Source organism: Quercus robur, chromosome 7 (genome assembly GCF_932294415.1).
Source record: "Quercus robur chromosome 7, dhQueRobu3.1, whole genome shotgun sequence".
NCBI classification, from domain to species: Eukaryota; Viridiplantae; Streptophyta; class Magnoliopsida; order Fagales; family Fagaceae; genus Quercus; species Quercus robur.
Window position 1 is genome coordinate 39,079,391 of NC_065540.1, and position 144,179 is coordinate 39,223,569.

At 36.8% G+C, this 144,179-nt stretch overlaps 12 protein-coding genes, 3 long non-coding RNA genes and 1 pseudogene across 15 annotated transcripts; 10 read left to right on the forward strand and 6 right to left on the reverse strand.

Annotated features, from left to right (window-relative positions):
* Positions 1–2,659: 2,659 nt before the first annotated feature.
* On the reverse strand, positions 2,660–3,082 carry LOC126691369 (uncharacterized). The gene has a single exon (XM_050386418.1). It carries the CDS (start codon positions 3,080–3,082, stop codon positions 2,660–2,662), a length of 423 nt encoding a protein of 140 aa, XP_050242375.1.
* A 12,737-nt stretch (positions 3,083–15,819) lies between these two features.
* Positions 15,820–28,180, forward strand: LOC126693373 (uncharacterized). The gene is made up of 2 exons (XR_007645319.1): positions 15,820–15,951; positions 27,462–28,180. It is a non-coding gene; the product is annotated as an uncharacterized LOC126693373 (long non-coding RNA).
* LOC126693366 (uncharacterized) lies at positions 15,949–59,234 on the forward strand. Its single transcript, XM_050389321.1, has 2 exons — positions 15,949–17,889; positions 58,673–59,234. The coding sequence occupies exon 1, from the start codon at positions 16,679–16,681 to the stop codon at positions 17,771–17,773; it is 1,095 nt and encodes a 364-aa protein (XP_050245278.1). The 5' UTR covers positions 15,949–16,678; the 3' UTR covers positions 17,774–17,889; positions 58,673–59,234.
* Positions 19,379–21,045, reverse strand: LOC126693370 (uncharacterized). The gene is made up of 2 exons (XR_007645316.1): positions 20,194–21,045; positions 19,379–20,107 (listed from the first exon to the last, which is right to left on the reverse strand). It is a non-coding gene; the product is annotated as an uncharacterized LOC126693370 (long non-coding RNA).
* LOC126691371 (uncharacterized) lies at positions 50,296–52,312 on the forward strand. The gene is made up of 2 exons (XM_050386419.1): positions 50,296–50,854; positions 51,888–52,312. Exons 1-2 carry the CDS (start codon positions 50,296–50,298, stop codon positions 52,088–52,090), a joined length of 762 nt encoding a protein of 253 aa, XP_050242376.1. The 3' UTR covers positions 52,091–52,312.
* LOC126693371 (uncharacterized) lies at positions 53,105–54,978 on the reverse strand. The gene is made up of 3 exons (XR_007645317.1): positions 54,619–54,978; positions 53,516–53,593; positions 53,105–53,416 (listed from the first exon to the last, which is right to left on the reverse strand). It is a non-coding gene; the product is annotated as an uncharacterized LOC126693371 (long non-coding RNA).
* Positions 58,010–58,945, forward strand: LOC126691372 (F-box protein SKIP23-like). The gene has a single exon (XM_050386420.1). The coding sequence runs from the start codon at positions 58,010–58,012 to the stop codon at positions 58,943–58,945; it is 936 nt and encodes a 311-aa protein (XP_050242377.1).
* Positions 59,235–62,426: 3,192 nt separating the features above from the next.
* On the forward strand, positions 62,427–66,019 carry LOC126693375 (F-box protein At1g69090-like). Its single transcript, XM_050389325.1, has 2 exons — positions 62,427–64,259; positions 64,831–66,019. Exons 1-2 carry the CDS (start codon positions 62,801–62,803, stop codon positions 64,869–64,871), a joined length of 1,500 nt encoding a protein of 499 aa, XP_050245282.1. The 5' UTR covers positions 62,427–62,800; the 3' UTR covers positions 64,872–66,019.
* A 3,209-nt stretch (positions 66,020–69,228) lies between these two features.
* On the reverse strand, positions 69,229–69,879 carry LOC126691373 (uncharacterized). Its single transcript, XM_050386421.1, has one exon. It carries the CDS (start codon positions 69,877–69,879, stop codon positions 69,229–69,231), a length of 651 nt encoding a protein of 216 aa, XP_050242378.1.
* A 111-nt stretch (positions 69,880–69,990) lies between these two features.
* On the reverse strand, positions 69,991–72,265 carry LOC126693374 (probable pectinesterase/pectinesterase inhibitor 51). Its single transcript, XM_050389324.1, has 2 exons — positions 71,120–72,265; positions 69,991–71,021 (listed from the first exon to the last, which is right to left on the reverse strand). Exons 1-2 carry the CDS (start codon positions 72,081–72,083, stop codon positions 70,336–70,338), a joined length of 1,650 nt encoding a protein of 549 aa, XP_050245281.1. The 5' UTR covers positions 72,084–72,265; the 3' UTR covers positions 69,991–70,335.
* A 6,579-nt stretch (positions 72,266–78,844) lies between these two features.
* Positions 78,845–80,556, reverse strand: LOC126691374 (uncharacterized). The gene is made up of 4 exons (XM_050386422.1): positions 80,497–80,556; positions 79,865–80,097; positions 79,494–79,769; positions 78,845–79,352 (listed from the first exon to the last, which is right to left on the reverse strand). The coding sequence occupies exons 1-4, from the start codon at positions 80,554–80,556 to the stop codon at positions 78,845–78,847; spliced, it is 1,077 nt and encodes a 358-aa protein (XP_050242379.1).
* An 11,090-nt stretch (positions 80,557–91,646) lies between these two features.
* On the forward strand, positions 91,647–95,399 carry LOC126693376 (uncharacterized). The gene is made up of 2 exons (XM_050389326.1): positions 91,647–93,313; positions 94,463–95,399. The coding sequence occupies exons 1-2, from the start codon at positions 91,843–91,845 to the stop codon at positions 94,480–94,482; spliced, it is 1,491 nt and encodes a 496-aa protein (XP_050245283.1). The 5' UTR covers positions 91,647–91,842; the 3' UTR covers positions 94,483–95,399.
* Positions 95,400–100,521: 5,122 nt separating this feature from the next.
* Positions 100,522–101,025, forward strand: LOC126691376 (probable dolichyl-diphosphooligosaccharide--protein glycosyltransferase subunit 3B; annotated as a pseudogene).
* Positions 101,026–104,384: 3,359 nt separating this feature from the next.
* On the forward strand, positions 104,385–105,614 carry LOC126691377 (uncharacterized). The gene has a single exon (XM_050386423.1). The coding sequence runs from the start codon at positions 104,385–104,387 to the stop codon at positions 105,612–105,614; it is 1,230 nt and encodes a 409-aa protein (XP_050242380.1).
* Positions 105,615–107,944: 2,330 nt separating this feature from the next.
* Positions 107,945–109,180, forward strand: LOC126691378 (uncharacterized). Its single transcript, XM_050386424.1, has one exon. It carries the CDS (start codon positions 107,945–107,947, stop codon positions 109,178–109,180), a length of 1,236 nt encoding a protein of 411 aa, XP_050242381.1.
* An 18,451-nt stretch (positions 109,181–127,631) lies between these two features.
* LOC126691379 (uncharacterized) lies at positions 127,632–128,910 on the forward strand. Its single transcript, XM_050386426.1, has 2 exons — positions 127,632–127,703; positions 127,870–128,910. Exons 1-2 carry the CDS (start codon positions 127,632–127,634, stop codon positions 128,908–128,910), a joined length of 1,113 nt encoding a protein of 370 aa, XP_050242383.1.
* Positions 128,911–144,179: the final 15,269 nt, after the last annotated feature.

The following is a 144,179-nucleotide window of genomic DNA, read 5'->3' on the forward strand; positions in this document are numbered from 1 at the left end:
CTGTCCCTGGTACTGAGGTGATGAGGATAGCTTCTCCGGCCACTTCTGTTGAAGAGATCCCTACTCCTACTTCTAAGAGGCCACGTTTGAAAGGTAAAGGGAAGAAGAAGGTTGACCCCTGAGCATCTAGTATCTGGGACGATGCTGAACTTGTGATGGAAAAGGCGCACGGGGTCGTCACTGCTGAGGACTTGAAGGTTTTCTCGGGTGTACCTCCCAACGAGGTGGTGGCTCGTCACGTCCATAAACATGTTCAGGTAAAGTACTTGTGCAATCTCAGTTCCTCTCCTTTTTTCTTTTCTTTTTTTTTTTTTTTGTTTGAAGGCTCTAATTTTCTTTTCAGGTGCTGGGGGAGAGTCTTCACATTATCTCACTCAGGAAGCCAAGGTCGTGTTTGTGAAGTTTAGGAAAGAAGCTCTAGAGGCGGAGAACTCCAAGCTAAAGAAAGACTTGATTGTTGCCATGGACGATGCCAATACTCTGAAGGAAAAAGTCAAGACCTTGAGCAACGACCTCAAAGTCGAGAAGCAGCTAACTCTGGAAAAGGATGAACAACTTTTAGCTGTTAAGGAGAAACTCAAGACCATTGCTGCCAAGGCCGTTGAGGCCTTCCAGCAGACTGACGAGTACAACACAGTACTATTTAGTTGGTATTTTAAAGCCTTTAAGCTCCTGAGGAGGTACTTCGCCAAGCATCCCACTAGAGTAGATCTATAGAACTTGGACTTGGAAGAGGTGGACAAGAAGATGGCCGCTGACAAAGCCTCCCAGTCCTTGGCTCCTGAGGAAGACGCTCCTGAGAGTGTTCCTGCTGGTGACGATGCCAACAATGCCTGAACCTGTCTTTTTTTTCTTTGTGAAATCTTTATCTCCTTTTTTTTTTTTTTAAGTGCCCTGTGTGTTTTTGGGCCTTTTAAGTCTATTTTGAGAACAAGATCTTCATTTTAATTTGAGGACAATCGTACCTTGTTTTGATTGCAACAATGACATTGTACTGGTTGCCCGTTGATTTTGGGCTTTTTCTTGCGTTTGTAATTCTATACTTATTTTCTTGTTTGTGTCCTTGTCTTTGTATGATCCTTGCTTGCTTCGTTTATTTAGTTGTTTCATTTGCATTGGTACATTATACTTAGTTAAATTTTATGTTGTTATCTGTCCTTTTGAAGGAGGACTGACTCGTTCGTAACTTGTACTTGTCTAGCGGGGAATTGACCTGTACATCGTCAGTAACTTATTTCCATCTAGGTGGAACCTTGTTTACTTAGCCATTTTTATGACTTACACCCATTTAAGGGACCTTGTCATCTTTAACCTTGTCAATAACTTACATCCGTCTAGGCGGAATCTTGTTACTTAGCCATTTTTATGACTTACACTCATTTAAGGGATCTTGTCATCTTTGGATTCGTCAGTAACTTACATCCGTCAAGGCGGAATCTTGTTACTTAGCCGTTTTTTATGACTTACACCCATTTAAGGGATCTTGTCATCTTTGGCTTCGTTAGTAACTTACATCCGTCAGGGCTGAATCTTGTTACTTAGTCATTTTTTATGACTTACACTCATTTAAGGGATCTTGTCATCTTTGGCTTCGTCAGTAACTTACATTCGTCAAGGCGGAATCTTATTACTTAGCCATTTTTTGTGATTTTCACATTACTAGATCTGCTTGCATTAAAATATTGGTTGAATTGTCCTTTTTATTGCTTTCAAGAATGAATACAATTGTCTATTACATCTATTGGCAGTACTTCTTCAAGTGCTCAATGTTCCATGGTCGTGGAAGCCTTTGCCCGTCTATGGTTTCTAGGAGATAGCTATCTTACCTGGAGTAATTGATGACCTAGTAGGGTCCTTCCCAGGCGGGGCCGAGTTTCCCTTGGGCTGAGTCTCTGGTTGCTGGGGTGACCTTGCGCAGGACAAGGTCTCCTATGTCGAGTCGTCTGAGCTTCACCCTCTTGTTGTAATACTCGGCCATTTTTTACTGGTACTTTGTCATCCTATTGGAAGCTTTCTCACTAACTTTGTCTAGACGGTCCAGGTTGACTCGTAACTGATTGTCATTACTCTTCTCGTGGAACATCTCTCGCCTGACGCTGGTTACTTCTACCTCAACCGGGATTACTGCTTCGGTGCCATAAGTGAGTCTGAAGGGGGTTTCTCCAGTTAGGGTTCTTACTATAATCTTGTGGGCCTACAAGACATTGGGTAATTCTTTTGGTCGGACCCTTTTTGCGTCATCCAACTTGGCTTTGATAATCTTGAGTAGCGTCCGATTGGTTACCTCCGTCTGCCCGTTTACCTGTGGATGTCCTGTGGACGAGAACTGGTTATTGATCCCTAGACTTGAACAAAAATCCTTGGAGCTTTGGCTGTCGAACTGCCACCCATTATCTGATATGATCGTTCGTGGAATCCCAAACTTGCAAATTATGTTCTTCCATCCGAAACTCTAGATCCTTGCTTCAGTGATGGTTGCTAGTGCCTCTGCTTCGATCCATTTTGTGAAGTAATCAATATAGACTAGTCAGAACTTTACTTGTCCTTTACCTTGGGGTAACGAGCCGACAATGTCGATTCCCCATTGTGCGAATGGCCACAGGGAGGCTATCGTTGTCAGTCTCTCAGCTGGAAGGCACTGGACATTCCCGAACTTTTGTCATTTGTCACACTTCTTGACGAGCTCCATTGTGTCCACCTGTATGGTAGGCCAGAAGTAACCTGATCTGATGACCTTACTTACTAAGGATCTGAGGCCTGCATGGTCCTTACAAACCCCTTCATGGATTTCTTCTAGGATATACTTAGCTTCCTCTTCATCGACACACTTCAAGTAGGGCATGAAGAAGTCTCTATTGTACAGGATGTCATTTAGGATCGTGAATCTAGCTGCTCTCTTCCTGACTTTCCTGGCTTCCTCGACGTTTTGTGGGAGGTGTCCGTCTTGGAGGAAGGATACGATCGGTGTCATCCAACTGTTTGTGGTCTGAATTGCAAATGTAGAAACCTCTTCGATGCTGAGGCGTCTTTGGATTTCTATGTCTAAGCCCATGCTTGTTGCTCTTTCTTCTAACGAGGCCATTTTTGCGATCTCGTCTGCTATCATGTTTTGGCTTCTTGGGATCTGCACGAACTCTACCCTATCAAAATCTTGGGTCAGATGCCCAGTCAATCTGAGGTATTTTTGCATTCTTTCTTCCTTTGCTTCATATTCCTCCTTTATCTGCCCTATTACTAGCTTGGAGTCACTCTAAAGGAGCAGGTTCTTAATCCCTAGTGCTTTCCGGACTCTTAGTCCCGACAGTATGCCTTCGTACTCGGTTTCATTATTGGTGGCCGGGAATTTTAGTTGAACTCCGTATTTAAGCACTTCTCCATCTAGTGCGGTGATAATAACCCTTACTCCCCCATCTTCTGGGCTGACGAACCATCAGTCTGTATCATCCATCGTTCTTTCTTGTTGGTGAGGCTGTTATTGTTTGGGATTGTGAACTCGGCAATGAAGTTTGCTAAAGCTTGTGCCTTGATTGCGGTCTTAGGGTGGTATTCGATGTTGAACTGGCTAAGTTCGATTGCCCACTAGACCATTCTCCCTACTGCTTCAGGTTTGTTCATGGACTTTTGATGGGTTGATCTGTCATTACCAGGATGGGGTTCGCCTGAAAGTATGGACGCAGCTTGCGCGAGGCTACTATTAACGCAAATGCAATCTTCTCGATTCTTGGGTACTTGGCTTCTACTCCTTGAAAAGCTTGGCTGACGTAGTAAACTGGGAGTTGTTTCTTGCCTTTTTCCCAAATTATGGCTGCACTCATAGCCGTGGCTGACACTACCAGATACAAAAATAAGTTTTCCCCTTCCTTGGACGGGCTTAAGAGGGGTGGATTGATCAGGTAACGCTTGAGTTCTTGAAACGTTGCCTCGCATTCGTTAGTCCAGGAGAAGGCTTGCTTCAATGTCTTGAAGAAGGGCAAGCATATGTTCATCGCTTTAAAGACGAACCTGTTGAGTGCCGCAATCCTTCCTATGAGTTTATGGACTTCCTTGATAGTCTTTGGTGAGGCCATATCAGGTATGGCTTGCACCTTTTCCGAGTTCGCTTCTATTCCCCTTTGGGACACCATGAATCCCAAAAACTTCCCCGAGGTTACGCCAAAGGCACACTTGCTGGGGTTCAGCTTTATCTGGTACTGTCTGTGTATGGCAAACGTCTCCTTTAGATCGTCCAGATGGGCTAGTTCTTGTTTACTCTTGACAAGCATGTCATCCAAATATACTTCCATGTTTCTTCCGATCTGCTTGCCGAACATCTTATTCACTAACCTCTAGTAGGTTGTCCCTGAATTTTTCAATCTGAAGGGCATTACCTTATAACAATAGAGTCCTTGGCTTGTGATGAAAGCTGTTTTCTCATGGTCTTCTACAACCATTTTTATCTGGTTATATCCTGAGAAGGCGTTCATGAACGTTTGTAACTTATGCCCTGCTGTGGAGTCCACCAGCTGGTCTATCCTTGGCAGAGGGAAACTATCTTTTGGGCAGGCTTTGTTTAGGTCCGTGAAGTCCATTTACATTCTCCATTTCCCATTAGCTTTCTTCACTAGGACGACATTCGCAAGCCATTCTGGATAGTACACTTCACGGATGAAGCCTGCTAATAGCAACTTGTTAACCTCGTCCATAATAGCTTGATTCTGTTCTGGAGCAAAGACCCGTCGTTTCTATTGGATGGGCTTCTTCTCGGGGTTCACGTTTAGCTTGTGTTCGATGACTCTCAGGGATATGCTTGGTATATCCTTGTGGCTCCAAGCAAAAACGTCTAGGTTCTCTTTAAGGAACTGGACAAGTCTCACCCTCATCTCGGGACTCAACGTCGTCCCTATCCTGGTCATCTTTGTTGCTTCTCCTTAGACCAGCTCTATTGTCTATAAGGCTTCAACTTTATCCTCTTCCTTCTCCTCGATCATCCATGTATAGTTTTCCTTGGTAGCTAGCACGGCCTGGTAGCATTCTCTGGCCAGTACCTGGTCTCCGTTTACCTCGCTAACACCATTCTCCGTTGGGAATTTTACCTTCAAGCAATAGGTGGACATGGCTGCTTTCCAATGGTTGAGCATTGGTATCCCGATTATTACATCGTAAGACGAGGGGCAATCTGCTACCAAGAAGTCCAATTGACGAGTCAGCTGCCTTCGGTGAGTTTCCACTGTAACCGTCAGTGTCACTATGCCTTTGGGATATACCTTGTCTCTGTTGAAATTGACGAGGGGAGAGTCAAATGGGCGCAGCCTTCCTGGATCTAGCTTTAACTACTGGAAAGTAGACAAGTAGATGATGTCTGCAGAGCTGCCATTATCCACGAGGATTCTCCTAGTATTGAATCCTTCTATTGTAAGAATTATGACCAAGGGATCGTCATGAGGTTGCTTGACCCCCCTAGCATTTTCTTCTGAGAAGCACATGTCTTGGTTTGTTTATCTTTGTTTAAATGAAGGCATACTATGGACGCTGTTCACCTACCTCAAATACGCTTTCTTAAGGGATCTGAACGACCCACCCGTGGATGGGCCACCTGTGATAGTCTTGATCTCCTCGGTCATATTTGGTGGGTGCTGAGACGTGTGATCCTCGTCATTGGGTGAAAATTCGCGCTGGTTCTTGTTATCACACCTGAATCTACTGGATTCCCCCTTTTTCACATACTTCTGCAGCTTCCCTTTCCATGTAAGCTCCTCTATCTGTTCCTTTAGGTCCTTATAGTCTTCAGTGTAGTGGTCGTGGTCCTTGTGGAATCGGCAGTACTTCTTCTTGTCACAGATGTTGGGGGACGAATGTAATGGCCTTGGCCATTTGAGGTAATGCTCATTCTTAATCTGTGCCAAAATTTTGTCAACAGGTTTAACTAAAGGAGTGAATTTTACCATTCGAGGAGTTTTTCGTCTTTCCTTTTACCCCCATCATTGGTTCGACGATCGGGACGCTCCCTTTTTTGTCCTCTACGATCGTCCTCCTTCCTTCCCTTGTCTCCTGGCTTTTCTACGTCCTTTATGGCGGCTAATGCATCTTCAACGTTCATGTACTTCTGTGCCTTCAGGAGCATCTCTGCCATCGTCTTAGGAGGATTCTTCGCTAGTGAAACCATGAACTCTCTGGACTTTAGCCCCGCCTTAAAGGTCGTCAACTGCACCTTGTCGTTAACTTTGTCTACCTCCAAGGTCTCCCGAGTAAAGCGTTTCACGTACGACCTCAGGGTTTCTTTCTCCCCTTGTCTAATGGTGAATAAGTGGTCCGCTAGCCTTTTAAGGCGTTGTCCCCCGGCGAAGTGGCACAAAAAGGCGTTGCTCAACTGCTCGAAGCTGTCGATGGACGATGTTGGTAACTTTGTGAATCACTCCCTTGCAGCTCCTTTGAGAGTGGTAGGGAAGGAATGACACAGTATTTCGTCAGGAGGCTGTTGAAGGCCTAGTGTCGTTTTGAAGGTGTTGAGATGGTCCTGGGGGTCTTTAAGCCCATCAAACGACTTAAGTTGAGGTAACCAAAATTTCGATGGTATTGGGCATTCTAAGACTACCGTAGTGAAGGGTGAGTCTGTTGCCTAGACCATTCTATCCAGGCTTCAATTTGTTTTCCCCTTAATGGCATTCCTCAACTCATCCATCTCCTTTCTCATCTCCCAAAGAAGATTGGAGTTTTGCTCATCTAGGGTATAGCTAGTCCTCGGCGGTCGCTCCTTCTATGGCTATCTCCCTCGTCCTCCTGGTTGGCTCTAAACCGATTCTCCTCCTGTTGAAGTCGTTGCCTCATTTCTTGATTCTGTTTGGTGAGCTCTTCAACGGTGGCCACTAGAGCCAAGACTGGCAGAGCTAAGGTGGCAGAATCCTAGTTGGACTCCATCTGAATATAGAAGTTGATAGAAACTACGTTTTCGAATTTGAGTACGAAAATGGCTCCCCACAGACGGCGCCAAATTGATGAAGTGCAAGTTTGTTAGTAATTGCAAACACGTCCAGATGGAGCCTAATCCTCGTTTACGTCGCAGTAAAAGTAGCAATCCCTTAAGATAGTCACCGGTGTGGTACCTGCCATAACGCCTCCGATGCCAAAGTCAGTATAAGAAGCTTTTAGGGAAATAACAAAATGTCAAAATAACTAGGAGTGCTTTTAGGTGAGTCTCTGTACCTTATGTTGGTGCTGGGAGGGTTATATATATACATTCTCGTAGCCCCTAGCCGTTATGGCTGTTATGGTGGCTTTAATGCCTCTTTTGGTAACGCCTCATGGTTAATAATGTGAGCTTTGATGCGCTTCCAATGATTTGTACAGCTGTCCCTGTAACCGTCCGAGGCATTTATTTGACTGCATTGAATCGCTTCTTTACCTTTGTCAGTAATGTGGCTTATATCGTCGAAGGCACTTGGTTAATTCGTCTGCCAATACTGCCTCGTTGGTTTGGATAAGGTCGTCTAGGGAAGTTGAGTTCGTCAATCCCATTAGTAATGTTTGGTAGGTGTTTGGTCCATCTAGGTATGGGTGGTGGGTTTTTATTCGGGTTTTGGTTTAGGTTTGATTCTCGCCGTGGCTGTGGCTGTAGTGTTTGGCCATAGGTGTGGTTTTGGTGACGGGTTTTTGGCCGTGGATGGTGATGGGCTATGGGTTTTGTGGGAGGACTTTCGTCTCAGCCCCCAATCAGGTATTGTTCGCTTTGGGATGGGTAAGGATTGACCTACGTCCCACCCGCACGAATTTGCTTTATCCTACATCGGGGAGAGACGCCTCCCACCCTTGCCTTATAAGCTTTGAGCCTAAGGAAGGGTGTACCCATCAGGTGATCACCTCACATGAGCAAGTCTAAAAAACTGCATGCTGCTGGTGCGCACTTAATGGTACTCGGGTGGCATCAGCCTCAAAGGTCTAGTCCCGGGGAAGGTGGTGGTATCCCCTTAAACCCCAAAAGGCGCCTTTTTGTGGGAGGACTTTCGTCTCGACCCCCAATCAGGTATTGTTCGCTTTGGGATGGGTAAGAATTGACTTACGTCCCACCCGCACGAATTTTCTTTATCCCACATCGGGGAGAGACGCTTCGCATAAAAAGGCGCCTTTTGGGGTTTAAGGGGAAACCCCCACCTTTCCCAGGACTGGACCTTTGAGGCCGATGCCACCCAAGTACCATCAAGTGCGCACCAGTAACACGCAGTTTTTTAGACTTGCTCATGTGAGGTGATCACCTGATGGGTACACCCTTCCTTAGGCTCAAAGCTTATAAGGCAAGGGTGGAAGGCGTCTCTCCCCGATGTGGGATAGAGCAAATTCGTGCGGGTAGGACGTTGAGATCAAGGTGGTGGGTTTTGTGGTGGCTATTATGGCTGTTGGTATTGGGGTGAGGCTGGGCTGAGGTGGTGGCTGGCAGTGGCTAGCCATGGGTGTGGTTGTGGTTGTGACTGGGGTTGCTTGGACTGAGAAGAAAGTGGTGAGTTTCATCAGAGAAAGAAAGGGACACCATGGTAAAATAAAAATAATATTATTTAGATTAAGTTGTAAAATAAATAGAATGTTTGATGTTGGGTGTATTGTAAAGTGGTATGTTAAAATTGATAAAGTATGATTTTGAGATGGTAAATGCTAAAATATTAGCATTCTTTGATGAGAATGATCTTATCACACATTCTCCTCTGTTTTGTCTTAAACTTCCTCCCTCTGCAACATCACTGCTGCCAAATCAAAGATCTACTCGAAACCCAAACATTAATAAAATTCTAACAAACCTATGAAAGTGAAGCTTATAAAACAAAATTGGGATCAAAGATCTCTAGGTCAAGTTCCATCTATTAGCTTCTGAGTTTTTTAAAAAGAGGTAAATGGTAATGGAATGATCTCTACTAGATCACGTCTCCTTATGCTCTTTGTCGCTGAAGGGTCCCCTTTCTAGTGATGGTGTCGCAGTAGTGATGTTGCAGAGGGAGAAAGTTTGAGACAAAAAAAGAGTAGATGCGTGATAAATAAAGTGGGGTTGATGTGGTTTTGTTTTTGACCACTAGATTTATTATTTGACAGGTGTCTCAAATCTATTTTAAAATAAGAGGTAATGGGAGGGTTCTTAGAGCATTCCCATCAAGGATTTTAAAAATTTTAGCATTTACTATCTCAAAAACCAAATTTATAGTATTTGACACATCACTTTACAATTCACCCTACATCAAAACTTCTATTTTTTTACCACTTTATTTAAATATTCTTTATTTATTATTTTTTACTCATTTTTTATTCGGTCTCTCTCTCAGTCTCTCTCTCTCCCTTTGTCAAAACCCAATATTTGTAGAAGACTAGAACCTTCTCCCTCTCTCTGATCTGCTCTCAAACCTGTGCTCCATGTCTCTGATCTGCTCTCAAACCCGTGCTCCATGGCTGACCACCAAAGCTTCGTCAGTCTAAAACACATCTCACTCTCTCCATCAGCCTAAAACACTTCTCACCTTGTTAAGCTCTCTCTCTAAAACTGAGCTCTCCTTTTAAACCTCCATGGCCGGAGTTTTTCAAGCTCATCACCTTCAACCATAACACTCAACAACATCATTCTCTGCTCTATCTCTGAATTCAAACCCGATCCGAGCCTATCTAGACTTCGATCCCTTTGATCCAAATAAGGCAAAGCCTCCCTATTCCACCACTGAACCCATCTAACACCAACGCCAACTACCACACATGATCTCAACAATGGATTTGCAATGAGATTTTGAGGGTTTTTCAATGGTTTTTTGCTGGGTTTTGCGGTTATTTTTGGTGGTGTGTACAAAGGGAGATTTAGGATTGATTTTCTGTGTTTTTTGTGGTATTTTTTGGGTATTTTTAGTGAGGTTTTGGGGTTTTTTTGTGCTTATTTTCTTGTTTTTTGGTTGGGTTCGTGTGATTGCAGTGAGGTTCTTTCTAGGTTTTTTGGTTGGGTTTCTGTGTTATTGCAATAGGGTTCTTTCTGGTATTTTCTGGGTATTTTCTAGATTGCAGTGGTGAAAGAGTTGGCTGAGATGGTGAGAGGGAGAGGAAGAAGCTTGGGTGAGATGGTGTGACAGAGGAGAAATGAGAGAGGAGAGAGGAGAGACTTGGGAAGGAGACAAACACAGAAGAGAGAGAGAGAGAGAGAGAGAGAGAGAGAAATAAAAAATGATAGCATGTTGCTACAGTGCGGTCTAAAAAATGAGAGCGCACTATAGCAAGATGACAAATATTTTAGCATATGGCATCTTTGATGGAGTAGGTTTTAGGGTTATAAATGCTAGAAATAGCATTAGCATTTATAACACTCTTGATGAGAATGCTCTTAGAGTATCCTCATCAGGTATGTCAAATGCTATATTTTTAGCATTTGACACATCAAACACCAAAATACTTGATTCATGAGATGTGTCAAATGCTAAAAGAAACGACATTGTGCTACAATGCAATTCTAAACTTGGCACTGTACGGACAAAAATGGTAAAATATTTATTATTATTTTATCAAGATTTTCTCTCTCCTCACCCATTTATCTCTTCCCATTTGACTCTTTCTCACCCTCACTCTCTCTCTCACTCTCTTCCTCAGCCCATCATCTTCTTTCCTCAGCCCATCGCTGCTATCACCACTCCTAGCTGCTGCCTTTGCCGCATCGTTCTCCACGCCAATTTGTCGACCTTGACATGTCTTCCTCCAGCCACACTAACAACCTTCCCACATCATTGGACCTCCCACCATCGTATCTCTGTTAATCAGCCTACAGTGGTGGGTTTTGCTTTTGGGTTTGTTTGATTTGTGATGGATTTTGAGGTTTGTGAATGTGGTGGGTTGTGGGTTAGTTGTGACAATGTTACTGTGGCTGTGGCGACAATTTGGTGGTTATGGTGGTGATTTTTTGGGTTGTTGTGGGTTTTTTTTTTTTTTTTTCAAGGTGGCAGTGGTGTTTCTGATCTAGTGTTTTTTATATTTCCGATCTGGTGATTATCTGGTGTTTCCGATCTGGTATTTTTTTAAGGTTGGGGTTTCTGATCTAATGTTGGTAGGCTATGGTTTTTTTTTTTTTAAATTGTATCTTTGGGTTGTGGAGGATGTGGTGGTTGTGTGGTGGTGGCTATTGGTTGGTGGCAATTGTGTGGTGGTTGTAGCAGTGGTTTTCCTTGATTATTTTGGATGAGTTTTAGTTAAATATTATTTTAATGTGTTGTATATATTATTTTAATGTGTTATATATACTCCATCTGTCCTAGTTTATTTGTCTTCTATTCTATTTTGGGATGTCCCAAAATATTATCTTATTTCTAAAAATAAAAGTCATTAATTTACTAATGTTTCTATTATACCCCTCTTTTTTTTAAAAACTATTTGAAAAGAAAACTAACAAATATTTTAAAAATCAATCTATTTGGGACACCTTTTTAGTTGCCTCATTAAGAATAACTCTTTTTAAAAAAAGTTGATAAATTTATTTAAGAGTAATTTTGTAAATTTATACATTTTTATAAGGTAGACAAGACAATAAATGATGTTTCCTTAAAAAGTTTGATTTTTTAAACAGGACAAATAAATTGGGACAAAGAGAGTATTATTTTAATATATGAAATAGAAGAATAAAATATGTGATGAAAGCTGTATTGTAAAATGATGTGCTAAAATAATAAAGTAGGTTTTTTGGTGTATCAAAATGACATATTTACAGAACAACTGATTGTAATGCTCTTAATGGGAGGTGAGCTGGCCCTTTTTGAGTCTTTTTGTTCTCATTCGCTTGTTGAAAAACAGATGCATTGCACCACCCAATTCCAAATTTACTTTTATGTATTTTAAACTAGCATTTTAACGATTTAAGGTCTGTTTGGGATCTATTTATTTTATTGAAATTAACAATTTTTTACTAAAAGTATTGTAGATAAAGGTAAAAGTTAGTTGAAATAGCACAGCGGGAATGTGGGATCCATGAACAGTACCAAAAAGTGCAATGGGGTCATAAATAGTAGCAAAAATAAGTTGAATAATAAAATAAATTGACAAAAATAAATTTTTTTTTTTTTTGGTTAAAGACAAATTTTTTTTTTGCAAACTACACCTACTCTACATTTCGTTTTATTATTTTTTCAATTCATCATATTTCATATTAAAATAATATAAATAACTATTTTTTTTAGGCTAGCCTGTCGAGTCAAATTTCTAGATTTGTGCCAACAGATTTGGATCCGGTGCGTAGGGTATTGCACCAAGTGTGAAAAGGTTTTCAGACCCGGACCGTTCATTGAACCGTAAAAGAGAGAGGTTCAAGGTTTTTGAGGTCGAACCGGGATCGAACTGTGATGACGTCATAATTAATTTAATAATTATTTTAATATAAATAAATATATTAAATTAGTATAAATAGAAAATTTAAAAATAATCCAATTAAATATAAATATCTATATTTCAAATATAGATTTTCATATCATAACTTTTACAAGACAAATAAGAAATATCAAATCCTAAGCAAATTTAAATATAATATCTATTTATTTATTTATTTATATATTGATTAGTTAAACTTGTAATAATAATAATAATAATTATTATATAAGAATTAGAAAGACACTCAAATAAAATAAAATAAATTATTTAAATTATTTAATAATTATTATATACTTAATTGTAAATATCAATTAAAATTAGAGCAATAATAGTACTATAGCATTTTATACAAATTTTGTCACAATTTGCCACGTGACAAGACGTGAGTGGTAGAAATATAAACTCATAATTTTTTTTTCATTATTCACACTTTGCCACGTGTCAAATTATAGTAAAAAATTGTGTAAAATATTGTGATACTACATTACTCTTCAAAGAATAATGTTAGAGATATAAATTATTTTATTAAAAATTTTACAAACTATCGATGTGTTGAGTAATTATTGAAAAATAAAAATATGATATTAATGATGGGTCTAGATGAAACCCAATAATAATTTGTGTAAGAGCAATACTCCTCTTAAAAATACTTAAAATATTTAATACACCAAACAATACATGTCACATCATGCTGGGATGCTGAAAAAAAATCTGAATTTAAGGGCTGAAATTTTTTTGTTTTTATTAAAAAATTAAAACCATTCATCATCCCAATGTTAGCCACGTGAGAGAGCTTGTCACACTCACATCATGCTGGCAGCTGAAAAAAATCTCAATCTAATGGTTGAAATTTTTTTGCTTTTATTAAAAATTTAAAACCTTTCATCATTCCAATGCATGTCACGTGAGAGACCTAGGAATTCAAAACACATAAAGGAGTAACAAAGTAACACAACAAAGAAAGAGAACACATTACAGAGTGATCTCCATCAACGAAACAAAAAAAAAAAGAGAAGAAGAAAGAAGAAGAAGCAGCAACAACAGACGACGAAGGTGTGATCGGCAACTGTGTTAGCAATCTACTAGTTGCTGCTTCAACTGGGTGCAGACCCTATTTCGTTGTGTTCTTCTTCTTCCTTTTTTTTTTTTTTTTTTTCGAGGAACTTGTCTTCTTCTTCTCTGGTTCTTTTTTTTTTTTTTTTTTTTTTTTCCTTATAAATCTCTTTGTTCAAGATCTGAAATTATCAGATCTCCTTCCGATTTTTGTTCTTCTTCGTGCTTTTTCATTTCTTCTAGATCTGATCCTAACTTCATACCGGTGTATTGGCCAAAATTCATCGGAAAAGCTGAAACAAGAAGAAACCGTTCGAACCTCAAAAACCGATCACGGTTCACAAAACCGGACGATCAAACTGCGGTCCATGCGGGTCCCTACTTTTTTGGCATGGAACGGTTCTTCACCATAAACAGACCGTAAAGCTCAACGGTTCGAGATTTTTCCGATCGGACTGTACGGTCCGATCCGGATTTCAAAACCTTAATTATACACAGCCACTCTCACATTAATTTTTATCATTCTATTTTTTAACTTTTAACTTTTTTACACTTTTTAATTTTTCTTTTAATTTAATAATTAAGATTGAATTTTTTTTTTTTAATTTTTAACCTCAGTCGTTAAATGCTATTGCACCAGCTGTAATGCTTTAGGTATTATACCTGATTTCACTCCTGTGCCAACCTCTTGTCTGACAAAGAATCTGCCCCTCCTTGGCGCATCTAGTCTGTCATTGCTAATGCTTGGGCTTTTTTGGCTGTTTCCCCAAGCATCTCAGTTTTCTGGGTGAATAGACAATGTAATTATGCTTCTCACTCTCTAGCTAGATGGTCTTTTTCTTTTTTTCTTTTTTTCTTTTTTTTTTGAGAAACAAGCTAGATGGTCTTTAGATTGTAATTTTTGTGATTCCTTTGATGTAGGCAACAACCTCCCTTATTTTATTTCCGTTGTGAGGGGTGAGGCTGGCCTGTCTCTGTAGCTTGTGTTTTTGTTAACAACATTTTTTGGCCATTTAAATTTTTTTTTTTTTTTTTTAATACTGTAAAAAAAATAAACCTCCCTTAGCCCCTTCTTAACCTCCACTTCACCACCTCTACCAATCAAGTTCAACCCTCGCACCAAAGTTATTACCAGCAGTTATTGGTTGGCAAAAATGTAAATTCAATGATTAATTTAACTTAAAACAAATAACAACTTATTACCTTTAATAAAAACAGACTATACCCAAAGAATAAGAAGATTAGCAAACTACATAGAGCTTTTTCAGTTAAAAAAAAAGGAAAAAGAGAAGACGTAGACAAGTTCTGTCCTCCTTTGTCCTCTCACTTTTTCTAAACGAAACAAAAAGAAATTTTCACCACTCTATTTTTTCATTCCAACTAAACATACTCAAAGAAAAAACTAAAATTTTTATATTCCTAACTAAATAAAGCCCACTGATTTACATTTTTTTTATGACTATATATTATATATAAATAAAGATTAAGATGTTTTTATACTCAGTAGATTCAAATTACTTGAATTCATTTTTTCTAAAAAGAAAAAAATTACCCACATTCATTAATTTTTATCTAACTTATTTTCTAACATAAGAATTCAAGGTTGAAAATTTTCTACCTCAACTATTAAACTATAAAAAGAAAATATTTTATTTTATAAAATTTAATTCCAATTATCCTTAAATTATGAGGTTTAAAGTGAAATTTTTCTCCAAAAAAAAATTGAAAGATTAAAAATATATTTCGATTCAAAAGATCTCAACCGTTGATTTAAGTATACGGTGACAAAGATGTGGGCCCTTTACCTCTGAATATGATGGCAGATGCCCGCACCTTGAAATCGTCGTTTTCTGTCTTTAAAATGTGAAAGCAACGTTTTTTTTTTTAATTTTTCTTGTGAACCGTGAAAACGACGTTTATTGGAACAATTTTAATTTTTTTATTCAATGGTTGAGATTTATTTTCAATTATCAATCTCCACCATCTATCGAAATCTTGTACCTCTGTGGAAAACTTTCTGATACTTTCTACCAAGTGGGCAATAAAACTCCCTTCTTCCCACCTAGCCAGAAAACCTTTCTTATACCTTCTTCCAATCTTATACCTCCCTTAAATTCCTCAAATCTTATAAGCTCTTGATTTGCTTCTTTATTACTCGCTTCATCACTTCTCTAGAGGACCCGGAAAGGAAAACATAAATCCAGAAAAGAAATTTCAGAGAAAGGAAAATCCAATCAAACCTGTAGTAGTGAAAGGGATCTAAGATCTATCAAAAAAAAAAAGAAAGGGATCTAAGAAGATCAACAACAACTATTGTGTCCAATCTCAGATCAGATCACGGCGAAGGGTAGTCTAAAACTTCTTTCTCCCTCTTTATTATCATTTATCGTTTTATTTTTTAAAAATGATTTTTATTTTGATTGTGCGAGCGTTTGGCAACACCAAAAATCAAAGGCAAGCAATCACAACTGACGTCCGACAGATAATCAGACATAAAGAAACCAGCAGTGGAAGCCTTGACAAAGCAGAAAAGTATGGAGAGGAAGGTTCAACAGAATAATAGTAAGTCATTCATGGGCTCATATATTGATGTTGAAAAAAACACACACACTCACACACACACACATAACCCATCAGATCCATGATCTCAACAATCTCCAACTCATGGATCTTCCATTTACACCACCTATATGCCCAAAACCTTCCCTTACCAACGATCTAGGCACCAAGAGAGGAGCTATGATAGAATTCCGTAGAGAGACAATCAACCGCTTTGGCTATGGCGGCTGTGTGGAGAGAGAGAGAGAGGGGGGGTCTACTTTAGATGCCGATGTACCAATTTGAGAGAGAGAGATGGCATCCCCACCGAACGGCAGCGTTGGCCGGTGAGAGGTGGATATGGAGAGGGTGTCCTAGTGTTGCCTTTCAGATCTGTGTGGGTCGGGTCGGTCGCTGAAATGGTGCCCCAACCCGGTTGGATGTGGAACAGGGTTGGGGCCGGGTAAGCCCCAACCCGGTCTATCATATGTTTGTAATCAAAGCCCAAGTCGATCAGTCCATAAATCACACAAACAGACCCAACAGGCCCACAGCCTTGGAAAACAAACAACTTGGTCCAAACTAAAGGCTTAAAAAATTAAAAACCAAATTAAAAAAAAAAACGACCCGCAAGCACGTGCCTTCTTCTTTGTCTGGCCTTGTCTGGCTTCAGTTGTCTGTATCGATCCGTTTTTCCTTCTTCCTCGTCTGGCCTTGCCTCGCTTCATACACAGCTCACCTAGCGAGCATCATGAGGTCAGTAAGTGATTTACCTGACGACTTTTTAAAATTCGCTGTCCATTTCCAAGTTGCATTTTTTGTCACTTTCATCCGAGCCCGTCGTTTCTTGATTTCCTCTTCAAGCTTTCGAGTAGCTTTTTTTGTAAATTTATTTGTCCTTTCAACTCTATCCCCTGTTCAAGCTGAAAAAGAAGTGTCCTTGTTTGATTTTACATGTTTTTTCGTTTCAATTTTGTTTTTTATCGTAGCTGATCGATTTATTAGTTTTATTATTCAACCTCCAAGAGATAGAATTTTTCTAGATGATCGATCTCCTCTGGTTACCTCGCACAGTTTGTTTCAATCCAATCAACACCATCCTCCAAACTGGTCCAATCTTCCCGCTGATATGATCAGCGAAATCGTAGATCGATTACCTAATTTCAAAGATATTAGCGCAATTTCATCTGTTTGCAACCCTTGGCGTGATGCTTGTTTGGAAATGAAAACTAAAAGACCTACGTGGCCATGGCTGATGTTTTCCGACACAATAGATATCGGCCCACGGCGCTTTTTAAATATGTGTGACGGAAGACATTATCAGTTAGAATTACCTTCAATTCGCGAAAGACGCTGTTGGGGGTCTCCACATGGTTGTGTTGTAGCCGTGAGTTCTGATTATGAAATCCGCATTGAACACCTGATTAAAAGAGTAGGGATTGCTCTTCCACCGCTAAACACAATTCGAAGATTGGCTCCTAGAGAAGAGTGGTTCCGCCTTGTACACAATTTCAATCTTTTCAAGGACCCTTCCCATAAGTTCTCATTTCTTGTTTCTGCTATTTTTGGCCCAATGAATCAATTGGCTTTTGCCAGAGTGGCTTCCAGTAGAGGTGGAGAAGGAGAGGCTTTGAGTAGAAGAGGACATGGTGAGTGGGCTATTGTCAACAATCCAAACAATTTCAAATTCAAGGATGTTGTACATTTTAAAGATCAAATTTTTGGACTTTGTGATAACGGCATGCTGGTGCACTTTGTTCTTGATGCTCCTGGGTCAGCTGAAGTGCAAGTTATTGCTTCCAAACCACATGATGTTAAAAAACCCCAAAAATTATATTTGATTTGAGTCATCGGAAAATCTTTTTGTGGTTTTTCGATACACATCGTTTTCCTTTGAAGATGAGGCACAAGACTGTATGTTTTTTGGTCTACAAGTTCAAAATCAATGAGAGGGCTTGGGAGGTAGTAAGCGACTTGGAAGATCATATTATCTTTGTTGGTGATGGCAATTCCTGGTGCATTCCTACAAGGAATAGCAATTTCAGAAGTAACAAGATCTACTTCAACGATGACAAGATCTACTTCAAAAAAGATACAGTCTCGTGCCTCCTCTTTGAAGGATAATAATAACTGTAATGAAAAACCCCAAAAAGATTTCCCAATAACTCCACCAAATATAGTTTCTGGGGTTCCCATACATCTTCTGGATGAGGAGAAACAATTTGTACCTCAGCTGACCAAGGAGCATCTAGTTCAACGCACACCAGCATGCCATTGTCACAAAGTCCATATATTTGATCATTAAAACATGCAACATCCTTGAATTTGAAATTATCTGGATTGGCAACAAGAACCCACTCATCTTGTCCTCTTCTATTCAAAGCTGCTCCTTCGCCCACTCTCACAAAAGCAAAGCTATTCACAGGGCCGAAAATTGCTATGACAAGGAAAATGACTCATGGGAAGGTTGCTTAAAAAGAATGAATTTGTGAATAAGGTAAAACCACTCTTCTGTAGCAGCCAGTGTTCGAATTGTGTTTAGTGATGGAAGAGTGATCTGTTTTCCTTTTTCAAGGTGCTCAAGGTGAGTTTTAGAATTAGGATTCAGGGTCACAACCCAACCATGTGGGGATCCCCAACAATGTTTTCCTCCAAATGTAGATATTTCTAATTGATAGCGTTTGCTATCGCAGAGATTAAAGAAACTTCGCAAATTGGTGTTTAATGTCTCGGAAAGCATAAGCAATGGGAATGGACGCCTTGTAGTTTCTAGCTTGACAGAATTCCATTGTTTGCAAACTGCTAGCAACGATTTAATATCCATAAAATTAGGTAGTAGATTTGCAATTTCACAGATCATATTTGCAGGGAGTTCATTCCAACTAGAAGCTGGAGATTGATTGGATTCTAGAATATCATTTGAAACGACAGGAGAATATCGATAAACTAGAAATATTAGTTCCATAAGAGGATGAATAATATATATGAGTGCTCTATCAGTTAGGATGAGAATTATAATTGACGGTAAATTGCTAACAAAAGATGAAGCGCTATTTAAAGCTGTTAAAAAGAAGAACTCAAACAACACGTCCTTTTCCACATGGATTGGAGACAGATTTGTGATGATGACCAACGTCACAAACAGAGTTAATCGACTACATGGAGAAGTAATCACATTACGGCGAATGAGAGTAATAAAGAAAGCAACTTGTAAATAAACACAGACTATGAAGACGTCAAGTAAAGGCAAATCACTGACCGATTTCATCATGGAGCTAACAGACAGCATAAGTCTGAAAGTGATTCAGACACAAGATGATCCGACGAGTTCGACCAAAAATAGGAAAGAAAAAATGGCTGCTAGGGATTTCGGGTAGAAAAAAATACTTCATAATAAATTTAGTAAAGTAATTTGCTTTTCATTTTTTATTTAGTTTATTTTCTCAGTGAATTAAAATATGAACTGAAAGATTTTCACCAGACACCAAGTAAAAGGAGAATGTTTATAGATGTAAAATTAGATTACATGGTGAAATCTTGCATGGGCTGAAGTTTGAGGAAGGAAAGCTGTTAACGGTTTTGTGCCGCTTTTATTAAAAAAAAAAAGCTTGGTAGATTCTTGCGTTTATTGGGTTTTAATTTTGATTTGAGTGGCCTGAATTTGAAGGCTTTGGACCAAGTTTTTTTTCTTTTCAAGGCTGGGCTTGTTGGCTGTGCGTAACATGAAGCTATAAAGAAATGATAAACATTGTTGAGACTTACCCGGCCCAACTCTGGCCCTATAGAACCGGGTAGGGCAGCGAACAGACTGTATCGGTTTAACCCGACCCGCACAGTTTTGACCGCTCTCATCTGAGATCTCTCCGGCATCGATCACCACCATCTCCGGCGGTGTGATTCTTTGTGTACGGAGATCTCACTTCTCACCCATCTAAGTGCCTAGATCGGTGATATGTGACGGTTTTGGGTATAGAGGTGGTGTGTCAACGGCCGATCTGGGAAGTGAAGGTTTTGAAGCTCGTAGATCTGGGGGGTTTCCAGATTCCTGTTGCTATTGTCCTATAGTATTTGCCTCCACTGGCTTCTGTCTTGACTTTCTGCTTTCTCTACTGCTGGTTCCTTTGCTCTCTCTGACTATCATCGATCGTGATGGCTTGCCGTGCTGTTGATTGCTCTGGTACTTAGGGCACATAAAAAAACCGATATGAGTAGTACATATGAACCAAGAGGATGAAAATAAAGACAGAAGAAAATTTTTTAGATTACCTTTTGCTGTCATATTTTCTCATCTCATCTCTTCTGATTGTTTTTCTTTGTTTGGCCTGGGCGGGAGGAAGGAAAAGAAATTAGATGGCGGAGATCTCCACGTTCAATTTTTCTTCTTTTTTTTTTAGAACGACGTTCAACTCTGTCTGTCAAGTGTAAATTGGGTACGGTCATGAAGTAAAAGTCATGTTTTTCGCCACCTAACAAACCAATAAATAAATGCCACGTTATCATCTTACTAAAAAAAACAATACAACTCACTACACACAATGACAACTAAATTATAACCTCCTCTTTGCTGGAATTTAACTTCCACATTCAGCAACCCACCACAGATGCCGCCACAAACGATGCTACCATCACCATTGCCCGATTTACTCTCTCAGGCACAATAACATCAAAAACAACGTATTTGATGCACGATCTGAACTGATGTCCTATAAAAAAAATTAAAAAAACAAAAATCTGGACGTTGATCTAGGCAAACAGGTTTGGGGAGCAAAAATTGGTTGACAACAACCCCCTTAAGTTTTTCTCTCTCTAGCTGAGAGCGTTTTCCCTTTGGGTAACCGCCGGTTTTCTTCCTCTGACTTTATTTCGCCGGTTGTTTGTTTTAAACCAGGATAGTATCTTTACTTCTAGCTTTCTCAGTTGTCTGTGGTAGTAGGTGTAAACGTCTTATCACTTTACTTTCCTTTTATTGCACTGCCACTGCACTCATCATCATTCCACCCAAAGCCCTTTGTTCTTGCATGTGTGTTTCGTGTCCCCTATCTTGTTCTGTGTCAACTTCTTGTTCTCTATCTTTTTTTGAACCACTCACACACTTTTTTCTCTATTTTTTTTTCTTGTTCTCTGAGTGCGTTTGGGTAGCGCGTTTTGCGCTTCCCAAACGCACGTCTGCGTTTAAGATTTTTTTTTTTTTTTTTTTTTTTTGCGAATGAACAGTAAAATACTGTTCATGTACTGTGCGGGAGACAACTTTTACTGTTTGTACACTGTTTGAGCACTGTTCATGGGACCCATAATCACTTTATTCAAAAAAAATATTAAAAATGGATCCCACGGTACTATTTACACATTTAAAAATTATTTTGCTACAGTGTTTTTCAGTTTTCAGTTTCAGTTTTCAGTTTTCAGCTGCATCCAAACGGACCCTCTATCTGTTTGTTCTCTAATTTCAAATTCACATTTTTACCATTTAAACAACATTACACACATTTTTATTCACATATATTTCAAAAAATTACAAAAATTCTATCGTAAACTACTCTATCAAATACCCCCTATTCTTCCTTTCTAATCTTAGTTGTCTCAGTTTGTTTTTGATGATGCCGTAAAATCACCAGTGAGTTACACGATTCACACTCGCTTAAACTAACAACCTGCAAGAAGAAAGAAGTGATCTCGCAGAGGGCATTGGTGTGGTGTCGGCCAAATACCCTCCGAAGGTCAAGTTAGAATTATTCTCAACTCTAGAGTGCTAAAGAGGGTAAATTATGCGTACCTTGATTTGTGAGGGTATTGTGACTTTTATAGTAGTAGAAGGTTGACCTCTCATCCTTGACTTAGAAGTCTTTTCCTTATAGGACTCTACTTGAGCAATCCCAAACGTGATGGGCAAACATTTCCTTGTAGAGTGGGTTTTTCATTAAGCGTGTATCTTCTAGAATTATCCTTGCACTAGTATTCTGATTTCCTTTAGGATTCTCTCGGATTTCAAACGTGTGCCACAAGTATTTTAAGTCATGCCAAGCCCTGGGCTCTCCTTTATTACCGACCCATGGGCTCGGATCCGTCAGGCCCAATGTAGCGAAGGTTCGTCATGTTATTTTTTACCCCTTCAGTTGCCCCCTTCACCCTATGGTCCGTCATGATTTAGGCGGTCGGACCAGTAGGGTGACGGTTAAATTTTAATTGGGGTTGACGGTCCAAGATTATTTATGTTGACGGTCCAAGATTGTTTATGTTGACGGTTGAAGACTCTTGAAGTTAACAGTTGAGGTTTCTTGAAGTTGACGGTTCTTCAAGGGGACATGAACTGCGAACATATGTTGACAGGTTGTCAAGCATTTATGAGGCATGCCACGTGTCACTTTTTGATTGGATTTTGTACCGGATTGAAGCATCGCTTCGTCTTCCGTGCATCTCTCATATATATAACACACCTCTCCCCCTTTATTTCTACAATTTTCAGCGAAAACATATTGTCAGAGCGCCGTCGTCAACCTTGTCAGAGCGCCGTTGAACATCTGTACCCGTCAACTATACAACCGTCAACTTTCCGTTACTTAGAGCGGTGAGTATTTATTATTATTATTATTTTTTCAAGTCTTGCATTTTGTACTTACATTTTGCTAGACCTACACACCCGTCAGTCACTATTAGATCTGTCAGTCTTAGGTTTTGTCGTCAATTGTAGGTAATGTCTAGTGCGTCAAGTAATCAGTCGGTAGTTCATGACGGGGCGGAATACGAGGAAGTATACCCGTCTGGTCATAAAGACCCAAAGAGTCCTGGCGAAGAGAGGAGTCCGTCCGCCTCTTCCTCGTCCTCAACAAATGAGGATATGGAGATGGTTGAAGTAGAAGAAACGTCTGATGACGGCGAGGATCAACCATTGGGACCCGTCATCGGTGCTGATGGACTTAGGGAGTTCATCATGCTACCAGAGTGGACGGTGCATAAATTCACTTCCGTCATTAAGTAGAAACACTTCAGCACATTTAGGGCTAACTTCCAAATTCCGGACTACATTTCAATCCGTCTACCCTATGTATCGGAGAAATGTTATTACGACGGGGTAGAAGGTGTCGGAGTGTACTAGCAGATGCTGAAGGCAGGACTTTGGTTTCCGCTAACTACCCTACATAGAGAACTTTTAAAATATCTGGGTCTGTCCGTCAACCAGATATTTGGAATTTTTAAATTTAATTAACTTAAATGTATGATAATATATTTGGAATTTTTAAAATGTTCTATGCACACCTTGAGACTGTATGACATTTTTATTTTTAAGTTAATTTAAAATCATCAATTTTTATTCATTGCATCTTAGCTTTCATTTCATTTCATTTCATTTCCAACTATTAAATGGTGGGTTTATTGGAAAAAAAAAATGTTAAGTAAATATCATTGTAGAAGTTTTTTTCTTTTTTGACGTTTTAATAATATTAATATATACCAGTTGATAATTCTAAGGTTGCATATAAGATTATTATTTTTTCCTTAATAACTACATTAAGATAATAAAATACATTCAAATTACTATTTAGTATTTTTTTTTTAAATTAAGATTTTATTTTTTAAGTGGGGAGGGGGTGGGGTGCCCCATTGTCCAGTCGTCCCTGCTGGCTCGGCTTTGCTCTTTTTGGTAGCACTGAGGTCAATGGTTGGGGATCAATTTTGGATGACATGGCAGCAATCATCAGCCACAACACTTAAAAAATGGAGGTGGTTATTCTTTTGATCTTCTTTGTTTTAAAGCTTTTCCTGACTCTTTTTTTTTAACCCAAGAAAGCTTTTGGAGATTAGATATAGATATATTGTTTTTTTTTAAGGGACTATAAATTTGGTCTAGCAAACCATTTTATTTTTTTGGAATCAATCATTTGGGCCAACTCTTAATTTTTAGGTAAATTTTTTTTTTGTCAAATAAGAGATTTGTGTTTCAAACCCCATCTATATAAAAAGCGAATTGGTGTCTTAATTTGATGTAGGTTAAAATTTGATGATATATAATCCAAAAAAAAAAAACACTTAATTCTTTGGGAGCTAGGCATAATTTGACCGATAACAGATATAAAAGAACAGTTATAACTATAGACCTTTCCAAAAGAGGTTGGATAATAAACATAAGTGATGGTACACTTCTCATAAAACTAATCACTATCAACGATATCATTGTGGAATAATTAATGCAAGAACAAGTTTTTGCCGCACGAACAATGAAGTGCATTACACAGAGGAACGAACTTGCCAAAAACGTACTTAAACTTGAGAAAATGATAAGAAGGTCAAGTAAAGCACCAACTGGCCTCATTAATGGAATTGAAAATTCACACTAATCTGCATGGAGCCAGGTCTGCTGTGCGTGAATGAAAGCTAGAGCATTAGCATTGAAAAATGCTATGCTATACTATTATACCATCCCAAAAAGCCACTTTATTACTTATACCATCCCATTTTACAATATCTCCCACATCCTAAAACTCTATTCTTATTAAAATATTATTCTTTAATCTTTTTTTATTATTTCTTTTTAACCAATTTTTTTTTTCAGTTCTACTTTCCTAGGCTTTCCAACTGTTTCTTTTTTTTTTTCCTCAGCCTCCCTCAACCTCTAGCACCAGCTCCTCTCACAGAACCACACAGACCCATCAACAGAGCCACACACAGCCACACACAAACCATCAAACCAGAGCCAACAATGGCCACCACACCCACCATCGATCAGAAACCACACCGCCGATTTGAAACCTAGCCCATTTGAAACTCACCGGAGCAAACCCATTCAAAAAATATCATCAACCCACCACCGATCAACCCACAACCCAACCACTACCCAAACACGACCCAAACCCCGGACCCAACCACCACCCACAACCCCTTTAAGCACCGGTCATAGCCAGAAAAAAAAAAAAAAAAAAAGAGAACCAACACAGTGACCCACACACAGCCACACACAAACCATCAAACCAAAGCCAACAGCGGCCACCACACCGCCGATTTGAAACCCACCGGAGCAAACCCATTCAAAAAATATCATCACCGGAGCTACCAATGATCCACCCACCGATCAACAAATCTACCGTTTCAAACCGATCCACCCACCGATCAACCCAACCGATCCACCCACCAAACCCAGCTCGCCGATCGACGATGAGAGATGAACAAACCCACCGGTGATCATTGGTAGCTCCGCCGATTTGAAACCCACCGGAGCAAACCCATTCAAAAAATATCATCACCGGAGCTACCAATGATCCACCCACTGATCAACAAATCTACTGTTTCAAACCGATCCACCCACCGATCAACCCAACCGATCCACCCACCAAACCCAGCTCGACGATCAACAACACCCACCACACCCACGCTGTCACCCACGAGCCAAACACCGGACCCACAACCCAACCACGACCCAAACACCGGACCCACAACCCAAACACCGGACCCAACAGAGAAGGAAGAGAGAGCAGAGGTTGCATTTGGGTCGGGTCCATAGAGAGGAAAGAGCAGAGATGGAGAAAAGAGAAGAGAAGGAAGAGAGAGAAAAGAATTGTGGGCTGTGAGGAAAAAAACGGACTGAATAAAATATATATATTTTTTTTAACATTGTGCTACAGTACAATTCTAAGTTTAGAATTGTACTGTAGCACTATTGCAAAAATTTTTACAATATTGTGGTTTAGCATTGTTTGATGCAAGTGGTTTTGTCCTCTAAAATGTAAAAAATGCCTTAAATATGCCTTTAGCATTTTTCAATGCTAGTGCTTTTAGGGGAGGAAGAAATTTGCCAAAAATAGGCACTTGATCAATTATGTGGTCACCATTCATCAACAGCTTTTTTATTTGGGTTCTTATGATTTCCCGTCTAATACGACTCAGAATTTTTTTTTTTTAATCATTCAATAAAATTATAAAAACGGAAAGGTTCAGTTGAGCTGATCATACTCAAATTGGCATTAAAAGAAAATGCAGGTTAATTATACAACATTTCCAATTAAACCCGATTTTAACAGTAACGAGAGCCTTTTTCTTTTGGCTAATTTTATCACCGTCAAATTCGCTTAAAATGGGTATTTATATATGCTCAGGAGAATTGTATTCTCGGGATCCAGGATGATTTAACTGAGGTCATGGCTTCGTTGTCTAGAATAATGGAGTAGATGATACTTTCTTTCTCGTCTAGACCAACACTATTGAAATTGGTGGTTGAGGCAAAGGCAAATTGCAAAAGAAGAGAAACTTCAAAGCATTCATTCAAGGGGAGGGATATTCAAAGTTTTGCATTGATGCAATCAATGCTATTATGGATACTGTATCGTGAGAAATAGCAGTCCTAGTGGCGGATTCAAAGGAGTTAGCAAGGCCTTTTGGAAGTTGTAATTTGACTAATATCTCAGTCTTCATAAATGGGCTGTAAGTTACATATCTTTTGTGTTTTCCTTGGCTTGTCTTCCTCCTGTTATTTCTGCTTTGCGAAAAGATTTATGTTCTTCTTTTGATTCACCTAAATAATATTCTGGTTTATTTCTTTACATACATCCAAAAACAAAAGAAAAACAAGCAATCAGTTAATTTACTCAGTTTTTGGGCACAACCTTGTCACTAATTTCAACTAAACTTAGTTTAGTATTTTCTAAATGTGCATTTGGCTCTAAATTTAGAGCCAGCTTATTTTATATTCAACTTATTTTCTCTACTATTCAGAGACCCCATTGCACTTTTTGATACTATTCATAGGTCTCATTATATTATTTCATTATTTCAGCTAACTTTTACTTTTACCTACGGTACTTTCAACAAAAAGTTTTCAGTTTCAGCAAAATAAACAAATCTCAAATAGACCTTAATTTAAATCTAGAACACAAGATAAATAGATTCACAGTAACAGTAACAACAAAAATTCACAACATCAAGTGACCTGGGGAGGAAGGTTTTATATATGAATTGAATTCCTTCTAAGGCAGGCCAGTAAACTTCATAGTTCAACTTGGAATGAGATTTACACAAGAAAAACATAGGATGAAAGATGCAGATGGTAAGGTTTCCTGATGATATTCCTGGCATTCATACATCAGTATGTAGACTCTCCACTCTATATAGAGTTGCTAACTAGGGATAAAAGGAAGACTTCTTATGTATTTTCTGTGGAAGCAAAATTAGAGTAGAAATCATCTGTTTATGGCAACAAGTTTCAAATGAAGCTTGTAAGATTGGTTGTGCTGCTACAATCTACCATTTATGGCTGCAAACAAAAGGATTCATAGTGGCAATAACAATGTATAAGGCATTTTCGAACCGTTAGAGATGATGTTAGGAGGAGGGTTGGTTTTTGTTAAAAAGAAGAAATTGCATCTGCTTTTAGTTCCCGAGTCACTTTTTTTTTTTTTTTTTGGGGGGGGGTTGGGGGGGGGGGGGGGGGTGTGTGAGGGTAACCAGTACAAAAGTTGTTGGCAATCAGCATGCTAGACTAATTGACTCATTTTTAGGGCTCTGTTTAAACAATCTACTTACAAATATAATCTAAATTGAATTTTCAGATTTTGTTATTTGAAAGCCAGAACACAAGACAAATAGATTCACAGCAACACAACCATATATATACAAGATGCTAGCTCAAGAATGTGTCCAGCTTACAAACCAGAATACCAACTACAAGTTCAACTTCGATGCATCATCTTGGGAGGAAGTGACAGACTTGGAAGATCATGCTGTTTTTGTTGGTGATGGCAACTCCTGGTGCTGTCCTGCAATCACCATCCCTAGTAGAAGTAATAGCATCTACTTCACAGACGACAATTGGGATTGGCAAACGTACCCTGGAGATGCATATGGAGGATGTGATGTGGGAGTGTTTGACATGGCAACTAGAGTTATTCAACCCCTTCCATTCGGTGAGGACAACCCTTCTTCCTATTCTCGACCAATTTGGGTAACACCTACTTTGCAATATTAGCTTATTTTCCATTTTATTTGCTGGGTTAGGCTTAGGTCTAGTGTCTAGGCACCGGACCGTTAAGATGATAACATGTGTCCACTTTTGGACACATGTTACCATCTGACCGGGTCCAGTGTACTGTTCCTAAACCAAGTCTTTATTAGCTTATCTGTTTATGTACTTTGATTTCTCTAATGTTGTTTGGCTTAATTGAAGAGGTTTTGACTTCTTTGGTGACCAAATACAATTTGGCATTTTGGTTGTAAGCAGGACAAAATATTAAACTAATTTCCAGAATATGTAAGGTTCTGTTGCTATCAACTTAAGTTTCTGTGAATCTATTTATCTTATGTTCTGGATTTGAATTACAACATCTGAAAATGCAGTTTAAATGATGTTGGTAAGTAAATTGTTCAGAGAGAGCTGTAAAGCTGCATAAATTAGTATAGCATGCTAATTGCCAATAATCTGTTGAATTGATTTGCTGACTCTCCTCAAAATGCAAGTCTGAACGAAAGCAGATGCAATTTTGTCTTCTTTAATAAAAAAAAGCCAACCCTCCTCCTAACATCATCTTAAATGGCTTGAAAAATGCCTTCTATCTTGACATTGCGATTTTGATTCATAGTCTTTCTTTGCAACCATATATGGTAGATTGTAGCAGCCGAAGCAGTCTTACATAGATTCATTTGAAACCTTTTTCCCTTAATCCCCTAGTGAAAGAATCCAATTTCAAAACTTGTTGCCATAATGTCCTAGTGAAAACTCTCAAAAACCGATGGTTTCTACCCAATTTGGCTTCTGCAGAAAACACACTAATCTCTCGTTTACCCCTAGTTAGCAAACTCTGTATAGTGTGGATAGTCTATCATTAACAGGCAACTTACTACTGAATGAATACCAGAAACCATTTTGCACCATTCATCCTAGGGTTTTCTGGTACAAATCTCATTCCAAGTTGAACTACTAGTGTACAGACCTGTCTTTACATTTACCAACCCCACAGTGTTCCCTCACCATTCCCTAGGCTCTCTCTATTTGTAAGACTCATTTTGTATTAACTTTTTCTTACTGTGCCCTCTTTCTAACAAATTAATTTTTTTTCCCGGTTTTAGGGGGAAAAAAAAATAGTGCAACTAAATCAAATGAGGCTTATTAGGCTCAAAATCTTGGAAAAATACTGGATTTAACTTTTGGGTTTTGTTCTCCGTGCCTTAATTTTCTCAGTAACCAAATGGGTGTTAAGTAATATCTGATTTTGGAGTTTATGGGTTATCTCTTATCTGTTCTGTTATTAGATTTTTTGCGTTGGGTGATTTTTCTTCTGATAAATGTTTAAAGAGCCCGTATATTAGAACTGGGATGTAACAATCTCTGGAAATTTTGAATTGGGATTTGAAGTAAATAAACTTCTGTCTCTTTGCGTTGGGTGATTTTGCAAACTAATGGTACTCTTAACTCCATTAGTTCATCCCTTATAAGGTAGAAAGAGGAATGAGATCTTTCTAATGTGGGACAAGCAAAAATTGCCTAGGAGTACATGAGTTTCCTTGAAGCAAAAAATGCACCTACAAGTGTTTTTAAAATCTCTTTGAATTTTAAAAATTACAATTTGACATGTAAATCTATTTTTTACTAGCTGATGCCCTGTTAGTTTATAAATATCTTCTAGTAAAATTTGTAGTAATTTTAGTTTGTAACCTAGGTATTTGTAGTATCCTTAACATTATTCATCTAATATATGTATTTATATTATGTCAGCATAGGGAATCCTTTTTCAATTTGTTTTTGGACAAACTGGTTTGACCAACTTGATCATTGTGACAATTTAAGTTGGAAAATGCTGAAACAACTTCATAATGCTTGTAAATTGATGAGATAATGAATATGATCGATAACACTTCAATATTAGTATTTTTTTAAAGGTAATTTTGACCTATGACTCTACTCCTAATAATTATTCTTTATTATCAAATTAAGACACCAATTGGTTTTTAGGGTGGGCAAGGATTGAATCTCAAATCTCTTATTTGACGATAAGAAACTTTACCAATTGAGTTAACTGAAACCTACTAATATTAGTTAATAAATGTGTTGATTACATTTTTATGATTGATAACATACAAGTTTGTAAGGTTATTTTTTGTTTTTTTTTAAACCTTAATTTTTGTAATAAAGAAGAACAAATATGCCACTTACTTATCAGACTCTTAAGATCAATTTATAATGTTTATATAAGAGAAATAATATGTTTATAACATTTTTACAACAAATCCTAAGTAGTTGGTTGTTACTGGTTGTTATTGTTAGGACAAAAAAGTAATCTTAGTATTTGTTTCAAATTTGAACCAATAACAACTAATCATCTGTGATTTGGTGTAAAAATATTATAGACGTAACATCTCTCTTTATATAATGATAGTATCCCAATTCAAGCCATGCATTGAGGAGGAAATGAAGTGGCTCACAAGTTGGGCCATGGCCGCTTAAGTCTATAGCTTTGGATAATCTATGTCCTAAAAAGGTGCATGTGTGATGTGGCAATTTAGAAAAAAGAAAAAGATTTTAATTATTATTTTGGTTCCTACTTCCTAAAGTTTGCCTTATATGTCCAAATGGTTTAATAGTTCAAATGTATTAGTTTAATTAGTTTCTAATCTTTTATAACTATTTTGACACAATAAGGTTATAGACTAAACTAATACATTTGAAATATTAAAGTTCACTTTGATACATATGACAAACTTTAGGAACTAAAATGATGATTTGAATATATATATATATATATATATATATATAATTGTTCCGTAAAGTACCCTTCAATTTGTTCAATATATTTAAAAATGTTGCACAAAAAAAAAAAAGATATTTAAAAATGAATAATAAAAAAATCCCCATATTGTGGGGTTATGATATACTATATTTTCTATTATAATCTTTGTGCCTCTACCTAAAATAATAACATTAATGAGAGATGTTACATTCACAATATTTTCATAATATTTTCACAACAAATCAGAAGTGGTCAATTCTTATTGGTTCAAATTTAAACCTACTATTGAAATTACTTTTTTTTTCCTAACAATAACAACCAATAATAACCTGAGACTTAAGATTTGTTGCGAAAATATTATGAATATTGCATTTCTCTATTAGTAATTAATGGGAGAAAATCTTAAAAAAAAAAAAAATATCTATGCTAGTGAATTTTTTTATTTTGATTCCCCTGAAACCTTAGGAATGAAGAAAAAATCTAGAGCATGATTCTTCTGAATTGTGAATGGTTGGATGACGTATATAGAACAGACATTGGCTGGATGATGTATACCAGTTTTTATTTTACAATATAAAAAACTACTTTATCTATTTTATCACTCATTTTACAACTCATTCAACGTCTCAGTTTCTATTTTTACATACAACTTATTAAAATAATATAAACTACAATATTAAATAATATAAACAATTCAAAGCAGAGAGAGAAGATGAGATATTTTTAAATAAAACAATATGTTTTTTTTTACATCCTAAGCTACAGTAAAATAAAAAATACATACCCACCCTGGATGTGTATGTTTTTTTCGCTTATTGGTTGCTAAAATAGTAACAGTGGAGTTTTTACACCCCAATACTAGTGCTCTAATATAACCATCTTTTTAACGTATTTAGTAAAGTATTCATGTTTCAAAATATGAATTTGCTAGTATAGCGGTTGATGTGGCTTTTTTGAGTAAAAAAGGCCATGTGGAACTCGATATTAGTAAGGTTATGTTCTATACAATTTTTTTAAAGTGAATCTTGATATTGTTATTATCGAGTTCTTTGCAAAACTTTTTTTAAAAAAGAACTCGATATTAAACTAAAACGCTAGACACTTTAGAATCTAATCTCTCTCTCTCTCTCCCTCTTAAATGAGAAGAATAATTTTCATTTTACCATAAAAATAATAAAACTTCAAATACAGGTCATGGGACACTTGATAGAGAACCACTTGCTCATTAATTTAACTACAAGTATGCAATTGTTAGGGTTTTAGACCTTAATTGACACAAAATTAATCAACTTTTAACCATTTTACATTGAAATAAACGGAGTGCATATCATCTATTAATTACTTGGCAATCAAATTTAACCTCTCCCCCATTTTATTTTTTAGGGTAAAATATTATTTTGGTTTTTAGATTTTACTAAAAGTTTGTTCTTTGTCCCTAAATTTCAAAAATATATTTTTTCATCTTTAAATTTTATAAAAAGTTTTTTCAATAATTTAAAGACAAAAATAGAGATGAAAAAAGAACTTTTTTTAATAGTTTAGGGATAAAAAAATTTCTTTATAATTTAAGGACATAAATAAAACAATTTGCAATAATTTAAAAATTAAAAAAAAAACTTTTACAAATTTAGGAACAAAAAAAAAAATTCCTAAAATTTAATGATGAAAAATAAATATCTGGTAAAATTTAAGAACCAAAATAATATTTTATTTTATTTATAATCTACAACATATGAGAAATGGGATGGGCTAAAAATAACCGCTAGATATTATCAAATCGGATTTGCTCTTTTTAATACAGGTCTAGGTCTAGATTCAAGAAGAAACAAAAATAAAGCAGACTACACACTAAAGCAAGAGCAACCCCCCCACCCCTCCCCCCAAAAAAATAATGATGAAACATATTTTTCACTGGTCTTTTGGCTAAAAATTGCATAAAAACGGAGTTTATTGGTGTTATAGGTACTGTTCAAAGTTATTTGACAAAATGAGAAGAGAAACTGAATTTCGGCAACAGTATTGCTGAAATTATAAGAAAAAGTACAATATGTCAGGGGAGAGAGAAAATTGAATTTCAGTAATGAGATTACCGAAATTTTTGTCCTGCCCATACTGCCAAGCTTGCCCGTGCCCAAAATTCATGCTAGGGGGAGCGCCCGAAATGGAAACCAATTGTGGCAATGACATTGCTGAAAATGGGAGAGAAAAAAAAAAAAAAAAAAAAGAATTGTGGCAACTAAGTTGCTGAAAATGGAGGGAAAAAAAATTACTACGTCCACAACATTTTTTCATGGTTAGTTGTTATTGGTTCAAATTTGAATCTAACACTAAGATTAATTTTTTGCCCCAATAACAACAATCAGTAACAACCTGCCACTTAGGATTTGTTATGAAAATGTTGTGGACGTATCATTTCTAAAAAAAAAATTGTGGTGACGAAAGAGAAGAAAAAAAAAAGTGGCAAAGGCATTGCCGAAATAGAGGGGGAAAAAAAAACAATTTGCCACTTTTTTTTTTAATTCCCTCTATTTCGGCAATGCTTTTGCCACTTTTTTTTTTTCCTTCTATTTCGGCACCACAATTTTTTTTAGAAATGATACATCGACAATATTTTCACAATTTTTTTATAACAAATCTTAAGTGAAAGGTTGTTACTGATTGTTATTATTGGGGCAAAAAAGTAATTTTAGTGTTAGGTTCAAATTTGAACCAATAACAACTAACCAGCTGTAATTTGTTGTGAAAAATGTTGTGGACGTAGCATCTTTTTTTTTCCCTCCAATTTCGGCAACTTTCGGCAACTTAGTTGCCACAATTATTATTATTTTTTTTTCGGCAATGTCATTGCCACCATTGGTTTCCATTTCGAGCACTCCCCCTAGCAAGCATTTTGGGCACTTCACGGGCAGGCTTGGCAGTACGGGCAGGACAAGAATTTCGATAATCTCATTACCGAAATTCAATTTTCTCTCTCTCCTAACACATTGTACTTTTTCATGCAATTTCGGCAATACCGTTATCGAAATTTAGTCTCTCCTCTCATTTTACCAAATAACTTTAAATAATACTTATAACAACAATAAACTCAGTTTTTTACAATTTTTAGCCAAAAACTCTATTTTTCACAGCATATGGACCTATACATGTGGGTTCACATGTGATGGGAGAGAAAAGTCCTCACGACCATCTTATCTGGTTAGACACTTTAGAATCTACTCTCTCTCTCTCTCTCTCTCTCTCTCTCTTAAATGAGAAGAATAATTTTCATTTTACCATAAAAATAATAAAACTTCAAATACAGGTCATGGGACACTTGATAGAGAACCACTTGCTCATCAATTTAACTATAAGTATGCAATTGTTAGGGTTTTAGACCTTAATTGAGACAAAATTAATCAACTTTTAACCATTTTAGAATGAAATAAATGGAGTGCATATCATCTATTAATTACTTGGCAATCAAACTTAACCTCTCTCCCATTTTATTTTTCAGGGTAAAATATTATTTTGGTCTTTAGATTTTACTAAAAGTTTATTTTTTGTCTCTAAATTTCAAAAAAATATTTTGTCATCTTTAAATTTTGTAAAAAGTTTTTTCAATAATATAAAGACAAAAATAGAGATGAAAAAAGAACTTTTGTTAATAGTTTAGGGATAAAAAAAAAAAATCTTTATAATTTAACGACATAAATAAAACAGTTTGCAATAATTTTTTTATAAAAAAAACTTTTACAAATTTAGGGGAAAAAAAAAAACTTCCTAAAATTTAATGATAAAAAATAAATATTTAGTAAATTTTAAGAACCAAAATAATATTTTATTTTATTTATAATCTACAACATATGAGAAATGGGATGGGCTAAAAATAACCGCTAGATATTATCAAGTCGGATTTGCTCTTTTTAATACAGGTCTAAATCTTTTTTTTTTCTTTTTTTTTTAGGAACAATACAGGTCTAAATCTAGATTCAATAAGAAAGAAACAAAAATAAAGCAGACTACACACTAAAAGCAAGAGCAAAACCCAAATAAATAAAAAAACATGATGAAACATATTTCTCACAGCATATGGACCTATACGTGTGGCGGTTCACATGTGATGTGAGAGAAAAGTCCTCACACCACCGGGCCTCTTGGCCCAAGTGGTACCCGGTCTCCATGGTGACCTTTAGCTCAGGGGTTCGAGCCCCTGCACCCGCATAAACAATTACCTAGCAAAAAAAAAAAAAAAAGAGAGAAAAGTCCTCACGACCATCTTATCTGGTTAGATATTTTTTCCAACAGTGGACCCCATCAGTCCATCAGCCTCTGAAATTCCTTTCTTCTCGATTCACACTTTTGTAACCGTTTGGTTTCAGCGTCCACGTTTTCTTTTTTCTTTTTTCCTGCGCGTGAGAGTGGACAGCCAAAGACAAAGCAGAAAGCAAGAAATAAGACAGTAGCGGAGTCAAATCCAACACAGGACAATAATTTGTTGACAATAATAAGAAAATAATGTTACTAAGTACCAATCATAAATAAAGCCAAATTAAGAAGTCTAATCTTCCTTTATTAATTTTATTCTATACCCTTCTTAATATTTGAGGGAATATACCTTTCTTAAATAAAGGAATAATCTTTGCATATACTACAGTGTAAAGGGCCCAACTTTGTGGAAGATCCCTTACTATTGTGGGTATCAGCCAAGCTAATCTAAACACTTTAGTATGCAATTACTCCACGTCTCCACCAATCCCCAAACATAATAAAAAGAGTAAAACATTTCTTTATTTGTTCAGACCACTTCAAAAGCTTCACGGTCCTAGCTAGCAGCCCCTTCTTCTTCTTCCATTTCTGATAGAATAGATAGTTTCCTGTCCGATTCGATTTCAAGCTTCAACTTTATAATCAGTTAGTTTCTTCTCCTAGCTAGCTCCATGGCGAGGTCGGTTAGTACTACTACAATCCTCAACGTCTTTAAGGTTTTTGTGTATTTTCAAGTAGCTCTCTTCATCACTCTCACTCGTGGTTATGTCATTTCTACTTCAAGTTTTCGATTAACTCTGTTTGTAACGGTGTTGGTCCTCACATTTCTGTCCCCTGCTCATGCTGAAAAAGACTTGTCCTTTTTTGAGATTTTCATAACGATCTTAACTAGCACTTCATCTTTTGTCATTAGTGAATCTCCAGTAATTGTGATTCTTATCCTGACTGATTCATCACTTATATCTCACATCAAACCATGGTTGGAAATATTTCCAGTTAATCGTTCTTCTCTTGGAACCTCCAACAATATTGGGTTAGAATCCAATGGACCTCAGGCTCCCATCTGGCCTGAACTCCCCGCAGATATGATCGGTGAAATTGGAAATCGACTACATACTTTCAGAGATTTTATAGCGGCTGCAGGGGTTTCCCGAACATGGCGATCTGTTTTTTCGAGCATCAGTAGAAGGGCTCAGCTTCCTTGGCTGATGCTTTCCGAAACACTTTCCACAGACAAGCGACATTTCTTCAGTCTCTGTGACAACAATCGTTATCAATTACAATTATCTGAAGTCCAAGGAAAACGCTGTTGGGGATCTCGACATGGTTGGGTTGTAACCTTGGGTCCTGATTATGAAACCCACCTTCTGCACCTTATTAAAAAAGTACAAATTCCTCTTCCACCTCTATACCCAATTCGAGCACTGGCTCCCTTAGAAGAGTGGTTTCGCCTTGTACACAAATTCATTATTTTAAAGGACCTTTCCCATGAGTTGTCGTTCCTTGTCATTGCAATTTTTGGCCCCGTGAATCGCTTAGCTTTTGCTAGAGTGGCTTTCAATAGAGGAGGAGATGGAGCGGCTTTAAATAGAAGAAGACAAGGTCAGTGGGCTATTGTTGCCAATCCAGACAATTTGAAATTCAATGATGTTGTATGTTTTAATGATAAAATATATGCACTTTGTGACAACGGCAAGCTGGTGCGCCTTCAACTTGATGCTCCTCTGGCAGCTGAGGTACAAGTTATGGCGCCCGGACCAAGCGAAGAAGAAATAGACACGCCCTTAAAACTATATTTGGTGGAGACATCGGAGAATCTTTTTGGGATTTTTCGTTATGGAGATCGTAATCCTCTGGAGTTGAGGCACGGGACTACATCTTTTTCGGTTTACAAGTTCGACTTTAGAGTATCGGCTTGGAAGGAAGTGATAGACTTGGAAGATCTTGCTGTTTTTGTTGGTGATGGCAACTCCTGGTGCATTCCTACAAGCACTATCCTTTGCAGAAGTAATTGCATCTACTTCACAGATGACAATTGGGAGTGGCAAAGGTACCCAGGAGTGGCATATGGAGGCCATGATGTGGGAGTGTTTAACATGGCACAGAGGGTTATCCAACGCCTTCCATTCGGTAAGAACAACCCTCTTTTTTATTCTCGACCAATTTGGGTTACACCTACTATGCTTTAGATGAGCTTTATGTCCGTTAGTTTATTAGCTTATCTACTTATGTACAACTTTTCAAGCCTTCTTTTCTTCTAGGTACCATTGTACTTTGATTTCTCTAATTCCATTGGCTTAATTGAAGTCCCTGACTTCTATGATGGCCAAATACAATTGGGCATTCTGGTTTGTAAGCAAAGACAGTCTTAAACTAATTTCTAGAATATTAATGGTTGTGATGCTGTGAATTAAGCAACTGTGACTCTATTTATCTTATATTCTGGATTTGAAACAAAATCTGAAAATGCAGTTTAGATGATATTGATCAGTAAATTATTCAATGAGAACCGTAAAAGAGTAGCAAATTAGTGTAGCTTGCTAATTGCCAACAAGCTGTTGGATTAATTTGCTTTCTTGCTTGAACATGAAACTCTGGACTAAAGCAGATGTAATTTGCTCTTCTTTTTAACAAAAACGAACCATCCTTCTAACATCTTCTCTAGTGGCTTGAAAATGCCTTCTATCTTGATAGTGCCACCACAAATCCTTGTCATTCTTTGCAGTCAGATATGGTAGATTGTAGCAGCCCAGGCAATCTTACATAGATTCATTTGGAACCTTCTTCCCTTAATCTCCTAGTGAAAGAACACAATTTGAAAACTTGGCCATTATGTCCTACTGAAAACACTTAATTTGGCTTATGCAGAAAACACACGTCTCCCTCTTATCCCTAGTTAGCAAATCTGTATAGAGTGGATAGTTTATCATTAACAGGCAACATACTGATAAATGAATGCTAGGAATATCATCAGGCAACCAAACCATTTTGCGCCATTTATCTTAGGGTTTTCTGGTAAAAATCTCATTCCAAGTTGAACTACAAGTGTACTGACCTGTCTCAAAAGGAATCCAATTCATAACACCTTCCATCCCATGGTTTACCTGATTTTTAGAATTTTGTTGTTTCAATTACTGTAAATCTATTTATCTCATGCTCTGGATTTGAATGAATTGACTACTTGGGTTTCTTTTTTGGATACATATAAAGAGATAAATCAGAATATTATTTAACTGAATCAGAAGATCAAAAAATCTTTCCTCCAAGCAGAAATAACAGCAGAAGGAAGAAAAGCTAAGGAAAACACAAAAGCTGTAAATTTTACAGCCCATTTACAACGACAGTGAGCTATTAGAAATTACAACTTACAAAAGACCTTGTTAATTCCTTTGCATCCGCCTCCAGAACTGCAATTTCTGAATGCAAAATTTTTGAATCTCCCTCCACATGAATGCTTTGAAGTTTCTCTTCCTTAGCTATTTGCCTATTTCCTCAACCACCGTGACTACTTGTTTTTAGTCCATATAATATATAAATTAGTGAACCATGTTAATTGCCAACAAGCTTTTGGATGGAGCCTGCTGTAGCTTATCAGGCATTCCATTTATAGTGATGGCACCAGACCACAGGTTTGATCCCCTAGGTATTATGATTGTAAGCAGGACACAATCTTAAGCTAATTTCTAGAATATTTATTCTTGTGACGCTGTGAATTTAAGTTACAGTGAACCTATTCAACTTTAGTTATGGATTTGAAATGCAAAATCCAAAAATTCAATTTAGATGATATTGGAAACTAGATTGTTCAAAGAAAGTAGATTGTATAGCGTGGTAATTGCCAACAAGCTTTTTGATTGATTTGCTCTCTTGCTTCAAAATGTAACTTTGATTAAAAGAGATGCAATTTCTTCTCCTTTTTAACAAAAACAACCCTCCTTCTAACATCAACTTTGATGGGTCGAAAATGCCTCCTACCTTGAAATTGCCATTATGAATCCTTGTGTTTCTTTGCAGCCATATGTGGTGGATTGTAGCAGCCAAAGGAATCTTACATAGCTTCATTCTCAATCTTCTTCCCTTGATCTCCTAGTGAAAGAACACAATTTCGAAACTTGTTGCCAAAATCCTATTGAAAAAATAACACAAAAACAGGTGGTTTCTACTCTTGATTTGGCTTCTGTAGAAAACACACGTCTCCCTGATATTCCCAGTTAGCACCTCTGTATCTAGAGGAGAGTCTATAATTAACAGGCAACATATTGATGAATGCATATGCTAGAAATGTCATCAGGCAACCTTACCATTTTGCACATTTCATCCAAGTTGTACAAATCTTATTCCAAGTTGAACTACAAGTGCACTGACCTGTCTTAGAAGGAATCCAATTTATAACACCATATTCCCCAAGTTTACCTGATATTGTGAATTTTGTTGTTTAAGTTACTGTGAATGTATTTTTCTTGTGTTCTGGATTTGAATTACAAATTATGAAAACTAAGGTTAGATGGAACTGGTAATTAGGTTGCCCCCACAAGTTAGTAAATTAGAAACTGTTAAATGACAGATTGTGTTAATTAGGCTGTAACCAATTGTAGTTAGCCAACGTCATATACGAGTCAAATCCAGGCCTATAAATAGCACACCCTCTTTGTATGTAAGTCACTCTAATTGTAATAGAATCTATGTTAGTCATTACTCTGTTAGTCTTTTTTCTATTACATTTTTGTCCTTCTCTTCATACTTCATATTGTGAATTTTGTTGTTTCAGTTACTGTGAATCTATTTTTCTTGTGTTCTATGTTTGAATTACAAAATGTGCAAACCAAGGTTAGATGAAAGTGGTAACAAGGTTGCCCCCACAAAGTGAGTAAATTAGTTGATTACTTGTTTTATATAAATAAATAAATAAACCAGAGTATTATTTAACAGAATCAAAAAAACTGAAAAACTCTTTTTGCCAAGAAAGGAAATTCAGCAGGAGGAATACAAGCTAAGGAAAACACAAAAGCTGTACATTTTACAGCCCATTTACAAAGATAGTGGGCTGTTAGAAATTACAACTTAACAAAAGACCTTGCCAACTCTTTTGCATCCTCCACCAGGACTGTAATTTCCCTCGAAGCTGTATCCATCTCAGCACTGATTGCATCAACGCAACTTTTCCAAATATCCAATTTTTTAATCTAAAATATAATAAATAAAATTGGGGCATCACAACTAAATAATTACACTAAAAGTAATACAGACTAGTGAACTAAATTACTAACAAGAAAGTGAGTGAAAATTATAGAACACTACGAGAGTGAAAATGTGCACTCTATTATCTTACATGAATAGTAGGTTTCATTAATTATAAATTTAATTAGTAGGATTTACTATTATGTGAGATAAACACGACAAAATTATATAGAATTGAACCCAAATTTTTTTATCCATAGTAAAATGTGTGACCAATTTGGTTCTCATTAGTGTTATGAAATGTTTTTCTTAAGTCACAATGTTCATTTAATTTCCAAAATTAACAAGTATTTTCTTTGAACACAAATTTGAGCTTGATCAAGTCAGTTGAACTTTTTTTTTCTTTTATCAAATTTTAGAAAATTTTTGGATCAGTATTTTTTTTTTTTTTTTTGAATTAGTTGTGAAGGAAAAGGAAAGGGAAAAGGCCAAATTAAAAACAAAAAAATTTGGTGAGTGGTGAGATGATAATTATAGGCAGAAATACCTATTAATTTTATGCTTGTATTATGCGGGTACATTCAATTTGATTATCACATTTTCTAAGCGTTGAATTTAGTTCTTATATTTTTAAACTTGCAGTCAATCTAGTCTCTAATGTTATTTCACTTATGAAAAATACTTACGCGGCAAATAATGTGAACTACTTGCAAGCATTTTATTCATAGATTAATTGATGTTGCTGAAGTGTCTAAAATTTAATTTCCACATAACCTATCTACCAAAGTGAGACCCATGCTACTCACATGTGACTAACTGACCCAAGCTTGCATCTGACCCATTGTGCTCAAATAAAATGCCCAAACTAAAAATGAAATCCTCATAACTAAATCCCACCGAGCCAAAGTAAAATCACAACCCATTTGGGATCAATAGAAATAACATCTTTCATATTCTGTCAATGTTTTTTTGAGCTTCAAACGTTTTAAAAAGAAAATTAACGATAGAAAAATGCGTAAAATATTTACAAATTGATATCTTCGTTCAAATGGAAGTTACCATGTCATATAGGTATTCCTTGCCATGTCAAATATTTTATGTGAGAAATTTAAAATAATAGAAGAAATTATAATATACCTCATGTGAGTCATGTCATTGTTGCTCTAGTTATAAGTAGAGAAAAACAAAAAATAAAAGAGTTTTTTATTTTATTTTATTATTATTATTTTTTAACTTTAACAATTACAATGGGAGGGGAGATTTGAATTCTTGATGTTTAGATTGGAAACACCATGTGGTATAACCGGATAAGTTGAATCACAAAATTCTTGATAAAGAGAACTCGTCTATCTTTGTAAAATAAATAAAAAATAAAAAATAATATATATATATATATATAACATAAAGACAAAAAAATATGAACAATAAATCTATACCACATATAATATGGAAGCATCACATTTACTTTTCCAAGCCTCTTGTTATGCCACATCATCAACCATATTTTCAAGAAATTTTCCTCTTTTGTTTTTGTTTTTATTTTGTTTTTTTTTTTTTTTTCTTGTCAAAGTCATTCTCTATTGCCTTATTCAATTGAATCGATTCTCTCTGTGTCCTCTTATATATACATATATACATACATATATATATATATATATATATATATATATATTCTTCCCTTACATTTTTGTTTAACATTCCCCTTCTCACTTTCACTCTTCTTCCTTCATAATTATTTCTCACTCTAACCTTATTCTTTTTGGCAACCCTTCCTCTCCCATCTTATTTTCTTTATAAATTTTTTACTATTCCATTTACACCTCTCCATCCATCCCCATGTTTTACGGCCTACCAAAAATAAAGGCTTATACTCTCTCTATTTATTTATTTTTGATGAATGAATAATTTTATTCAAAGAGAAAGCCACTACAAACCAACAAGGCACCCAGCCTCCGTCCTGATAACCTTAACAAAACATGAAGGGCTATTACCAAAGTCAAAAGAACCATACAAATTATATATCAAACTCCATTTAGCAAGAAAGTGGGCAGTCTCATTGGCTCTCTAGGGAACCACCTAAAAGACAAAAAAGGGAATTTGGGGGCCAGATACTTTAAACTTTGAATGACATTCTTAATAGTCCATGGGATGTCCATACCTTGCACTGTGATTGATTTGAAGCAAACCTGAGAGTTGCCTTCTAACATGATTGGGGCTGAATTTAAAGGCTTAGCAAGTTGCAAAGCCCATAAAAGAGCTTTTGCTTCTGCCTAGAAAGGGAGGGTGGTGTTCACCTTTTTGGGGCAAACAAATACCAACTCCCCTTTCCAATCCCTAGCTATGACTGCAACAGCAGAATGATGGTCGCCTATAGCAACGTCGACATTTATTTCAAAAGAGCAGATCCCAGGCTTCAACCATTTAGCTAGAACTCTAATGCCTTGAATCTGAGGAGAGGATCTGACTTTACGATGCTCCGCAAACAGTTTAATAATTTTGGCTCTTAAATCTTCATAACTGGCTACCCTACCCTCAAATAGTGCCTCATTCCTTAGTCTCCAAATCAAATCACAAAGTAAGGCCCCAAAAAGAAGCAAGTCCTTACTAGCCTCTTGGAAAGGAGGATCAAGCAAAAAATGGATGAATTGGGTTAGGGTGGCTCGTTAATTCCCAAAAAAAATTTCTTTTAGCTCTAGAAGGTGGCCCGTAGACAAAAAAGAAGAGCGATCAGATCCTTGGAGGGTCAGAGTAGATTAGAGCTGCTATAACATATCTGCTTGAATAAACTACCTCTAACTCCATGCCCTGTCTTCACAAAATGGCCATGGGGTCACTGCCCCCCCTAGTCAATGAACAACTCCGTCCCTATTATCAGCTATGGTGCACAGTCAAAGATGGCCGTGCACTGTAACTCAAAAGTGTGTATATATATATATATATATATATATTATTTTATATTGTTTTCACATTGGTTAGAATATTTTAATTTTTTTCCTCCTTTTTCAGTTGTGGTCGTTGCTCCTCTCTTCTCACTTTTCACTTCTCCACTCTTCGTGTTTTGCATTCAGATTTTTTTTCTTCCTCCACCTTGCCTCACTAGCTTGACTCGCCTGCCTAGTGCCGACCTCGTCAATCACAATCAAAATACAAACTCAAATCACAATTTTAAAACTAATCAAATCAGAACGATAAAAAAAAAAAAAAAAAAAAAAAAAAGAAAGACAACAAATCTAACCCATCTAGGCCGCGGTAGAAGGAGGACGAGCGATGGTGGAGCAGACGAGACGAAATGATGAATGTCGATTTAAAATGATAACTCTCTCTAATCTTTGTTATCCGCAGATCTCTGAGAGAGAGAGAGAGAGAGAGAGAGAGAGAGAGAATCATGTATGGATGAAAGCGAGAGATAAAGGGAAAAATAATATAAAGAATAATAAGAAATTAAAATTAAGAAATACTACCACAATATTTTCACAATAAATCTTAAGTAGTAGGTTATTACTAGCTAATATTGGTGAGAAGAAAAATTATTTTGGGAAAGAGAAAAAAATAATTTCAGTAGTTTGTTCAAATTATTTGCTATTATGTGGCAGTAGCGGTTGCGGTGGCAATGGCGATGGTGGTAGCGGTTGCGGTGGTTGCAGCAATGGCAGTAGTTGTGATTATTGTTTATTGTAGTAAATATTATTTTATTATAATTGATATATTATTTATTGTGTTGAAAGATAAAATAAAACTACTGATGTTGAATGTTTTGTAAAGTGAGAAAGTAAAATAGATAAAATAGTTTTTTGTGGTGCCAAATTGCAGGCTTGGAACAAATCCTCGCCCACAATAACCATTTGAAATATATACCAATTTTAGAATAGAAAAGTGTTTTTAGTTTAAACATCAATAGAGAATTAAGAAAATTTTGTTCAAAATTATAAATTTGTGTAAAATAAAGACACAAATACAAAAATACGAGTAAGAAAACATAAAATTGAGTGAGTGCTAAAAACTTTAAATGGAGTGAGTGCTTGTCTCTGCTTATGCCTCAAAGAAAAAGAGAGGGAGGGAGAGAGAGCATTTTTTTTTTTTTTGGTAAAAGGGGAATATATTACTAAAAACTAACCAGCCAAAATAGGCTCAGAACAAAATCTGTTAACGTACAGACCGTTGGCATTAGCCTTGAGCAAATCCCAAACATCCACAGGCGGACTTCTAAATACAAGGAAATCATTTTCTTGCTTCGAACCCAGCCTTGCCAATACATCTGCACACCTATTGGCCTCTCTAACATAGTGCTTAACACGAACTCGCGGAAGTTGGGAAATAAGGTACCTACAATCATCCACTAAGGTAGAAACAACCCTTTTAGCAACTCTTGGATTATTCAGCAACTCAACTATAGATTTAGCATCAATTTCAATCTCAATAGCAGGTAATTGGAGGTTTAAACATTGAAGAATTCCGTCTCTAAGGCCCCATAGTTCTGCAGCAAAACTCGTTGTGGTGCCAATCTTTCTAGCATAACCACAAACCCATTCACCCTCCCCATTTCAAATAAGACCTCCACTTCCTGCTGGGCCCGGATTGCCCAATGTTCAACCGTCTGAATTAAGCCTGAACCAGCCCACCTCTGGCTTTTCCCACCTAATCCTCTTTATCACCTGAACCGAAGCCATTTTAGGAAGCTTCACACAGTGCTCATACTCCATAGCTTCACGGAAAATTTCATGACCCAAGTTCTGCTGGACTGTTTTATTATTGAAAACAATGTTGTTCCTATGCTTCCAGATGAGCCAAATAGCGAATAGGAAGGAGGTTTTCCAAGGGTGATGGTCTCTGAATTTTTTTGTATTAAGCTTTCCATTAGTAGTGATCCATTCGTGCAGATTGCCACTGAAAAAAGATGAATTTACCTCCTCGGCACCCAGCTGAGTCCAAAACTCCCTAACCTTGCTGCAGTCCCTAAGAGCATGAATTATAGACTCCGAACCAATGAGACAAAGCGGGCAAGCGGGATCCACCAGCACCCCCCTTTTAGCTAGGCATTCCTTCATGCCAATGCTACTATGCAGACACATCCAAACAAAAGTTTGAATCCGAGGAAGAATGTTAACTTTCCACACCCATTGGCCTGAAAAAGGAGCAACTTCATTACCAGTAGCAATTTGATAAGCACTTTTGAGTTCAAATCCGCCATGAGTGGACTTACCCCAGGCTAGTCTATCTTGTCCTCTTGCAGCAAGAGAAACAGGAGTGGCGATTAAAATGTTGCTGATACTTTCTGGAATAGGGATGGATATTCTTGACCAATTCCATCTATTAGCTGACACTACATCCTTAACTCTGAACTTCTCCTCTTCTACAGACAACAGACCTTGCACCAAGCTCCTGATAGGCCCAATACCACACCACTTATCATACCAGAAACTCAACTCACTATCTCTACCCGCAACCCAACTAACTCCTTTTCGGAAGATATCTTCGCCTTTTCTCATGGCAGACCACACTCTGGAACAAGGCAGCTTAGTGGGATTTATGGCATTCAATCTTTGTCTAGTGCAATACTTACTTTTTAAAACCTTACTCCATAACGCATCCTTCTCAGTTTTGAAGCGCCAATTAAGCTTGGCAAGAAGAGAAAGGTTTCTGCCTTTGGCTGTGTGAAGGCCGAGACCCCCTTCACTTTTAGGTCGAGTAATTTTCTGCCAGCCCACCCAATGCATCTTTTTGCCCGTCTCCAAAGAACCCCACAAGAAATCCTTGTTAACTTTATCAATGTTGTCCAGGAGCTTACTTGGGAGAGCATTGCATTGCATGACAGGCTGGAATGGTAGAAGAAGAAGCTTGGACAAGAACTGTTCTGCCGGCAAAGGAGAGAAGATTGGCCTTCCAACCAGCAAGTTTTTGCTTAACTCTCTCTATGACAAAATTGAAGTCCTGGCTGTTAGACCCTCGATGCTAAATAGGAAACCCCAGATATTTGCCGAGATTAGGAGTTGAAGAAAACCCCAAAATGTTGCATAAGGATTCCCTTGTATCTCTATCCACATTAGGGGAGAAAAACACTCTAGATTTAGCTTCACTAATTGACTGACTGGATCTATTACAAAATTCATCCAAAGCATCTCTAATTGCAGAACAGTTTCTACCATCTTCCTTAGCTAATAATACAAGGTCATCCGCAAAGAAGAGGTAGGAAAAAGCGATAGCGCTCCTAGACGCTTTAACAGGAGTCCAACTTTTCTCCCTACATTTTTCTTCAATCAAATGCCCCAAAACTTCCATGCAAAGAATAAAAAGATAGGGAGATAATGGATCCCCTTGCCGAATGCCTCGTGAAGGCCTAAAAGGTTCAAGCAACCCCCTATTGAAAAGCACAGAAGTGGTGGTGGAAGACACACAATTCATGATAAGATCTATCAACTCCAAGTAAGTTAGCTTTCACGAGAGTTTCCCTAATAAAACTCCATTTGAGCTTGTCATAATCCTTTTCAAGATCCACGTTAATTGCCAAATACCCTACTCCTCCTCTCTTTCTACTAACAGTGTGGATGAGCTCTTGCACAATGATTGCATTATCGACCCCTTTCCTCCCTAGCACAAAAGCTGATTGAATAGGAGACACTAACTTGTCCAGCAAAGGCCTAATTCTGGCAACTATAATTTTTGTAATAATCTTGTAAAATGTATTGCAGAGACTGATGGGGCGATAATTGCCAATGGTTTCCGGACCTTGGATCTTGGGAATGAGTGCCACGTTGGTTTTGTTAAGGGAATCAGGAACTTTCTTAGTCTCAAAGCATTTCTTGACTTCCTCCACAACTGAACCTCCAACTATCATTCAAAAACGCTGAAAGAACTCAGCATGAAGGCTATCCGGACCCAGAGCTTTAAAAGCCTTCATAGACCAGAGAGCTGATTTAATTTATTCCCTTGAAACAGGTTCAGCCAGCATGTCTCTCTAAGTATCAGAGAGGGCCATTTACCATGGAGATATGGGCCCCACTTGGAGTTTAGCTTCTAGCTAGCTTGTGGTGTAGAGCTTGACAAAAGCTTCTCTAACAAAACTCATAATCTGAGTTTCCTCTTGGATCCATTCACCAACACTATTCTTTAAGCAAGATATTCGATTTCTCCTTCTTCGAACAATAGTGGACACGTGGAAAAAGGATGTGTTCCTATCACCGAGGACCATCCAGTTCATCCTTGATTTAAGTGCCCATAGCTCCTGTTCTTGATTCAGCACCTCATTGAGCTCCCTCTGGAGATCTTTCTCTAATTCAACTAAGGAATTTGACGGCCTTTCCACTAAAGCTTTCTGAGCTCCATCTAATTTGGCCATAACATGCCTTTTCTTAGCAAAAATGTTACCGAAGTGAATTCGGTTCCAGTCAGTAGCATCCTTAGCAAACTTCTCAACTGCTTTCTCAAGACAGTTTGTACGACCCCAGGCATCCCTCACAATACTTGGGAAGGTCAGGTCATTGAGCCAGAAACTCTGGAACTTAAAAGGCCTGTTTAGTCTGGAATCAACCCTTGGATCGAAATGTAGCAGGATAGGGCAATGGTCCGAGTGAATCCGAGTTAAATGAGACACTCTAGCATTCGGATACAGGGTGCACCACCCCGGGTTTACAAAAAATTTATCCAATCTTTCTTGGATAAGACCTCTAATTCCCCTGTGATTAGACCAAGTAAACCTAGGGCCTGAGAAGCCCAAATCCACCATATTGCTGGAGTCCAGACAATCCTTGAATAACAGGGACCTATTGGCATTAATAGTTCTGCCCCCAAACTTATCATTATCTGCAAGAACTTCGTTAAAATCCCCTGCGACAATCCAAGGGCTACTATGCAAACTAGCCATATTAACAAGATTATTCCATAAAATACATCTCTCATTAAATCTAGGACTAGCATAAACTACAGATAAAAAACATTGAGTGTCAGAAGGTCTCACCTTAACCATGACATGAATTTCTTGCTCAGTGGTGGCGAGAGGAGATATTACAACCCTATCCGTATTCCACAACAACCACAATCCGCCTGTACGGCCTATAGTTTCCATGTGGATGGCTTTGTCAAAAGGAAGCTTATCTGTGATCGCCTTGGCTCTGTCCCCGCCTACACGAGTTTCCATTACAATGAGCATCGCTGGATTATGATTTTGAACCAACTCCCAGGAGAGAGAGCATTTTACTTATGTTTTGTTTTGGCAATTGGGTTGCCATTCTAGAAAAAAGAAAAAAAAAGAAAAAATGAAGAAGAATATGTTGTAACTGATTTTAAGGGATATGAATGAGAAATTATAGTAACCAATTTAAGGGATATGAATGATAAATTATAGTAACTATTTTATAGTAGGTGTATTTTTTCCCCCTTCAAAATCAAAATAAAGAATAAGATATTTGAAAATTAAGAAAAAGAAAACAGGAACTAAGAAACAGGTTAATTAGTGTTGATAAAAGAAAAAGAAAAACAGAAAATAAAAGTCTGAATGTGGGTTAAGTATTTTGGTGATTAGGAAATTTGGAGCAGTTTTAATTTATGAATAGATTTGAGTTTGAAAACTACCAGGCAATGTTTTGAATTTCATTTCGTTCTGGTCCTTAATCTGGTGCACGTAACCCCTTGTTTTGTTTCGGTCTAAATTTTGAATTTTTCTGAACTATTCCAGAGTATTGGGCAAATTCCAATTATTTCAATCTCTAAATTCTGGCCTATTCTGGGATATTTCAGATTTTGTTGGATTTTTTAAAAACTTTGAAGCCCAAAAGTCATCATTTGACTCATTTTATTTCCATAACATATTTTAAATTTTTTTTTGGTTAATTAGATATAATGAAATATTAAGTTATAAATATATAAATTATGTACATGTATGTCTATATATATCGGGTGTGTATCTCCAAAACAGTGAATCAAAACACACTGGTATCGAAATATTATGTTTCAATTGTCAATTCAGAACGGTCTTTGGAATGGAATTCAAAACCATGCTACTAGGAGAGTGGTTCTATTTTGTAGGCCATATTTCATGTAAGATTTAGAGATGTATTTTTTCGGGTTGTCCTGTAGTGGTTTTTTTTTTTTTTTTTGTGGTCTCAACTTAAACTTAGGGGTATTTTTGAATCAATGAGATGTTCAAACAAGTGAAACCCCTTAAATAGTAGTATAGATATAAATAAAATAATGATTTTTTATACCGTAAACAAAATACCCTCCCTTGGCCCTTTCTTAACCTCCACCTCACTACCTCTACAAATCAAGCTCAACCCTCACACCAAGGCATACCATGTGGTCATTGGACTCGTTAGGTTGTTATTGTTGCCTCATTCTCATTTAGTTGCCATTGTTGTTATTGATTGTTATTGGTGAGAAAAAGTAATTTCAGTGATGAATTTAACTTAAAACAAATAACAACTTGCCACCTTTAATTTGTTGTGAAAGTATTATGAAAATATTGTTGAAATAACATTTTTCTAAATAAAAAACATACCCAAAGAATAAGAAGAGTAGCATACTACAAAGAACTTTTTCATTTAAAAAAAAAAAAAAAAAAAAGTAGACAAGCTCTTTCATCCTTTGTTCTCTCACTTCTTTTAACCAAACAAAAATAATTTTTCATCTCTCTACTTTTTCATCCCAACTAAATATACACTAAGAAAAAACTAAAATTTTTTCGGTCCCCTCCCAAATAAAGCCCATTGATTTACATATTTTTATGACTATATATTATAGAAGAATAAAGATTAAGATGCTTTATACTCAGTAGATTCAAATTACTTGAATTCATTTTTTCTAAAAGAAAAAATTCTTCACATTCATTTATTTGTACCTAAATTATTTTCCAACATAAGAATTTAAGCAAGGTTGAAATTTTTTATCTCAACTATTAAATTAAAACAAAATAAATTTTTAAAATTTAATTCCAATTATCCTTAAATTATGAAGTTTTAAAGTGAAATTTATCCAAAATAAAAAAATATAAATTTGAAAGATTAAAAATTTTGATCTCAGCCATTGATTTAAGTATACGGTGATTGTCCGAACCATTCCGATGCCTCGTTTTCTTCCGCAGTCACATCACCGAGACATACGACACTTGGCATCTTGTATATATTTCTTTTCTCAAAAAAAGAAGAAGTCAGAAATTCAACAACAAAAAATCAACTCTGGACTGGATGCCTCCATTTTTATTTTATATTTTCCGATTCAAAAGATCTCAACGATAGATCAGAAACGCTCAATGCTCAATGCTCAAAAAAAAGAAAGAAAGTCAGAAACACTCAAAGACGTGGACCCTTCACGTGTTGTGAGGCCCACTATAGAGAAAAGTGAAAACGCCAAGTTCCCATTACGGCATTACCTGATGAGTAAACATTCGGTCCGGGCGTGGCGTAAAACCAGTGTTTTATGCCACGCCAATGAGAGCTTGCCACGTCAAAAAAACTCCACACAGCAACAAAAAAAAAAAGAGTCTCTCACAGAAAACCCTTCACGCACGCACAGAGCTTCCTTCAAACCTCCTTCACGCTCACAAAGAACCTCCTTCACGCCGAACCTCCACAACCTGCTCGCACGCTCGCCGGTTCACGCCATTTGCTCTGCTTCCTCTCTTCCTTCACGCCGAACCTCCACCACCGCCACACAGATCGCCGGTTCACGCCATTCCTCTGCTTCGTCTCTTCCTTCACGCCGAACCTCCACCACCGCCACACAGATCGCCAGAGCAGAACGATTTCGAAGAAGAAGAGTTCGCCGGAGCTTGGAAACAAACCTGAGCCGCCGTGAGCCACGATCCAAAGGTTTGTTTTTCATGATTTTCCCTTTTCCCCAATTTGGATTTCGAATTGGGTGTTCGGATTTTTTGTTTGCTTCATCGGAAAGTTTCAAATTTTGAGCATTTCCTTTTATGATGAGAACAGAGGGTGAGTGTTTGAACAGAGGATGAGAACAGATGCTGTGTTGGGTTTTGATATGATCTGGGGTTTGTTTGGTTTTTGAATTAGGAATGTTTGATTGATTTGATTAAGTTAGATGGACTGTTAGATAAATTGGCTTTAGATGTACAATGTGATGGGATTGGGTTTGGGAATGATAATTGAATACTGAATTCGAACTTGTTGTTGAAAGTTTCAAAATTTGTTTTATTTTTTCACAAGTGGGTTTTTGTTGGGTTGCTACAGCTGTATTGTGCTTATAAGATTGATATTGTGCTTTTTCTGATTTCTTTTGTTGTGGTTTGTACTGGGTAAGTTGCTGGAGTATTTTTTTGTATGTATATGCATATGTGTATGTGGGGTTGCTGGAGCTTTTGTATTTGTTTGCTGGAGATTAAGGGCACTTATTAGTCATTGGTATCCACAAAAAAATTTTGTTCAGTGTTTGTTCATCTATGCTTGATGCTACTTGGGAAGTCTTGCTAGCTTGCTATTTTGGAAGCAAACAAATTAGCTTTGTCTTCTATATATGAACTTTGCAGCAGGTGAGGCTTAAAATGTGTTTCCACTAATTAGAAACCCAGAAAATAGCCCAAACTCGTTTTAGTTTGTCTTTGTAGTTAAAATTGTTGTGAGGTGAAGATGGTAAGGTTAAATTTTGATTGTAAGTAGATGGTTTTGAAAGAATATGATCTTGGTCTATCATCATAAACACACACATTTCGTTTCATGGGGATTTGTCCCTTCTTGCACCGTAAGCAGGTGTAGGGAATGTGGCAAACTTCAATCTAACAAACTACCTACTGTCTTTGACAGCTCTTTGTTTGATTCCTTGATTTGAGTTATTGAGATGCTTCTTGTTGCTAATGGTGTTCAATGTTGTACACTAAGGTTGCAGAATGTCAAAGGCAAATATTAGAAGTAGGAGTAATGGTTGAAGAAGCAAAGCGCTCACTAGGGATAAATGTGGATGGAATTGAAGATGGAGATGCTTTTTTGGAGAAAGAAAACGAAGAAATTGACAGAAGTGGACCACCTTTGGAACTAAATATTGGAAGCTTCTTATCACATGCTTTTGATGGAGCCGTAAATGTGTCTTAGAATCTTTTCCTTTTTGTTTTTGCTTCTGTTGGTCTATAGTATTGTTTTAAGATGAAGCTACTTAGTCCTTTTCCTATCAAAAAATCAATTTCAAGGTAATGTCCATATGTGCTAGATACCATATTTTGAAGATGGTTATATAATTGCTATATCAAACTTAAAAGCTATAGTATGTAATATGCAAAATTCGTGTCTTATAAAATGTGGCACCCATTTAGAATTCGTTGTAGTTGTGCTTTTGATTGTTGATGAGTTTTGTTTTCTCCAATTCAACCAAATATCTTACAAGTTGGATCCTAAGTGATACAATGATCTATAAAGATGCATCAGGCAAAGGACTGAACAATGAGTGACTTCAACCAACTCTCACTACCATCTACAGTGAATAGCAAACTGAGATGAATTTCATAAGCCAATGGCATACATAGGTTACTTGAAATGAAGCAAATAGTATGTCCCGGATTGATGTTGCCCAAATTCTAGCAATATATTAAAGTAAAAAAAAAAAAATGCACCTATTGCCTTTAAAATTGGTCAAACTCCTTCAGCAAAAATGAAAAAAAAAAAAAAAAAAAAAAAAAAAAAACCTCCATGCTTGCACATACACATATGCTTGCACAGGTTTTTTTTTTTTTTTTTTTGGTGGTTTTTTTTTATTTTTTTATTTTTTTTTTAATTTTGAAGTTTTCTGCAAAAATGAAACTTGAGAATATATTCATCTGAAATAAAATCTATCACAATTTTTTTTTTTTTTTTATAAAAAAGAGTGGAATTGAGAATACATTCACCTGAAATAAAACCTGTTACAATTTTTTCTATAACAGTTCACCTGAAATAAAACCTGTCACAATTTTTTCTATAATATACCTGTCACAACTTTTTCTATAAGTTTCTCAAAAAAAAAAAAAAAAAAAAACTTTTTCTATAAGAGTTTATAAGAGTCTATAACAGTTCGCCTGAAATAAAACTTGTCATAATTTTTTATTATATAAGTTTCTAATTGAGATTACAATCACCTGAAATAAAACCTGTCACAGTTCAATTCATAAAAGATCATATGATTGACCATACATCTTGAAATAAAATGTCACAATTCTTTTGGGAAATTTCTAATTGAGAACACATTCATCTAGAATAAAATATGTCATAGTTCAATGTACAAAAAAAGATGACCCTACGTTGGAAATACAAAAAAAGAAGATGGTTCTATGTCTATCCACCACAATTTACACATTATATAACCAAAAAATATTTGCTTCCCAATCCATTCTCTTGGACACAAAACTTGTTTGTACATCAACTTTCTTGGAATTGTTGTAATGGATCCTACATAAAAGAATATACAACAAAATACAAAACATAAAATTAGAATGAAAACAGTTAAAAAAAATCAATATATTCTAATTAAACGCTAAGTGATCATACCATAAATGATGACTGGTTATGATATATATGCATAGTAAATGATGATGTAGAAGGATATGTCACACTTGGCAAAGAGTCCTACAGATGATTAACAAATAAAAAAATGAATAAATAACAAAAACATCTATTACAGAATAATTTATACTAAGTAAAAAAATCAAATACATCATATACCTGTACAAAACTTGTAGAGCACAATGTGTTTGCTATGACTAACGGGTTTAACCTTGCCATTGAAGACTCCTAATTTAAAAAAATAAAGGTTTATTTTTGAAAATATTAGCAAATGTATGTATTATCTTGAAACTGAATAAGCTGGAACCCATCTTCACCTCACAACAATTTTAACTACAAAGACAAACTAAAATGAGTTTGGGCTATTTTCTGATTTTCTAATTGGTGGAAACACATTTTAAGCCTCACTTGCTGCAAAGTTCATATATAGAAGACAAAGCTAATTTGTTTGCTTCCAAAATAGCAAGCTAGCAAGACTTCCCAAGTAGCATCAAGCATAGATGAACAAACACTGAACAAAATTTTTTTGTGGATACCAATGACTAATAAGTGCCCTTAATCTCCAGCAAACAAATACAAAAGCTCCAGCAACCCCACATACACATATGCATATACATACAAAAAAATACTCCAGCAACTTACCCAGTACAAACCACAACAAAAGAAATTAGAAAAAGCACAATATCAATCTTATAAGCACAATACAGCTGTAGCAACCCAACAAAAACCCACTTGTGAAAAAATAAAACAAATTTTGAAACTTTCAACAACAAGTTCCAATTCAGTATTCAATTATCATTCCCAAACCCAATCCCATCACATTGTACATCTAAAGCCAATTTATCTAATAGTCCATCTAACTTAATCAAATCAATCAAACATTCCTAATTCAAAAACCAAACAAACCCCAGATCATATCAAAACCCAACACAGCATCTGTTCTCATCCTCTGTTCAAACACTCACCCTCTGTTCTCATCATAAAAGGAAATGCTCAAAATTTGAAACTTTCCGATGAAGCAAACAAAAAATCCGAACACCCAATTCGAAATCCAAATTGGGGAAAAGGGAAAATCATGAAAAACAAACCTTTGGATCGTGGCTCACGGCGGCTCAGGTTTGTTTCCAAGCTCCGGCGAACTCTTCTTCTTCGAAATCGTTCTGCTCTGGCGATCTGTGTGGCGGTGGTGGAGGTTCGGCGTGAAGGAAGAGAGGAAGCAGAGCAAATGGCGTGAACCGGCGAGCGTGCGAGCAGGTTGTGGAGGTTCGGCGTGAAGGAGGTTCTTTGTGAGCGTGAAGGAGGTTTGAAGGAAGCTCTGTGCGTGCGTGAAGGGTTTTCTGTGGGAGACTCTTTTTTTTTTGTTGCTGTGTGGAGATTTTTTGACGTGGCGAGCTCTCATTGGCGTGGCGTAAAACACTAGTTTTACGCCACGCCCGGACCGAATGTTTACTCTTACCTGATTATAAAAAAGAAAACGTTCCCATTACCTATCTAGATTTTTCTGCTGCTTATTAAGGAACTTTTCTCCCTAGAGAAGAACCCAGAAAAGAAATCGCTGCACAAACTCATCTCTTGAATCCACTCAGAACCCAGCAATCCCAGAGAAAGGAAAGTCCAATCAAACATACAGTAGTGAAAGGGATCTAAGAAGATGAACAACAACTATTGTGTCCAATCTCAGATCAGATCACGGCAAAAGGATAATCTAAAACTACTCTCTCTCCCTCTCTATTATCATCCTCTATGATTCTAGTTATCCAAAAATATGCTCATATCGTTTTTTATTGTGCCTATTTGCATGAGCGTTTGGCAACACAAAAATCAAATCAAAGGCAAGCAATCACAACCGACAGATAATCAGACAGCAGAAGAGCCAGCAGTGGAGCCATAAACAAAGTAGAAATGTCAAGAGAGAATTAGACGGTGAGGTAGCTACAACAGGATAATAGTAAGTCATTCATCAGGGTCACGCATCCATCTTGACCAAAACACACACATATATAAAACCCATCAGATCCACGATCTAAACAATCTCCAATTCCTGGATCTGTTATTTTCACCACCTATATGCCTAAAACCTTCACTTACCAACGATCTAGGCACAAAGAGAGGAGCTATGGTAGAATTCTACGCACGAGCAGCTATGTTAGAATTCTACTCACGAGCAGCTTCGGCTATGGCGGCTGCGTGGAGAGAAAGAGAAAGAGAGGGAATCGCCACCTAGGAACGGCAGCGATGGCCAGTAAGAGGAGGATCTGGCGGAGAATCGGCCCGATCTACTGATGTGGATCGGGTCGGGTCTCCCGTTGAAATGGTGCACTACCCGGTTCTATGGGGATCGGAGTTGGGCCGGGTAATCCCCAACTGGGTATATTATTTGTTTATAATTAAAGCCCAATTCCTTGATCCAATCCAATGCATGATGTCAAAAGTTACCTTTTTAAACTTTTGATGAACCCTTGAGAAGGTTTTTGCAGAAGGTATCAGATCTCAATCCCCATAAATCACACAGACATACCCAACAGCCCAGCCTTGGAAAACAAACAGCTTGGTCCAAACTTAAAGCCTTCAAAATAAAGAACCCAATAAAGAAAATGACGCAAGATGACACGCAAGCAGGTGATGCAGAAAACGCGATGCGCTTTGCGTTTCCCCGGAAGCTAGGGGTTGTTTGGATGAGAGAGTTTTGAGTGATATGATTGTGTTTTCATCACTCATCATCCAAAATTTGTGGGACCCACGGAAATTTTTTTTGTTTGGACACCATCACTCATGATCCATGACTCAGTTTCCATCACTCAATTCTCTGATTTTTGAGTTATGAGTTATGGAAACTGAAAACACATTTTAGCTGTTTTCAATTTTCATAACTCATCACTCAATGACATTTTGGTAATTATACACACATGGAGGGACCCACAACCGCAACTTTTGACCTTTGACTTTTTTTTTTTTTTTCACTGGTTGGTCTTCCCTTTTTTTTTTTTTTTTTTTTCTTCACTGATTCTTTCTTCAGTTCTTCGTCTCTCTTTTTTTTTTTTTTTTTTTTTTTTTTTTTTTTTCCACTGATTCTTTCTTCAGTTCTTCTTCGTCTCTTTCTCTTTTTTTTTTTTTTCACTGTTCGGTCTTGAATCCTTTTTTTTTTTTTTTTTTTTTTTCACTAGTTGGTCTTCCGTTCTTTTCCTTTTTTTTTTTTTCTTCACTGATTCTTTCTTCACTGATTCGTCTCTTTCTCTTTTTTTTTTTCACTGTTCGGTCTTGACTCCTTTTTTTTTTTTTTTTTTTCTTCACTGATTCTTTCTTCAGTTCTTCGTCTCTCTCTCTCTTTTTTTTTTTTTTTTTTTTTTTTTTTTTTTTTTTTCTGGGTTCAATGAGTTTGGTTTTTTTTTTTTAATTATTTTTTTTTCTCATTAGGTTCAGTGAATTTAGCTACTGGGGGTTGAAGGAAAAAAAAAAAAAATGTAAAAGCTACACAAGGTACAAGTATGGGGCCCACAAATAATTGAAAAATATTGAGTGATGATAAGTGAGTGATGGTGCCAAACAAGATGGGGTGTTGTAAGTGATGAGTGATAAGTAATAAGTGATGAGTGATGAAAACTGAGTGATGAGTGATGGGTGATGAAAACTGAGTGATGAGTGACCATTTTTTTAAACCAAACAAGGCCTAGATCTTTCAACAAAAATAATTTTAAAAATAATATTTATATATTTAAAAATTATTTTACTACAGTTTTATGCCCAAACACTACTATAATTTTACGCCCCCAAACACTAATACAGTTTTATGCACCAAAAATTAACTACTAAATAGTTTACTGAAAAAATCGTTTTTAAGGGTGGATTTTGCTAACAGAGCAGTTAGCTTCTTCATACACAGCTCACCTAGCTTCTTCATCATGAGTTCAGTAAATGTTTTACTTGTCGACTTTTTAAAATTCGGTGTCCATTTCCAAGTTGCATTTTTTATCACTCTCATTCGCGGTTACTTGATTTCCTCTTCAAGCTTTCGATTAGCTCTGTTTGTAACTTTATTGGTCCTTTCAACTCTTTCCCCAGTTCAAGTTGAAAAAAGAAGTGTCCTTGTTTGATTTTACTCAAAAGTTTGTAACCACCGCTTCATGTTTTGTCGTTAAAGAATTTCCTTCAATTTTGTTTGTTATCGTAGCTGATCGATCAGTCACTTTTATTATTCAACTTCGAATAGATATAATTTTTCTAGATGATCGATCTCCTCTGGCTACCTCGAACAGTCTGTTACAATCCAATCAACACCATCCTCCAAACTGGTCCAATCTTCCCGCTGATATGATCAGCAAAATTGCAGATAGATTACCTAATTTCAAAGATATTGAAGCGATTTCATCTGTTTGCAAACCTTGGCGTGATGCTTGTTTGAAAATGAAAACTAAAAGTCCTACGTGGCCATGGCTGATGTTTTCCGACACTATAGATATCGGCCCACGATGCTTTATAAATATGTGTGACAGCAGACATTATCAGTTAGAATTACCTTCGATTCACGAAAGACGCTGTTGGGGGTCTCCACATGGTTGTGTTGTAGCCGTGAGTTCTGATTATGAAATCCGCATCGAACACCTGATTAAAAGAGTAGGGATTGCTCTTCCGCCACTAGATACAATTCGAAGACTGGCTCCTAGAGAAGAGTGGTTTCGGCTTGTACACAATTTCAATATTTTCAAGGACCCTTCCCATAAGTTCTCATTTCTTGTCACTGCTATTTTTGGCCCAATGAATCAATTGGCTTTTGCCAGAGTGGCTTCCAGTAGAGGTGGAGAAGGAGAGGCTTTGGGTAGAAGAGGACATGGTGAGTGGGCTATTGTCAACAATCCAAACAATTTCAAATTCAAGGATGTTGTACATTTTAAAGATCAAATTTTTGGACTTTGTGATAACGGCACGCTGGTGCGCCTTCTTGTTGATGCTCCTGGGTCAGCTGAAGTACAAGTTATTGCTTCCAAACCACAAGATGTTAAAAAACCCCAAAAATTATATTTGATTGAGTCATCGGAAAATCTTTTTGTAATTTTTCGTTACACACATCGTTTTCCTTTGAAGATGAGGCACGAGACCGTATGTTTTTTGGTCTACAAGTTCAAAATCAATGAGAAGGCTTGGGAGGAAGTAAGCGACTTGGAAGATCATATTATTTTTGTTGGTGATGGCAATTCCTGGTGCATTCCTACAAGGAATATCAATTTCAGAAGTAACAGGATCTACTTCACAGATGACAATTGGGAGTACCAAACGCACCCAGGAGTAGCATATGGAGGCCGTGATGTGGGAGTGTTTGACATGGCAACTGGGGATATTCAACCACTTCCATTTTGGAAGGACAACCCTCTCTATTATTCTCGACCAATTTGGGTTACACATACTTTGCGTTTGGATTAGCATTTTACCATCAGTTTTTCCCCACTTGTTATGTACAATATTTTATGCAAATTATTTCTAGGTATGATTGTATGTTTCCCAACTTTCACCAAAAGCTAATCCAAACGCTTACACTTAGTATACTTTATTTCTCTAATACCATTGTATGTTTCCCAGCTTTCACCAAAAGCTAATCCAAACGCTTACACTTAGTATACTTTATTTCTCTAATACCATTGGTATTCTGGTTTGTAAGCTGGACGCATTCTTGAGCTAGTATCTAGTATATATATGGTTGTGATACTGTGAATCTATTTATCTTGTGTTCTGGCTTTCAAATAACAAAATCTGAAAATTCAATTTAGATTATATTTGTAAGTAGATTGTTTAAACAGAGCCCTAAAACTCGTCAATTAGTCTAGCATGCTGATTGCCAACAACTTTTGTATTGGTTTCCCCACCACACCCCCCCCCCCCCCCCCCAAAAAAAAAAAAAGCGACTCTGGAACTAAAAGCAGATGCAATTTCTTCTTTTTAACAAAAACCAACCCTCCTAACATCATCTCTAACCGCTCGAAAATGCCTTCTATATTGTTATTGCCACTATGAATCCTTTTGTTTCTTTGCAGCCATGAGTGGTAGATTGTAGCAGCACAACCAATCTTACAAGCTTCATTTGAAACCTTCTTTAACACAATTTTGAAATTTGTTGCCATAAACAGATGATTTCTACTCTTAATTTTGCTTCCGCAGGAAACACATAACAAGTCTTCCTTTTATCCCCGATTAGCAACTCTGTATAGAGTGGAGAGTCTACATACTGATGTATGAATGCCAGGAATATCATCAGGAAACCTAACCATCTGCATCTTCCATCCTATGTTTTTCTTGTGTAAATCTCATTCCAAGTTGAACTATGAAGTGTACTGGCCTGCCTTAGAAGGAATTCAATTCATATATAAAACCTTCCTCCCCAGGTCACTTGATGTTGTGAATTTTTGTTGTTTCTGTTGCTGTGAATCTATTTATCTTGTGCTATGGATTTGAATTAGAAAATATTAAAACTAAGTTTAGTTGAAATTGGTGACAAGGTTGCGCCCAAAAACTGAGTAAATTAACTGACTAGTTGTTTCTCTTTTGTTTTTGGATTTATGTAAAGAAATAAACCAGAATATTATTTAGCTGAATCAAAAGAAGAACATAGATCTTTTCGCAAAGCAGAAATAACAGGAGGGAGACAAGCCAATGAAAACACGAAAGATATGTAACTTACAGCCCATTTATGAAGACTGAGATATTAGTCAAATTACAACTTCCAAAAGGACATGACCTCAGTTTAATCATCCTGGATCCCAAGAATACAATTCTCCTGAGCATATAAATACCTATTGAATTTGACGGTGATGGAATCAGCCAAAAGAAAAAGGTTCTCATTACTTTTATAATCGGGTTTAATTGGAAATGTTGTACTTAAGAGTCACGATGTTTATCAAATTTAAAAAATTAACCTGCATTTTCTTTTGATGCCAATTTGAGTATGATCAGGTCAACTGAACCTTTTTGTTTTTTATAAAATTATTGAATGATTAAAAAAAAAAATCTGAGTCGTATTTGAAGGGAAAACAAAGAAGCTAAATTAAAAACAAAGTTGTTGCTTTTGATGAATGGTGACTACATAATTGATCAAGTGCCTCTTCCTTGGCAAATTTCTTCCTCCCCCATTAGCTTTCACAGTTCACACACGGCAGACCTGGCTCCATGCAGATTGGTGTGAATTTCAATTCCGATTGGTTTGAATTTCAATTCCATTAATGAGGTCAATTGGTGCTTTACTTGACCTTTTGTCATTTCTTTAAGTTTAAGTACGCTTTTGGCAAGTTCGTTGCTCCGTATAATGTACTTCCCTGTTCGTGTGGCAAAGATTTGTCTATGGGTTAATTCCTCCACAACGATATCGTTTATGAGATGTGTTCCATCACTTATGTCTATTGTTCAACCTCTTATGGAAAGGTCTATAGTTATAACCGTTCTTCTATGTTTGTTATTGTACAAATTGTACCTAGTTCTCCAAAAATTAAGGGCCGTTTGTTTGTTTTGTGAGTTCTAACTCACTATTTCACATTTCAAACACACTTACATATATTTCAACACACTTTTTTATTTACACGTATATCAAAAACACTCAAAATATCTTACTTAAACTTAGTTACCAAACGGGCCCTAATTTTTTTTTTTTTTTTTTTTGGGTTTGATATCATACAATTTTAATTTATGATGTTCATTTTATAATAATTGTTTTTTCTCATCAAGTCAAAACACCAATTAACTTTTTATGTAAACAGGATTTGAAGTACAAATCTTTTACTCGACGATAAAATTTTTACCTAAGAATTAAGAGTTGGCCCAAATTGATTCCAAAAAATAAAATGGTTTGCTAGACCAAATTCATAGTCCCTTAAAAAAAAATTATCTATATCAAATCCCCAAAGCTTTCTTGGGTTTAAAAAAACAGTCACTAAAAGCTTAAAACAAAGAAGATCAAAAGAATAACCATCTCCATTAAAATGTTGTTGCTGCCATCTCATCCAAAATTGACCACTAAGGCACTAACCATACCTGAGGGTCCTCAGTGCTATCAAAAAGAGCAAGGGCGGAGCCAGTAGGGATGACTGACAAGGGGGCACCCCCCCCTTAAAAAAAATCTTAATTTTTTTAAAAAATAGTAATTTGAATGTTTTTTCTTATCTTAATTCTTAATGTAGTTATTAAGGGGAGGGGGGGGGGGGGGGGAAATCTTATATGCAACCTAAGAATTATCAACTGGTATATTATTACAACGTCAAAAAAGGAAAAAAAAAAAAAAATACTACAATGATATTTACTTAACATTTTTTTCCCCAATAAACCCACCATTTAATAGTTGGAAATGAATATGGCAAAAATAGTTGGAACCCACACTTTCAGAGTGCTGATATAGCAAGACACTTGAAAAAAATTATGTTTATTCAAATTTTCGGTCCTCTGGTAATTATGCTTATTCAAAAAAATTTGTATGCTAATTCATGTACGTATTTGCATGTTTTATTTTTTGTGATTCAACTCCCTTTTATTTATTTATCTGAGATAGATTTCTACAATGAATTAGCATACAGGAGCTAGGGAGCTTAGTTGTAAGTTTGTTATGCTCTGAATTAGGATATATGAACCAGAGGCTTGTACATTGATTAATTAATGAGAATTTTGTTTAGCAAACAAATTTTACATAATTTAAATGAAACGTACCCACAAAAAAAAAAAAATAAATAAATAAAAATTTGCTGTTGGTTGATCGATCAGGGGGAAAAAAAAAAAAACACTGTTCACACATTATGTTTCAGATTTAAGGAAGTTCCATTGTTTGTTAAAAACCAAGTTGATTCGGATGTTTGTTCCTAAATTAGTGAAATAAAAATGACTCTTTCTTCTCAAAAAAGGAAAAAAAAGGAAAGAAAGAAAGGGTTTTGTGCAATGTTAAGCGTACAACTGTACATGTCCATGGATGATTTTCACGGTTCTTATTTCTTTGTCTGTTTCTGAGTGTCTTTTCTATCCTTGGGGTACAATTGATAGTTTCTTAGGCGACTAAACATACTTTTTAGGCTTTGTTTTTTGTTTCTTTGGTTCAATTATCAAATTAGTATTACAGATGAAAACCCTACTTACTTTCCCAAAATGATCTCATTCTGACCACTCTTCTATCTGTTAGCTAAGGTTCCACACGCAGGAGATCTGAATTTCTTGGAGCTAAGGGTTTGTCTGCAAGCCATGTTGTTCGGCTTGTTATGATGCTTTCAATTCCATTTTCATCAATCATAGAGCTACACATTCATTTCCATCATGAGGTCAGCTAGTTCTTTACTCGACGTCTTTAAAATCTGTGTCTGTTTTCAAGTAGCTATCTTCATCACTCTCATTCGCGGTTATGTAATTTCTTCTTCAAGTTTTCGCTTAACTCTATTTGTAACGTTGTTGATCCTTACATTTCTCTCCCCAGCTCATGCTGAAAAAGACATGTCTTTGTTTGAGTTTTTCTTAACAATCTTAACTAGCGCATCATCTTTTGTCATTAGTGAATCACCATTAATTGTGATTCTTATCCTCACTGATCCATCACTTATATCTATCATCCAACCTCGGTTGGAAAGATTTCTAGCTAATCGTTCTTCTATTTCTTCCACTTCTCTTGTGAGGCCCATCTTTGTGTTAGAATCCAATGAACCGCAGGCTCCCAGCTGGCCCGAAATTCCCACAGATATGATCTGTGAAATTGGAAATCGACTTCCTACTTTCATAGATTTTAAAGCGATTTCAGCGGTTTGTAGCCGTTGGCGTTCTGCTTGTTTGGAAACTACAAGGTGGTCCTTGTTTCCATGGCTGATGCTTTCCGATTCACTAGATACTGACCTGCCATGTTTCTTTAATCTCTGCGACAATAGACGTTACCACTTTTGCGGAAAACGTCTATTGTTTTGCGGAAAACGTTGTTGGGGATCTCAATATGGTTGGGTTGTAACCTTGGGTTCTGATTATGTATCCCAGCTTGTGCACCTTATGAAAGGAAAACAAATCAATCTTCCACCACTAGACAAAATTCGAAGACTGGCTGGCACTGATCTGGAGTGGTTTCGCCTTGTACACAAATTTATTCTTTTCAAGGACCCTTCCAATGAGTTATCAAATTTCCTTGTCATTGCAATTTTCGGCTCCATGAATCGCTTGGCTTTTTCTAGAGTGGAAGAAGGAGCGGCTTTGAACAGAAGGGGACAAGGAGAGTGGGCTATTGTTAACAATTCAAACAATTTGAGATTCAAAGATGTTGCTCGTTTTAAAGATCATATATATGGACTTTGTGATAATGGCATGCTGGTGCGCTTTGACCTTGATGCTCCTTTGTCAGCTGAGGTACAAGTTATTGCTTCCCATCCAAGCAAAGAAGATGTAGGCACACCCCAAAAACTATATTTGATGGAGACATCGAAAAATCTTTACGGGGTTTCTCGTTATGAATTTTATATTCCTTCAAAGATGAGGCATGAGACTATATATTTTTTGGTCTATAAGTTTGACTTCGGTGCCAAGGTTTGGGAGGAGGTGAGAGGCTTGGAAGATCAAGTTTTTTTTGTTGGTGATGGCAATTCCTGTTGCATTCCTACAAGCAGTATCAATAGCAGAAGTAATTGCATATATTTCAGAGACGACAATTGGGATTCGCAAAGGTACCCAGGAGTGGCATATGGAGGCCATGACGTGGGAGTGTTTGACATGGCAACTAGGGTTATTCAACCCCTTCCATTCGGTAATGATAATCCTCTCTTTTATTCTCGACCAGGTTGGGTTACACCTCGTTTATATACGTAGATTTCTTTGTTTCCTCTAAAACTGTATGCTTATTAATTGAAGAGGTAGAAGTGGTTTTGAATCTTCAGAACCTGGCTTCTTTGATGGCCAAATACAACTTGGTAATCTAGTTTGTAAGCAGGACACAATCTTAAATTAATTTCAAGAATATTTACAGTAGTGGTTTTGTGAATTTAAGTTAATATCATCTGTTGTCCTTAAAAAAAAAAAAGAGTTACTATCATCTATTTATCTTGTGTTTTGGATTTGAAATACAAAATCTGAAAATTCAGTTTAGATGATATCAGTATGTAGATTGTTCAGAGAGCCCTAAAACTGTGTAAATTGGTATAACATGCTAATTGCCAGCAAACTTTTTGATTGGTTTGCTATAATGCTTCAGAATGCAACTCTGGACTAAAGCATATGCGATTTCTTCTTCTTTCTAACAAAAACCAACCCCTAACATCATCTTTTAAATTGCCTTCTGTCTTGACATTGCCACTATGAATCCTTGTGTTTCTTTGCAGCTAAGGGTTTGCCAGCAAGCCATGTTGTTCAGCTTGTTTGATGCTTTCAATTTTCATCAGTCATAGTCTCATAGAGTAACACATTCAATTACATCATGATGAGGCTGGTCAGTTCTTTACTCGACGTCTTTAAAGTCTCTGTCTGATTATAAGTGGCTATCTTCATCACTCTCATTCGCGGTTATGTAATTTCTTCTTCGAGCTTTCAACTCTGTTTGTAACATTGTTGATCCTCACATTTCTATCCCCTGCTCATGCTGAAAAAGACATGTCTTTGTTTGAGTTTTTCTTAACGATCTTAACTCTTAACTAGCGCATCATCTTTTGTCATAAGTGAGTCAGTGAGTCACCATGAATTGTGATTCTTATTTTAACTGATCCGTCACTTATATCTACCATCCAACCTTGGTTGCAAAGATTTCTAGCTAATCGTTCTTCTTCTTCTTCTTCTTCTTCTCCTCTTGTGAACTCCAACATTGGGTTAGAATCCAATGAACCACAGGATCCCATCTGGTCTGAACTCCCCACAGATATGATCCCTGAAATTGGAAATTGAATACCTTATTTCATAGATGTTAAAGCAATTCTAACGTTTTGCAACCCTTGCCGTTCTGCTTGTTTACTTGATTTTGTGAGTTTTGTTGTTTTAGTTACTAGGTTTAGATGATTCTAATTCTAGTAACATAATTGCCCCCAAAACTGAGTAACTTAGTTGACTCCTAGTCCTAGACATCTTTTATATAAATAAACAAACCAGAATATTATTTAACTGAATCAAAAGAACAAAAATCTTTCATCACAACAAAGCAGAAAGTCAAGAGAGAAGACAGTGGAGGCAAATACAAGACGACAATAGCAGCAAGAAAGCCGAACACAGGGGAAGTAACCCTTTCATCACAGCAAGCATGTAATCTGACCTTTAGACTTACACTTGTACATACACAGCAACTTTAGTATACATGGTTACAAATCTCACACACACCATACACATATATTCGGACCTATACATTTACATCAGTTTTTTTTTTTTTTTTTTTCTTTTTTTTTTTTGGAAATATTTTGGATGAGATTTATTGCCAATAAATGATGGTACCATAAAGGCTAAGGCCAATGAAGAAAGGTCAATTTTCTTTATTTATGCTACCTTTCTTCGATATAGAAAGGTAAATAAATAATCTTTGCATATATAATTATATATTGAATGAAAGAGTCCAACTTTGTGCTTCTAAAAAAAAGAAAGAATTCGAGTTCAACTTTGTGGAAGATCCCTGTATTGTGTGTCGGTCACCATATTAGTTAGTAGCAGCCAAGCCAATCAAAACACTATCACTACAGCATGCAAAATATATAATATATGTTGTAGCCTGTGACAAACAACCACGTGCTTCGAGTTAGTTGAGCATTCACATTAGTTTTTCTTCAAAAGATACAGCCTTTAAATTGAGACATATAATAAAAGATAAAAAAGAAAAAGAAAAGTAGATTCTTAATATATATAAAATGCTGACATAAATGCTCATGTCAACCTATGTGTCGTTCTTTTAATCAAAAAGACCATTATAAGCCTTTTCTTTTTAAACAAAGTGACAGAAAAAAAGTCTGTACCAACTGTAATTCTTTCTCCTTCAAGCGCTTAATCTGTTTCTACAGAGACAAGCCAAGCAGCTATTTCTTTTTTCCCTTTCTTTCTATTTCTGATCCAACTGTGTCAGAACTCAGAATCGTTTTAAGGTTTCCACTTATAAATCTGTTACAGCTCGCCTAGCTCCATGACGAGGTCAGTCAGTGCTTTTACCTTACGTCTTTAAAGTTTGTGCCTATTTTCAAATTGCTTTTTTCATCACTCTCGTTCGTGGTTATGTCATTTCTACTTCAGTTTTTCGATTAACTCTGTTTGTAACGGTGTTGGTCCTTACATTTCTGTCCCCAGCTCATGCTGAAAAAGTCCTGTCTTTGTTTGAGTTTTTCTTAACGATTTTAACTAGCACATCATCTTTTGTCATTAGTGAATCGCCAGTGACTGCGATTCTTATCCTGACTGATCCATCACTTATATCTATTATCAAACCTCGGTTGGAAAGATTTCTAGTTAATCGTTCTTCTTCTTCCACTTCTCTTGTGACCTCCAACAGTATTGGGTTAGAATCCAATGGACCTCAGGCTCCCATCTGACCTGAACTCCCCGCAGATATATATGATCGGTGAAATTGGAAATCGAACACCAAATTTCAGAGATATTAAAGCGATTTTAACGTTTTGCAACCCCTGTAGTTCTGCTCGTTTGGAAACTACAAGCTGGTCTTTGTTTCCATGGCTAATGCTTTCCGATAAACTTGATTCTGATCTGCGATCTTTCATTAATCTCTGCAACAACAAATGTTACTTGTTTAAAACTACCTACAATTCACGAAAAACGTTGTAGGGGATCTCCACACGGTTGGGTTGTAACCTTAGGTGCTGATTATGTATCCCACCTTGTGCACCTTATGAAAGGAAAACTAATTGATCTTCCACCACTAGACACAATTCGAGGACTGGCTGCCCATCAGTCCATCAACCTCTGAAATTTCTTTCTTCTCGGTTCTCACTATGTCTGTCTGTTTTCTCTGTCTTTCCTTACCTGTGCATATCACTTGCCTCTCCATCAATATCTTCTTCATTCTCAGCCTAAAAGAACCAAGAAAAATTCCCAGAGCAAACCTAGAAACCCTAGAAAAGTAAAATATACGACCAACCAATGAAACCGAAATCAAAGGCAAGCAAGATAGTCCAGATAGAGCAAGGAACCAGCAGTGAGAGTGGAGAACCAAAGACAAAGCAGAAAGCAAGAAATAACACAGTAGTAGGGTCAAATACAATACGACAATTAATTTGTTGACAATAATAAGAAAATAATGGTACCATAAATAAAGCCCAATAAAGAAGGCTAATCTTCCTTTATTAATTTTATTCTATACCTTTCTTAAAAAAGAAATAATCTTTGCATATACCATAGCATAAAAGGGTCCAACTTTGTGGAAGATCCCTTACTATTGTGGGTAATCAGCCAAGCTAATCCGAACACTTTTCCCTTTTAGATGATTTATTTTGTTGTTGTTGATGAAAATTCAAACACTTTTTTTTTTTCGATAATAAAATCCAAACACTCTTCCCACCACCATGTGCTGCAATTAAATACTCCACCAATCCCCAAACATAATAAAAAGAGTAAAACATTTCTTTTTTCAGATGCAAAATTCAGGATTCTTTCTCAATATAGAAACTAAATTTTATTGATTATGAATGAATGAATACATCTAACTGCTAATCCTACCCTTTATATACAATCTGATGCCAAAACAGAAAAATAACTAACTCCCTATTTTGGAGGGAAAGTTTGTTACAATAAAAAATTACCTACTTGTTACACGTGTACATCAACTACATCATCACTTGAATTGAATTAATCATCTGATCATAATGTGGTATAGATTCTATCAAGTCTTCTAAATCTTCATAATTCCATCTTGTTATAACTGCATCTTAAGTCATCCCTTGATAGTGCAGTGCACGTTGAACTGCACTGGATTGCAGCTTCTCTCCATGCTGAGGTGCACTCTGTGCTGCACTTGATTGCACCTTCTTCCGATGCTATGGTGCACTCTGCACCGCACATGATGACAGCTTCTCCCGATGATTAGTGCATGCTTCCTGCTTAGCACCTAGTTGCTACAGAGGACATGTCTTTGCAACACTCTCCCTCAAAACATGCTTCCTGCAACACTCTTGCTTCCTTATCTTCCTTTGCTCCTTCATCATCCTTTGTATAATCTGGATACTAAATATGATGATTGAAGATGTTAATAACTCCCAACTTAGCAAGTAACCTCAGAAAATTCTCAACACCAAGTGCCTTAGTAAAAATGTCTGCTAATTGATTTCTTGATGAAACCTAAACAGTTTTAGTTGTTCCTTCCAAGATTTTATTCCTTACTATGTGACAATCTGCTTCAATATGTTTTGATCTTTCATGGAGGACTGGATTAGCTTATATATGTAGTGTTGCCTGGTTATCACAGTACATCAACACTGGTTTTTTATGTGGAACATGCAAATCCCTTAACAAGTACAATAACCAAGTTACCTCGCATGTGGTTGTGGCTATAAATCTGTATTTTGCTTCAGCAAAAGATCTTAGAGACCACATCTTGCTTCTTTGATCTCCAAGAGATCAAAGCATCACCTAAAAACACACAATATCCAGTCAAGGACTTTCTAGTATCAGGGCAGCCTGCCCAATCTGCATCACATAATCTCTCAAGAAATGAATGTTCCTCTTCCACGACCCTTGCCATGGTTGCTATTGGTATATCCTTCACGGAAGCCATTAGGCTTCTCCTCTCTTAGAGTCAATTTTGACTATAATGCTTGCTCAATGACAACATAGTTGGAATTCTTTTCCATACGATGCTCATGCACTTGAAGGGATCTCATTAATTCATCAATTGAGAGAGTCTCGAAATCTTTGGACTCTTCAATAGCCACCACGACATGCTCAAATTTATTTGCAAGAGATCTTAATATTTTCTCCACCACACGAACGTCTTCAATACTCTCTCCATTACTTTTCAAACGATTAACAATTACAAGTAATTGTGAAAAATAATCAGAAATAGTTTCACCATCTTTCATGTGAATAACTTCAAACTCGGCACGAAGAGTTTGCAAACGTACTCTTTTCACACAATCGATGCCCTTGAAAAAAATGCCAAGAAACTTCCATGCTTCTTTACTCGACTCTGCTTTGGCAATTTTCTCAAAAGTTGACTCATTCACCCATTGATAAAGTAGAAACAGTGCCTTCTTATCTTTCTTCTTCTGATCCTTAAGCAAATTCTTTTGCTCTACATTGTAGGTGGCTTCTTGCTCACTTGTGGGTTCTACATACCCATTAGTGACGAGCTCCCATAGCTCTTGTGATCCAAACAATGCTTTCATTTGAATATGCCAACTCTCATAATTTTCTTTCATCAATTTAGGAATTTGTGGTTGCACCATATTAGAAGACATCTTCACTAATGATGTAGACAAAAACTCTAGGCTCTAAGAACCTGGCTCTGATACCACTTTGTTGGCTTTATAAAGCCTTGACTTAAAATTCAATAAAGTACTCACAAGAAAGAGAGAAATGAAAATTTTATTAGAGTACTTCAAACTCACAAACAAAGAGATTAGGCTACTGTCTTGAGAGATCACTACAACTTTTTCTCTCACACACTTTTATATCATACATCTATCCCCTTTTATAGGGTGAAGTTACAAGAGCTGTCATTATTATCATGACTCTTTGTTTCATAATAGAAAATTTTAGAATGTGAAAGACTCAAAGACACAAACGTTATGGAAAAACAAAAGACAAACAGTTATGAAAAAACAAAAAACAATTGTTACGAAATAGCGAGATGCACCTTTTGGTTTACCACTTCCAATTGAAACTACTCTCTCTCATGAGTTATGACTAGTTAATTATTTGGATGGTGGAATCCACTGATCTCCTTGAATGAAATTTGCGACGGAATATGTGTCAATGTGTTGTGCAGGAATTTGGTTACTCCAAGTTACCCTTTGGGACGGAGTAAAACCCGGTCCAGAATTCCCAGATTCCCCATAATAAAGCGTTTTCAAAGCAAAATCACCATTCCATGGCAGCCAGCCTAGTGGTGAAATAAGAGCTTCTAAGTTGCACTGTATGAAAACTGTCCTGGAGTACTCCTTCCACGGCCTCCCCAAGAAATTCTTGTGTACTTTGGGATTGCTTTGGTACAATTTCACATATTCCTCGGTGCCATTAATCAAACAATTTTGAAAAACAAAACCTGTTGATTGGGCAGGATCTAGTCTGGCATGTGCAGTAACGGTATTACTCTCGCCTTTTTCTGGATCAACTTGGCGAGGAGCGAGTAAGATGTGGCAGTCTTGGAAAAAAGACGCTGAGCCTCCAAAAATAAAATCCACATTTCCTTGAATGCGGCATGATTTGTAGAATTGGCGGAGTGACTGAGCAAAAAGAGTATCCTGATTGCCTAAGAATTCACAGTTTTCAATGACAGATAAATCACTGCTTGATCTGAAGGCTACTGCTTGGTGGGCATTAGGACCGGCTGTGTTCTGGATTGTGAGACCACTAGCCATGAATCCATCGCCAAGAACAGCTGCCCCAGCCAGCCCCAAATAAAACATTAGAACAGATAGCAAGTGTACTACTGTAAAACCCAAATTCAATTCAAAGACCCAGTAAAACATAACCTACCAACTGTAGCACTGGTAGAGGTAGTAATCCCAGGCTGGCCCACATTCAAAGACCCAGTAATGACCGTTTTACCCATTCCATCTCCTAAAAACACCACATTCTTCTTCTCCAACGGAACTTTCACCGTCTCCTCGTATACCCCTTCCTTTATTCTTATCACAAACCTCTTTCCACCGCCCTTCTCCGGCGCCGCGTTCACCGCCTCCTGCACCGTCTTATAAGACCCACTACTTCCGTCCTTACTCACCGTCACGTCCGCCTTCAAGTCCGCCGGGACCCCACCTTTAAATCCACCAACACCACCACCGGACTTCTTCACCGCCTCCCAAAACCCGTCACGCTCGGTCCTCGGCGGAACCCACGAAGCGGTGTCGTTTCCGAAATTATCGTACGAAAACAACAGGCTCAGCGCGTTGCTTGTCAAGTTTGTTAACGACTCCAAAAACGACATCGTCTCGTTCGTCAACCTCGTGTCGTTTGCTCTACTGAGAGCTGACCAGCAGTCGTATTGGCTAAGAAGAGAAGCGCCCATCCAAATTCTAGCGTTTTTAAGGTTGCCACGGGGGAGAGCGTCATTGGTGGTAATAGAGTTCCGGTACTGTGAAATGTGGAGATATTCGAGACAGTTGGTCGCGGCGATTGTGCGGTTTTTATTACCTGCGGAGGAGGCTAGGATGGACTTCACCATTGATTGAGCTTTACGGAGATTGTGAGAGGAGACAGAGATTGATGAGTAGACGAACTGGAGAGGAGTTGGGTTTGGAGGGAGTCGTTTGGATTTGGATAAGGAGCTCACGCATTGGTCAGGGAAGCGAGTGGCTTTACAGACTTGTTGGATCGAAGTAGTGGTGGGTGTGGTGTTGGAGGAAGAATGGTCATGGGGGTGGTGAGAGGCGGAGGAGAGAGAGAGGAGGGAAATGAAGAAGAAGAAGAGACTAGTGGACATGGTCATGGTCATGGCCATGGTGGGTGATGTAATAGGTGGAAACGAAACTATTTGGAATTTTACGAGAGATTAGGAGAAAGGACAGACAGACTATTGAAACTTTCAAACAATTACAGAACTAAACTACAGAAACTTCCTAACAATTATAGAAAGCCAAGGTCAAAAATTTTGGCTAATCAACTACGGTGCAATTTGGGTTACACCTACTATGCGTTTAGATGAGCTTTATGTCCGTTAGTTTATTAGCTTATCTACTTTTGTACAACTTTTCAAGCCTTCTTTTCTTCTGGGTCCCATTGTACTTTGATTTCTCTAATACCATTGGCTTAATTGAAGAGTCCCTGACTTCTATGGTGGCCAAATACAATTGGGCATTCTGGTTTGTAAGCAAAGACAGTCTTAAACTAATTTCTAGAATGTTAATGGTTGTGATGCTTGTGAATTTAAGCAACTGTGACTCTATTTTATCTTATGTTCTGGATTTGAAACAAAATCTGAAAATGCAGTTTAGATGATATTGATCAGTAAATTATTCAAAGAGAACCATAAAAGAGTAGCAAATTAGTGTAGCTTGCTAATTGCCAACAAGCTGTTGGATTAATTTGCTTTCTTGCTTGAACATGAAACTCTGGACTAAAGCAGATGTAATTTGCTCTTCTTTTTAACAAAAACCAACCATCCTTCTAACATCTTCTCTAGTGGCTTGAAAATGCCTTCTATCTTGATAGTGCCACCACGAATCCTTGTCATTCTTTGCAGTCATATATGGTAGATTGTAGCAGCCCAAGCAATCTTACATAGATTCATTTGGAACCTTCTTCCCTTAATCTCCTAGTGAAAGAACACAATTTGAAAACTTGTTGCCATTATGTCCTACTGAAAACACTTTAAGGATATGGTTTCTACTCTTAATTTGGCTTCTGCAGAAAACACACGTCTCCCTCTTATCCCTAGTTAGCAACTCTGCAGAGAGTGGATAGTCTATCATTAACAGGAAACATACTGATAAATGAATGCTAGGAATATCATCAGGCAACCAAACCATTTTGCACCATTTATCTTAGGGTTTTCTGGTAAAAATCTCATTCCAAGTTGAACTACAAGTGTAATGACCTGTCTCAGAAGGAATCCAATTCATAACACCTTCCACCCCATGGTTTACCTGATTTTTAGAATTTTGTGTTTCAGTTACTGTAAATCTATTTATCTCATGCTCTGGATTTGAATTAATTGACTACTTGGGTTTCTTTTTTGGATACATATAAAGAGATAATTCAGAATATTATTTAACTGAATCAGAAGAACAAAAAATCTTTCCTCCAAGCAGAAATAACAGCAGAAGGAAGAAAAGCTAAGGAAAACACAAAAGCTGTAAATTTTACAGCCCATTTACAACGACAGTAAGCTATTAGAAATTACAACTTACAAAAGACCTTGCTAATTCCTTTGCATCTGCCTCCAGGACTGCAATTTCTGAATGCAAAATTTTGAAATCTCCCTCCATTTGAATGCTTTGAAGTTTCTCTTCCTTAGCTATTGCCCTATTTCCTCAACCACCGTGACTACTTGTTTTTAGTGCATATAATATATAAATTAGTGAACCATGTTAATTGCCAACAAGCTTTTGGATGGAGCCTGCTGTAGCTTATCAGGCATTCCATTTATAGTGATGGCACCAGACCACAGGTTTGATCCCCTAGGAATTATGATTGTAAGCAGGACACAATCTTAAGCTAATTTCTAGAATATTTATTCTTGTGATGCTGTGAATTTAAAAGTTTCTGTGAACCTATTCAACTTTAGTTATGGATTTGAAATGCAAAATCCGAAAATTCAATTTAGATGATATTGGAAATTATATTGTTCAAAGAAAGTAGATTGTATAGCATGGTAATTGCCAACAAGCTTTTTGATTGATTTGCTCTCTTGCTTCAAAATGTAACTTTGATTAAAAGAGATGCAATTTCTTCTCCTTTTTAACAAAAACAACCCTCCTTCTAACATCAACTTTAATGGGTCGAAAATGCCTCCTATCTGGAAATTGCCATTATGAATCCTTGTGTATCTTTGAACCATATGTGGTGGATTGTAGCAGCCCAAGGAATCTTAAATAGCTTCATTCTAAATCTTCTTCCCTTGATCTCCTAGTGAAAGAACACAATTTCAAAACTTGTTGCCAAAATCCTAGTGAAAAAATAACACAAAAACAGATGGTTTCTACTCTTGATTTGGCTTCTGCAGAAAACACACGTCTCCCTGATATTCCCAGTTAGCACCTCTCTATCTAGAGGAGAGTCTATAATTAACAGGCAACATATTGATGAATGCATATGCTAGAAATGTCATCAGGCCACCTTACCATTTTGCACCTTTCATCCAAGTTGTACAAATCTTATTCCAAGTTGAACTACAAGTGCACTGACCTGTCTTAGAAGGAATCCAATTTATAACACCATCTTCCCCAAGTTTACCCGATATTGTGAATTTTGTTGTTTAAGTTACTGTGAATGTATTTATCTTGTGTTCTGGATTTGAATTACAAATTATGAAAACTAAGGTTAGATTGAACTGGTAATGAGGTTGCCCCCACAAGTGAGTAAATTAGAAATTGTTAAATGACAGATTGTGTTAATTAGGCTGTAACCAATTGTAGTTAGCCAAAGTCTTATACGAGTCAAATCCAGGCCTATAAATGGCACACCCTCTTTGTATGTAAGTCACTCAAATTGTAATAGAATCTATGTTAGTCATTACTCTGTTAGTCTTTTTTCTATTACATTTTTGTCCTTCTCTTCATACTTCATATTGTGAATTTTGTTGTTTCAGTTACTGTGAATCTATTTTTCTTGTGTTCTATGTTTGAATTACAAAATGTGCAAACCAAGGTTAGATGAAAGTGGTAACAAGGTTGCCCCCACAAAGTGAGTAAATTAGTTGATTACTTGTTTTATATAAATAAATAAACCAGAGTATTATTTAACAGAATCAAAAGAACAGAAAAAATCGTTTTGCCAAGAAAGGAAATTCAGCAGGAGGAATAAAAGCTAAGGAAAACACAAAAGCTATACATTTTACAGCGCATTTACAAAGATAGTGGGCTGTTAGAAATTACAACTTCACAGAAGACCTTGCCAACTCTTTTGCATCCACCACCAGGACTGTAATTTCCCACGAAGCTGTATCCATCTCAGCACTGATTGCATCAACGCAACTTTTCCAAATATCCAATTTTTTATCTAAAATATAATAAATAAAATTGGGGCATCGCAACTAAATAATTACACTAAAAGTAATACAGACTTCTTCTAAAAAAAAAAAAAAAAGTAATACAGACTAGTGAACTAAATTACTAACAAGAAAGTGAGTGAAAATTATAGCACACACTACGAGAGTGAAAATGTGCACTCTATTATTTTACATGAACAGTAGGTTTCATTAATTATAAATTTAATTAGTGGGATTTATTATTACGTGAGATAGACATGACAAAATTAGATAGAATTGAACCCAAAATTTTTTATCCATAGTAAAATGTGTGACCAAGTTCTCATTAGTGTTATGAAATGTTTTTCTTAAGTCACGACGTTCATTTAATTTCCGAAATTAACAAGTATTTTCTTTGAACACAAATTTGAGCATGATCAAGTCAGTTGAACTTTTTTTTTTTTTTTTTTTTTTCTCTTTTATCAAATTTTAGAAAAATTTTGAATTAGTAAATTTTTTTTTTTTTTTTGAATTAGTTGTGAAGGAAAAGGAAAGGGAAAAGGAAAGGTAAAAGGCCAAATTAAAAACAAAAAAATTTGGTGAGTGGTGAGATGATAATTATAGGCCGAAATACCTTTTAATTTTATCCTTGTATTATGCGGGTACGTACATTCAATTTGATTATCACATTTTCTAAGCATTGAATTTAGTTCTTATATTTTTAAACTTGCAATCAATCTAGTCTCTAATGTAATTTCACTTATGAAAAAAACTTACGCGGCAAATAATGTGAACTACTTGCAAGCATTTTATTCATAGATTAATTGATGTTGCTGAAGTGTCTAAATTTTAATTGCCACATAACCTATCTACCAAAATGAGACCCATGCTAGTCACATGTGACTAACTGACCCAAGCTTGCATCTGACCCATTGTGCTCAAATAAAATGCCCAAAATAAAAACGAAATTTTTTTGCTCAAAAAAAAAAAAAAAAACTAAAAACTAAAAACGAAATCCTCATAACGAAATCCTCAATAGAAATATCATCTTTCATATTCTATCAATGTTTTTGAGCTTCAAAAGTTTTAAAAAGAAAATTAACGATAGAAAAATGTGTAAAATATTTACAAATTGATGTCTTCGTTCAAATGGAAGATACCATGTCATATAGGTATTCCCTGCCATGTCAAATATTTTATGTGAGAAATTTAAAATAATAGAAGAAATTATAATATACCTCATGTGAGTCACGTCATTGTTGCTCTAGTTATATGTAGAGAAAAACAAAAAATAAAAGAGATTTTTTTTTTAATTTTTTATTTATTTAACAGTTACAATGGGAGGGGAGATTTGAATTCTTGATGTTTAGATTGGAAACACCACATGGAATAACCGGATAAGTTGAATTACAAAATTCGTGATAAAGAGAGCTCTTCTATCTTTGTAAAATAAAAAAATTATAACATAAAGACAAAAAAATATGAACAATAAATCTATACCACATATAATATGGAAGCATCACATTTACTTTTCCAAGCCTCTTGTTATGCCACATCATCAACCATATTTTCAAGAAATTTTCCTCTTTTTTGTTTTTGTTTTTTTTTTTTTTTCAAAGTCATTCTCTATTGCCTTATTCAATTGAATCAATTCTCTCTGTGTCCTCTTATATCCTCCCTTACATTCTGTTTAACCTTCCCCTTCTCATTTTCACTCTTCTTCCTTCATAATTATTTCTCACTCTAACCTTATTCTTTTTGGCAACCCTTTCTCTCCCATCTTATTTTCTTTATAAATTTTTTACTACTCCGTTTACACCTCTCCATCCATCCCCATGTTTTATGGCCTACCCAAAAAAAAAGGCTTATATTCTCTCTATTTATATATATATATATATATATATATATTATGAATGAATAATTTTATTCAAAGAGAAAGCCACTACAAACCAATAAGGCACCCAGCCTCCTTCCTGATAACCTTAACAATAAAGGAGGGGTTGTTACCAAAGTCAAAAGAACCATACAAACTATACATCAAACTCCATTTAGCAAGAGTGTGGGCGGCCTCATTGGCTTCTCTAGGGAACCACCTAAAAGACAAAAAAGGGAATTCGGAAGCCAGATACTTTAAACTTTGAATGATATTCTCAATAGCCCATGGGATGTCCATACCTTGCACTGTGATTGATTTGAAGCAAATCTGAGAGCCGCCTTCTAACATGATTGGGGCTGAATTTAAAGGCTCAGCAAGTTGCAAAGCCCATAAGAAAGCCTTTGCTTTTGCTTGGAGAGAGAGGGTGGTGTTCACTTTTTTTAGAGCAAGCAAATACCAATTCCCCTCTCCAGTCCCTAGCTATGATTGCAACAGCAGAATGATGGTCGCCTACAGCAACGTCGACATTTATTTTAAAAGAGTTGTTCCCAGGCTTCAACCATTTAGCTGGAACTATAATGCCTCAAATCTGAGGAAAGGGTCTGACTTTACGATGCTCCGCAAATAGTTTAATAATTTTGGCTCTTAGATCTTCATAACTGGCTACTCTACCCTCAAATAGTGCCTCATTCCTTAGTCTCCAAATCAAATCACAAAGTAAGGCCCCAAAAAGAAGCAAGTCCTTACTAGCCTCTTGGAAAGGAGGATCAAGCAGAAAATGGATGAATTGGGCCAAGGTGGACAGCTCGCAATTATCAATCCTTATTCCCCATTGACTACTAAACCATAATGCTCTAGCTAGAGGGCAATTGATAAAAAAATGGATAGTTTACTCTTGCCCAGTATTACATAGGTGGCAACTGGTGTCTGCATTGGCATCATAGCTTAGCCTTTGATCCCTCATAAGGAGACAATTTGCAGCTACTCTCCATAAAACCATCTTCAATCTTTCCTGAATTCTGGTCTTCCAGATTTGGCCTCTCAGCAAGTCTTGGTTTGGAGGAGGGTTAGAGCTTCTACCAAGCCAATAAGCTGACTTAACAAACAACTCTCCAAACATCGATTAGGTCCATATCCATTTATCGGAACAGACATTAAGAGGTAAAGGGATTCAGCCAATTGAGGTTACCGTTGCGTCATCAAAAATAGACCTCAATTTGGATATATCCCACTGTGTCTTGCTATGATCCAGCAGTTGTGATACAACTATAGCTCCACCCATAGATGCATTCTCACGCAAATTTGGCCGAAAGTGAAGGTGATTTGGGATCCAAGGATCTTCCCATATACGAACAAAATCCCCACTTCAAATCAAAATGCACGCACCGTGAGCGATGAGTTGTTTTATACCCTCTAAGCTTTTCCAAACCGGTGAAATACTACCAGAGGCTTTATGGTTAAGCCAATTGTTTCTAACTCTATATTTTGCATGGAGGAGATTTATAAAAAGGCAATCTTTACCTGCTGGGAGCCATCATGCGAGTTTAGATAGCAAAGCTTGATTAAATTCCCAAAACTTTCTGAATCCCAATCCACCCTCTTTGAGATGCCAACACAACAAAGCCCAAGCAATAGGAGAAGAATAAGATCCCTTATCAGATTTTGGATTCCACCAAAAGCGCCTTACAATAGCATCCAACTATTCACAAAGCCCCTTGGGGAATTGGAGGATAGACATGGAGTAGGAGGGTATGGCTTGAGCCACAAATTTGATAAGAGTAGCACGACCTGCCCAAGATAGATTCTTGCTTTTCCAACTACTGGGCTTGTTCTCGATCTGCTCCTTAATGTCATTAAGGTCCTTTTTCTTGTGGGGGGTGAGGAATAATGGGATTCCCAAATATTTTGCTAAAGGAGGGAGTTTGCTTAGGCCCCAATGAGCTCGAATTTGATTGAGGAAATGAGGACTAACCCCTTTGGAAGGGAAAACCCTGGACTTTTCCACACTGATTATTTGTCCCGACCATTGGCAATATTTCCCCAAGCACTCCTTTAAGGAAGATAACTCAGCCATTGAAGCTTTGTAGAAGAGAATTATGTCATCTACATAACAAAGTTTAGATATGGGAGGAGTTATTCTTGTGAGCTTTACTCCAGTCAACTTGTGCTGGATTATTTCTCTATTGATCAAGCGCATCAGCACTTCACTGCCAAGAATAAAAATATAAAGGGATAGAGGATCCCCTTGTCTTAATCCTCGTTCCGGTTGGAATGCAGGGCAAATTCCACCTTTTAAGAGCAAAGAGTAATGAACTGTAGATAGGCATTGCTAAATTAGATTTGTAAACTGTTCATTGAAGCCAAATGCCTTCAGGACCCTTTGGATGAATCCCCATTCCATCCTATCATAAGCTTTTTGAAAATCTATCTTCACTTCTAGAAATCCTTTCTTCCTTTTCATGTGTCTAAAGCTGTGAACTATCTCTTGTGCCAACAGAATGTTTTCTGTCATGCATCTACTTGGAACAAATGCAACTTGAGCTGAATCCACCATTTTATCCAGAAGAGGTCTCAATCTGCCAACTAGAATTTTTGATATCGCTTTGTATACCACGTTGCACAAACTGATAGACAGAATTGATTAAAATTACATGCTCCATTTTTCTTTGGAATTAACACAATGAAGGTGTTGTTGAATTCTTGAAGAAGTTTCCCATGCCTGAAGAAGCCTTGAACTGCCAAAGTAACTTGGTCCTTAACAATTTCCCAATAGTGCTTATAGAAGAATGCTGGAAGGCCTTCTGGACTAGGAGATTTAAGTGATTTAATCCTAAATATCGCCTTCTTAACTTCTTCTCTAGTAGGGATTTTGCACAACTCAACATTCTCTTCTACTGAGACACAAGCATCAATGAAATTTTCCAAGTTTTTTGGGATTTGGGGTCTACTTGACTGATATTGGGATTGAAAATTGGCGTTTAAAATACTCTTGGATGGCCTCTCTACCCGAAATCCAGGAACCGTCCTCTTGTTTGATATCAGAAATGAAGTTTCTTCTCCTCTTTACCAAAGTGGTGAGATGAAAGAACCTTGAATTCCTATCCCCTTCTTTGAGTCAAATCTCCCTAGATTTTTTATGCCATTTGAGACTCTCTTTGGCCAACCAGTCATCTAACTCAAGGCTAAGGGCAGCTTCTAATTCCAAATTCTCTTTGGTAGGCTCTGCACCTTGGACTTCTTCAATCTTTTTCTCTAACTCTTTGATTCTTTCTCTGACATTACCAAAATGCTCCTTGTTCCATTTTTTCAGCTCATTTTTAGTGTTTGTTTACTTCCTTGCCAGCTTAAAACCTTGTGAACATCCCACTTGTAATTGCCAAGCTTTGTCCTCAACTTCTCTGCTTGTTTCATCTTTTGTCCACATAGCTTCAAATATAAATGGCCGAGTTATCTTTTCATCTTCAAAATTTATGTCCAAAAGGATGGGAGAATGGTCTAAATTAGTTGCACAAAGGTGAGTGACCCCCGCTTTTGGGAATAGCAGTTGCCACTCCTGATTGCACAAGCATTGATCCAATCTTTCTTTTATGTTAGCTAGACCCTCTCTTTTGTTAGTCTAGGTGAAGGGTGGGCCTTTAAAACCCAAGTCAATTGCTATAGAATTTGTGATGAAGGTTCTAATGCTGTTGACTGAGCTTTCAGTAGCTGGTTTCCCTCCTCTCTTTTCTCCAGCATTTTTAATGCTATTAAAATCTTCGATCATTGCCCATGGACCAGAGAAGGTACTGACCATGGATTCCATTAATTCCCAGAACTGCTTTCTTTTAGCTCTAGAAGGTGGCCCGTAGACAAAAAAAAAAAAAAAAAAAAAAAAAAAAAAAAAAAAAAAAAAAGCCATGGGATCCTTGGAGGGTCAGAGTAGAATAGAGCTGCTATAACATATCTGCTTGAATAAACTACCTCTAATTCCATGCCCTGTCTCCACAAAATGGCCAAACCGCTTGAGCGACCATTGGCATCCACGCAAAAGGAATCAACAAAATTAAGCTTTACTCTAATTTTCTCTACTCTTAAGAGCCTTTATTTTCGTTTCAGATAAAAAGACTAAATCTGGACTGGAGTTACGGATGAGGCTTCTTAGTGATCTAACTGTCGGGGCTCTACCAGCACCTCGACAGTTCCAAGCTAGTCCTCATTTTTTTTTTTTTTTTTTTGGTTGATAGATCTATTCTTTTATTTTGTTTTCACTTTTGGTGGATTTTTTTTTTTTAAATAAACAAACCAGAATATTATTTAACTGAATCAAAAGAACAAAAATCTTTCATCACAGCAAAGCAGAAAGTCAAGAGAGCAGACATTGGAGGCAAATACAAGAGGACAATAGCAGCAAGAAAGCCGAACACAGGGGGAAGTAACTCTTTCATCACAGCAAGCATATAATCTGACCTTTACACGGTACACTTGTACATATACAGCAACTTTACTATACATGGTTACAAATCTCACACACACCATTACACGTATATTCGGACCTATACATTTGCATCAGTTTTTTTTTTTTTTTTTTTTTTTGGGAAATATTTTGGATGAGATTTATTGCCAATAAATGATGGTACCATAAAGGCTAAAGCGCAATGAAGAAAGGTAAAATTTTCTTTATTTGTGCTACCTTTCTTCAATATAGAAAGGTAAATAAATAATTTTTGCATATATAATTATATATTGAATGAAAGAGTCCAACTTTGTGCTTCTAAAAAAAAAGAATTCGAGTTCAACTTTATGGAAGATCCCTGTATTGTGTGTCGGTCACCATATTTGAAAGCTCTAATCCGCACAAACCAATGATCTGAAATTCCATGGCATACGATGGAGTTAGTAGCAGCCAAGCCAATCAAAACACTATCACTACAGCATGCAGAATACAGTATATAATATATGTTGTAGCCTGTGACAAACAACCACGTGCTTCGAGTTACTTGAGCATTCACATTAGTTTTTCTTCAAAAGATACAGCCTTTAAATTGAGACACATAATAAAAGATAAAAAAAGAAAAGTAGATTCTTAATAGATATAAAATGCTGACATAAATGCTTATGTCAACCTATGTGTCGTTCTTCTAATCAAAAAGATTATTATAAGCCTTTTCTTTTTAAACAAAGCGACAGAAAAAAAGTCCGTACCAACTGTAATTCTTTCTCCTTCAAGCACTTAATCTGTTTCTACAGAGACAAGCCAAGCAGCTTTTTTTTTTTTTTTTTCCCTTTCTTTCTTTTTCTGATCAAACTGTGTCAGATCTCAGAATCGTTTTAAGGTTTCCACTTTTATATCTGTTACAGCTCGCCTAGCTCCATGACGAGGTCAGTCGGCGCTTTACCTTACGTCTTTTAAGTGTGTGCCTATTTTCAAATTGCTTTTTTCATCACTCTCATTGGTGGTTATGTCAATTCTACTTCAGTTTTTCGATTAGCTCTGTTTGTAACGGTGCTGGTCCTTATATTTCTGTCTCCAGCTCATGCTGAAAAAGACTTGTCTTTGTTTAAGTTTTTCTTAACGATTTTAACTAGCGCATCATCTTTTGTCATTAGTGAATCGCCAGTGATTGCGATTCTTATCCTGACTGATCCATCACTTATATCTAATATCAAACCTCGGTTGGAAAGATTTCTAGTTAATCGTTCTTCTTCTTCCACTTCTCTTGTGAACTCCAACAATATTGGGTTAGAATCCATTGGACCTCAGGCTCCCATCTGGTCTGAACTGCCCGCATATATATATATATATATATATATATATTGTTATATATTATCGATCGAGTTCTTTACAATTTTTTTTTTAAAAAGAACTCAGTATTAAACTAAAACACTAGACACTTTAGAATCTCTCTCTCAAATGAGAAGAATAATTTTCATTTTACCATAAAAATAATAAAATTTCAAATATAGGTCATGGGATACTTGATAGAGAACCACATTCTCATCAATTTAACTACAAGTACGCAATTGTTAGGGTTTTAGACCTTAGTTGTCACAAAATTAATCAACTTTTAACCATTTTATAATGAAATAAATGGAATGTATATCATCTATTAATTACTTGGCAATCAAACCTAACCTCCCCCCATTTTATTTTTAAGGGTAAAATATTATTTTGGTCTTCAGTTTTACTAAAAGTTTGTTTTTTGTCTTTAAACTTTAAAAAATTCTTTTTTCATTTTTAATTTTTATAAAAAAAAATTTCAATAATTTAAAGACAAAAATAGAGATGAAAAAAAAAATTAATAGTTTAGGGATGAAAAAAATCTTCTTTATAGTTTAAGAACAAAAATAAAACCATTTGCAATAATTTAAAAACAAAAGTGAACCTTTTAAAATTTAGGGACAAAAAAAAAATTTCTTAAAATTTAATGATGAAAAATAAACATTAGGTAAAATTTAAGAACCAAAATAATATTTTATCTTTATTTTTAATCTACAACATATGAGAAATGGGATGGGTTAATATAACCACTAGATATTATCAAATTAGATTTGCTCTTTTTAATACAGGTCTAGGTCTAGATTCAAGAAGAAAGAAAAAAAATATTTCTCAAAGCATATGGACTTATATGTGTGGGGTTCACATGTGATGTGAGAGAGAAGTCATCATGAGTCATGAGTCACGGCCATTCCATTTGATTAGATATTTTTTCCAACAGTGGAACCCATCAGTCCATCACCCTTCGAAATTCCTTTTTTCTCGGCTTTCACTATGTCTATTTGTTTTCTTTCTATCTTTCCTTTCCTATGCATCACTTGCCTCTCCATCAATATCTTCTTCATTCTCAACCTAACGCTGTGTTTGGTTGCAAGTAGGGGAAAAGAAAAGAAAAGAAAAGAGAATGAGAAAAGAAGGGGAAAAAAAATGTTTCTCTCATGCATATTTGGTAACAAGGAGGGGAGGGGAAAAGAAAAGAATAGAATATGTTGAACTTTTTTTTGTTTGGGTTGCAAATAAAAGAGAAGTGAAAAGAACGCCACCAAACTACAACCTCGAAGAGAGAAACCTAGAGATGGAAGTTGAATACACATAGGAAAACCAACGTTCAAGTGAGAAAGAGGAAGAGCTATGCCGTAGCACTAAGAAATACAAAGATAGTAGTGGAGATTGACCCTTCACTCAACCACGTCGCTTAGTCAGCTATAAGGATAGTCTTATAGGAGACACACCAAGTGCTTATGCTCAAGCATTCAAGTTTGACAATGAGATAACAGAGCATGAAGACTCAGACACAGAAGTAGAGGATCTTGTTGAAGGTATGACGGAAGTGGTGCTGTCTAAAGAAACTAAAGCTAGAATCAGAGCTCCATGGTCCAAGGCATTGATAGTGAAAGTGTATGGTAGGACTGTTGGTTTCAGCTACCTCACTTTCAAGCTCAATGCCCTATGGAAACCTATGGCCAAGATGGATTGTGTGAATTTGGGAAAAGATTTCTTTTTAATCAAATTTAGTGATCCTAGTTACTATGATAAGGTGTTAAAGGGAGGACCATGGTTTTTTGGTGAGCATTTTTTAGCCATCAAGCCATGGGAACCTTATATCAAAGCATCAGAGGCCACCTTCAGCTCAGTTGCAGTGTGGGTTAGACTTCCCGAACTCCCCATTGAGTTCTATGATTCAGAAGTTTTAAGGAAAATTGGTGGAGCAATTGGGCCGGTTCTAAGAATTGATTCCTATACGGCCATTGGCTTTAGGGGAAGCTATGCTAGACTTTGTATCCAAGTAAATTTGGAGAAGCCTCTCATCAACACAATCAAAGTGGGGAGATTGAAACAAAAGATTATGTATGAAGGGATTGGAGCTCTTTGCTTCTGCTGTGGCAGAATTGGGCACAAGCAAGAATTTTGCTGTTATAAAATTAGACCAAGAGAGGCGAAGACAGGGGAGTTAGATACAGCAAGCTTGAATCACAAGTCTAGCCAAGAGGAAGACAAATCTGATGCCAACTACGGTGCATGGATGTTAGTTACGAGAAAGCAAAATCCTGCTAGGATTGGACAAGGGAGAGGTCCTAACCTTAACGGGGGCAAAATAGAAAAGGGCAAATTAGGCAATTCGGAGCAACTTAATGGAGAAGTGGGTCTTAATATTAATATTAAAGCAGTGGATGCTTCTAGGGAGAACAAAGTGGTCATATCAAATGGCAAGGGAGAAGGTGATAAGCCAAACGAAGTGGTTTCCCACACGTAAAATGTGTCAGCTAACTGAGAAATTATACCATGTTTCGGTAATACCAACTCAGTATCTGTTTTGGTATTTTCTACCCAATAAATGAGTAAAACTTGTTTTAAAAAACCACATCAGACTACTCCAATAAATTAATCACAATCTTCTATACTATCGGGAAAATAAATTAATCATTTATTGGAGTAGTCTGATGTGGTTTTTTGAAACAAGTGTCATTCATTTATTGGTTAGGAAATACCAAAACAGATACTAAATTAGTATTATCGAAACATGGTATACTTTCTCCAGCTAATCGACCTACTCCTACAATGAGTAATTGCCCTGAGTCCTCGAGCAATGGAAACTCTACAAGCGATGGGACACATAGCCGTTCAACTAAAACCACTTGTACAAAGAAAGTTGATGGTGCAAAAAGCACATCTTCTTTCAAAAGAACGAGCTTAGGCTCTAGCAAAATTTCTCCACTCCTCAAAGCTTCAAGTATTTTAATGGAGAATGGAAATTTCGGCGCCAACAACAGCAAGCCTTCCAAGCAAAGGATGGGCAATGATATACAAGAATCGGGTAATAGCAATACCAAAGGAAATCATTGCACAAATTCGAGCATCCCCGACGGATGATCTGGGTGGGTGCAAGGAGGAATTGAAAGTAGCATGAAACATTTGTTTCCCTTAACACTAGCAAGCGTCAAGAGTGGGGATTTGGAGCTGAAACACCCTGCTTGGAGCTCAACCCCAAATCCTTGGTGGAAGTTCATCACAGACATGCCACTGATAACGGAGGAGGAAGCCATGATATTGAATGAGCAAAAAAGGCCATTGGTGGTACCACACTTGGACGAATCGGGGTGGTTGGTGCAGGAGAGGAAGGTAATAGATTTCAGGGGGACGACCTCGAGGCATATGGGCAATTTCCCAATGATGAAGCTGTTTCAAGTCCTAACCCAAGTGTAGAACTGCAACCTCCTCATTTGCTGCAAGGAAGAAATAGTTGTGATATTGAAATACATGATCGTGTGGAAGCTAGATTGGATGGCATCTAAGGAGCTGCTAAAGAAGATAGGATGGAGCATGATGGAGGCTGCTGCAATGAGGCCTAATTAGGTGGAAGTGCCATGTGGGAATTACGTCAATATGAATATTCTTTTATGGAATTGTCGAGGAGCTCTAAACGCAAATTTCAAGCGTAGAGTGCTAGAAATTATGGTGAATCATCAACCTTCAATTATGGTGATCACAGAGACCAGGGGATTGGAGGAGACTGAGTAGAAAGGATAATAGCAAAATTACCTTTTGATGGTTTCTATACCACTGACACAGTAGGCTATGCCTGTGGCCTTTGGCTTTTATGGAAGAAGGAAGAAGCAAAAATCTCAGTACTTTCATCCACTGAATAAGAAATTCATGCCACTGTGAAGGTACACTCATCTAATCTTACCTGGATTATTTCACCTGTGTATGCAAGTCCTCGCTTAACTGAAAGGAAAATTCTATGGTCTAATTTAACGAAAGTTGCTCAATTACATAATCTGCCTTGGTTAATTTTGGGGGATTTTAATGAAGCCTTGTGTGGAGAAGATAAGTATAAGGGAAGGCAGGTGAATATTAATAGGGCCCTTGAATTTAAAGAATGCCTAGACTTGTACAATCTACTGGACTTGGGTTTTTCAGGTCCAAAATTCACATGGTCAAATCTTAGGCAAGTTACTGATTTAATTTTGGAGAGAATTGATCATTGTTTTGGAAACCCATCTTGGAGGATTGCCTTTCCTGAGGCGTCGGTGACTCATCTACCTCGAGTCTTCACTGACCATTGCCTGGTCCTGCTTAAGCTTGACAAAACCCCTCCGATATGCTCAAACATACCCTTTAGATTTCAAACGATGTGGCTTATGCACCCAAAATTTCCTAGGTTCGTTAAAAACAGTTGGGATCAAGACCAAGCTCTTTCTGAAGCTATAACCAACTTCACCAAGAAAGCCAAAAAGTGGAATGCTGATGTTTTTGGAAATATTTTCAATAGAAAGAAGAGAGTCATTGCAAGGATTAATGGTGCCCAAAAAGCATTAACCAATAATCCCAACGAATTTCTGGTGCAACTAGAAAAAGATCTCATTAAAGAATATGCCCTTATTAGGAGATAGGAGGAAGAATATTGGGCACTAAAATCTCGGCTGAACTGGACTATGCATGGAGATAAGAATACGACATTTTTTCATGTCACTACCATGATTGGAAGGCAAAGAAACAAGATCAAGAGCATCAAGAATTCTGTAGGAGAATGAATAACTGATATGGAGGAAGTTAAGAATCATATCCTAGATGGGTTTAGCATATTATTCACAACTGAACTTGAGTTTTCTACCAGTACTTCAGATGTGTCTTGCTTTTCTCATAGTTTCTTATTAGAAGAGGAAAAAACCAAGCTATGTACAGAGGTGACTGATGAGGAGATAAAAACAAGTCTTTGGGCCCTTAAGCCTTTTAAAACACCTGGGGCTGATGGTTTTCATGCTGGTTTCTACCAGCATTTAGGCTTGATGTAAGAAACATAGTCTGTATGGAAGTAAAAAAGGCCTTTCAATCTGGGGTTATACCTAAATATCTAAACAAGACCCTAATAGCTTTGATTCCAAAATGCCCAAACCCTGAGATGCTTGGTAGCTATAGACCCATCAGTCTATGTACTATGGTGTATAAGTTAATCACCAAAACCATCATTAGCCGCATCAGACCTTACTTGGATAAACTGATTTCTCCAGTACAAACAGCCTTTGTCCCAGGCAGGACAGGATTGGACAACATTTTGATTGCCCAAGAATTGGTGTATTCAATAGATAATAAGAAAGGGAAAGAAGGCTATATGGAAATTAAAGTGGATTTGGAGAAAGCCTACGATAGGCTGGAGTGGAATTTTATACACAAAGTCCTTATTGCTTATCATTTTCCAGAGCAACTAATAAAGCTCATCATGAGTTGTGTTTCAACCACTAGCATCTCTATTCTCTTTAATGGGAGTTCATTGGAGTCTTTCTACCCTTCCAGGGACATTCGATAGTGGGACCCGTTATCCCCATATTTGTTCATTCTCTATATAGAGTACTTGGGAACCCTCATTGAAAGAGAATGTTTAGAGGGAGACTGGGTTCCAATCAAGGTATCTAGAAATAATATTGGGGTTTCACACCTTTTTTTCGTTGACGACTTGATCCTTTTTGCTAAAGCTAGTGAAAAAGGCAGTGAAGCTATTAAAGAAGTGCTAGACTGTTTTTGCAGTGAATCAGGCCAGAAAATCAATGTCGACAAATCGAGAGTATATTTCTCACAGAATGTGGAAGATAGTCTAAAGATGAGCATATGTGATACTCTGAGTATACAAGCCACAAGTAACCTGGGTTTGTATCTCGGGTTCTCCTTGAAGCACAAAGGCTCAGATCGGAATCAATTCAACTATGTGGCTGTTAGGGCCATAAGCAAGTTGGCAGGATGGAAGGCCAACTTTCTTTCCTTTGCAGGAAGAACAGTGCTAGTTAAATTAGTGTTGGCTGCAACTCCAACATATGTCATGCAAGGAGTGGCTCTCCTTACACATCTGTGTGATAAATTGGACAAAATAAATAGGGACTTTCTTTGGGGCACCACACAAGAGAGGGAAAGAATGCATTTAGTGGGATGGAGTAAAATCACTAGAGTCAAGAAGGAAGGAGGGCTCGGAATCAATGTAACCAGGGCAAGAAATCTAGCTTTGCAAGCAAAATTGAATTGGAGGCTCTATATGGAGAAAGATGCACTTTGGGCTAAAGTGATCCTAAACAAATATTGTTCCCAAACAAGAAGCAAATCTAAGGATCCAAATAAACTTCCGTGCTCTATCACATGGAAAGCAATCAAACAGGGATTTCCAATATTTGTAAAGGGAATTTGTTGGAATGCAGGCAAGAGTTCGAAGCTCAATTTTTGGGTGGACCCTTGGGTTAAAAGAGACACAATGAGGGAATTTATTGAAGGCCCGCTACAATATAACGAGAACAAACACACCATTGAGGAAACGTTCAAAGATGCTTGCTGGAATTGGGAAAAGCTGTCTTTTGTGGTCCCAAGCACCATCAAGGAAAAAATTAATGAAATCCCCATCCCTTTATTTGGGGAAAGCAAAGACTTTATCAGCTGGAAATATACCCTAAATGGAGAGTTCAGCACGACCTCAACCTATAAATTAGCAAAGCCTGATGAATGCCAAATTCCTGAGTTCTTGGGTGGATGGATTTGGAAGCTTGATACCGCACCTAAAATACGACATTTTCTATGGTTATGCCATCATAGAAGTGTGTCGATGAGGGAGACCATTGCTGCTAAAGGAGTGGAATGTGATATGATCTGTCTAGTTTGTAAGAATGCAGAAGAATCACTTAGTCATGCCTTGAGAGAATGTCCATTTACTTTGGAGTTTTGGAGGAATATCAAAACACCAATGACTCTTCAAGCTTCCTTTCAATTGGAGCTGCTAGATTGGCTAAAAAGCAACTGTCTATGTGATCCAAATATTATGGTGAATGGATGTCCATGGAGAATCCAATTTCCGTTTGTTGTCTAGTACCTATGGAAGCACAGAAATAGGGTGGTGTTCGAAAATACTACCCTGAATATGAACCTTCATACCTACTGCATTAATCAATCTATTGAATTTTTTTACTGTGTTGGGGAAACCTCAAAAGAAAAGCATTATACGGCAGCTCAAGTCAGGTGGAAAAAGCCAAGGGAGGGATGGGCTAAATTAAATACCGATGATGCATCCTTGGGCAACCCAGGAAGGGTAGGTGGTGGAGGAGTTATCAGGGATCACATAGGGATGTGGATCAAAGGATTTGCTCAAAAAATAGGCCACGCCACCAGTTTATTAGCTGAATTTTGGGCCTTGAGAGATGGGCTGCAAATGGCATTATAGTTGGGAATTAATTGTTTAGAAGTAGAGTTGGATGCTAAAACTGTTGTTTAGCTTTTACTTTCTAACTCAAACCACATTGCAGCATATTCACCCCTCTTAAATGACTGCAAGTACCTCCTAAGCAAGTTTCAGCAAGTCACAGTCGGCCATGCTTTTAGAGAAGTAAACAGAAGTGCAGATTGACTCGCGAAAAAGGGATGCACTATGCCACTGTAGTTTGAAAGCTTTAATGTACCCCCCACCCCAGATATGGTAGCTTTTGTGAACAATGACGTGAATGGTTTGTATTTAAGGCGTGAGCCAGTACTCTACCTATGTTGGCTAGATAGTTTCTGAATGAATGACCTTTTAACAAAAAAAAGAAAAGGGAAAGAAGTGAAAAGAAAAATGTTTTCTTTTTTACATTTATGTCCTAATGAAATGAAGAAGGTAACAAAAATTCATGGCCACAAAAGTAATTTTCAGAGTTTAGAAAAGTCAATATTTGCGGCGGACACAAAATGTTCGGTTTCCCCCACTCAGAGTGAGTCACTCTTTGCTTCTCTCTCTTCTATCCTATCATCCAAACAATGGAAAAGACTCACTTTTTCTTCTCTCCTTTCCTCTTCCTCTCAATCCAAACAGTGTAAAAGAACAAAGAAAAATTCCCAGAGCAAACCTAGAAACCCCAGAAAAGCAAAATATACGACCAACCAATGAAACCAAAATGAAAGGCAAGCAAGATAGTCAGATAGAGCAAGGAACCAGCAGTGAGAGTGGAGAACCAAAGACAAAGCAGAAAGCAAGAAATAACACAGTAGCGGAGTCAAATACAATAGGACAATTAATTCGTTGACAACAATAAGAAAATAATGGTACCATAAATAAAGCCTAATAAAGAAGGCTAATCTTCCTTTATTAATTTTATTCTATGCCTTTCTTCATATCTTTTTTTTTAGGGGATATACCTTTCTTAATAAAGAAATAATCTATTATCTCAAAATAATAATAATAAAGAAATAATCTTTGCATATACTTTAGTATAAAAGGGTCCAACTTTGTGGAAGATCGTGGGTAGTCAGCTAAGCTAATCTAAACACTTTTCCCTTTTTGATGATTTATTTTTTTATTTATATTTTTTTGTTGTTGTTGTTATTGTTGAAGAAGAAGAAATGCAAGAACTTTTTTTTTTTGTTTTTTCGATAATAAAATCCAAACACTCTTGGCATATTATATGATACTATATAACAAAGGTTGTAACCAGGGACCCGCGACCATGTGCTGCATTGAAAAGTAAATAATACAAAGTAAAATTATTAAATTACAAAAACAAAAAAAGCAAAAACAAGTACTCCACCAATCCCCAAACATAATAAAAAAAGAGTAAAGCATTTCTTAATTTGTTCAGACCACTTCAAAAGCTTCACAATCCTAGCTAGCAGCCCCTTCTTCTTCTTCTTCTTACATTTCTGATAGAATAGATAGTATCGTGTCCGATTCCATTTCAAGCTTCAACTTTATAATCAGTTACTTTCTTCTCCTTAGCTCCATGGCGAGGCCGGTTAGTACTACTACAATCCTCAACATTTTTAAGGTTTTTGTGTATTTTCAAGTAGCTCTCTTCATCACTCTCATTCGTGGTTATGTCATTTCTACTTCAAGTTTTCGATTAACTCTGTTTGTAACTGTGTTGGTCCTTACATTTCTGTCCCCTGCTCATGCTGAAAAAGACTTGTCTTTGTTTGAGTTTTTCGTAACGATCTTAACTAGCACTTCATCTTTTGTCATTAGTGAATCTCCAGTAATTGTGATTCTTATCCTGACTGATTCATCACTTATATCTAACATCAAACCATGGTTGGAAAGATTTCTAGTTAATCCTTCTTCTCTTGGAACCTCCAACAATATTGGGTTAGAATCCAATGGATCACAGGCTCTCATCTTGCCAGAAATCCCCACAGATATGATTGGTGAAATTGGAAATCGAATACATATCAAAGATATTAAAGCGATTTTAACGTTTTGTAACCCCTGTAGTTCTGCTTGTTTCGAAACTACAACCTGCTCTTTGTTTCCATGGCTGATGCTTTCCAACAAACTAGATTCTGATTTGCAATGTTTCTTTAATCTCTGCAACAACAAATATCTCTGGTTAGAACTACCTACAAGTGACCAAAAACGTTGTTGGGGATCTCCACATGGTTTGGTTGTAACCTTGGGTCCTGATTATGAAGCCTGCCTTGTGCACGTTAGGAAAGAAGAACAAATTGCTCTTCCACCACTAAACCCAATTCGAGCACTGGCTCAATTAGAAGAGTGGTTTCGCCTTGTACACAAATTCATTATTTTAAATGACCCTTCCGATGAGAAGTTGTTCCTTGTCTTTGCAATTTTCGGCCCCGTGAATCGCTTAGCTTTTGCTAGAGTGGCTTTCAATAGAGGAGGAGATGGAGCGGCTTTAAATAGAAGAGGACAAGGTCAGTGGGCTATTGTTACGGTTACCAATCCAGACAATTTGAAATTCAATGATGTTGCATGTTTTGAAGATAAAATATATGCACTTTGTGGCTACGGCCAGCTGGTGCGCCTTGAACTTGATGCTCCTCTGGCAGCTGAGGTGCAAGATATTGGGCCCGAACAACCAAGCGAGGAAGAAATAGGCACGCGGCGCACGCCCCAAAAACTGTATTTGATGAAGTCACAAAAAAACCTTATCGCGGTTTTTCGTTACACATTTCACAATCCTAAGAAGATGAGGCAGGAGACTGAACGTTTTTTGGTCTGCAATTTCAACTTTAGTGAATCGAAGTGGAAGGTGACAGACTTGAAAGATTGTACTGCTTTTGTTGGTGACGGAAATTCCTGGTGCATTCCTACAAGCACTATCCCTAGCAGAAATAATTGCATCTACTTCACAGATGACAATTGGGAGTTGCAAATGTACCCAGGAGTAGCATATGGAGGCCGGGATGTGGGAGTGTTTAATATAGAACAGAAAGTTACCCAACAACTTCCATTTGGTAAGGACAACCCTCGTTTTTATTCTCGACCAATTTGGGTTACACCTAGCTACTATGCGTTTAGATGAGCTTTTTGTCTGTTAGTTTATTAGTTTGTCTGCTTATGTACAAATTTTCAAGCCTTCTTTTCTTCTAGGTACCATTGTACTTTGATTTCTCTAATACCATTGGCTTAATTGAAGAGTCTACAACTTTTTATGGTGGCCAAATATAATTGGGCATTCTGTTTTGTAAGCAAGACACAATCTTAAACTAATTTTTAGAATGTTAATGGTTGTGATGCTGTGAATTTAAGCTACTATGACTATTTATCTTATGTTCTGGATTTGAAAAAAAATCTGTAAATGCAGTTTAGATGATAGGTCAGTAAATTGTTCAGAGAGAACCATAAAACTGGGTAAATTAGTACAGGATGCTAATTGCTAACAAGCTGTTGGATTGATTTGCTTTCTTGCTTGAACATGAAACTCTGGACTAAAGCAGATACAATTTGCTCTTCCTTTTAACAAAAACCAGCCCTCCTCCTAACATCTTCTATAATGGCTTGACAATGCCTTCTATCTTGTAGGTGCCACCATGAATCCTAATCTTTCTTTGCAGCCATATATGGTAGATTGTAGCAGCCCAAGCAATCTTAAATAGATTCATTTGGAACCTTCTTCCTTCAATCATCTAGTGAAAGAACACAAGTTCAAAACTTGTTGCCATAATGCCCTAGTGAAAACACTTAAAAGCAGATGGTTTCAAGTCTTAATTTGGCTTCTGCAGAAAACACACTAGTCTCCCTCTTATCCCCAGTTAGCAATTCTGCATAGAGCAATATACTATATATGAATGCTAGGAATATCATCTGGCAACCAAAACATTTTGCACCATTCATCCTTGGGTTTTCTGTTACAAATCTCATTCCATGTTGAACTACAAGTGTACTGACCTGTCTCAGAATGAATCCAATTCATTACACTTCCCTCCCCAGATTTACTTGATATTGTGAATTTTGTTGTTTCAGTTTACTGCAAATCTGTGTATCTTGTGTTCTGGATTTGAATTAATTGACTACTTGAGTTTCTTTTTTGGATACATATAAAGAGATAAATCAGAATATTATTTAACTGAATCAAAAGAACAAAAAATCTTTCCTCCAAGCAGAAATAGCAGCAGAAGGATGACAAGCGAAGGAAAACGCAAAAGCTGTAAATTTTACTGCCCATTTACAACGACAGTGAGCTATTAGAAATTACAACTTATGAAAGACCTTGCTAACTCCTCTGCATCTGCTGCCAGGACTGCAATTTCTCAAGATACGGTATCCCTAATAGCATAGATTGCATCACTGAAAATCCTTGTGTTTCTTTGCAGCCATATTTGGTGGATTGTAGCAGCCCAGGGAATCTTACCCAGGTTTATTTCATTATTTGAAACCTCCTTCCCTTGATCTCCTAGTGAAAGAACTCAATTTTGAAACTTGTTGCCATAATCCAAGTGAAAAAATAACTCAAAAACAGATGGTTTCCACTCTTAATTTGGCTTCTGCAGAAAACACACTAGTCTCCCTGATATCCCCATTTAGCACCTCTGTATCTAGTGGAGAGTCTATCATTAACACTTAACAGACACCATACCATTTTGCACCTTTCATCCAAATTGTACAAATCTTATTCCAAGTTGAACCACAAGTGCACTGATCTGTCTTAGAAGGAATCCAATTCATAACACCATCTTCCCCAAGTTTACCTGATATTGTGAATTTTGTTGTTTAAGTTACTGTGAATGTACTCATCTTGTGTTCTGGATTTGAATTACGAAATATAAGGTTAGATGAAACTGGTAACAAGGTTGCCCCCACATGTGAGTAAATTAGAAACTGTCAAATGACAGATTGTGGTTAGGCTGTAACTATTTGTAGTTAGCCCACGTCTTATACAAGTTAAATCCATGTCCATAAATAGTAGACCCTCTCTGTGTGTAAGTCAGACTAATTGTAATAGGATCTATGTTAGACATTACTCTGTTAGTCTTTTTTCTATTACATTTTTGTCCTTTTCTTCATACTTGATATTGTGAATTTTGTTGTTTCAGACTTTCAGTTACTGTGAATCTATTTTTCTTGTGTTCTGGGTTTGAATTACAAAATGTGAAAACCAAGTTTAGATGAGAGTGGTAACAAGGTTACCCCCACAAAGTGAGTAAATTAGTTGATTACTTGTTTTATATAAATAAATAAATAAACCAGAGTATTATTTAACAGAATCGAAAGAACAGTAAAATTCTTTTTGCCAAGAAGGAATTACAGCAGGATGAAGACAAGCTGAGGAAAACACAAAAGCTATAAATTTTACAGCCCATTTGCAAAGACAGTATGACACTGTATCCATCTCAGCATTGATTGCATCAATGCAACTTTTCCAAATCTCCCTCCAGTTAGAATGCTTTGAAGTTTCTCTTCCTTACTATTTGCTTCTTGTCTAAGTTGCCTCAACCCCATGTTAATTGCCAACAAGCTTTGGATAGTGCCTTCTAGCTCAACTGGCATTCCATCCATAGTGAAGGCACTAGACTGCATATTTGATCTTGCTAGCTAGGTTGTGTTAGTTGTTATAGAGATACTCCTTGTGGAGCTTCCTTGAGTGGTATGTGCTCAATATACTATACTATATTAACCACTCATTCTTCTCATCATTATTCAATATGAGACTTTACTTACACATATAACCCAACATTAATTACCTTAAATTAGGAGGTGGAAAGCTGAGGGATGAATTTTTTATCTATAAAAAAATAATAAAAATAAAAATAAAAAGAAACCAAAATTTTCAAAAGAAAGAATTTGTAATGGTTTTGGCAGATTATATTATTAATGAATTATACTTTCCAAATTGGTTGCTAATCCATTTCATTTAGTGTTCCAGGAGCACAATAAATGCATGTTCCCATAGTACTAACTAAATAATTACACTAAAAGTAATACAGATTAGTGAACTAAATTAGCTACAAGAAAGTGAGTGAAAATTATAGAACACTTTAAGAGTAAAAATGCATACTCTATCATTTTACATGAATAGTGGATCCCATTATGAATTTAATTAGTGGGATTCACTACTATGTAAGATAAACATAAAAAAAATTGGACAAAACTGAACCCAAAATTTTTTATCCATAGTAAAAACAAGTGACCAATTTGGTTCTCACTAGTGTTATAATTGGAAATATTTTGCTCAAGTCAGAACGTTCATTTAATTTCCAAAATTAACAGGTATTTTCTTTGGACACACATTTGAGCATGATCAGGTCAATTGAACTTTTTCTTTTCATGATAGAAAAATTTTGAATCATTTTTGAAGGAAAATGAAAGGGAAGAGGCCAAATTAAAAACAAAAATTTTTGTTGAGTGGTGAGATGATAATTATAAGAAGAAATACTTTTTAATTTCATCCTTGTATTATGCTGGTACTTTCAATTTGGTTATCACAATTTCTAAGCATTCAATTTGATTCTTGTATTTTTTAACTTGCAATCAATCTAGTCTCTACTGTTTTATTTACGAAAAATACCTACATGATAAATAATGTGAATTATTGTCTAGCATTTTATTAATAGATTAATTGATGTTGGTGAAGTGTCTAATTTTATATGCCTAATAAGCTATCCAACAAATTTTATACTCCTATCTATTTTCAAAAAAAACAAAAAAAACAAAACGAGACCCAAGCTATACCCACATGTGACTAACTGACCCAAGCATGCATCTGACCCATTATGCTCAAATAAAGTGCCCAAACTAAAGGCGAAACCCTCGTAACTAAATCTAACCAAGCCGAAGTAAAATCACAGCCCATTCGGCTTCAATAGAAATAACTTCTTTCATACTCTATCAATGATTTTTGAGCTTCAAAAGTTTTAAAAAGAAATATAAGGATAGGAATGCAAGGGATAGAACCCTTGAGTTGAAAGTCACTAGCATGACTAGGTACCACTTGGGCCAGCAGGCCCAGTGGTAGGATAGGAAAATGCCTAAAATATTTACAAATTGAAATCTTCGTTCACATGAAAGATTCCATGTTGTATTCCTTGCCATGTCAAATATTTTATGTGAGAAATTCAAAACAACAGAAGAAATGAGTCATGTCATTGTTGCTCTAGTTATATATTAAAACAAAAAAACAAAAAATAAAAGAAGTTTTTATTTTTATTTTTTTATTTTATATAAATTCAATAGTTACAATGGGAAGGAGGATTTGAATCCTTGATGGTGGTAAAGCCACGTTGGGACCAAAGGGTGCCTAGGTCCCCCCAAAATTTTTGGAAAAAATTTAGTAGATATATAATCTTTTTTTACTTATCCTAGCTAATTTGAAAAATTTCAAGGAAAGCTTATCATTTTGGGGTCCGGCTCCCCTCTCGTTTCAAACTCTCATGTTTTCTCCTGTTTTAATATAGATGAAAGACCTTGGCAGACCAACAATCCAAAGGCTAAAAAAACCCCACGTCATTCTCTCTCAGTTTTGTCTCTCTTTCTCTCTCACTTACTCAGAAGTTTTCACGGCCCAAGCAAACCCACTAGGTACTATTATACATACACCCAACACCATTGACAAAGGACGGCAAGGGGTTGTCGAAAATAATGCCGGAGACTCCATCTGAGACGTGTGGCCAGCACATCAAGATCGCTGTTGCAAATACTTAGAAGCTCAACAAATTTTCTTTGATTTTATATTCCTAATTTCCAACGTCTATGTCTCTCCCTCTTGCTACTAATTTCATCACTACTGCATGATTACTCTTCTCTCTTTTTGTTTCTAGCACTTCATTTTGTGATATATTTGATGGATGGGTGATTGATTATAGGTACTGGTATGTGGCTTAAATTTCTTTGATTTTACTACTATGGGTTTTGCAAGGTTATTCTTGGGGTTTCTTTTTGAGGGAGACAGGGAGACAAATTTTGAGAGAGTTCTTGCTTTACCTCTTCTAGGTTCTTTGAATTTGTTCAAAAAAATTTGTTTCCATTTGGGTGATGCCTTTTTCTCTAGCGAGATCTGATCTTAGCTCTAATACCCGATTGACAGTGATGATATTGGAGAGAGATTGGAGCAAGGAAAGGGAAAGAAGGACAAATTATAAAGAAGAAAAAATTGTATTTAATGTGTTGGGTGTATGAGTATATGACGGTGGGTTTGCTTGGTCTGTAATTGAGATAGAAAGAGAGAGAGAGAGAGAGAGAATGACGTGGGTTTTTTAGCCTTTAGATTGTTGGTCTGCCAGGTGTCTTTCATCTATATTAAAACTGGAGAAAACATGAGAGTTTGAAATGGGAGGGGAGCCAGACCCATCATTTTGGCCCTCCTTCCTGAATAGGATTTAAAAAATGCTAAAGATACCAGTTATTTTATAATATTTTTTACAAAATGCTAATTATTAGTAAGAAAAAATACAATAATTAAATATTTTTATTATCTTAAGATGAATACAGAGTAACAAATATCTCACCAAATAATAAAGGGAAAAAAATTCTAATTTTCACTCTAATACTTCTAGGACTTACTTGTACCATAACAACAAAAAGATTGAAGATTTTATGCTTTGATTCGCCGCACCATCACATAGTTGCAAATATTTTGCTCATCACATGATTGGACACCTGTGACTCTCTCTCTCTCTCTCTCTCTCTCTCTCTCTCTCTCTCTCTCTCCCTCCGGCGACTCAACTCCCATTCTCTCAACTGCTCCATTCACCTTCTTCTTTTTATATTTGTTATGTTTTTCACTTTTTCTTTCCTCTAGACTCTAGTTTATGTCATTTACAATGTAACATAGCTTTTGTGTGAATAGTAAATGCAGACAGTAGACTAGATAACCACGTTTATGAGAGCATTCACAACCAGAAATGTCATCCTCTTCTATTTTACTATCTCAAAAAGCTACTTTATCAAACTAAGAGCATCTACATCAATGGGTGCAAAGTCTTGTAAAATGAAAAAAAAAAACCCTTCATTTTACACATTTTGACCCAAAAAAAAAAAAAAAAAAAACCCACATCAATGGGTGTAAAAATGTGCATAAATGCACAATAGTAACCGTGCATATATGCACGATTACTATAGCACTTATATTTAATATTTTAGTAATTTTTTCTCTCTCCTTGTCTCTGGTTGCTCTCACTCTCACCTAACTCTCCATTTTTCTCATTTGATCAACATCAAAGATCAAACCACTGCCAACCTTAACTAAACCTCCAATCCGACCTTCCAAGTAAACCACAAACCACCCTTAACTAAAAATTTGTGTGTGTGTGTGTGTGTGTGTGTGTGTGAAACAAAAGGTAAAGCTCATACCAATGGAGGAAGAAGCCATTTCGAAATCGGTGGCGGTGACGGCAATTCTTCACGCTCCCACTTTAATCTTCTGCCTCCCACCTCCTCCTACCTTCAACAGCTTCATGATCCGATGCTTCATTTGCACCGCCATTTCCTTCGTTTTCTCTCTCCTCATAGGTTTCTGATCATGGGTTGGTTTTCTGATCTTGAATGGTTTTTTGATCTTAGGTTGGTGGTTGTGTCTAAGAGAGAGATCAGGGTAGTGATGATGATGGTGGTTGGGTCTGAGAGAGAGAGGCAATGAAGGAAAATAAATTTTTTTTTTTAAATAGTAAAAGAATGAATATTTTATTGAATAAATGTGTAAAATAGATAGACTGATGTGGGTGTTTTGTAAAATTGAACGTGTAAAATAGAAAAAGTAGTTTTTTGTGTGCAAAATAAATGGAAAATTTGCATCCACTAATGTGGATGCTCTAGCATCCCAACTTTTATTTTCCTATTCTACATATTAAAATAATATATCTACACAATAAAATATATTTCCCAAAATAATATATCTCCTTTCTCTAATTCTGTCTCACTTCCTCCCCTGTCTCTCACCACCTTGAAAAAACCCAATACCCCACACAACCACCATCCAAACCCCACCATCCCACCACTGCTACACCCACAGAAAAAACCTACAAAAAAAGCACTAAACCCACAACTCAGATCAAACCGAGCAAACCACATCCACAAGAAAACCCATTACTCAGATCACCAAATCCACCATCAACAACAACCACAACCACAAGAAACAACCACCATAGAGGAAAAAAAAATTTAAGCCTCCAAAAACCACCAATAGCAGCCACATCCACAAGAAACAGCCACCACATAATCACCAAAAAAAATCCCTAAACCTTACTACCTCCTCATCTTCTTTGATGCCACCCAGCTCCACGACAAGTCAGAGCTCTAGCTCAAAACCCTCCACTCCGAATTCTCTCTCCTCGCCCAATCCTTCATCGCCAACAACCCTAACCCTAACCCTAGCAACCCCAACCTCTTCTTCTGTGACATCGAATTCAAAGAGTCTTAGCAGAGCTTCACTCTCTTCGGCGTCAATGCCCTTCCTCACATCCGCCTCGTCGCTCTGCACCAATCCCTGAAGCAATCGGAGCAGATGGACCAGGGCGATTTCTCGTGACTTGCCGAGTCGATGGCCGATTTCATCCAAGTCAAGACCAAGCTCATCGTCGATCCAATTCACCGGCCTCCGTTCCTCTCCACCAGGCAATTGGGCTTCATCGTGGTCACCACCCTGGTTTGGATCCCCTTCGCGATCAAGAAGATCATGAAAGGCGAGAACTTGCTTCATGATCCGAAACTCTGGCTCACCAACTTGAGACCTTAAAAATGGTTTTGGGTCTGAAGAGGAGAGAGCAAACAAGAGAGAAGAAGACAAGAGAGAGAAATGAAATAATGAGAAAGGAAGAGAGAGAAGAATCAATCAAATAATAAAATAATAATTTTTAATTATACAATCTTGCTACAATACCATCCTAGAAATAGGATGGTACTTAGCAATATTGTAAAATTTTTTACAATTGGCACAATTTAGCAGTCTAGTTGGAGCATCATTTTAAGGGTTTGATGGTAAAATATATCAAAATATAGGATATATAAGGCCGGTTGTGAGTGTGTAGTTAAAACCTTCTCTAGAATATCTAAAAAAGCAAGTGGGTAGATTGTAATTTGGAGTCGTGCTGCCCTGTGTAGCATCCCCACTTTCCGGGTACTTTTCCTTTCATCTTTTATAATTTAACTTTTCTTTATCATATATTTATTTCTTATTAAAATAATCTGTATATCATATAACATATGTACCTATTAAAAAAAAAATGCTATTATCTTTTTTTTTTTGTTGCTGAAATACTATTTATCATTGATTATTAAAATTATATGCACGTTACTATTTTAAATTTTATATATAGTATGGAGTATGGATGTAATTAATTTGACAGTGCCTAATGTTTCTCTTTGTTTCTTGATTGTATCAAGAATCATTAAAAAAAATGGATGTAATTTATATATACATTGTCTAATTTTATGAGTGGCTCTCCCAATGATGAATTTCTAGCTCCGCCACTGATCCTTGATATTTACATTGGAAATACCATGCGGCATAACTATATAAGTTGAATTACAAGACTCTTGATAATAAAGAGAGCTCTTATATCTTTGTAAAATAAAATAAAGACAAAGAAATATGAAGAATAAATCGATACCACATATAATATGGAAGCATTACATCTACTTTTCCAAACTCCTTGTTATGCTATATCATCAATCATATTTTCAAGATTTTTTTTTTTTTTTTTTGCTTGTCAAAATCATTCTCTATTGCCTTATTCAATTCTCTCCATGTCCTCTTATATTTTTCCCTTACATTTTGTTTAACCTTCCACTTCTCACTTTCGCTTCTTATTACTCCATTTGTACCACTCCAACCTTCTCATATTTTGCCTTAAAAAAAAAAGGCTTTCTCTCTATTTCTTTTTTTCCTTTTTCTTTTTCACTTTTGGTGGATTTTTTAAAATTACATTTACTATTTTTTCACTTATGATTTTTTTTTTTGTTATTGTTCTCAAAATTGTGGCATCAAATTTGCATATGTTATGATATAGTGTTATCAAAATATTATAAATTTTATTACCTTAATCAATTCTGTTTGCTGTATTGGACAGATCTTTGTTGGTGTATGCTTTTTGTGATTAACAGATAATTGTACCATTAAATTTTTTGGAATCCCGTGCATCACTCTATTTTACGCTAAGAATTTATAATACTTAATTCTTAAAGTAGTCATCCACACAGTAAATATATCCAATGATATCCCAAACTAACTATTAGAGCATTCGCATCACATGTTCTATAAATATGCTATTTTGACACATCAAAAAATTTACTTTATTATTTTAACATACCATTTTACCATTCATAATTCATCACATCTTCTATTTTTCAATTCTATTCATTAAAATAATATTTTAAAATATTTTTTTAAAAAAACCATCAATATAAAAAAATAAATAAATAAAAACCCACCATCATACACAAACAGAAGCACAGACTTGTTACAAACCCACTACCACCACCCGCAGGTACAACCCGCCACCACCACCCAATACTACTTCAAAAAAAAAAAAATCCCCAGAATTAACACAAAACTCTAAAAAAATGAAAAATGAAGCGATGAATCAACTTCATTTATACAACCCAAATCACATGGAATCAACCCAACTCCACCACCACCCACAATCACAAGGAATCCACAATTGAAAAAAAAAAAAAAAAAAAAAAAAAAAAAAACTAAACTTACATGCGATCTTCACTAGTCGACCTCATTGGTGAGGCCGAACTCCACGGCGATGGCTAATCTCAATGGCAACGGCCGACGGATCACGTCACTTGTCCACCATTCTAGTAAAAAACTCTCACCTATTTAAAATTGTTGAGTCAGTATTTAGTTTTTATTTAAAATTCCACAATTTAAAAAAAATGAGAATCTTTTACTGGAATGGTAAACCACATCACTTATCCACTATGAGAACCGTATAATTTCTCAATTTCGAAGAAGAAAGAATAAGAAAAAAGGACGAGAGAGTGAAAGATGATGAAGGGAGAGGCGAAGAAAGAAAGAAGAAAAAAGAAAGAAAGCCATAAAGGAAGAGAGAGAAGAAAGAAAATCTAAAAGAAAGAGAGAGAAAATGAGTAAATTTTTTTTTTAGTATTTTTGTGAACAGTACTGTTTATGTGTGCCAATTATTATAGAATGCTTCATGGGAGGGGTTTATAGCATTTAGGGTTTTTTTGGTGTTTTGAGTGTGTTTTTCTTTTTCTTGGCTTCAATTGGCAAAAGGTTACATTTTTATTTACAGATGAAAGCTGTACTTATACTATCCCAAACTCATCTCTTTCTGACAGCTTTAGTACCTGTTGCTGTTAGCCTCCACACTCGTAACAGAAGACCTGCCTCCAGCTCTGTCTGAATTTCTTGTCAAAACACGACGTTGACTAAAAATATATCGGCGTTTGGAGCTTGATTGCTTTCAATTTTCATCAGTCTATAGAGTAACTCATCCAATTCCCATCATGAAGTTTGTCGGTGCTTTATGTTCGGTTCATTGTAGTCGTAAGGCCATCACTGACACCCACCGTAGCGAAATTCATTCTAGCCTCTTAATTAGTGGTTCTTTCATTTCGATGTTCTCTTCATTTCTGGACCCATATACCAAAGAGGAGCGTTTCTATATGTATTGGGGAGCTTACTACTCTTTTCTCCTACTAATGATTGGATGTTTGTCAATCAAAAAAATTTGTAGGGAAAGATATCTAACTATTCGTAATTTAAAACATTACAGTTTTAGCTCCATCACTAGTCTCAGTCGCGGTTTTGTGATTTCTTCAGGATTCGCCTCTTTTCTTTTCCTAATTTTGTTGGTCTTCATAGTTCTGGCCTCACGCATTTCCTTGGCTGTGAGCTCCATTGTGATGTTGATAAATGGGCCTGTCTTTGTATTAGTTCTTTGTATAGAAAGATATCTAGGTTATCTTACTTCACGAGGTTGTTATATTATCACCATCACCGTCACTCTCGGTCCCCATTATGGGATTTCTTTAAGTTTCAGCAGGATTCTTTATCTAATTGTTAAGTTGATCCAAGGAGTTCTGACGGATCCCTTCCATCCGCTTGCCTCAGTCATAGTGTCAATGATTTCTATTTTACTTACTGATTTAGAATTTGAAATGATCAGAAGATATGCAGAATGTTTTTGGTTGAAAAATGGGTTAGGCTCCAATGCCCAGTCCGAACTCCCCCCAGAAGTCGTTCGTGAGATTGTAAATCGACTACATACTTTCCAAGATTTTATAGCGGCTGCAGGGGTTTCCCGAACATGGCGCTCTGTTTGTTTGAGCATCAGTAGAAGGACTCAGCTTCCTTGCCTGATGCTTTCCGAAACACCTTCCACAGACATGCGACATTTCTTCAGTCTCTGCGACAACAATCGTTATCAATTACAATTATCTGAAGTCCAAGGAAAACGCTGTTGGGGATCTCCACATGGTTGGGTTGTAACCTTGGGTCCTGATTATGAAACCCACCTTCTGCACCTTGTTAAAAGAGTACAAATTCCTCTTCCACCACTAAACACAATTCGAACTCTGGCTGCTACAGAAGAGTGGTTTTGCCTTGTACACAAATTCATTCTTTTAAATGACTCTTCCCAGGACTCATCGTTACTTGTCATTGCAATTTTCGGCCCTGTGAATCGCTTAGCTTTTGCTAGGGTGGCTTTCGACAGAGGAGGAGAAGAAGTGGCTTTGAATAGAAGGGGACAGGGTCAGTGGGCTATTGTTACCAATCCAGACATTTTGAAATTCAATGATGTTGCATGCTTTAATGATCAATTGTATGGACTTTGTGACAACGGCAAACTGGTGTGCCTTGAGCTTGATGCTCCTCTGGCAGCTGAGATACAAGTTATTGCTCCCCAACCAAGCGAAGAAGAAGTAGGCATGCCCCAAAAACTGTATTTGATGAATTCATCAGAAAATCTTTTCGTTGTTTTTCATTACGGATTTCTTATTCCTTCGAAGATGAGGCACGAGACTATATGCTTTTTGGTCTACAAGTTCAACTTTGGTGCATTGGCTTGGGAGGAAGTGACAGACTTGGAAGATCTTGCTGTTTTTGTTGGTGATGGCAATTCCTGGTGCATTCATACAAGCGCTATCCTTTGCAGAAGTAATTGCATCTACTTCACAGATGACAATTGGGAGTGGCAAAGGTACCCAGGAGTGGCATATGGAGGCCGTGATGTTGGAGTTTTTAGCATGGCACAGAGGGTAATCCAACGCCTTCCATTTGGTAAGGACAACCCTCGTTCTTATTCTCGACCAATTTGGGTTACACCTACGCTGCGTTTGGATGAGCTTTAGTTTATTAGTTTATCTACTTATGTACAACTTTTCAAACCTTCTTTTCTTCTAGGTGCCTTTGTACTTTGATTTCTCTAATACCATTGGCTTAATTGAAGAGTCCCTGACTTCTATGGTGGCCAAATACAGTTGGGCATTCTGGTTTGTAAGCAAGACAGTCTTAAACTAATTTCTAGAATGTTTATGGTTGTGATACTGTGAATTTAAGCAACTGTGACAATTTATCTTATGTTTTGGATTTGAAACAAAATCTGAAAATGCAGTTTAGATGATATTGATCAGCAAATTATTCAAAGAGAACCGTTAAAGAGTAGCAAATTAGTGTAGCTTGCTAATTGCCAACAAGCTGTTGGATTGATTTGCTTTCTTGCTTGAACATGAAACTCTGGTCTAAAGCAGATGTAACTTGCTCTTCTTTTTAACAAAAACCAACCATCCTTCTAACATCTTCTCTAATGGCTAGAAAATGCCTTCTATCTTGATAGTGCCACCACGAATCCTTGTCATTCTTTGCAGTCATATATGGTAGATTGTAGCAGCCCAAGCAATCTTACATAGATTCATTTGGAATCTTCTTCCCTTAATCTCCTAGTGAAAGAACACAATTTGAAAACTTGTTGCCATTATGTCCTACTGAAAACACTTAAAAGTATATGGTTTCTACTCTTAATTTGGCTTCTGCAGAAAACACACATATCCCTCTTATCCCTAGCTAGCAACTCTGTATACAGTGGATAGTCTATCATTAACAGGCAACATACTAATAAATGAATGCTAGGAATATCATCAGGCAACCAAACCATTTTGTTATCAAACCAATACGGAAATTCTAGAGTTACTATGGATATTTTTAGTTTTACAAAAAATTTGTAGAGAAAAAAAAAAAAAAAAAAAAAGAGTACTTTTAGTTTTGTAAATAAAGAAATTAGAGCAACCACATCAGCTCGTGGAAAAGATTCTGTCTATCTTACACAAAAAACCTACTTTTTCTATTTTACACCATCACTTTTACAAAACACCCACATCAATTTATCTATTTTACAAGACTTTTCAATAAAATATTCATTATTCATCAATTTTTTTATTATTTTCCCTAATGGTTATACTTTTTTAATTTAAACTTATATTTTAAGTAAACTACCAACACCGGTGGCTCGGCCAATGGAGCCGCTTGTGGTGGAGGTCTGATGGCCCACCGAATTGGTGTCTCTGACCATTGTACCGCCATCACCGGTGGGCCGATTGTTGTAATAGTGTCTCCGACGACCGCCACCAAATCGATGTCTCCGATGACCGCCGTCGAATTGATGTCTCCGACGACCGCCGCTGAATCGATATCTCCGACCACCGTATTGCTAGAATCGGTGACCGAACTGATGCTGTCGAATCGATGTCTCCAATCAACAGTCATATCTTTTTTTTTTTACCCAACGGTCATAATTTTTATTGTTATATCCACCAATCATAATTTTGAAATTCAAACGGTAAATTCAAACCTAAGTTTAAACCCAATGGTAAATTCAAACATAAATTTCATATTTTTTTTTAACTTTAAATCCAATGGTAAATTCAAACCTAAAGGTCATATTTTTTAACTTTAAACCCAATGGTAAATTCAAACCTAAAGGTCATATTTTTTTTTAACTTTAAACCTAATGGTAAATTCAAACAATTCAAACCTAATGGTCATATTTTTTTTAACTTTAAACCCAATGATAAATTCAAATCTAAAGATCATATTTTTTAACTTTAAACCCAATGGTAAATTCAAACCTAAATGTCATTTTTTTTTTAACTTTAATCCCAATGGTAAATTCAAACCTAAAGGTCATATTTTTTTTTAACTTTAAACCCAATGATAAATTTAAACCTAAAGGTCATTTTTTTTTAACTTTAAATCCAATGGTAAATTCAAACCTAAAGGTCATATTTTTTAACTTTAAACCCAATGGTAAATTCAAACCTAAATGTCATATTTTTTAACTTTAAACCCAATGGTAAATTCAAACCTAAATGTCATTTTTTTTTTTTTTTTAACTTTAAAACCAATGGTAAATTCAAACCTAAAGATCATATTTTTTTTAACTTTAAATCCAATGATAAATTCAAACCTAAAGGTCATATTTTTTAACTTTAAATCCAATGGTAAATTCAAACCTAAAGGTCATATTTTTTAACTTTAAACCCAATGGTAAATTCAAACCTAAAGGTCAAATTTTTGAAATTCAAACTCAAGTCACATTCTTGCTCTATAAATATGATCATTTTCTCTCTAATTTCCACCCACTTCTACAAAATTATCTATTCCATTCGGTTTTTGTTCTCTCTTAATGGATTTCCATCATGACATTGATTTTATTTTTCCAAATGATGAGCCTCCATTTGACTCATCTTCTGATGATGATGAGATGGAACTTACTCTAGCTATTGCCATAGAAGAATTAAAGAATGAAAGAGCATCAACATCACGTCGTCGTTCTGTTCAACCTCGCAGGTTTATCTGGCGTAATCCTTTTCAAGGTCATGATAGGCTTTTCCATGATTATTTTGCTGAAACACCAGTGTATCCTCCTAATTTATTTCGAAGGAGGTTTCAAATGAGTTGTTCTCTTTTTCTACGTATCCATTCAAGAGTTGAAGCTACTGAACCATACTTTGTTCAAAAAAGAAATGCGGCTAACACACTCGGGTTGTCTTCCCTTCAAAAGATGACCGCTGCAATCAAAATGCTTGCTTATGGAGTGTCGGCTGATTTCATGGATGAATACATAAGGATTGGAGAAACCACTGCAATAAAAAGCTTAAAAAAAATTGTTAAAGCGGTAGTTTCAATCTTTTCTAAAGAGTACTTGAGGTCACCAAACAACAATGACATTGCAAGGTTGTTAGCAGTTGGCCAACATCGTGGATTTCCAGGAATGCTAGGGAGCATCGACTGCATGCATTGGAAATGGAAGAATTGTCCAAGTAAGTGGAAAGGTCAATATATTGGTCATACACGTGATCCAACAATAATTTTGGAAATCATGGCGTCGTATGACCTTTGGATATGGCATGCATTTTTTGGGTTACTGGGGTCTCACAATGACATCAATGTCCTAGAGCGGTCTTCTGTATTTTCTGAGCTTGCTGAAGGGCGTGCTCCTCCGGTTAATTACTCGATAAATGGTAATAACTATTCGATGGGGTACTATCTTGCAGATGGTATATATCTATCATGGGCAACATTTGTCAAAACAATTCCAGCACCACAAGACCGTAAAAGACAACATTTTGCTTCCGCACAAGAGGGTATCAGGAAGGATGTCGAACGTGCATTTGGAGTACTTCAAGTGCGATTTGCAATTGTGCGTGGGCCTACACGTTTTTTCCACCTTGAAACGCTTAAGGACATTATGATGGCATGTATAATATTGCATAATATGATCGTTGAAAATGAGCGACATACTTACCTTGGAGCAAATGACTTTGATTATGATCAAATCAACGATAATGGACTCGAACCGGTGTCACATAATCCCACTTGTAACCTTATGCAGTTCATTGAACGTCATAATTCCATTTGAGATAGAGGAATTCATTCTCAACTTCAAGCAGATCTCGTTGAGCAACTATGGCAACTACAAGGCCAGTTGTAGGAATTTGTAATTCTAAATTTCTAAGCATTACTACTTTTATTTAATGTGAACCTTCGTTGGAATTTGAAATTTTCTAAGTTTAATATTACTAAGTTTCCAAAAAATTGAGACAACAAAAGGTTGTATATAAGTTGACAAACCCTTAGGTAAGTTTGCCAACTCAAGTTTAGTTGTAAACTTACACTAGACACTATCCTGATCATTGGTCATTTTTAACACAACTGTAGCTATTCAACAAAGCTTATTTGCTTAGTAAATCAGTATATGTAGCCTAAAGCAAACACCTTTTCTACCATACATTGACATTCTATACCTAATACTTCATTTGATAAAAGTCCATTCATAATTTATAGTTATTCAATAATTTAAAACACAGCAGAACAATAATGTAGAACTATGCAGAACAATAATTTTTCTTTCTTTATCTCAAACAGGGGTATTTAACCCCTTGCTAACAGCAGAAAAATAATGCAGAACTATGTAGAAAATCATGTCTGCAGAATTTAGAAAAATAACATTATGCAGAAAAATAACATTATGCAAGTACAGCCACCTGTTGAGAAAGTGCAGAAAAATAACACTATGCAGAAAAATAACATTATGCAGAAAAATAACACAATGCAAGTGCAGAAAAATAACACAATGCAAGTACAGCCACCTGTTGAGAAAGTGCAGAAAAATAATTATGCAGAAAAATAACACTATGCAAGTACAGCCACCTGTTGAGAAAGTGCAGAAAAATAATTATGCAAAAAAATAACACTATGCAAGTACAGCCACCTGTTAAGAAAGTGCAGAAAAATAACATTATGCAGAAAAAATAACACCAAGCAGAAAATAACATTATGCAAAACAATAACATTATGCAGAAAAATAACATTATGCAGAAAAATAACATTATGCAGAAAAATGACACAATGCAAGTACAGCCACCTGTTGAGTAAGTGCAGAAAAATAGCATATACAACTAATAAAATCAACAACCAATAAAATAGCATATTTACATTCAAATAACATTTACAACCAATAAAATCAACAAGTACAACCACTTCAACAGAGACATTGCTTCACCCAAAACAGAATGACAAGAACAGAATCACAAATTAAATTGAATAATCAAGTACTATTGTTCGTGCACAATACAAAATTTACAACATTGCATCTATTTCCTTGCACAAGTGAAGACTAAAAAAATATATCTAACATGATTAGAGATTGAATAATCATGTTCCTTGCACAAGTAAATACTACAAAAGAGATGTCTAACATCAAATCATCTATGTCAACTATGTGCTAGTATCTTTGCACTATACAAGAAATTACTTGATTAGATATTGTCAATAATAATATTCCATTATGATGTATATTTAGACCTTAACCTCTCCAAGATTTTCAAATGACGTAGACGAATATATTCTTTTTACTCAAGATCCATGGTTCTTGTATATTTCATCATAAGTTCATCTTCCATTTTCCTCTTTTCTACTTCATTCTTCTCTTCCTTGATACAAATCAACTCTCTTCGTTCTTCGGATGCAATGCGCATTGCCTCTCTTCGTTCTTCGGATGCAATGCGCATTGCCTCTCTTCGTTCTTCGGATGCAATGCGCATTGCCTCTCTTCGTTCTTCTAATGCAATGCACATACTTTCCTTTTTCTCCTCATGCATTCTTCTCTTTTCTTCCTTGATTTCATCCAATTGGGAGGAAAGTGTTGGGACCACGTCATCACAATTCTTTCTTTTCTTTAATTTCTCCTTTTCGGCCTTCTTGCCTATGGGTCTCTCCAAGGTTTCGCCTGAGTTCATCTCATCATTATCTTCATCTACATTTATTGAGCTTGCAAAGGTATGACAAGATTGTGTGGCTGGTCGTGTGGCTGGTTGTCTTGTGCGGGCCTTCAAACTATCTCTTAGAATCAACCACTTAGCTTCATTCCTCAAAATTCTCCAACAATGTTCCAATTGAAATGCATTTTTGCAATTAATTTGATACATAGCTTTTGCATCTTCAATCTACAAAAGTAAAAAATTGAAAATAATGAGAATCATAAAACTAAAAGTGTTTTGATGTACAATACATATTAGATGTTGAGTTGAAATACCTTGTCATACTCAGTTTTACTACTTTCATTCCGGTTCTCAATTTGGGCCAAGCATCCACAAAACTTGTTGGTTTCCCTTTGAATTGTTGACCACCGATTATTTAAAGAATCCTTGGTGCGGTTAAATTTCTTGTCATTGTGGAAGGTAGACCGAATTCTCTCCCAAAATGTTGTGTGTTTTTGGTCCGTCGATGTCACAGCATCTAAGCTAACATTGAGCCACGCCGACACTAGCTTAATGTCTTCATCTATGGTGAAGTTGATTCCTCATTGACCTCTCTTAGTAGTTGATTTTTTTGCAATGGGGAGTATAGATTGTCCCATTTCAACTTGGGGTGGAGATTGATGGACATTGACGTCTGAATGCGGAGTGGACATCAAATTACTACTGTCAAAAGACTCAAAACCTTGTTCATTGTCTTGTAAAATGTCAAGGAAGAAGGGATTTTGATTTTGTGAGTCCATCACCTAACAAACACCAAAGTAATTTAGAAGCAGCACTAATAAGCAACAAAATTAAAAACAAAAAAGAAAAGGCATTGTTTAACATAGACTTAAGAGTATAACTCGCTAAAAACACAAAAAACACCAACCGTCCCCATTGACACATGATCCATCCATGTCTAAAATACTAACATTATCAACAAAACTCTCAGCTCTCAAGTAAAACTCATATGCATTTGTACTTATATTAATACAGAATCAAGGAAACTCACAGCCAATACAACAACCAAAATTCATTTAACTGCACAGAATTAATCAAATTCCACAATCACAACCAAGCACCCTTATGGTCTAATTCATTGACCAATTCATGTACAAACACAAGAAAATCAAACCTCAAAACAACAGAATTGAGAGCATGGAATTCAACCATAGAAATAATGAGTATTCAACCTCAAACCTCAAACCTCAAACCTCAAACACAAGATAAAACCTAAAACCTCAAACCTCAAAAAATCAAACCTCAAACCTCAAACACAAGATAAAACCCACATGGAATTCAACCTTAGAAATAATAAGTATTCAACAGAATTCAAAAATAAATCAAAATTTAAACCGATTTCCCACAAATTATTCTCAAATGAAGAACTAAAAAAAGACTAATTTTATCAAATTTGGCTTGCAAAAGAGAGACAGAAAGACAAGTAGTTAGCTATACTGTTTGCAACCTATATGATTAGTCCTAGAATAAAAATAAAAAATTAAAGATTAGTCCTAGATTAAAATTACTCCACAGGCAGAGACATACTAGGCTATTCTTTCATGGCCAACAAACAGTATATGTTTCTCAAGTATATCCCAAAGAAATTGTAAAATGAATATCAAGATTATCTTCCACTAAATGTTCAAATAAAACAGTTTTTTTCACCAGTTGAACATCCAAATACATAAATAGCAAAACTCTAGACAGAACTGAGAGCATCTTTTACCTCTAAGTAGTGGGTGTCCAAGTCCACAGCTGCCCGTTGCTCAGGAGATTTGGCCCGTAAGAAACGGATTGTAACGGATAAAGTTTTTAGATCAAGTTGCAAGAAACAAAATAATTTGAGCATCTTTTTGAGGAATAAGTTACTTGCAAAATTAAGTAACCGAACATAATAAATTTATATCGTTGAGAATTTTACAATAATTTATCGCTACAATAATTTATATAGTTTTCTCATTAAAACATAAGAAAACTATGAACATCAAATGGAGCAAGGGGGATAATGTCCCCAGGTAAGTATTCAACCCAAAACTGAAGTTCTAGCCCAACCCGAGAGTCCACCAAATCAGCACAGGGAAAACAGCATAGGGAAAATAGTCTGAAAGCTAAGTATATAACTAAGTAGTTTATAACTAAGTATATACCCTGTTCAATCAATCCGAAAACAGGGGAGAAATAGAAATTTAATACAATTTTAAAAACTCCAAATTCTTCAAACACTCCCTACACACGGGGAAACTAATCCATATCAAAAGACATAAAATTTAATCCCCCTGAACTCTAAAATAATCAAATATAAATACACACAAAACCTGAAATGCTAATAAATTCCAAAAATAACTACAGGTGTGCTCCAAAGAATCCCTAAAAAAAAACCCTAAACCAGAAAAAATTTGAAACAAGAAACCCCCAAAAAAATTAGTTTAGAGAAACTCCCAAGAATCTTGATTGAAACCAAAAAACTCTAAAATCTCAATGAGAAAAACCCATACCTTTTTTAGAGAAATCAGCCCCAACGTCTGTCAATAGAGAAGATTTTGTCCGTCAATTGATCCACCCTCCTCACGTAACTGTAAAACTCCCAAACCGATCACATTTTATTTCCTGTGGTGATGAGAATGAGCAAAAGAATTCGGACTGTAATATGAGAGGAAGAACTCAAGAGGGAGAGGGAAGCTGAGACCTGAGAGAGGCGTTGGTGTGCTTAGTGAGAGGAGAGAGAAAAAAAAGAGCGAAAATGAGGTTTTTATTATACTGTACAAATAATATTATTTTAAGGGATAAACGGGCTACAGTGCCCGTGTAAATTTACACGGGTATTGTAACTCATTGAAAATTATAGATGGGTTTACATGATTTTAAATGGACTGATGTAGTGTGTTTTTTGCTTCAAAATATGTAAAAATAGTCAAAATGTGTATTTTATACATTTATAAAATAGCTGGTGTGAATGCTCTTACTCCGTATAAGATAAAAAGAAACATTTGGATAATAATATATACAAGTACGCAAATTTTCAAGTGGGTCATCCGTACATACAGTACACATAAACCGGAGAATATATAATTCACACTAATATTCTGCTAGTGTTATAGCTTATAGGAAAACTTAACTATGAAGGTAATTGGAAATTGGCACCCAATGACATGTATCAACTTTCCACCCAATAGGACATTGCTTAGTTTCTTAATTCTTGGGGTCTAAACAGACTTTTTTGGAGTACTCTGTTTCTTTCACTATCTTTTTAATTCTTGAGGTTCAGTTGTCAAAATTACTATAACATGTTCAATTCCATCACGAGGGCTGTCAGTGCTTTAACATCGTAAGTTTATTTTACTCTCTGTATATGTTTGAGAATTTGCTTATTTTTGGTAACTTATTTACATAGTATTTACAAATTGTCATCAGCTTTCGCCATTCATTGGCTGCATTGTTGGTTGTTAAATATATATAAAAAATGAATCTTCTGTAAATTTTCAAGATTTATAAAAGATGTCACCATCCTTTAATTTCTTGCTTATCATGCAATAAAAGTAATCACAATCAAACTAAATGGACGTTAATTTTTTGGTAAAACACTAATCATCATAGTCTCATGTGTAATGATGTCTCTCTACCCTAGCCTTGATTCCTTAACCTTTATTGTAAGTGATCCATGCTTCAATTTGACACAAGTATTCATACATATCCTGGTTAAGGATTCTGAGGAATTTCCCGCTTCGAGCTTTGCACTACTTTCTTCTTGAGTTTTGCAATTTTCTCCTTGATAAAACTCTCTGCTTTGTCTACAATATTCACACAATTGAACAACGATAAACAAAAAGAGTGGGAATGTGTAAGAATAATGTAAACTAGCCGCGAACCTGCGTGTTGCGCATGATAATTATTTTTATGGTGGTTTTATTAAATTTTTTTTTTACAATTTAAACTAATCTAATAATGAGTTATATATTTCGTAATTATATTTTTATTTATTATAGGAACAATCATAAATGTAATATAGGAGCAATCCAAAACATCAAAAAAAATGTAAACTAAAAAAAATTAATAAAACTTAACAATGATTAATTGAACCAATATTAGGATAAAATTTTGTTTTTGATAATCTATTAAGGTTATTTTCTTTGTAGAAATTATAATTTCAACCGCCCAAAACATATTATCAAATAAAAAATTATTAGCAAAATCTAAGAATTAAATTCCTATACATGCATTGTTATAAAATAATAATAATAAAAATAAAATTGCAAAAGTTAAAATTTGTCACCTATCCAATTATTTTCGTTTGGCTAACCTTTGCTTTTCTTTAAATAAATGGCATGATAGAGTACTTCTAATACAACTATTAAGAGTACTTTGTCCACCACAAAGAATTAGAAAATAAACAAAAATTAGTAAAGTCTCATAGTTTAACATCTAAATTGAGCACTATAAAAAATCATGCTATATAACAGAATAAATACCAAATTATCCAAATTATGCTATATAATAGAATAATATTATATTTTTATATGCTATATTTAATTCTTTAGAACACAATAGGATAACATTTTACAATCAAAGAGAATAAAAAAAATAATTAAAAAAAAAAAACAACAACAATTTAAAAAACTAAACTAAATCACAATTTAAAAAACAAAACTAAATCGCATTAACCCAAAATAGAGTTTTAAAGAATATAAAAAATTATCAACCTAAAGTAGAGATGCAAGAAAAATAAAAAATAAAAACCCACCAAAAAATTTATAGAGAGAGAGAGAGAGAGGGAACCTTTTTTTTTTTTTTTTGTGAGGAAAAACTATGCATAAAATAGAAGAGATAGTGACAAATTTATAGTAAGATGATGTGAATAAGAAGAGACAAAAATAAAGAAAGATGAAGGGAAAGAGGAGGAATGATATTAATGTGGAGGGTAGTGGGGAGACGAAAAGGTAAGGGAGGAAGAAAGATTGAAGAAGTAGTGGGGAGATAAAATGGTAAGGGAGAGAGATAGGTTGGAAAAGTGTAAATATTTAAAAAAATATATATTAAAAACAATTATAAGAAAATTGAAAAAAAAAAAAAAAAAAAAAAACCCAAAAGCTTGAAAGGCTTCAATGTAGTTTTTTTTTTTTTCCCTTTAAGCTGAAAAGGCTCACACAAAACCCTAAAACTGAATTGAAAAGGCTTTGGGTTGGGCTTGATAGTCGAACTAAATAAATAAGAGTTAGGCTGGATTAATTATACAAATTTATTATAGGGTGATAGTGGAAGTAAATAAATAAGTAGTAGGCTGCATTTATAGGGCTAAAAATTGTAAAAATCATTTTAAAATTATGGGACAAATTATATTTTAAAAGAGAAAAGAAAAAAAAGAATGATGTGGCAGCTGATTTAGCGCAACGTGAGAGTAGCAGCATTAAACGCTACGCTTTAGCTTTTAGTAATATATAGATATAGATTAAAATTGTGGCTAAATTAGAACTTTTCTTCCTTGGAATTGTGTTCACATAGCTTCTCAAGAATTCTATATCTTGATGGATTTGTACTAGTTATTATTACTCAATATTATCATGCCTAAATCCTTTTGAGCAAGCTTTCAATATTTTTATGGTAAAGATAAAGACAACAAAATTCAATTTAAAGTTGTATTAAAAGTGAAGTAAAAATTTCAAAATCTATTAGTTGATTTTAATCATCCAAATTTAAATTCACGTCCCAATCCTGCTATAACGCACCAAATAGTCAAATTGAAGTCTTTAAGATTGTAGTTAATCTATTGGTTGTTTGTTTTTACCAATATTGGCTCCCCAATTTTAGTTCCTTAACTTGTAGAGTAACTTACTTGAATGAAGGCAGTAGCAGACATTGGCTATGCATTCTCCACTAATTGCATGCTCCAAATTGACGCAAGCAAAGCAAATAGACACCGCATAACTTGAACTCCATAACTGCTCTGGCATTCCTGACCCAGTAATGTTTTGCTGGTCAATATGTAGTATCCTGGATAGTATTCTACAATTGTACCACATTTAAAGAAAAGATAAAGAAAGAGAGTGATCGGTAAATACGTATGCTTCCCTTGCATTACGGCATAAATAGGATAAAGTTTTCATTCTATAGCTTAAATTTTTTTTTTTTTTTTTGAAACCATTCTATAGCTTAAAATTTAAACACTGGTTCTTTTTTTTTTTTTTGAGAAAAAGGTAAGCGAAATTTTATTAAAAAAACAAACTACAGAAAAAAACAACCAAACAAACTCAGGAGCAATCAGACTGAAATACATCAACCACCTCCTCAGGTAGAGCTTCTACCCAAACCTCTACATCTGCAGTTAAAACTGCTTTTTTAGCTAGACTATGCGCTAAGCTATTCCCTTCCCGCCTAACATGCTGAAACCTACAGCCTCTCAACAGCTGGCCCATCCTCTTAGTCTCATCAATGATATGCCCAAATAATAGATTACAAGGATCTGGACGCTACAAAGCCTGAATAACGTGGAGACAATCACCTTCAACTATAATATTAAACAAACTCAGCTCCCTTGCAAAAATCACTGCCCTCCGAGCTGCCAAAGCTTCAGCCATATCCACCGATTGAACCTGGCCCAAATTCTGGCATAGAGCAGCAATGACTTGCCCAGCCTGATCTCTAAACACAACACCAATCGCAGCTGACCCCGATTCTTTGGAAAAAGCAGCATCAAAGTTTGCTTTGTACCAATCTGCAGGTGGTGGAGACCAACGCACTCTAGGCCGTGGAATAGACACACTCTGCTCCCGCCAATTCACCTCCTCATATTCCATCACCAACGCCTTGGCCCGATCACCCAGCTCATGCAGCGGCCAGACAGGTTGTCATTCCCGCAACCGATTTTGACGTTGCCATAAACACCAAGCCACCGTGGCAAAGAAAGCAATCCTGAAACTTGATCCACCACTGAAAAGCTCCCTTAATAATTCAAAGAAAGTCCGACACTTCTTCTGAACCAGCGAGCGGAACTCTGGGATTGACGTCCAGACCGAGCGAGATTGATCGCACAGCCATAAACAGTGTAAGGTTGTTTCCGTGTGGTCATCACAGCCAGCACACACCGGACTGATTGGGAGGTGCCGAGCCAGCAGGTTTTGTTTTGTTGGTAAAGAATCCCTTGCAACGCGCCAAATGAAATGCCGTATCTTATTTGGTGTCTGGATCTTCCAAATCTTCTTCCAAACCAGACCATTTTCGTCTGAAGTTGATGAACTCGGCATAAGAGAAACTTCAGCAGAAACCAACATCCGGTAAGCACTCCTGACACTATACTCACCATCATTGGTTAGAGGCCAAATCATAGTATCTTCAGCCCCATCCTCGCAAACCTGAATCCTACGCACCATATCTGCCTCCCACGGAAGAAAGCAACTCGCTAGGCGACCCGGGTCCCAAATTCTAGTGTCAGGGAGGAATAAGTCACAGACTCGCTGAACTGATGAACTAGCTCTTGGAGAAATGATCTTGCTGTGGTTCAAATCAGGCAGCCACCTATGATGCCACACATCAATCAATTGGCCATTGCCAACCCTCCATATTGCCCCTTTCTCAATAACCCCACGAGCTTGTAAAATACTCCGCCAAGCATAAGAACATTTAGGATGAATTGAGGCTTCAAGAATATTCCCATTCGGAAAATATTTAGCACTAAACACTTTGAAAAGAAGGGATTCTCGATGATGAAGAAAGCGCCACACTTGTTTAGCCAACAACGCATTATTAAACTTTTGGAAATCCCGAAACCCCATACCTCCAATTGATTTTGAAGAGCATAAAGAACTCCACTTAACCCACTGAATTTTCTTCGCATCACCACTTCCCCACCAAAACTTGCGAATCATGGCTTCAATATCTTTACAGAGGCCCATCGGGAGCTTGAACACATTCATTGAATAGACTGGGATAGATTGAACCACTGCCTTAATCATAACCTCCCTCCCTGCTTGAGATAACAACTTTTCCTTCCATCCTTGCATACGGCCCCATATCCTTTCTTTGATTTGAGTGAAACATGCCGTCCTGTTCCTTCCAACAAAAGAAGGTAAGCCTAAATATTTCTCATAATGTCTAATAGCAGGGACATTAAGGGCCACTTTTAGAGCTTCCTGAGTCGCCTCATCTGTGTTTCTACTAAAGCAAAGAGTGGTTTTCTCTTTATTGATCACTTGCCCCGAAGCTACCTCATAGTAGGCCAATAGCTCTTGAACTTTATTGCATTCTTCTAAAGTAGACCTGCAAAAAATTAAGCAGTCATCTGCAAAGAAAAGATGAGTTAGTTTAGGCCCATTTCTACAAAGTGAGAAACCTTGTATGTCTCCTTTTGATGCAGCATTCCTTAAGAGTGCGTTCAAACCCTCGGCACAAAAGAGGAACAAATAAGGAGAAAGAGGATCACCCTGTCTTAGACCTCTAGAAGGAACAATCAAATCCTTTGGTTCACCGTTCACAAGAATAGAGTATGATACAGTGGTTATGCATTCCATAATCAAAGCCACCCAAGCAGGCGGAAATCCCATCTTGAGGAGAATTTTTTCAAGAAACACCCATTCTACCCGATCATAAGCCTTGCTCATATCTAACTTCATAGCCATAAAACCTTTCTTCCCTGTGCAGCTATTCTTCATATGATGCAAAGATTCAAAAGCAATTAAAATATTATCTGTAATCAATCTATCAGCAATGAAGGCACTCTGGGTCTCAGAAATAATGGTATTAAGCAAAGGCTTGAGGCGATTGGCAATCACCTTACTGATGATCTTATAAATCACATTGCACAAACTTATGGGTCTAAAATCCGAAACTCTTTCAGGATTGTGAACTTTAGGAATCAAAGTGATAAAGGTATGGTTTATAGACCTGAGAATGGACCTCGAATTTAGACAAGATAAAACAGCCTGAGTAACATCCATGCCTATATCAGTCCAATAAGTTTGATAAAACAAGGGCGGCATACCATCTGGACCAGGAGCTTTAAGCGGAGCCATTTCCTTAATTGCCACTCCCACCTCCTCACTGGTAAAAGGTCTCATAAGATCTTCGCTCATAGTCTCAGTTACCACAGCTTCAACCCCATCCAAAACCCTGTCAAAATCACGTGGATTTGAAGAAGTGAAGAGATGAGTATAAAAATCAGTAAGGAGAGCCGAGAAAACTCCCTCATCCTCCTGCCAATCCCCATTCCCATCACGCAAACCCTTAATGAAATTCTTCCTCTTCCTTTGTGTAGCAGTCCCATGAAAGAACTTTGTATTTTGATCACCATGTTGCAACCACTGAACCCTAGACCGTTGATGCCACATCTTCTCCTCTTTATCATATAAGATATTCAATTCTTTCTTAAGCCGCACCACCTCCTCATACTCCCCAGTTCTGACCGAAACTGCTTCAGCTTGCCACAGCTGGTCCTTAGCTTTCTTTATCTGCTGTTTTACGTTACCAAAGTGGACCCTATTCCAAGACTTCAAACGTTTCTTACATCTCTTAATTTTTGTGGCAGCAACGAACATGGGAGTACCATTAGGAGCACAATCCCAAGCCCTTTTTACCACTTCTTTGCACTCAGGATCTGAAATCCACATTGCTTCAAACCGGAAGGGCTTCCTGCGCCACTTTTGTAACTCATTTGCAGCATCCAAGGATAAAAGAATTGGCCTATGGTCTGATGTAAAACAATTCAGATGCTTCACCCTACCTGTAGGGAACCGAGTCAACCACTCATAATTTGCAACCCCCCTATCCAATCTTTCCCATATCCACTCTCCTCTTCGCCTACCATGCCAAGTGAAATCCGGTCCCGAAAACCCTAAATCAGCAAACCCACAATGGTCCAATGCATCACGAAAATTTTGCATCAAGTAGTGGGCCCGAGGTACCCCACCTTTCTTCTCTTGCACTTCGAGCAACTCATTAAAATCTCCCAAGCAACACCATGGAAGCTTTGGTTTAGAACTAAGCATACGTAACATATTCCAACCCTCCATCCGACACCCTGTATCAAGCTCTCCATAAAACCCAGTCAATCTCCACGCATTTTCCGAACCACCATGCACAATCGAATCTATGTGGTAGTTCGAAAAACTATCCACCCATACATCAATCCCTGCTTTCCACAAAAGAGCTAAACCACCACCCCTATCATCCGTAGGTACCGTAAAACAACCATCAAAGAAAATCTGATCTCTAACCCATTTCATACGCTCCTTAGATGACCATGTTTCAGATAAAAACACAATCATGGGATCTTGTGCTTGCACAATATCGGCAAGCTCTTGAACTGCACGCCGGTTCCCAAGCCCCCTGCAGTTCCAAGCTAAGATTTTCATGGCTGTCGGCAGGGCTGAGCATCAGCCTCCACCGTTTGATTTTTATGAACAATTGCTTGTTTCTTTCTACTAACTCTCACAAGATCCCTTTCCTCGCTCGAATCTTCCCTAGTACGTTTCAGAGAACAAAACTCCAATGTTTGTGTGGAAGAAGCACTATCTCGTACAGGTTGTAGAGGCACATCCTTCACCACCCTTTCTATCTCACCCATTCGAACTCCCACATCACTAACCCCATTATCCCTAACAACCTCCCCATTATTCTCCCCACCATCAAAACGTTCTAACTCCGCATCTATATCATCCAACTGAGCTTGAAAATCCTGACCAATGGGACCACTTTGCTGTCCTAGTTCCATATTCATATTTGGACTACTCACCTTAGGATTTCTGTCAACTTCCACATCCCCTGGTACCGTAACCTGAGCATGCATACCAACACAATCAGCTGCCCGCCCCACAACTCCATTACTGTGGAACTGGGCACTACCATCCTTCTGGTGAAGAATATTCAGTTCATCCGCATCTCTATCATTACCCCATTCCGGACTTGGAGCAGCCCCAATATCCTCATTTACCTCCTCTTCATAACCTGCAACACGAATCACTGTTTTCTTGGCCAAGTTCGGGGTATTTGCTCGCAGCCAAGGGCCAAATTGTTTGTCACCCTCCCTCAACGCACCCTTCTTTTTCAGTCCTACCGAGCAGTCCCTATCATGGTGGGTAAGACGCCCGCACCAATAACAAACGTTAGGCAAGCACTCGTATTTGAAGCTTACCCAGCCTTCCTCACCGGTACTTAATCCTATCTTTCTACCTCTGCACAGCGGCTTTGTAATATCAATCTTCACCCTTACCCGCAAAAAGTGGCTTCCTTCATAAACCTCATCCTCTGCCCCTGTGTTTAAGACTTCCCTTGCAACTGATGCAATGTCCTGTGCCACCCTCAACTTCAAACTACTGATAGGAAGATCATGAACCTGTAACCAGAAGTTAGCACTGTCAAAAACCAAGCCTTTCATCTCCATTTGACTCCCAATTCTCTTCAGCGCGACCAAAAACCTGTCAAAAGACCATGGTTCACCAGCGAGAACTCTGTCCGCGTCAGACTTCTCAGAGAAAATAAACAAAATTCAGTTGTCGCCCATATCACGAACTTCAAATCCCCTCTTAGTGTGCCACAGTGGTTTGAATGTTCTTGCTATTGCCTCTATATTCAGCGCCCTCACCGTAAAAAACTTTGCCGCCAACAAGAACTTCCCTTCCAAACCCCCATCGTCAACGTTGTACATGCTTCCTTCAGACTCCGTCAATGAGAAAGTCTCCCACAAAGCTGAAAGATTGTCCATACCTGACTTCCAGAGAGAATCCCTGTACCGAAATAGTCACAAAACCAGAGAAAAGAACCACAGCCTCACTCGGAGAGTAGGCACTTATTCTACTACCCTAGGGTTTAAGCGCCGCCTTAGGTTAGAGAAACGAGTCAACTTTTTTTAATTTAAACACTGGTTCTTGGGAGTTGTGTTTGACAAAATGAAAAATAAAAATCTTTATTCTTCCACATAATAGGCAGTGCAGATCTTGATGAGTTTGTTTTTATAACGACAACAATAAAATCAAAATTAAATACGGGAAGGATGTCATGGTCCTTTGTGTAGGGATTTGTTCTTTTTGAGTGATTTTTCAATTTGGATAAAATACTATTTTGGTCCCTAAACTCTACCAAAAGTTTGATTTTTTATCCATAAACTTTAAGAAATTCATTTTTTCATCCCTAAACTATTAAAAAATTCATATTTCGTCCCTAAACTATTGGAAATATTTTATTTATGTCCTTAAAATTTACCAAATGTTTGTTTTTCATCCCTAAACTATTGGAAAAAGTTCTTATTTCATCCCTATTTTTGTCTCTTAACTATTAAAAAAATTCTTTACAAAGTTGAGGGATGAAAAAATATTAAAAGTATAGCAAATACTTGTAAAGTTGTATATATGTCTTACTGTCTGATTACTTCTTAAAATATATAAAATTCAACATTTAGTTCTCTATCATTCTGAATATTTAAAATTTAATTTTATAACAAAAATTCAGATTTTGAAATTGTAAAAAAAGTTAAAAAAAATAACTACATTTCCTCATTCATTTATGAGATAAGTTATTTATGAGATAAGCAAGAAAGGCAAGTGCTGTGAATAGTGATATAGGTAAAAAAATAAACGTGTATACAATATAAATACTAAGGAAAAAAAAAAAAAAAAAAAAAAAAAAAAAAAAAAAAAAAAAAAAAAAAAAAAAAAAAAAAAAAAAAGAGGTTAGGACTTAGGCATGTCAGAGGCTAGGGCTTTGGTCTGTTTCTTTAAAGGTCGGAGTGGGGCTACTTTTTTTATTTTTATTAGAGGGGTCAAAGTGTCAAACTGTTTAAACCAATGCATTATCTTTAAGGCATTTTTACAGAGTTAGGAGGGGCAAGTGCCCCCTGGCCCCATGCTGCCTCCGCCCTGGTTGGCGGTGATGATGATCTTTTGATCAAGAAAGTGGTGTCATCGGACGGTGATGACGATCTTCCCCTCCACGTTGAGTACCACTTCTTGAGCTTCAAGGCGAGGTTTGGGAAAAGCTATGGGGGCGTAGAGGAGCACGATAACAGGTTCGGTGTGTTCAAGGCGAACCTGGGCAGAGCCAAGTTTCATCAGAAGCTGGACCCCAGCGCTGAACACGGTGTCACGAAGTTCTTGGATCTCACTTCGGCTGAGTTCAGGCGAAATTTTCGCGGGTTGAAGCGGCTTCGGACTTCGGTTGCCTTCCGATGCTCAGAAGGCTCCTATTCTTCCCACCAACGATCTCCCCACCGACTTTGACTGGCGTGATCACGGCACTGTCACGGGCGTCAAAAGACCAGGTTTTAAACTATTCAATAATAATAATAATGATAACAATAATTATAGTTTTGGATTTCTACAATTTTGGATTAACTTAAAAGAAAGTTGTGTTTGTTTTCTATGGATTCGTTTGGATACCGAAACTGAAAATTTAAAAAAAAAAAACTGTGTTTTTATTTTATATTTTTTTTTTTTTGAGAAACTATTTTTTATATATATATATAATTTTTATTTTAACAATTTAATTTATAAGTGGATAAAATAATTCGACAATTAACAGGAAACTTGTCCTATTTTTTAGGCAATGTTTTATGAGAATTAGAATTGCATTTTTACGGAATTATTCTTTAGTTTTGTCTCTACGTAAACATAAAGGTGTAGAAACATTTTTAAACTAAAAAATGAAGAATCCAAATAGAGAAGTTTTTTAAATAATAGTAATAGATAATAGACAACATATAATAGACAATAAAAAAGTTAGTTCCAGGCGCGCATAAAAAAAAAAAAAAAGAAAGAGAAAAAATAGAAAGCAGAAAAAGCAAAAGCACAAACGCAGCAGGCGCACGAAACATCAGTAGTACTAGCACCCTTAAGCCAAGTGGATTCACATCAAGTGCAATACTTAGGGTATTGTAATACCTAATCGATAGCTGAGATTGAAAGATTGAAAAAGTAAATTTCAATCTCAGTCATTAAATAAAATATATTTAAAAAAAGTTAAAAAGTTAAAGTTAAAAAAAGTTAAAAAAAATTGTGAGGGAAGTGTAGGTATTGCACCTGATGTGAATCCTAAGCCAAACTAACCCATTCATAAAAAAGTAACCCAACGTCAGTGCCTATTTATTGAGTACCTAATGCACATTTTTTGAGAACCTAATGCACACCTTTTGAGAATCGAACAGTTTCATAGCATCAAAAGAAAATCTTGCAAACAAACAAACAAAAAAATAATGTCTTCTCAAACCATAGTTTTAAAAATCGGACCGATCGGTTGAACCGGTTGAACCGAATACCAATCTGATCCGATTATTCATAAAAATCGGAAATGAAAGAAAAATCGGAAATAACCGGTAACCGTAGGTTTAACCGGAAAAACCGAGAACCGAAATGGTTGAACAGGTTTTGCAACAGTTCTGCAAAATGGGTGCAAACTAAAAAGATCTGAAACCAAACATTTTGCAGCAAAGATCTATTTCTTTTTTTCCTTAGATCCGCGTCTACTTGTGATGATTGAAGGCTTTGGTGAACATGGCATCAAAGGCTTCAAAGCTAGCCTCTTGAGCAGTCAAAATTCCTAACCTTGCCTGAAAACACACATCTTCATAAAGAGAGAGGCAAAGAAGAGATGGTTGAAAATCTTCACAGATACACACATATCTTCACAGATAGAGAGAAGAGATTGTTGAAAATCTTTGCTTGGATGTGAGAGAGGAGGACCACAATACACACGAAATTAAATTGATCCATTTTTCTTATGAGAGCTTCTTCTTAGTTTGTAAGAGAGAGAGTGGTTTCAATGGTTTGCACAGTTTGTAAAATTTGTGTTGTGCCGTGCTCTACCTCTGCTACTTGTTCAGTGTGCACACTGCACACAATAGTCAATAACACAATGAGAGCCACGCATTTTTTATATTGTTTTTTGAGAATCAATAACAGTCACAACTTTAATTTTCCTTAGCCTAAAGCTTTACTTTTTCTACTTTTTCCTTACAGGACAACGTGAGCAACTCACGTGGAATGAGGTTTCCCCCATCCCTTTTACATTTCTTTATGATAATTATGATATAAAAAAAAAAAAAAAAAAAAAAACAATGGTTTTAATAATTACTTAAGTGAACAATCTTAAAATTTACTTAATTTTTCTTTAAAATGAATGCATAATATGTAGGCCATTTTGAGGGAAAAAAGTAAACCTAAAAGAAGGACGTAACTAAATGTTATGTTTTGAAAATAATTTTTGGTTATTGTTTATTTATAGTTGGTTATTTTTATTTCTTACGTGTAAGATGTAAAAACTCACATAATTTTTTTGAAAATAGGTTATATATATATATATATATATTTTTTTTTTAATATAAATTATATGTAATAATCTTTTTATATTTTATTAACTATTTTTATAATTTTAAAATTAATAATTAAATATTTATGATATTATCGATTCAACCACCAGTCAGACTTCCTTCGGATCATAAAATCGATAATCACTCTTTTTTCCGCTTCTTTGACCGTACCTGTTTTTAAAAGTCTCAAATGCAGTACACCAAACCTTAACCCACTCTTAACCCAACCCATCCATAAAAAAGTAACCCAACCTCAGTGCCTATATATTGTCAACAATCAACCTAAGCCAAGCCAACCCATTCATAAAAAAGTAACCCAACGTCAGTGTCTATTTATTGAGTACCTAATGCACATTTTTTGAGAACCTAATGCACATCTTTTGAGAACCGAACAGTTTCATAGCATGAAAAGAAAATCTTGCAAACAAACAAACAAAAAAAAAAGGTCTTCTCAAACGCAGTACACCCAACCTTAACCCACCCTTAACCCAACCCATCCATAAAAAAGTAACCCAACCTCAGTGCCTATATATTGTCGAACAATCAACCTAACCTAACCCAACCCATCGAGGGACTGGTATCTCTTTTTTTGAGAATCTCATGGAGATAATCTCCACACCCCCCCTCCGCCCCCTCCGGTCGGTCTTGAACACCGAACAGTTTCATAGCATCAAAAGAAAATCTTGCAAAAAAAAAAAAAAAAAACTCTTTGTCAAACGTTTTTTTGGCCGAACTTGATAGACAGAGTTGAACGTGGAGAACTCCGCCGGCAGCTAATTTCTTCTCCTTCCTCCAGCCCTGCCCAAACAAAGAAGAGCAATCTGATGAGATGTGAAAATTTCATAGCAAAAGGTAATATAAAAAATTTCCTTCTGTCTTTATTTTCATCCTCTTGGTTCATATGTACTACTCATATTCATATATGTGCCCTAATTTCGGCAAGCCATCACGATCGATGGATAGTCAGAGAGAGCAAAGGAACCAGCAGTATATAAAGCAGAAAGTCAAGACAGAAGCCTGTGGAGGCAAATACAATAGGACAATAGCAACAGGAATCTGGAAATCCACCGGATCTACGAGCTTCAAAACCTTCACTTCCCAGATCCGCCGTTAACACATCACCTTCATGCCCAAAACCGTCACGTATCACCGATCTAGGCACTTAGATGGGCGAGAAGTGAGATCTCCGTGCACAAAGAATCACTGCTGGAGATGGTGAGCAAGGAGCTCGAAGCCGCTTCCGCTATGGCGGCTGGGTGGAGAGATCTCAGATGAGAGCGGTCGAAACTATGCGGGTCAGGTTAAACCGATACAACCCGTTTGCTGCCCTACCCGGTTCTATAGGGCCTGAGTTGGGCCAGGTAAGTCTCAACAATGTTAAACATTTCTTTATAGCTTCATGTTACTTACAGCCAACAAGCCCAGCTCTGAAAAGGAAAAAAAACTTGGTCCAAATCAAATCAAAATTAAAACCCAATAAACGCATGAATCAGATATTAGGTTAGGTTGATGGTTGACAATATATAGGCACTGATCTGTGAAATTGCAAAGCTAGTACCTAATTTTATGGATATTAAATCGTTGCTAACTGTTTGCAAACAATGGAATTCTGTCAGTCCAGAAATTACAAGGCCTTCATTCCCATTGCCATTCCCATTGCTTATGCTTTCCAAGACATTAAACACCAATTGGCGAAGTTTCTTTAATCTCTGCGACAGCAAACGCTATAGATTAGAACTATCTACATTCGGAGGAAAACGTTGTTGGGGATCTTCATATGGTTGGGTTGTATTACTGGATCCTAATTCTAATGCTCACCTTGAACACCTTGGCAAAGGAAGACAGATCATTCTTCCATCACTAAACACAATTCGAACACTGGCTGCTACAGAAGAGTGGTTTCGCCTTATACACAAATTCATTATTTTTAAGCAACCTTCCCATGAGTCATCTTTCCTTGTCATGGCAATTTTCGGCCCTAAGAATAGCTTGGCTTTTGTGAGAGTGGGAGAAGGAGCAGCTTTGAATGGAAGAGGACAAGATGAGTGGGTTCTTGTTGCCAATCCAGATGAATTCGAATTCAAGGATGTTGCATGTTTTAATGATCAAATATATGGACTTTGTGACAATGGCACACTGGTGTGCGTTGAACTAGATGCTGAGGTACAAGTTGTTTCTCCTCAACCAGAAGATGTATGGGAACCCCAGAAACTATATTTGGTGGAGTTATCTGGAAGTCTTTTTGGGGTTTTTGGTTATGGATATTATTATCCTTTGGAGAGGAGGTACGAGACCGTGTCTTTTTCGGTCTACAAGTTCAACTTCGATGCACCATCTTGGGAAGAAGTGAGAAATGGGAGAGGCTTGGAAGATCATGCTGTCTTTGTTGGTGATGGCAACTCCTGGTGCTGTCCTACAATCACCATATCTAGCAGTAGTAAAAGAATCTACTTCACAGACGACAATTGGCATGAAAATGAAGGATGTGATGTCGGAGTGTTTGACATGAAAACTAGTGAAATTCAACCCCTTCCATTCGGTGAGGACAACCCTTCTTCCTATTCTTGACCAATTTGGGTTACAACTACTATGTGATTGTATTAGCTTATTTTCCATTTTATTAGCTTATCTGTTTATGTACTTTGATTTCTCTAATATTGTTTGGCTTAATTGAAGACGTTTTGACCAAATACAATTTGACATTTTGGTTGTAAGCTGGACAAAATATTAAACCAATTTCTAGAATATGTAAGGTTCTGTTGCTGTCAATTTAAGTTTCTGTGAATCTATTTGTCCTATGCTCTGGATTTGAATTACAACATCTGAAAATGCAGTTTAAATGATGTTGGTAAGTAAATTGTTCAGAGAGAGCTGTAAAGCTGCATAAATTAGTATAGCATGCTAATTGCCAATAATCTGTTGAATTGATTTGCTTTCTTGTAGCAGCCGAAGCAATCTTACATAGATTCATTTGAAACCTTTTTCCCTTGATCCCCCAGTGAAAGAATCCAGTTGCAAAACTTGTTGCCTTAATGTCCTGGTGAAAACTCTCAAAAACCGATGGTTTCTACCCAATCTGGCTTCTGCAGAAAACACGCAAATCTCCCATTTACCCCTAGTTAGCAAACTCTATATAGTGTGGATAGTCTATCATTAACAGGCAACATACTACTGAATGAATGCCAGGAACCATTTTGCACCATTCATCCTAGGGTTTTCTTGTACAAATCTCATTCCAAGTTGAACTTCAAGTGTATAGACCTGTCTTTACATTTACCAACCCCACACTGTGTTCTCTCACCATTCCCCAGACTCTCTATTTGTAAGACTCATTATTTGTATCAACTGTTTCTTATATGGCCTCTTTCTAACAAATTATTTTTTTTCCCAGTTTTAGGGGAAAAAGAAAATAGCGCAACTAAATCAAATGAGGCTTATTAGGCTCAAAGTCTCGGAAAAATATTGGATTTTAACTCTTGGGTTTTGTTCTCCGTGCCTTGATTTTCTCAGCAACCAAATGGATGTTAAGAATATCGATTTTTGCAGTTTATGGGTTATCTCTTATCTGTTCTGTTATTAGACTTTTTGCGTTGGGTGATTTTTCTTCTGATAAATGTTTAGAGCCCATATACTAGAACTGGGATGGAACGTTCTCTGGAAATTTTGAATTGGGATTTGAAGTAAATGGGCAGGTCTGGATTAGCAATTTTCATCATTCAATTCTTAGTTTTCATCACTCGTTACTCAAAAGTTCTTAATACAATTTGGTATTAAGATTGCAAGCAGCAAGCAGGACACAATCTTAAACTAATTTCTAGAATATTTATTATTGTGATGCTGTGAATTTAAGTTACAGTGAATCTGATTATTAAAAAAAAAAAGGGCTACCGTGAATCTATTCAGCTTTAGTTATGGATTTGAAATGCAAATTGTGAAAATTCAATTCAGATGATATTGGTAAATAGACTGTTCAAAGAAAGCTCTAAAACTGAGTTAATTTGTATATCATGCTAATTGCCAATAATCTGTTGAATTGATTTGCTTTCTTGTAGCAGCCGAAGCAATCTTACATAGAATCATTTGCAAAACTTGTTGCCTTAATGTCCTAGTGAAAACTCTCAAAAACCGATGGTTTCTACCCAATCTGGCTTCTGCAGAAAACACACAAATCTTCCCATTTACCCCTAGTTAGCAAACTCTGTATAGTGTGGATAGTCTATCGTTAACAGGCAAAATACTGCTGAATGAATGCCAGTAACCATTTTGCACCTTTCATCCTAGGGTTATCTTGTACAAATCTCGTTCCAAGTTGAACTACAAGTGTGTAGACCTGTCTTTTTACTGTAACTTCAAATTTTCTTATTGTATCTATATTTGGCCATTAAATATAACTTTCAGCTTTAAATTTCTTAAGCTAGAAGTAGGTCATATTAGGAAGAACACGAAAGAAGAAATTCAGTTCTTACGAAAAAATAATGAAAGTAGAAAAATAAAAATTAAGTTTTGTTTTTTAATTTATTTTCTTTTTTGTCTGGCATGACTTTTTATAAAAAAGTAAAATGCTGACATGGCATAAAAAATGTCAAATAATATTTTTTAATAGTATTTTAATCGTTACATCTACGCCACATTAACTAATAGGGTGTTTCGTCTGCAATCTCAGTTTTTCCCGTTAGTTGGCTGACGGTAAGGATTTAACTATCACGCATTAATTGGTTTAGGGTTTAGGGACTAAAAGTGGCAAAAATAAAATGTTGGGACTAAAAATGCATTTATGCCTAATATTTTACATAGAGGAAGAATAAAAAAGTTTTTTTTTTTTTTTTTTTAACTCTCAGCTACAATGAACAGCCAATCATATATAGCTGTGCACTGTAGCAAGATGGGTAAAAAATATAACTATACCTACTATGCTTAACACTCTCTTTGATATATAATTCTACTAAAAATAGCTTTTTAGCATCATTATTGCTAGTGCTCTTAGGGAAATGCTTCAAATTTTGGAGCAAAAATTGAAATATATTTTCAAAGTTTTTTTTTTGAGATATAGGAAAAAAAAAAATTAGTATCACATTTTTCTTCTTCTTTTAAGAAGTCCCAAAGAATTTAGTAATACTAGAGATAATTCAATTTTAAATACATAGGGCATACAAATATGTGTCACTAATCATAAGAAATAATTCGGATAGGAAAATGCTAGGAATACTATAAAGTTTACTTCAGAACCTTTACAAATTGATATGACAATTAATATGATTTGTGGATATTAAGAATCTATTAAATGTATTTTTAAATTATTTTTTGTGATCGGTGAATAATAATACATCTGTATAAGCCTCATGTTGTAAAGTTTATAATATCTTTGACATCGTTCATTCAAATGCTTTGTTTTATTATTTTATTTGAAGTGTCACTAATCACATTCATAGATACATCGTTTGTAAATTTTTTGTAGTTAAATTTGTTATAGCTTTAGCATTTCTTAAGAAAAAATATATATATATATATATATATTACAAGATAAAAGGAAAAGATTTTTGTTTATAAAAAAATTATAATATTAAAAATGATTTAAATAATAAAAAAAAAAAACTCATTTAAATATATATTCTTAGACCTTAAAGTTTGTTGCACCTGCCTGGGAAACAACGGTGGATCTATAGACAAAACAGAAAAGTCAAGACTCAAGAGGGAAGACGATGGAAGCAAATACAAGAGGATAATAGTAAGATTTTCATCAGTTACCAAAAAAAAAAAAAATCTTTGTTGTCGCAGTAAATGGCGGGGTTTGAAAATTTTCAAGGGCAATTTTGTCTAAGATAGTTGTCAATTTTTAATTGGAGTGAAAAACACAAATATGGTGCTGTGTTATTATTCCTAAAATAACATATACTTTATCTTGCTCGCTCAGTGACCTTGCTAAAAAAAGAGTAGTTGAGAATGTGACGTGATAAATGATATAATTATTATTTTTAATTTTTTAAAAATAAAAAATACTATATCCATAATTTTTTTTTGAGGAACATATTTATAATATTTTTAGAATACTGAAAAAAAAAATTTAAAATAATAAATTGTTATTGGCTAGATAGACAAAAAAAAGTAATTTAAATTATAAATAAAAAAATTGAAACTAATTCAAATTAAAACTAATAAAAATTTACCAAAAAAAAAAAAAAAAAAGAGGTATCCAGATTTTTCATTCAAAAAAAAAAAAAGCTATTCTTGTGGGCCAGAGGTGCAATATGCGCTGGAAGGTGCAATAGCTAGCTGAGCATGACGTTACACTGCGACACTGACAGCGTGTTTTTTTTTTTTTTGGAAGGATTTTTATTTTAATTTAAATAAAGTAAGTAGTTTTGAGTTGGGACTAGCTCACCTCCCTTTAAGTAAATAGTTTTCAAATAGATTTGAGACATTTGTCAAATAATAAATCAAATGGTTAAAAATAAAAACCACGTGAACCCCACCTTATTTACACATTCTCCTCTGTTCAGTCTCAAACTTCCTCCCTCTGCAACATCACCGTTGCCAAATCGAAGATCTACCAGAAGCCCAAACATTAATAAAATTCCAGCAAACCTATGAAGTGAAGCTTATAAAACAAAATTGGGATCAAAGATCTCTGGGTCAAGTTCCATCTATTAGCTTCTGAGTTTTTTAAGGAGAGGTAAATGGCAGTGGAAAGATCTCTATTAGATCGCGTCTCGTTTCCGGTGATGGTGTCGCAGCAGTGATGTTGCAGAGGCAGAAAGTTTGAGACAAAAAAAGAGTATGTGTGTTAAATGAAGTGGGGTTGACGTTTTGCGGGGTTGTTTAGCACCTCTAAGAGCAGCTCTCGATGGATCCCTGAGCCTCCCACCCAATGGCAAGCCACTATCCAAGACCTAGAAAGCCACAACCTGAATCTCCCTATCTCGGAAGATGAAGTAAAAGGGGCCCTTTGGTATATGAAGGCTTTCAAAGCCCCGGGCCCTAATGGCCTACACGCCGGATTCTTTCAACGTTTCTGGCATACTGTTGGCAATTCTTTGATTGAAGAAGTGAGGAAATGTTTTGCTGAGAAGAACATCCCGGATTATTTGAATCGGACGCTGATGGTTTTTATCCCAAAAATCCATGGGCCGGAAACCCCTGGTAATTACCGCCCAATCAGCCTTTGTAACACAGCTCATAAGGTCATCACAAAAATTATTGCCAACCGGATCAGACCTGTGTTGAGTAGTATTATTATTTCCCCTTTACAGACTGCCTTCGTCCCAGGTAGAAGAGGAACTGACAATGCTATCATTGTCCAAGAGCTTGTTCATACTATTGGCAAGGCCAAGGGTAAAGAGGGGTATATGGCCATCAAAATAGATCTTGAAAAAGCCTATGACAAGTTGGAGTGGGATTTCATTCGAGAAAGGCTCATTTGTGCAAACTTCCCAATGGACCTCATTCAAACCATTATGTGTTGTGTCACAACAGCCACAACCTCCATTCTGTTTAATGGGGGAACTTTAGACCCTCTTACTCCCACTAGAGGAATAAGGCAAGGTCTCCTTACCTTTTTATTCTTTGCATTGACTTCCTTGGCCAGCTTATTGAAGGAAAGTGTGCAGAAAAGGCTTGGGACCCAGTTAAGTCTTCTAAGAGCGGACCATTCTTTTCTCACCTCTTTTTCGCGGATGACTTGGTGTTATTTGCCAAAGCCAATTCCAAAAATTGCTCTGCCATCCGAAGTGTTTTAGACATTTTCTGCTCAAAATCAGGTGAAACTATTAGTGAAGCCAAATCAAAAGTTTATTTCTCTCCTAATGTGGACAGTGATATGAGGGATTCTCTCTGTGAAATTCTAGGCTTCCGCTCTACCAACTCCTTAGGGAAGTATTTGGGCATCCCCATAAGACAACAAGGGTCTTCTCCTCATGATTTCAATTTTATTTTGGATAAAATGAAACAGAAATTGGCTGGTTGGAAATCAAATTTATTGTCCATGGCTGGTAGGGCAGTGCTGATTCAATCATCACTTTCAACCATTCCGGCTTATGTCATGTAATGTGCCTCTCTTCCTAGCAAAATCCATAATGGGATTGACAGAATAAGCCGGAACTTCCTTTAGGGATCCACTGAGTCAGTAAGAAAGATGCACTGGGTTGGTTGGAGTAAGATTACCAAACCAAAAGAAGAGGGTGGTTTAGGCTTTCAAACAGCTAAGGGCAGGAACACAGCTCTTCTTACAAAGCTGAACTGGAGATTCAATTCTGAAAAGGATAGCCTGTGGGCTCAGGTGCTTAGAAAGAAGTACTGCACTCGTCAAAGATTGAATTCCAACAATACCCACAAGCTTCCTTGCTCCCAAGTGTGGAAGGGAATAAAGGTTGGCCAGGAAACTTTCCAAAAAGGAGTAAGGTGGACTCTAGGCCATAATAGTAATCTCAGCCTATGGTATGACAAATGGTCTTCTTCTGGTCCATTGAGGCTTGTTGTTCAAGGACCACTCACCCGGGAAGAAGATAATTTTCAGGTGAAGGATGTTTTAAGCTCAACGGGTTGGAGTTGGGAAAAGGTGTCTCTGGACATCCCTACTGAAATAAAACTAGAAATTCAAGCTACCCCATCGGCTCTATCTGTTGGAAGTATGGATAAAATGTGCTGGTCTGGAGATCCAAAAGGGAGTTTTAATCTTAAGAGTGCTTATCGCCTAGCAGTGGGAAATGAGATCAATAATTTCGATGGGGGCTGGATTTGGCAAGCCAAAACTCTTCCTAGAATCCAGATTTTTGTCTGGAAATGTCTCCATCACAGTTTAGGAGTCAAAACTTGCCTTAATGCTAGGGGTCTATCTATAGACCCCCTTTGTCCACTCTGCCAAAAACATCCTGAGACTATCATCCACAGCCTTCGTGATTGTGATCTTGTTAAGGAAGTCTGGGCTAACTTGGGAGTGCAAGGTACAAGCTCGAGGTTCTATGGTTCTACCCTTAACCTTTGGTTGTCGGAGAATGCCAAAGCAACTCACACAGTCGGCCAACACAACCTGCCTTGGAAATCAGTTTTTCTCTTTGCCATTTGGACTATATGGAAGAGAAGAAACCTGTTGGTTTTCCAAAACAAACCTTTAAACTCCAATCTCCAGTCAAAGATCCTTCACAAGGTGTTGGAGTTCACTCATTGTGCCGTAAATATTCGAGAGGCAACCCACCATGTTTTGAAACCAATCAGATGGGAAAAGCCAGCCATAGGGTGGAGAAAGCTTAATTCAGATGGATCCTCTCTTGGAAATCCAGGCAGAGCTGGAGGGGGTGGTCTAATTCGGGATGAGGAAGGGAATTGGGTTCTTGGATACTCAAGGAAGATTGGCATTACCTCAAGCTTTATAGCTGAACTATGGGCGTTGAAGGACGGTCTTATGCTGTGTGTTGACAGAAACTTCCCTGCTGTTGTGGTTGAAATGGATGCCAAAGTTATTATTGAAGTTTTGAATAACCCCAACAACACTAATTTAATTATCTCCTCCATTGTGGATGATTGCAGGAAGCTGGCTTCCAGAGTTCCCAGGATTCAGTTTGAGCATTGTTATAAAGAAGCTAATAGGAGTGCAAACATGCTAGCAAGGATGGGCGCTAATCAGTCCTCTTCTTTTAGTTTTCATTCTAGTCCCCCAGAGGATGTAAAACCTTTGTTAGAATTTGACATTTCTGAGTTGTATTTAAACAGGCGCTGTCCTGTTCCCTTTGTAAATTTCTAGTTTTAATGCAAATTTCCTAATTACCAAAAAAAAAAAAAAAGTGGGGTTGACGTGGTTTTGTTTTTACCATTAGATTTATTATTTGACAGGTGTCTCAAATCTATTTAAAACAGGAGGTAATGGGAGTTGAGCCAGCCCTTTTTTATTCTTCTCGTTCTCATTGGCTCGTTGAAAAAGGGGCCTGGCTCTCTTCCAGTCCAAAATTCTCCCATTCCCTCTCATTTTAATCCGGATGCAAGACACGTGGCAAGTGAAAAATCTAATGGTGAAAAACAAAGCCACCTTGAAATGTATTTTATTTCAATTTTACCCACACGTTCAGCAATCTCCCTTGCAAACCCACATCCCATTCACCACCGTCCTTGGCAACGGAGCCATCTAAAATTCTACCTAGAAACACGACAATTGCATCCTTCACAAATAGTCAAAATGGATTATTCTATAGATTCTATACTGCATGATTCTCCAACACCAGCTAATCAACGTCCTAGTAGGGAATGAAACTACAAGGAGCCCAAGTTAAAACTTGTATGAGATAAGGTTTTGTATTGACACAGTCAAAGAGGCAATATCTTTTATTTGGGTAATTTGTTGTAAAAAATAGAATAGATGCTGGGTTTGATTACTTTGAAGTGAAATGGAGCAAAACCCACAAAAGTTATGCCTAGATCTGAGAGATCCAAAACCTAAGAAGTGATTTTGGTGAAATTCATTAAGATTTTTGATGTTTGGAAGAGGATTGGAGCAAAACTCAGATGGTGAAATAGGGTTTTCAAGTATTGAATGAGAATGGATAGACCCATATGGAGTTTTTATGGATTTGTGCAAAAATGGAGATGACCCATAAAAGAATCGGAAGTTTTCACACGATTTTTTTGAGAATTTTTTTTATACTTGCGGAGGAGATGTAACACCAAGAGCTTTTCGGAATGACGCCAGTAACTCCAAGGTTTCCGTCGCTATTTCCGATGGCTTCTTGCCGTATGCTACCAAGGGCAGTGATGTATGGGCTGAGGATTTGCAAGAGAGGAAGCTGAAAGGTGCTTGAACAAAGCAATCAATTACGTTTCGAGGTGGCTTTGTTTTTCACCGTTAGATTTTTCATTTGCTACGTGTCTTGTATCAGGATTAAAAAGGGAGAGAATGGGAGAATTTTGGACTAGAGGGGAGCCCGCGCCTTGAAAAAGAGATGCATTGCACTACCCAATTCCAAATTTACTTTTATGTATTTTAAATTATCATTTTAACGATCTACTCTACATTTCGTTCTATTATTTTTTCAAATGTTTTACTCTTTTTATTATGTTTGGGGATTGGTGGAGTACTTGCATACTAAAGTGTTTAGATTAGATTAGGTAAATTTTTGTATTGTTTGGAGAATGAACAGTGACTTTTACCTTTTAGCTATCTACTTTTTCAAATATATTTTCCAACAGATTCTCTATTTCATTCTCTATCTTATTTAAATATTATTTCTTCATTCATTATTTATTTATTTTTTTTAACAACTACACATCTTCTAACATTTTTTTATTCAATACCTGATTATTATAATAGAAAAAAAAATTTGAAAAATGAACAGTAGCCCATCAGACTTGATGAGCTACTGTTTATAAGCCAAAAAAATTTCTGGGTATAAAGAGTTTATTGGAGACTATTTTTATGGTGTCATTATTTATTATAGAGATTTTAATGCATTTAGTTACACCATTGGAAATGCTCTTAGCTTGGCTGATACCCACCATAGTAAGGGATCTTCCACAAAGTTGGAACATTTACACTGTAGTATATGCAAAGATTATTCCTTTATTAAGAAAGGTATACTTCCTCAAATATTAGGGAGGATTTACTAATGTGTACATACCTTAGTTAAGCTATATTAAGAAACTTTTTATGAAAAACGAAAAAGTAATAAACTGTTTTGACAATTTTTTCAATTCTCCATAAAAACTTTTCCAAAATAAATGGTTAGAGTATACATTAACCACACCCTACTAAGAAGGGTATAGAATAAAATTAATAAAGGAAGATTAGCCTTCTTTACTGGGCTTTATTTATGGTTGGTACTTAGTAACATTTTTTTTTTGGTAAAATGGTACTTGGCAACATTATTTTCTTATTATTGTCAACAAATTATTGTATTTGACTCTGCTACTGTCTTATTTCTTGCTTTTTGCTTTGTCTTTGGCTCTCCACTCTCACTGTTGGTTCCTTGCTATATCTGACTATCTTGCTTGCCTTTGATTTTGGTTTTATTGGTTGGTCGTATATTTGGCATTTGTGTCTGTACTGTTCCAAATTTGGAACAGTACGGACACAAATGCCAAACCAAAATAATGTTTTTTTATTTGACTTTCTCTCTCCTCTCACTACACTCCACATCTTCAAACAATAAGCTCCAAGGCAAGGTGGCCATTATCACCAGAGGCGCAAGCGACATGGGCGAGGCCATGGCTTGCGAGTTCGCCGCTCATGGCGCATGAACCATCGTCATCGTCATCGCTCATGGCCTTTGATTTTGGTTTTATGGTGAGTGCAGTGGTAGTTGGTCTGGTTCGACGGTGGTCTTGGTTTGATGGTGGTTTTTGTGCCTCTTGGTCTTGTTTCTTCTCTCTCTCGATCAACTACCGCTAGGTATAAATCAATGCGTCGCCTAAATTGGTCACGATTTGCCACTGGGTATAAAATCAAGCTCAGAACTGTTGGGCTTTGAGGGTGGATCCAAGGCACCATAATTTGGTGGTTGTGTTTGTTTTGGTTTTGATGTGGTTGTGGTTGTGGTGGATGTTTTTATTATTATTCTAATGAGTTATTTGATTCCTTAACCTTTATTGTAAGTGCTCCATGCTTCAATTTGACACAAGTATTCATACATATCCCCGTTATGGATTCTGAGGAATTTCCCACTTCAAACCCTGCACTCTCTTCTTGAGTTTTGCAATTTTCTCCTTGATCAAACTCTCTGCTTCGTCTACAATATTCACACAATTGAACAAATATAAAGGAGTGAGAATGTGTTAAGAGTAATGTAAATTGTGGCTAAATTAGAACTTTTCTTCCTTGGAATTGTGTTCACATAGCTTCTCAAGAATTCTATATCTTGATGGATATGTGCTAATTATTATTACTCAATATTATCATGGCTAAATCCTTTTGAGCAAGCTTTCAACATTTTTATGGTAAAGATAACGATAAAAAATTCAATTAAAGTTATATTAAAAGTGAAGTAAAAGTTTCAAAATCTATTAGTTGAAGTCTTTAAGATTGTAGTGTTTTTTATTTATTTATTTTTTTTATACAAGATAGAATTTCTACTCTAACTTAATCTAAGTATATATGCGTGTGAAGCTTCTCTCTAGAGACTTGAACCTCGGCCTTTGCCTTCCACACCTAACAAGCATTTATACTTGTGGAGTGACCACCACACCAAGAGTGTGTGGTGGTAAGATTGTAGTTAATCTATTGGTTATTTGTTTTTACCAATATTGGCTCCCCAATTTTAGTTCCTTAACTTATAGAGTAACTTACTTGAATGAAGGCAGTAGCAGACATTGGCTATGCTGCTCAATATGTAGTATCCTTTTTTTTTCTTTTCTTTTTTTTTTGCTTAGTAAGATAACAGACACACAGACACAGGAAAGTCAATATGTAGTATCCTGGTTAGTATTCAACAATTGTACCACATTTAAAGAAAAGATAAAGAAAGAGAGTGATCAGTAATACGTATGCTTCCCTTGCATTACGGCATAAATAGGATAAAGTTTTCATTTTATTATAGCTTAAAATTAAAACACCGGTTCCTGGGAATTGCGTTTGACAAAATGAAAAATAAAAGTCTTATTCTCTCACATAATAGGTAGTGCAGATCTTGATGAGTTTGTTTTTATAATGACAACAATAAAATCAAAATTAAATACTGTAAGGATGTCATGGTCCTTTGTGTAGGGATTTTGTTCTTTTTGAGTGATTTTTCAATTCGGGTAAAATACTATTTGGTTCCTAAACTTTATCAAAAGTTTGATTTTCATCCCTAAACTTTAAGAAATTCATTTTTTTGTCTCTAAACTATTAAAAAGTTCATATTTCATCCCTAAACTATTGGTGTGGGGCCCAACGATTTATGGGCCAAGCCCATTTATTCATGGGGAGCCCTAAGGCCCAAGCCGAAGAGGGCTACAATCCAAACTCAATAACATAAAGCCCAAAATGGCCCAGAGATGTTGCCGAGGACAGTTCAGTCCTCGGCAGACCCAAAATTCCACCGAGAAGAAGGGCAAAAACGGTATAGGAACAAGCCTGAAAGAAAATCCAAAATATCTAGGAAAAGCTGCCCTTCCCATGCAAGGCTCTGACCTAACAGAGTCGTATTCGTCAGCTTTATCAACCATCCCCAACGACTTTGGGTTTGGATTGACGGGACAAGTATCAGTCTTGGAAATGTCGACCCTACACGTGGACGAAGGAAAGTGAATGCAGACTAGTATAAAAGAAAAAATAAGTAATCTAGAGAGGGGGGCTGGGAAGACTGACCAGAAAGGAAGGGCTTCCAGTCCACCTCCAGGAGAAAGACTCCAAGGGTGAGGGCACTTTAATCACATATGAACACCACAAAAACCACCGCTGGGTAACTAAGGCCTAGCCTTTCGAATCCACTCTCTACAAATGATATTGTTTGGACCCATTCACGTACGAACCCAACACTACTGCGGTTCGTCGCGGTTCGTCGCGGAATGTGACCCTACAATTGGCGCCGTCTGTGGGAAGGGCTTGCGCGTTAGCTCGAGCGGCGGTGGAGTTGAGCTTCTGTCGAACAAGGGTCTACGAGGATGCCTTTACGACCGGCGACACGTTGTTGTTGTTCCGACACAAGTTTCCACTAGGGGCTACGCCTTGTAGTGCCAATGGCATAGCAAGTCTAGGGGCTTTAAACATCAAGTTAGCTTCCCCCACCTTATTCGAGGAGCTAACCTTTAGGAAGTAGGTAAATTAAGAAACGGAATACAAGTTTTGGACAGAACCAAGGCCTTGTATGGTCCTCGGACCCAAGCCTCTGGGGAAACCAACTACTTACCAAGAGAATACAAGTTTTGGACAGAACCAGGGCCTTGTATGGTCCTCGGACCCAAGCCTCTGGGGAAACCAACTACTTACCAAGAGAATACAAGTTTTGGACAGAACCAGGGCCTTGTATGGTTCTCGGACCCAAGCCTCTGGGGAAACCAACTACTTACAAAGAGAATACAAGTTTTGGACAGAACCAAGGCCTTGTATGGTCCTCGGACCCAAGCTTCTGGGGAAACCAACTACTTACAAAGAGAATACAAGTTTTAGACAAAACCAAGGCCTTGTATGGTCCTCGGACCCAAGCCTCTGGGGAAACCAACTACTTAAAAAGAGAATACAAGTTTTGGACAGAACCAAGGCCTTGTATGGTCCTCGGACCCAAGCCTCTGGGGAAACCAACTACTTACAAAGAGAATACAAGTTTTGGACAGAACCAAGGCCTTGTATGGTCCTCGAACCCAAGCCTCTGGGGAAACCAACTACTTACAAAGAGAATACAAGTTTTGGACAGAACCAAGGCCTTGTATGGTCCTCGAACCCAAGTCTCTAGGGAAACCAACTACTTACAAAGAGAATACAAGTTTTGGACAGAACCAAGGCCTTGTATGGTCCTCGGACCCAAGCCTCTGGGGAAACCAACTACTTAAAAAGAGAATACAAGTTTTGGACAGAACCAGGGCCTTGTATGGTCCTCGGACCCAAGCCTCTGGGGAAACCAACTACTTACAAAGAGAATACAAGTTTTGGACAGAACCAGGGCCTTGCATGGTCCTCGGACCCAAGCCTCTGGGGAAACCAACTACTTACAAAGAGAATACAAGTTTTAGACAGAACCAGGGCCTTGTATGGTCCTCGGACCCAAGCCTCTGGGGAAACCAACTACTTACAAAGAGAATACAAGTTTTGGACAGAACCAGGGCCTTGTATGATCCTCGGACCCAAGCCTCTGGGGAAACCAACTACTTACAAAGAGAATACAAGTTTTGGACAGAACCAAGGCCTTGTATGGTCCTCAGACCCAAGCCTCTGGGGAAACCAACTACTTACAAAGAGAATACAAGTTTTGGACAAAACCAAGGCCTTGTATGGTCTTCGGACCCAAGCCTCTGGGGAAACCAACTATTTAAAAGGAAAAACTACTTTACGTGGACCTTAGAATCTCCCCGAGGAAAACTCTCCATTAACAATTGGGCTAATTCCTGAACTACATGGATTCTCTAGTTTGCCCTCGGATCCTCAACACCAAAGGGACTAGTACGGAATGGGGCAACATGTTTCCAAAAGCATAAGCGAAGTCATTCAACGCTCGGTCATCCCCTTGGATGAATTATTTAGAATTTGTCGTTCTCAGACAGTATTCTCGCACTTATTACAGAACGTTCAACCATTATCTCGGTTAGTTTCCTAAGTTCAACTTACTATGAATTGTTATTATTGTGCCTGGTAATGTCGGCAAATTAGAATTAGTTGGATTGTATTTCACGGGTTCTTGCTTTAAATATCGCCGAGAAGAAACAAACACATGGAGCACACCCATTCACAAAGTGGTGTTGCCAAAAGAACAGTATTCAAAACAAGTAAGTAAGTTTCCATTTTCACTAAAACAAAGAAACAGTACAGCGTACAATGAGAAGCTAGAATCAGCTTATGTCAGAACTCACTACATAATTGGAAAGGAAGATACAAGAGAATAAAACAAAGCAGAAGAGGCAGTACAGACGAGAGGTTGGCTTCTAAAGCTAACCACATAACCAAAAAGAAAGAAAGATACAAGAAAATAAGGTAAAGCCGAGGAAGTGGATCAGAGGAGAGGTTGGCTACTGCTCCAAGACCTTGTTCTTCCTCAATGCCTTTATATGCCCATAACTCAGGCAGCAAAAGAAACCCAACTTGAGTCTCACACCGCTGAAGGAAAGGTGCAGGGAGCCGGAAGTTGAGAAGCCTTCACCAAAAATTTGCCTGCGACAGGGCAGAGACGCTGATGGCGGAGAATCTTCCTTCTGACACACCAAAATTCTGGCATGAATAGAACCTGCTTCGGATTTTGACTAGAAGAGGGAGAAACACCCTTTCCCCTCTGTCGAAGTGGAGTATTCTCTTAAATTTATGCTTCCTTTGCCCGTACCTCACTATTCTGAGTCTCAGGAAGACACGGCGCCTCTGTGGCGGAGAGAGTTTCTTCTCCCCAACCCTCGCCTCAAACATGTTATGCTAAGGGGGGATAGCACTGGATATGGGAGTTGTGATTTAGGAGGAAACTGAAGAATTGGTGCGTAAGTGAAGCAACTTTCTCTCCTATTTATTTAAAGAGATAAGGTGGTGGCATTTAATTCACGCAGCATCCTAAGGAACGCTACAGACAAGATGGCTCTGGCTCAATCTCCAACGCCACCTGCAACCATGGGATTAAAGGAGTCTCGGGAAGGTGCACCTCGAACATTGGGACGCCAAAAAGTACTGCGTGACCAAAAACTACATAAATACCCTTTAAGTTATGGGCCTAGTGAATTCGCGGCCCAGGCCCGTTCTGCATAGGAGCCCAGGGACAATGGCCCACGCCGAGGAATAACCGTTGCCGAGGACAACCTCCTGCTCGGCACCTCGCGAAATACCTGAGGAAAGGGAGAAACTGAACTACAGCCTTCGGACTCAAGCCTATGGGGAAACCAACTACCTAGGTGACAAAACTAGGTTTTGGACAGAACCAAGGCGTTGTGAAGTCCTCGGACTCAAGCCTATTGGGACGCCCACTACTCAAATGGGGAAAGCTCTCGGCTCAAATACTTTAAAATGTTGAGGCCGATAAAAGTGTTAGGATGATGGCGAGACACCCCACTATTTGGTAGCCTACGGGGGTTGTTCATTCTTACGGGAAATATGTCTTCGGATGATTATATCCCACACCGCATAGAGCATCCAGTTCTAATGTCGACATTGTTTTGGGTAAGTATCGTTATTCACAGTTAGGCATTGCTGTGTCAAATAATGCTATTAAAGTTATGGTGATATCTTTTTATTAGCAAGTATTTCGGCCTTAGTT

Bases quoted from the DNA above. Each gene is read 5' to 3' on its own strand.
- LOC126691369 (XM_050386418.1), bottom strand. From the start codon at position 3,082: ATGGCCTCGTTAGAAGAAAGAGCAACAAGCATGGGCTTAGACATAGAA.
- LOC126693366 (XM_050389321.1), top strand. From the start codon at position 16,679: ATGAGGTCAGTAAGTGATTTACCTGACGACTTTTTAAAATTCGCTGTC.
- LOC126691371 (XM_050386419.1), top strand. From the start codon at position 50,296: ATGCTCAATGCTCAAAAAAAAGAAAGAAAGTCAGAAACACTCAAAGAC. The intron at 50,855-51,887 runs GTTTGTTTTTCA...CTAAGGTTGCAG, and splicing joins CCGTGAGCCACGATCCAAAG to AATGTCAAAGGCAAATATTA.
- LOC126691372 (XM_050386420.1), top strand. From the start codon at position 58,010: ATGTGTGACAGCAGACATTATCAGTTAGAATTACCTTCGATTCACGAA.
- LOC126693375 (XM_050389325.1), top strand. From the start codon at position 62,801: ATGAGGTCAGCTAGTTCTTTACTCGACGTCTTTAAAATCTGTGTCTGT. The intron at 64,260-64,830 runs GTAATGATAATC...GTTTCTTTGCAG, and splicing joins TATTCAACCCCTTCCATTCG to CTAAGGGTTTGCCAGCAAGC.
- LOC126691373 (XM_050386421.1), bottom strand. From the start codon at position 69,879: ATGTCTTCTAATATGGTGCAACCACAAATTCCTAAATTGATGAAAGAA.
- LOC126693374 (XM_050389324.1), bottom strand. From the start codon at position 72,083: ATGGCCATGACCATGACCATGTCCACTAGTCTCTTCTTCTTCTTCATT. The intron at 71,022-71,119 runs GTAGGTTATGTT...TGGCTGGGGCAG, and splicing joins CTCTACCAGTGCTACAGTTG to CTGTTCTTGGCGATGGATTC.
- LOC126691374 (XM_050386422.1), bottom strand. From the start codon at position 80,556: ATGAAACAAGCAGAGAAGTTGAGGACAAAGCTTGGCAATTACAAGTGG. The intron at 80,098-80,496 runs GTTTTAAGCTGG...TCCCAATATCAG, and splicing joins ACAAGTGGGATGTTCACAAG to TCAAGTAGACCCCAAATCCC. The intron at 79,353-79,493 runs GTTTACAAATCT...TATTCTTGGCAG, and splicing joins GCATTTGGCTTCAATGAACA to TGAAGTGCTGATGCGCTTGA.
- LOC126693376 (XM_050389326.1), top strand. From the start codon at position 91,843: ATGGCGAGGCCGGTTAGTACTACTACAATCCTCAACATTTTTAAGGTT. The intron at 93,314-94,462 runs GTAAGGACAACC...TCCTCCAAGCAG, and splicing joins TACCCAACAACTTCCATTTG to AAATAGCAGCAGAAGGATGA.
- LOC126691377 (XM_050386423.1), top strand. From the start codon at position 104,385: ATGATTTCTATTTTACTTACTGATTTAGAATTTGAAATGATCAGAAGA.
- LOC126691378 (XM_050386424.1), top strand. From the start codon at position 107,945: ATGGATTTCCATCATGACATTGATTTTATTTTTCCAAATGATGAGCCT.
- LOC126691379 (XM_050386426.1), top strand. From the start codon at position 127,632: ATGCGGGTCAGGTTAAACCGATACAACCCGTTTGCTGCCCTACCCGGT. The intron at 127,704-127,869 runs GTAAGTCTCAAC...GACAATATATAG, and splicing joins TAGGGCCTGAGTTGGGCCAG to GCACTGATCTGTGAAATTGC.